The 131,843-nt window shown below is 34.7% G+C and overlaps 2 protein-coding genes, 7 long non-coding RNA genes and 5 pseudogenes across 10 annotated transcripts; 4 read left to right on the forward strand and 10 right to left on the reverse strand.

The window, feature by feature from the left end:
- The first annotated feature begins 4,469 nt into the window (after positions 1 to 4,469).
- On the forward strand, positions 4,470 to 53,983 carry LOC132625090 (receptor-like protein 9DC3; annotated as a pseudogene).
- On the reverse strand, positions 16,315 to 17,869 carry LOC132629190 (uncharacterized). Its single transcript, XR_009578140.1, has 3 exons — positions 17,749 to 17,869; positions 17,281 to 17,364; positions 16,315 to 17,102 (listed from the first exon to the last, which is right to left on the reverse strand). It is a non-coding gene; the product is annotated as an uncharacterized LOC132629190 (long non-coding RNA).
- Positions 28,197 to 29,572, reverse strand: LOC132624205 (putative pentatricopeptide repeat-containing protein At1g10330; annotated as a pseudogene).
- Positions 31,132 to 32,746, reverse strand: LOC132624211 (putative pentatricopeptide repeat-containing protein At1g10330; annotated as a pseudogene).
- On the reverse strand, positions 39,165 to 42,203 carry LOC132625134 (uncharacterized). Its single transcript, XR_009576663.1, has 3 exons — positions 40,836 to 42,203; positions 39,998 to 40,191; positions 39,165 to 39,298 (listed from the first exon to the last, which is right to left on the reverse strand). It is a non-coding gene; the product is annotated as an uncharacterized LOC132625134 (long non-coding RNA).
- A 14,973-nt stretch (positions 53,984 to 68,956) lies between the features above and the next one.
- LOC132625151 (uncharacterized) lies at positions 68,957 to 80,589 on the reverse strand. Its single transcript, XR_009576686.1, has 2 exons — positions 80,347 to 80,589; positions 68,957 to 69,271 (listed from the first exon to the last, which is right to left on the reverse strand). It is a non-coding gene; the product is annotated as an uncharacterized LOC132625151 (long non-coding RNA).
- A 1-nt stretch (position 80,590) lies between these two features.
- LOC132625097 (receptor-like protein 9DC1) lies at positions 80,591 to 88,429 on the forward strand. 2 transcript variants are annotated; one of them, XM_060339888.1, is made up of 8 exons: positions 80,591 to 82,831; positions 84,245 to 84,373; positions 85,073 to 85,326; positions 85,433 to 85,549; positions 86,423 to 86,870; positions 87,089 to 87,354; positions 87,937 to 88,008; positions 88,099 to 88,429. In XM_060339888.1, exon 1 carries the CDS (start codon positions 80,745 to 80,747, stop codon positions 82,815 to 82,817), a length of 2,073 nt encoding a protein of 690 aa, XP_060195871.1. In that variant the 5' UTR covers positions 80,591 to 80,744; the 3' UTR covers positions 82,818 to 82,831; positions 84,245 to 84,373; positions 85,073 to 85,326; positions 85,433 to 85,549; positions 86,423 to 86,870; positions 87,089 to 87,354; positions 87,937 to 88,008; positions 88,099 to 88,429. The 2 variants fall into 2 exon arrangements, with proteins under 2 accessions (XP_060195871.1, XP_060195862.1); XM_060339879.1 differs by having other exon boundaries at positions 80,594 to 82,831; positions 84,234 to 84,373.
- Positions 86,374 to 87,984, forward strand: LOC132624216 (large ribosomal subunit protein eL27-like). Its single transcript, XM_060339031.1, has 3 exons — positions 86,374 to 86,457; positions 86,649 to 86,870; positions 87,937 to 87,984. Exons 1-3 carry the CDS (start codon positions 86,374 to 86,376, stop codon positions 87,982 to 87,984), a joined length of 354 nt encoding a protein of 117 aa, XP_060195014.1.
- Positions 88,223 to 90,310, reverse strand: LOC132625147 (uncharacterized). The gene is made up of 3 exons (XR_009576670.1): positions 90,078 to 90,310; positions 89,661 to 89,732; positions 88,223 to 88,899 (listed from the first exon to the last, which is right to left on the reverse strand). It is a non-coding gene; the product is annotated as an uncharacterized LOC132625147 (long non-coding RNA).
- Positions 90,311 to 91,843: 1,533 nt separating this feature from the next.
- On the reverse strand, positions 91,844 to 93,781 carry LOC132629191 (uncharacterized). The gene is made up of 3 exons (XR_009578141.1): positions 93,359 to 93,781; positions 92,891 to 92,974; positions 91,844 to 92,713 (listed from the first exon to the last, which is right to left on the reverse strand). It is a non-coding gene; the product is annotated as an uncharacterized LOC132629191 (long non-coding RNA).
- Positions 93,782 to 95,063: 1,282 nt separating this feature from the next.
- LOC132624224 (putative pentatricopeptide repeat-containing protein At1g10330) lies at positions 95,064 to 96,048 on the reverse strand (annotated as a pseudogene).
- Positions 96,049 to 97,735: 1,687 nt separating this feature from the next.
- LOC132624232 (putative pentatricopeptide repeat-containing protein At1g10330) lies at positions 97,736 to 99,205 on the reverse strand (annotated as a pseudogene).
- A 6,418-nt stretch (positions 99,206 to 105,623) lies between these two features.
- Positions 105,624 to 113,233, reverse strand: LOC132625083 (uncharacterized). Its single transcript, XR_009576637.1, has 7 exons — positions 112,533 to 113,233; positions 111,862 to 111,921; positions 111,650 to 111,740; positions 108,415 to 111,355; positions 107,295 to 107,738; positions 106,457 to 106,650; positions 105,624 to 105,757 (listed from the first exon to the last, which is right to left on the reverse strand). It is a non-coding gene; the product is annotated as an uncharacterized LOC132625083 (long non-coding RNA).
- Positions 113,234 to 118,105: 4,872 nt separating this feature from the next.
- LOC132625142 (uncharacterized) lies at positions 118,106 to 120,350 on the forward strand. Its single transcript, XR_009576665.1, has 2 exons — positions 118,106 to 118,290; positions 119,890 to 120,350. It is a non-coding gene; the product is annotated as an uncharacterized LOC132625142 (long non-coding RNA).
- The last annotated feature ends 11,493 nt before the right edge of the window (positions 120,351 to 131,843 follow it).

The raw sequence follows: 131,843 nt of genomic DNA on the forward strand, positions 1-131,843 counted from the left end.
TACTTGTAATATTCTAGTCAAGATAGACAAATCTATACTTTTTTTAAAAAAAAATTGACTTCAAATGTTTTACTCAAGGTCATTACCAGTGGCAGAGCCAGAGATTTTAGGAAGGGTGTGCAAAATTTAAAGAAGCAACTAACCAAAAAAATTCATTGAGTGGGTTCACATCCATCTTTCTCAACGTAACCTAGTGACTTTATCATAAATGACATCAATAATTTATTTTCCACCAGATACAAAGCGTCTATTTTTTTTTCCAGTTTGGGTATAAATTGTATAAACTAAAATAATAGTTTTATAGTGGAGTGGTTGAAATTTTTACTGAACATATCACACATTCAAGAAAAAATTACATTGATTTATAGATTTTATCTTAAATTTAAAGTTTTTTTCAATCTATGGATTTTGCTACTTCTTAATTTTAATGGATGTATGTTAAATTTCTTGTGTTTTGATAGAGTGTGTGAGAGTTCTAATCAAAAGTTTCAAATCTCAATTAGTTCTCCCGATTCCCCTATAAAACTATGGAAGAAATTAACTCCTTATTAACTCTTTTTGGTCCAAACCTCCTGATAACCTACTTAGGGAGAGAATGGAAAATACAATTGTATATGTAATTAGATTTAACCTTTTCTTCCTGTTCTTTTGGTAGAAACTTTTTTGAGATATTTTTTTTATATTCCATATAGCTAAATACCCAAACTAAAGTTTCTATTAAATTTAATAATTAATAAGTAGTATCTAATGATCCCTATAGAAGAAAGTCAAATACAGTTTAACTTGGTTTGAGGGAGGGGCCGTGGAGACAGATAAAAAAGGTGATTTTGAAGAATAAAAAAAGAAAGTTAGCTGAGATTAGGTGGACCCACAAAAAATCTCTTGAAAAAAGGGGTTTAACTTTAATTTTTGCCTTTTGCCTAAAATACACCGAGGTTCTAGGTACGAATCCCGGCTCAATTAAAAAAAATGCAAGGCGGAGTTTTGTTGCAAAATTAGGCCTATTCGGGCAATTCAAGAAGAGTTTTTTTTTTTTTTTTTTTTGCCTTAAGGCAAAACCCAGAATTAAGGCCTTGCCTTGTGACATTATATTCTTCTGACTGAGCGAGGGTTCGAACTCAGATTCTCGAGATATTTTCTGCCATTTTTTTAAGCAAAGGACAAAAATTAAAGACCAGCAATTTAAGGGGCAAAAATTAAAGATCAGCGCCTTTGAAGGAAAATCCATGCAAAAAAATGTATATCAAGGACCAAAAGTTAAGCCCAATATATTAAGGACCATTTTCTCATTTCTTAAATATTTGCCTAATATCTACACAACCCACCCGTTAACTTTGACCCATACCCAATAAAAATGGGTCTAAGTATGGTGTTTATTTGATCAAATAAATTCTTATCTTTTTTCAACTTAGTTCAATTGAAATCAATTATCGATTCTTTGAATGAGACACAGGGCCCACTTAACTAAATCAAGACTTTTCTACAAAGTACGTTCTCTCTCTTCTTTTATCTCTCTATTTGTTTTATTTATTTTTCTGTGCCCCTTAGCTTGTTTAAATTCACTACAGTTTTTGTGTTTGTTATTTGCTTGATGCTTTTGCTTCATATGAAATTTATAGTTGATTCGATTCTTTTTGTTTCGGGTCAGTGTTAAAACGGGTGGTTTGCAAGGGTGGAGTTAAGATTTAGGATTTTGAGTTTGTGGGTATTAAATTATTTCGACATATTTGATGTTCAAAAACATATCTGAACTATCACTTTTTCGCGAATTTCACTTGCGATTTAGAGCAGATATACCCTTGTTAAGAAAAAAGTGCATATATACCCCTGCTGTTACACAAATGGTGCAAATATACCCATTTTACTGCCAGATGTAAAAAAAAAATCATTTAGATTATCCTTTAATTAATAAATTATTTTATGGCACCAAAAATTTGACTTGGACAGGCCCCGTGAAGTAAAAGAAATTGGGTCATTTGCACTTTTGCCACTATTTTGTGATGGTCTTTAATTTTGCCCCTCATAACAGATAACTTTTCCGCATGATATTTCATATTATAATATCCCACATGTTATGCCTGCACGCTTAAAGAATTTATCTCTTGCTAGGTATAAGTTCAATTTTGAAGGACAAAAATTAAAGAGAAAAGGTGGAAATATAACCCCCCGCTTTGCGATTTAGAGCAGATCTACCATCGTTAAGAAAATGATGCATACCCCTGCCATTACACAAATGGTGCAAATATACCCCTGCGGTTATACAAATGGTGCAAATGTACCCATTTCGCTGCCAGGATTTTTTTTTAAATCATTTAGCTTATTTTTTAAAGCTATGAGGCAGTTATTTTCACTAGTGGGTTGTCTCGTTCATTTAAAAAAAATATCTGTTTGGATTTTAAAAAAAATAAGTCTACCTATTTTTTTAAAGGAACCAGATCCGACCACTAGAAAAAAATTATGTCGTGGCTTTAAAAAAAATTAGGTAGACTTATCTTTTTAAAGTCATGTGGCACTATTTAATTAAAAAACAAGCTGTTAAAAAAAATTGTCAGCGAAAGGGTATATTTGCACTATTTTTGTAGTGACAAGGGTATATATGTACTTCTTTTTTGACGAGGGATATATGTGCTAGTTGAGGAGTACATTTGCACCTATTCCCAAAATTAAAAACCAACCCATATGAAGGGTAAAAATCAAAGTCCAGCCCATTTGAAGGGCAAACCGTGCAATTAAATGAAAGAAAGTTAAACATCTACCCAATATCTACCCAACCCACCCATTCATGTTGATCCATACCCGAAAAAAAAGGGTCTAAGTATGGTGTATGTTTTTGCAGTTGCAGAAGGGAAAACAACACCGCTTTGCATTTAACAAAGAACATTCTCTCCTCTTTGTTTGTTTTAATTCTCCACGGGTGATAAGAATTTTTGTGTTGTAGATTTCATTTAAATCTTTCTACGCAACGACTTTTGCATTGACTTGAGAATATAAGTTTGAGGGAATTTTCCAGCATTCATTTATATTCACCAAAGAATGTGCATATGTAATTAACCACTCTAAATTTGACTGAAAATGACTAGGTGAGCTTCCTGGATTTATTACTCCAAAGCAACAGTTGTAAACTTTATTTGCTTTCTTGATAACTCAATATTATTTAATAGAGGAACAGAGCAAAAAGTTCTTGATATCTTTTTGCACTAAGTGCTCCGATTTGATCATTTTAGGATTTTTCAACTTGAAAATATTGTTGTTTAGGTCTATACATCAATCACTACTCTTATCCTAACTAATCGAACTCTTCTTGATTTTTTGACATGAAATGTTTTCGTTAATGTCTCTACATTAATTAATACTCTTGTAGACTTTTCTTATACATGTTCTTAATAATATCCGGATTTTACTATTTTCAAAATCAACTTTTTTTCTTCTTTGAAATTGTAAAATTGCAAAAAAAAAAAAAAAAAAAAAAAAACACAAAGGGTTAAAAGAGGCGTCAAGTTGTTCGAATATAATATTTTCATATATATATATATATATATATATATATATATATATTCCTTTTTGTCCTAACTAATCAAAACTTCTATGAATTTTTGGCTTATAAGTCAAGGTCTACACCACATAACACTCTTATGCCAACCAATCAAGATTTTAATGGAAATTTTTACATGAAGTCAAGATACACCAATCACTATTTTTTTTTTAATTTTTGACTTCAAATGTTTTACTCAAGGTCATTACCTAGTGGATTGTCTCATTCGTTTAAACAAAATATATTTGTTTGGATTTAAAAAAAAAAAAAGTCTACCCATTTTTTTAAACGAACCAAACCCGCCCACTAGAAAAAAATTACGTCGTGGCAAAATAAAACAAGGTCTACTAAAAAAAATAGGTAGACTTATCTTTTTAAAGCCATGTGACATTTTTTAATTAAAAAACAAGTTCTTAAAAAAATTATGTGAGCAAAAAGGGTACATTTGCACTATTTCTGTAGCGACATGGGTATATATGTACTACTATTTTAACAAGGAATATATCTGCTAGTTGAGGTGTATATTTGCACATGTTCCCAAAATTAAAAATCAAAGTCCAGCCTATTTGAAGGGCAAAAATCAAAGTCCAGGCCATTTGAAGGGCAATTAAAAGACAAGAAACAAGCTGGAAACAATATTTGACGAAGTCAATAGACCCAAATAAAGAAGTTGGAAACCTTAACCCAAAGCAGTAAAACAAAAGCTTAACCCAGCTTAAAAAAACCATTTGAAGGGTAAAAATCAAAGTCCCCCGTTTGAAGGGTAAAAATCAAAATCCAGCCCATTTGAAGGGAAAACTGTGCAATTAAATGAAAAGAATGTTAAACTTCTGCCCACTTGAAGGGTAACTTTGACCCATACCCGTAAAAAAAAGGGATCTTTGTTTAGAAGGGAAAAGCGGTACGTTCTCTCTTCTCTTTGTTTGTTTCAATTCTCCCCACAATTTTCTTTGTTTACAGTCATGCTTGTAGCTCCGAGTTGGTGGGTTGTTTAGATATTTGGGTACAGCTTCAAAAATATCTTAGAAATTTTTCTTAGAAATAATAGTCTCCTTTTTTTGTTTGGTTTTGAAATAATAGTCTTCATGGAATAAGTCTAAATTTTACTGAAAATGACTAGGTGACCTTCCTGGTATTGAGTCCTCCAAAGTTACAGTAGTAAATGTTCTTTGCTTTCTGCTATATATAACTCAGTATTATTGAATAGAGGTACACAGTAAAAATTTCTTGATTTCTTCTCTACCAACTTAATTTGTATAATTTTTAGTACATAAATGGGTTATCAAAAACTTGCATTGTTTCTGCTATATGTAGCCTTTCTCTATCAACTTGTTTCCTCTTCATCTTTACCTCATTTATGCCCCAATGATCAAGCCCTTGCCCTTCTTCAATTCAAGCACATGTTTACTATAAATGCTTCCGCTAATTCTCTTTGTAATCCTCAGTCAAAAGTACTATCATGGCACAAGAGCACAGATTGTTGTTCATGGGGTGGAGTTCACTGTGAGGAGACAACTGGACAAGTGATTGAGCTTAACCTCACTTGCAGCCAACTTCAAGGCAAGTTCCATTCTAACAGTAGCCTCTTTCTACTCTCCAATCTTAAAATGCTTGATTTGTCTTTTAATAATTTTTCCGGGTCGCTCGTTTCGCCTAAATTTGGTGAGTTTTCTAGTTTGACAGATCTTGATTTGTCGAATTCAGATTTTTCTGGTGTAATCCCTTCTGAAATCTCTCATCTCTCTAAATTGCGGATTCTTCATATATCAAATTTTAATCCATCTGGGCTTAGATTAGGACCTCACAATTTTGAACTGCTCCTTAAGAATTTGACCCAATTAAGAGAGCTTCACCTTACCTATGTGAACATCTCTTCCACCATTCCTCTAAATTTCTCTTCTTTTTTAACAACTCTAAGCCTTCCAGACACAGAATTATTTGGTATATTGCCCGAAAGAGTTTTCCACCTTTCCGACTTGCAATCTCTTGATTTATCATCCAATCCCCCTGCTCACTGTTGGGTTTCCCACAACCAAATGGAATAGCAGTGCATCTCTCATGGAGTTATTTCTCTATGGTGTGAATTTTACCGGTAGGATACCTGAATCATTTAGCTATCTAACTTCACTGCAAATATTGGCCATGAGTTCTTCCAATCTCACGGGGCCCTTTCCTAAACCTCTATGGAATCTCACCAGCATAAAGGAGTTACATCTTCGGGGAAACAACTTGAATGGCCAAATTGAGTGCTTATCTTGTAATCAAACACAACTAGAGCAGCTAGATTTTTCATCCAATTCCCTAACTGGTCTAATACCTTCTTGTATATTCTCCCTTCCTTCACTAAGTATTTTAGACTTGAGCAATAATAGTTTCGGTGGAAAAATTCAGGATTTCAAGTCCAAAACATTGCGTAGAGTTGTTTTAAAACACAATCAGCTACAAGGTCCTATTCCAAAGTCACTCCTAAACCAGCAGAGCCTATCATTGCTTCTCCTTTCTCAAAATAATCTCAGTGGACAAATTGATTCAACTATTTGCAATCGGAAAACACTGGGACTACTAGATTTCGGAAGTAATAATTTGGAGGGATCAATCCCCCAATGTTTGGGTGAGATGAGTGGGCTTTGGGTTTTGGATTTAAGCAACAATAGTCTTAGTGGTACAATTAATACAACTTTTAGATTTGGAAACAGTCTCGCAGTTATTACCTTGGCCGGGAATAAGCTAGAGGGAAAAGTCCCACGGTCTTTGATCAATTGCACAGATTTGCTACTCCTTAATTTAGCTAACAATCAGTTGAATGACACATTTCCAAGATGGTTGGGAACCATACCGAGTTTGACGTTTTTAAAGTTGACTTCTAATAAGTTGCACGGGCCCATTAAAACTTCAAGGACTGGAAACTTGTTTGCACAACTTCTAACTATGGATCTCTCATCCAATGGATTTAGTGGGAATTTACCAGTAAATCTTTTTCAGAATCTCCATGCCATGAAAGTAATTGACGAGAACATGAACCATCGAGGTCGATTTGCTTATTATGATGAGTCTTTGAAAATTACAACGAAGGGATTGGATCTTACTTTTGATCAAGTTTTTTGGAGAATAAATGCAGTTATCGATTTCTCAAGGAATAGATTTGAAGGTCATATTCCAAGCATTATTGGAGATCTTGTTGGGCTTCGTACGTTGAACTTATCTCACAATGGCTTGGAAGGTCATATACCAGCATCACTGCAACATCTATCTATACTTGAATCGTTGGATCTCTCATCTAACAAAATTGGAGAAGAAATTCCACAACAGCTTGCATCCCTCACATTCCTTGAAGTCTTAAATCTTTCTCACAATCATCTTGTTGGATGCATCCCCAAAGGAAAACAATTTGATACATTTGAGAATAGTTCATACCAAGGGAATGATGGGTTACGTGGATTTCCACTTTCAAAAGATTGTGGCGGTGATGATGGGGTACCACTAGCGACAACTCCAGTTGAGCTAGATCAAGGAGAAGAAGGAGATTCAGCAATGATCAGCTGGCAGGCGTTTCTCATGGGTTATGGTTGTGGTCTAATTGTTGTACTCTCTGTAATATACATAATGTTGGCCACCCAAAAACCAACATGGTTTTCGAGGATGGTTGACAAATGGGAACACATAATTATTACGAGAATGCAAAAGCATAAGAAAAGAAAATAGTGTTTAACCTCAAGGTATTCAACTTGATCTTTATCCTTCAGAAGATTCTTTTTTAAAATCAATTTATATATTCTACCTCCTTCATCCTTAAGCTCTTAACTTTAACTCTTCATTTTTGGGAATTGCAGGATTCATGTCTATTGTGTTGTTGGGATGCAAATATAAGCCTTTATCTTCATAGTTTGTGATTTTTCTGAAGTGTTTGTTACCCTATGAATAAAGACGTTTGTTTTCTTCCTTTGAGACTCAGCCAAATTTATTTTCATTTATTTAAAGTTTTAGATTTTTAGCAGAGTTCATGGCCTCAACTTGTACGATTCATCCTCATTATAATTTATTGAGTAATTGGGCTCAAGCATAAAGTCAATTAATAAATAATTGAGGTTATCTTGACCTTTGGTATTTCTATATATTAGAAGCTATAGTTTGGTGGGACGAACACAGCACTCAAAGATTGTACAACAAGCAGTACAAATTGTACTATAGGGTTGGGCCTAACTCAACACGTGTATCTTTCTCCTGTAATTCAATCTGCTCAACTTCTGAATACACAATTCTCCCATTCACTCAAAGACGCATCTCTGTCTGTGAGTATCTCAACTTCCTTCTTTTGTTTTCTCTGTACTTCAATCTTTCACTTTGAAATTCTTTTGTTGACGGGTATGTCATTTTTTATCTTTGTTGTACTTGTGATGTCTGGTGAGTTTTACTTATTCTCTTTCTTTCTTCTTTGTTGCACCCATTTCTTGGTGATGGCATTTTCACCGATCTGATTTAATTTTCTTCATATCTTGGATTATCTTTTGGTGAATTCTTACATGCAGGTCAGTATTTGTGCCCCTTTTGCTTAGGATTTTTCGGAAAGATACTTGATGTGTGTGTTAGAATACATATCTATTTTCTGATTTATATCTGGGTGAAAGGTTGCAAGTGAGTTAAATAGAGGAAGAAGAAAGCACGTAATGACTTCCTCTCGCAGATTACTTGAAATGAATAATCCAGTAATATCCTGAAGCATCTTCATTATGTAATTGGAAATTAAGTTTCTCATTCTAATCAGAATCAAGTTACTTAAATTTCTTCCTGAGCCTGCATTGGTGATGAATCGTGAATGTTGTTTAGCCCATACATGGAATAAATCTGGTTTAGCTAGAGAATAGTGCATTTATGATCTATTTATATCTACAATATTTATTAAAACACGTCAATGCCCCTTGCAAATTGAATGTTGAGATGAGAGAAAAATACAGAGCTTGGACAGCAAAGACTTTCTATGTCTGTGAACTAATTTACATGCTTTAAATTTTTGTGGTTTCTACTACTTTAAATTTATTTCTATAGTTTTGTGCAACTTTTTGAGGTGTAATTTTCTGCTTTTTTAAATTAAAAAAAAAATTGTGTAGTTTTTTGTGTTACATACTTCAGAGTTTGATGGGACTTTCTCGGTGCTTATAGTTAAATCTTTTTTTTTCTTCATTTTCCGTCAAATCTAACAGACAGAGTTCGGTAAATATTTTACAAAAACTAAAAGTGTTAAGTTTTGGCAAACTTAAAGGACCAAAATTGTTAAATCCATATTTAAGTGAATGTATTTGTTTGATTTGATTTGAGTGTTTCATGAAATGCTGAAGAAGTTGAAGCATATGTTCTGGTTTTTTCGGGTTCAGCATCCCAACAGATTAAACATTGTTTGTAGAAATAAATTCAGCCTGATTATTAGTTAACTATCTCCTATGGTCTATTCCACTGATAAACAGAAATTGGACAAGCATATTAAACCATAAATTTAGCAAAGTATTCTCTTTTTGCTCCACTGATGAATTCTGATCTCCTCGCGACGTCGGTGGTCTGTTAATGACGTTATTTAAATGCTGAACTGGTCCCCAACTGTTTTCTTGATAATTAAAGTTTCATTAATCATTTTTTTCTGCATTTCCTTCCTAGCTTTAGTTGTCCCTTAGCAAATGTTTGACATCATAATCACAACCCTCTTTTCTTCTTTCTCGTTTGTCCCCCCCTGGTGTATGCATTCTAATGCTGCTTAGAGTACTATATTCTTACCACATTTTGCACCTCTAGCAAACAGTCAAGAAGCTGGTGTTGATTTTCTGGTTCTGAGATGAAGATTCATTAGTTAGCTTCTGTTTTTAATTGATACTAAAAAAATTGGGAGAATTACGCATATATACATAAGAATAGGGTACATTTACAAAATATGACCATACTTTTCAGTTTACAAAACATATCAATAGATTTCTTAGAAAACATATACGAAAATTTTCGCTCAAGTCTTGAAAAATTCGCTCAAACTTGTGTATGAAAAATGTATTGTTCAGTTCGTTGTAGGCTTTCTTCCCAGCGATTGGCATTGCCATCAATGATAGCATTGTTTCGGACGGTTATCTCTAGATGCAACCATGTTGTCGTTCTATCTGATGTCAACAGCTTCTGGAAAAAACACTTATTTCATTGTTTATAACCCAACAAAGGCACATTAACTGATGGCCCAAAATCTTCAGCCGCTTCAGATTACACATCACAAGTTAAGGTTTTTGTAAAAAGCAAATTTATGTCTTCTATTCTAATTTAGAGCATGCTTAGCGGCGGTTATAAAGATCAACATCCGCTCTTGTGTGGATAAAATGTTGGTCTTTAATTGAACTCTACTACTGCCTCTTCATGATGGTTTTGCCTTCTATGTGGTCCGCACACTTGGTGGTGCTGTCTTTGTAATGATTTTATGTATTCTATTCAAATTTAAAATGCAATTTCAGGAATGTTTTTCTCTGATTTACGTTGAGGTTCATGACAGTGCCAATTTATGGACAGTATCTTTGTTTTTTGAAAGCTTGTCTTCTTTTACAAAAGTTTCTAATTTTCTAGACTTCAAAATTGGTTGAAAGGAAGGTAACCTTTTTATTTGTCTATTTCAATTTTGGCTGGATTATGAATATAATATAGACTTTTTCTATACTAATGCACTGGACATCTTTTGACTTGAAGGATGGATTAGGAGATGTGTATTAAATGATCAGATTCTCTTAACATTCCAAGTTTTGCAAATTAGCCTTTCTTCCTCACATTTTTTTCTTCTAACAGTTGTTGCCTAGTAGCTGTTTTAGTCCCAGTATTATTGTTTGACAAGAAAAGTAATGGCATCATCTTGAATTTCTTTGAGTAATTAACCAGTGATTTTAGTAATTTTCAATTTGGTCACTGCAGGAGGTTCTTAGCAGTTTGGTGTTAAAGTAAGACTCTTATGAGCTAATGCAGTAAAATTTCTGTGTAGTTTCATACATATAACTTAAACCTTCTCACAAGGCACTCCTTTCTTTTTCTTCTTTGATTCTTATTTGTCTCTCAAAATTTCATTTACAGATATTTGTCAGTGCTCACTATGACCCAAAATTTGGACAAGCTGAGCCATGGAAGAACGTCTTTGGACCAGTTTTGTATATCTTAAATCTGTCGTTGGCGGAGAGGATCCCCTTACTCTCAGATACGATGCCAGACAGCAGGTATAATTAGGTAAAAGTTGTTATTGTTGAGTTGTTCTTATCATGACTTTCACCTACAATACAACATTTTTTGAAATTAATTGAATGCAATATGCCTATCTTATCTAATTAACAACCATTTGAAGAGGTAAACAGAAATTTCGGCACGGAAAACATAAAGGGAGTAGAGGTTAACAAGCAGTCAACCATTTTTAGATGAGTTTGATCAGAAAATACGTAACTAACTCTATCCCTAACCCATGACCCATGGCTTCTAAAAACAAAAACTTAACAGTTGCAATCACATATTCTGATGAAAAATTGCCACACACTCAAATATTCGAAGAACTTGATAAATCCACGTGAAATGTATATGGTATTCAAGTTGTTGATCATTGGTTGTGAGATTGTTCAAGAAGAAGTCCAGTGGGAAAAGAATCAGATGGAGATTTTTAACTATCGTAAGATTAACCTCTTCATCAGTAAATTCAAGCCATAAAGGTAAAATCCACGCTAGATTTTAAGTTTATGCATCATATCTGTGTTTCAAAGTACTAACTAGATGAAGTTGGTATAAGTGGCACCTATACATTGCATCCATGCTGGATCTGCCAATTATTCGCAGATGCTGATTCTGATTCTATGTTGAATTTCACAATTTCAAAATGGTTAAACGAAAGCTTATTTTGTAGGTGATAATCTGCAGCGACAATGACGAGAACAGAGGCGACTGAAGTTACTGGAATTTAAGCACAAACGGCGCCAGTGAAGTACAAAAGGAATGAAGCGGAGATGGTCAAATGCTTTATGTGAGTGTTGCGAACTGACAGGGTGGAAAACTGTGGTTTTGTATTGATAATCTGGGTGAGAAACCAAGGGCGGTGGATTGAGGGAGGAGTGAACAGTGTCAGTCGTCTCTATTGGTGCTATAGAATGAAAAGACAAGGTAAATTTTCATCGGAAACCAATTGTCAAAAATGACTTGAGCATTTAAGCCACTGGCCAGGACACCTACTAAACGTTGTGTATTACTAATTTTCTTTGGCAGTATTGTGACGAATATGCAGATCTATATAGGATTTATACTAAAGAAGAATGGAGGAAATCACTCTGCCTATTGACGACAAGAATTGCGGATATGAACTTGGATACATATAGGAGGCAGGTTCAATTTTATGCCTATCATCCAGACTAGAATTTATCCTTTTACTTTATGCTCCTAGGGAATTTCATTATTGTGAAAGTCTGATAATAAAACGTATTTAAAACCTGAGGCTGTGTATGTTTACAAGGAAAATTGTGAGAGAGTTACCATAGGCGGTGGTTTTAATGGGTTGCAGCGTCAACGCAACCCAATAGGTAGAGACTAATTTAGAATTTAAACCTAATGGAAGAACCAAGTGAAGTTGCACTTACAGTTACCAAGCTCCATGCAGTGTGAATAGAGTTTCCTTCAATTCATTTTTCCAGCTATAATTGTTTAACCTATCTTTCTCCAAAAAAAAAAAAAAAAGGGTTACCCACTGTTCTTGATCTTTCGTGAAATAGTCATCTTCCAACTATTGGTTGCATCTCTCTGTCTGAATTTAAACTACAATAGAGAAGGGGTTTGTCTGAAAAATAAGAGCTTGAGTAATATCTTCGGGAATTAGAGACTGAGTAAGAAAACTGGACAAGTCATTTAGACGAGCAATATGTTGAACCGTAGAAATATTCCTTGTGGTTTTTAAAATTAATATTTTAAAATTCAAAGAATGTGTTAGTCCATTGAAACTCGCTAAACTTCATTTTTCATGTCAAAATGTAACTCCATACAACAATTAAAGATTGTATATGCTCTGTGGTGTGCGTATCTTCTAAGTACTATTCAAGATTTGTAACTAGCCGTTCTTCTTTGTTTTGTCATTACTTTTTCACGCCATGATTAAGATGTTAATTTGAATTCACATGTATCAAATGATTATGATCAGAAAGTCAAAGGATATTGATGAGGAAAAAGGTGTTATTGCAGAAGAAGATGATAAATTCTGATTGTCAAGAACTATGGTTTGCTTAATGTTGCTTCAACTTCTTGGCTTGAGGCTTGATTTCTGACACCCATGGAGGAAAGAATTATGGATGTGAATTATGTCTTTGTATTTTAGGAACTTTAAGAACAAGTGCATAGACCTCTGGATCCTTCTACCCCTTAGGATAAAAAGAGTGAGTTTCTGTTCCTTCACATTTGCTTTTGAAGTCACGTGTTAAGGCGTTCATTAAGCTGGTGAATTACACTCACATCATGCCAACATGTTACACACTGGATGTGGATCTGAAGGATTTGGCGGATGTTGATGTTCTTGAGGCACGTGATAAGAAGGTTTCTGCTGTAAGGAGACTAAGGCTAGGCTTGAGGAGAGGTTCAAGAATGGCAAAAATCGCTGGTTCTTCACTAAGCTTAGGTTCTAAGCGAAGGATGGTAATTTTGGTTTCGTTTTGTTAAGATTGAATCAGATTTTGATGAAATGGTAATGTTCGTAGTATTGAAGAGTTGACGGATTATGTTTTTATTGTCAAGATACTATTTGTATGTTTTTGTTGTTGAACTATTTTATTGATGGATAATTCCTAGACCTGCTTTCAAGTTTCCAAAAAAAAAGAAAAAAAAAAAAAGGAATTTGCTTTTGAATGTTTTCTGTTCTTTGCAGAAGTATGTGGCTTAAGTAAATAAGCTGGATTCCAATTACCTACTGACTACTACCTTCAAAAACTATTATAGTATTCTTATTTGAACATACGCGATAACGTGCTATACAGAGTTCAATGACTGATTGAGATTGCACCAGAAAAGACATTATGCCTAACTAGAGCAGGTCAGACCTTTATAAAAATGGCACCAGTGATGATTCAAAGAAGCTTCGGCCTGCTGAACTTTCAACAATAACGGATGCTGCTAGAGGCGGTAAATTAGTAGGTAAATCTTTTCTTTTCTGCTCATGATACTGCAGCAGTAGCTTTTCTTTTTGTCACTGAAGACATTATCTAGCTTTGTATGAGTATCCTAGAGTTCAAGCATTTGATCAAATTGGATACACACACTGTTTGATATAAGTATAAAAATTTAGACATGAAGCTTTTGTTTCTTTTCCAAACTACTTTAACCCCCTTCGTGGTGTTGTCATTCATGTAGTCTTTGTTTTTTTATTTCTTCTTTAAATTAGTATCAGCATGTAATATGAGGATAACATGATCGGTAGCAGAAAAAATTTAGGGGATTTGGAAATAGGCTGCTTCGGTGCCGAAATAAGACTCTGAATGTTAATAAAAGGATATGTTGGGAGATTATGACAAGTATTCCTCGGACTTGTTATCATTAAGGACCTCCTCACTAATGCTAAATGGTTAATGTTTATGGTATAGGTCTTACAGTCTTGGTGAACCTTTTCATCGAGATTTAACAAGAAGTCTATACTTCGCAGATTCTTTAGTAGCTCTTTATCCAAAATATTGGTACATATCTGTTTATGCATTTTCTACACATGTCCTAATGTTATAGGTTATCAAAGTGCAATATTTGGCTCGTGAAGAAATTGAAGTAAAATAGTATGTTAAGGTCGACTTTAACTCTGTATACTTCTCAGATTTTTTAAGCTCTTTTTTTTCATAATATTGATACATATTTGCTCATATATTCTCTATACATGTCCTAATTTTATAGGTTGTTAAAGTACATTTGGCTGGTGAAGAAATTGAAGTAAATTGAACCAGTGTGTTAAGGCCAACTTTAACTGGGTATCTTACAAAACAAAAAGACCCAATAGAAAGACCGGAAAGGATTCAAGGAAAGATCAAGCTCATAAGACATATACACTAGGGAGAATTCAATGAAGAAAAAGTTGTGAAAAAAGAGTTGGATGCTTACAAGAAAAGTCAGAAATATTAGTTCAACATGTAATATTGTTTTTTCTACAGAATGTAAGATATGCAGGAATTATGGTTAGACTTGAGTCTTTTTGGTTATTTCTAATATTCGTGTTTGAATTGTATCCTGATTTCTAAGATCCAATAGGATCACTTTCTTTACCAGATTAGCAAAATATAATAAGATTGCTACCTCCTTCATCCTTAAAGCTCTTAACTTTAATTCTTCATTGGAAAATTGCAGGATTCCCGTCTAATGTGTTGCTGGTGATGCAAATAAAAGCTATTGCTTTCCTAGTTTGTGATGTTTCACGAAGTGTTCATTACCCTGTGAATAAAGACATGAGTTTTCGTATACTAACAGTTTGTTACATATTCAGCCTAATTATTAGTTAGCTAGTTGGATTCGACTGCAAAGTTCAATTTATAAATTTATGAAGTTATCTTATCTTTTTTCTTAATTACGTCAGGTAATTTCAATAGCAAGCTAAACGCTTACTTATTAAGTATGTCCTTGATGATGATTAATTGGCTTAAATATTCTTATGGTATTAACTTAATGGATAAAGATTGCTCTAAAGTTCAAGCATATAACTTCTAAACGTGAAAACATTTGAGCATTTAACTCACAATCTTGAGGCAATCGAGAAAGTAGCTCAAGATTGATAAATCTCTATGCATAGGAATGTTCAAGTTTTCTAATGAATAAATTTGGGGCTAAATTTCAATGCAAGGCATCGATAAGTTGGATCAATTCCAAAGAAAAAATATGTTCTATTACTGTCTGGGCTAAATTTTGAGTGTCATTCAAAACTCAGCTCTAGCGGAAATCAAAAAGAGAAAAAATCTTATCATGATAATTAATACTTCTATTACTAGATAATCGTCACTCCATGTGAGTCGAAAATTGCACTTGTCTATATTTTGCGTAATTTTTCCTGTAAAAAGAATCAAAGGTATGTCCCTCTATTTTTTGTATTTTCCATTTTCTTAATAACTTTCAAATGTTTCTTTAAGAAAAAACATCAAATATGCTCTTTTTGGGTTGCCACTTTCACTTGATCACGAAACAAATTCAAAACTAACAACTCCATTTCTTCTTTTGTTCAACATGTCCTGCTTTTGAATATTTCTGCTAGTTCAATGCGCTTGAGTTCAGGTTTGCATCAAGCATAATTAGTTTATATTATTCATACAACTAATCTATACTCAAGGACGGATTTATAGCATTTGCTCTGGGTTTACGTGAACTCAGTAGCTTATACCCACACCATGTATATATATTAAGAAATTTTCTGAATATCTATAATTGTTTAATTGCATACCTAAAGATTTATATAATATTAACTTTAGGTCCTTACCGGAACTCAATTCATAAACTTAAAATTCTGGATCTCCCGATTGTCTCAGAAAAAAAATGATACCAGAAGAGAAGACGCGGAAAGGAAAATAAAGGAAATATTATTGTTGGAAATGGGATCAAGCGATGTCAAATGAGTTGAAAATGAAATGATCGTGTATCCAAGGAGAGAGTAAGTGAAAAGAAAAGTAGAGGAGGTGACTTAGTGGAACAAGTCCAACCATCAATTTTTTCTTTTTGTAATGAAAAATTGCACTGTTAATAGGACGGTCAGTCGATAGTGGAAGCAAAACTTTGTCACAGCTCTATGACCGGTCGCCAAAGTAACAAATGAAAAATAATTAGTATACATGTTAATTCTTCAACCAATCCACATACAGCACGCAAACCCAAGCTGCTATTAAAGTTGCATTACAAAATTGAACTACAGGCAAATAGTATCAAAAGGTAAAAATCACCGTGCTCTCACCATTATCAACAGCCTTGACGGCTTGATCACCAACACCTCCATCTTGACAAGCAAGGGTAGCTCAAGTGGTTAAGCACCTCTACCATCAACCGGTAGGCTGAAGGTTTGAGTCGCGTTGGGGGAAGTGAGAACCCGTTTTTTTCCAGTTCTCTAACAACTTCTTGTTATTAGGATGTTGCAGGACCAACAGTTGCATAATTATTGTGCAAAATAACTGCTTCGATTCACTCATCTGTCTTAATTTATTGGCAAGAGATCTGAACTGTGAGAAATTAAAATAGTTATGGACACATTTACAAAACTAGAAGTCTTCCGATCCCATGCCAATGGGTGTGCTTAAGAGCTGGTGGCAACTGAATACCTGTCACACCTAAGCCACGCTTTTGCCAACAACCTTTCTTTCTGGTGGACCTAGCTAAAGTCCAGGAACAGCTACAAAGACTTCAAGAGGCCTTAGTCGAGCTTTTTTTCCTCCCCTATCGCATTCTATTGACTTTTTTCATAGTAGTAGCAGTCTAAGTGCCAGCTAAAGAACCCTTCGAGTATGTGAGCCGTCATCAAGTCTTTTTTTCCCGTTGAGTGGTACGGTTTGCGTCATCCACCACTGCATCAAAAGGACCATGCATGCTTCTGAATTCACTCCTGAAATTGCACGAAATTAGTCTTAATAACTTCTCTTTTCACAAGCCAACTTTTCTAAGGAATTAGCAAACTTCTCTGTTTAATAAGTTCAATAGTCCACCTGAGTCTAACCCTTCATATTTTTTGAGCATTTCAAATGCTAGTACGTATCATAAAGTAGAAGGAAAGTAAATTTTACCAGTAATGTCACTTCCATGGTGACAAGTAGCTTTTGGTGTCAATCTTTTGGAAAGATACAATGCAATCATCCATCTTTTCACATCTGGGAAAAAAAAATTGATATTCAAGATGATAAAAAAATACTAGTACTAGTAATTACTCTATAGAATGGAAAAATACAAATCATTTAAACGGAAAGATTTTTTCAAGCAGAAGGATAACCGAGCGATGGACACTGAAAGTTATCAAATGGAAGATGAAGAGACGACATATTCACAAGTTTTCAAAATCAGAGAGAGTCACTAATACTTTTAAGTCCATTTTTTTTAATTGTACATTGACTTATGAAACAACATAGAACTCTTGATATTTCTTTTCACTATATTCAATTGACTACTACAAAAGCAGTGACTGCGCGTTAAGGAAAGTCGTCAAAAAAGGATCTTCCATTAAACAATAACTTGCATAAAGACATCCTCATTTGCACCTTCAGCAGATGGACTCGCCCCCGATATTTACATCGATGGCTCCCTTAATTAACGACCCTTGTACTTACAGAGCACTCCATTCGCAAGTTCTGTGTAGGGAAATGAATCTGAGAGGAGCTCTGTAACAACCCAAAAATTTTCAAGTGCTTAGAATTACTTCCTTATATGTAGAGTATTTAATTTTAACGAGTTTCATCTTGGAGCGTGTACTAATTATACCCATATAACATGTATGTATAAATTAGCAGTTGAATATTATTTACATGATATAATATTAGTTGGTGAATTGGTTAAGAGTAAATTAGTGGGTCAGGCCCACTACTTAGCTATTGGTCAGTTTTTAGATGAAAGTGGAGAGATAGAAAAATCATTATTCTATTCCCAGACTAAAAAGAACAAAAAAAAAAAAGGAGAACCGCATAGGGCAGTTGGTACTACTGCGTTCAAGAACCATTACAGAGAAAAGTTTCTCTCGGTTAAGAAAGACAAAAAATTCCAGGTACATAGTATGTTATTATTTTAGTATTTAAAAAGAAAAGCATGTTGCAGAGTGATTTTGGATATTAACAAGAATGGTAGGATTTGTAGAGGGGGTGATTTCAAATTGCAAAAGTTGCCACTCTTTTGCTGCAATTCACGTGCAACTATATAGTACCCATTTTGTTTCTTTTGCCCATTTTTGTTTCTTTCCCTCCCTTCGTCTTTTCTCTGTACACTCTATAATATTAGAATTTATTTTGGGATGTTTATTTTCCTTCTTTCACCCTTTTTCTGTACACTATAAATATTAGTATTCATTTTGGGTGTTGGGGTTATGTAAAAAATATTGTAGAATTGTTTAGTAAGGGTATATATGGAGATACAAGTTCTACTTTTTAAAAGAATTATGGATCAAAGTATAGAAGGTTGAGATTTAGTTCTAAACCTAAAATTATAGGATTAGTTTTCCTAGACTAATTTAGACCATTTATTTATGTTATTGGATAGATTGAGGCTATTGGAGATTGTTGAAGAGAGTTTGGCATTTCAAGAGAGGTTGCGTTCCGGTTATAAGGCAAGTGAGGCTTAAACTTTTAGTTTACTTGCTTTTCATAAAAAGCATATGGTTTGTGTTGTATGTATGCATTTAAACCATTTAGTTCGTGTGAGTGGACAAGCATGATCTAAATTGGATAATTTTCATGTTTCTAAAGTAATGATCATATGAGTACTTCAGCGTAATTTCGCTTAAATAGATACTATTTATATAAATGTAAAGTTTAGAAGTGGTATTGATTGAATGTATGTTCCACTTATCATATCTTCAGAGGGGCATACTTCCACAGATCTCGTTGATGCTCAGTGAAAGATAGATGCTAGAATCTTAAGTGACCCGGGTAAGATGGGGGTAAATAATGCCCTCTACGGAAGACGGGGTAAGATATAGACAAATATGTACTATGTCCCGTGAGCATACATTCAAATTTAGTGCACTTCATGTATTGCTCGTTCGGGTAAGATGAGGGTAAATAATGCCCTCTCCGGAAGACGGGGTAAGACATAGACAATACGTACTATATCCCGTGAGCATAGATTTAGATTCAGTGTATTGCATCTATTGCTTGTCCGGGTAAGATAGGGGTAAAAATAATGCCCTCTCCGGAAGACGGGGTAAGACATAGACAAATACGTACTATGTTCCGTGAGCCTACATGCAGATTCAATGTATTTCATGTGTTACTCGTCCGAGTAAGATGGGGGGTAAATAATGCCCTCTCCGGAAGACGGGGTAAGACATAGATAAATACGTACAATGTCCCGTGAGCATAGATTCAGATTTAGAGTATTTCATGTTTTGCTTGTTTATGCTTCGTGATTTCAGCTTTAGCTTCAGTGTTTGTATATATTTAATATACTTGTACTGTGTAATTGTTTTTATACATTATCAGGGATTTCAAGACTTGCCCCAGGGGTAAGCTGAGAGTGCTGATGATCTTGCTGGGTCTTTTAGACTCACGCTTGTTGATGTTGTATGTGTGCAGGTATGGTTAACGGTGACCAGGTAGCCGGTACTTGATTCATTCCAGCTTTGTTCAGTCTAGTTTAGTCGAGGTGAGCCACCATTCGATCATGGCGGCCTCTTCATCTTTCGTTGACTTAGTAGTATTCCGAGCTACATCTCGTACTTTTATATTCAGACTAGTAGTTCCATGACTTAGACATTGTTATGGGGTTTATGGGCAAGACTAAGTATTTGTATTTCGCTTCCGCACTTTTCTTTGTATTATGAGACTTTGCGTATTATTAATTTTATTTGTCAATTTTCGCATGATTAGCTTAGAAGGTTCGCCTTATGGATAGAAGCTCACGGGTGCCCGGTCACGACCTGAGTGTCAGATTTGGGTCGTGACAAACTTAGTATCAGAGCACTAGGTTTCATTTTTCTTGGAGTCATGGAATAGTGTCTAGTAGAGCCTTGCGAATCGGTACGGAGACGTCTGTACTTATCTTCAAGGGGTTATATGGACATTTTAGGAAAGTTTCTATTCTTTTATTCCTCCCTCGTGCTATAAAGCTTGAAGTATGAAAGTGATACACTTCTTGTTCTTCCCTACGTGAAGCGGGAATACACTCAACTATTCAGGTGCTAGCTACTAAGAGTGTTTCTTCAGGAGTTACAAAGAAGTTCAGAAAGGTAAGAGGTAAGCCTAAAAGATAGGCAAACATATGGAAGACAACTTGAGTTGAGTATTAGCCTACAAGGCTAGGAGAAGTATCAAGAGTTACTGTACATATCTGGAAGACTCTAAGAGTTGAGTTAGGTTCTAAAGATATATACCTCTTTATGTTTGTCGAAGTGGGATCATAGGTTCAGTCAGCTGAGCGACTATTGCGCCTACTCAATCAGTGACACATATAGCAAGGCTACAAGTAAAGCGTGAACTACAGTGCATATAGGTTATACTTGAGATAATATGAGCATAATTAAGTAAATTTCCTTGAGTGTAAATGGTAATAGAAAATGGAATTTCAGCAAAATACAAATTAAGACGACGGTTTTATGTCACATTCATGAAAGTTGACTACTGCAACTCATTGAGGAAAATTAGTTCTGTTTAGCGTATTCAGTTGGCTATGTAAGGCTATCGAGTATGTTATATATGGAGAATTGACATTGACATTTCAATCTTCATGACTTGCACATTGGCTGAATCAGATAAACCTACTACTACAACATATTTCAGTTCGGGTTTTGGAGAGTTCCGGACTACTTAGCAGTAGTGACTATAAACCTTCAAGGATTTTGCACTTCGAAAGGGTGTGTTAAAGAGGAGTTTAATCTTGTTAAGTTTCTGTGTTGAATACATCATAGTTAAGTGATATCACACCTCATTAGATTGATTTTTATTTATCTTCTTATGATTTGTATTTATCTTCTTAGAATGGGCATGCTTTCCCATATAGTCACCAGTGCATTGAGCTCCAAATTCAGATAGCAGGGCACTTTTGCCATCACAATTAGATTTGCATTGAGCGCCAGACTCAACATAGCATGACACTTTTGCCACTGCAGTTAGATTTGTGTTGGGCGTCAGGCTCAGTACAATCCCAACGTCAGTTATTTCTTATGACCAGTAGGGAGTACAATGCTAGACTTATTTTTAGCCGAAAGCACCTTCAGTTATAAAGTAAGACGTTGAGCATGAGATTTAGTGTACCAGGATTTGTCTGCCTAATCAGTTTGAATAAGACATAGGGTATAGGATGTTTTTCCCGCATCAACAAAATGAAAAGTCTAGTTATAGAGGATGTTTGTGACATTTGGAGGTTGTGAAGTGACCAACATCGAACATGATTTATTTTTCCACAGTTAACTAATATGTGTTATGCTTTGCCTATCATGAGTTTAAGAAAAATAGTTAGAATGCTGATACTTTATATGGAAGAATAAGGAAATTGAGTCGTAGGACAAGTTATTATAGCTTCAGCCTAAGTGGGGTAGTGTCTTATGGAAAATCGTGCCTATTGGAGGAGGGCAATTATAATTCTAGACGGAGAAAGACTAGTGAACCTTATAAGTTTGGTTGAGATTTTCCAAAGGTCAAGTTGAGCATGGATTGATTGTTTTCATCAAAATGGAGCTTAGCCTTATATGGAAGTGAATGTGTAGTTGCATTCAGGAAAGGTTATTCCTTGTATCAAAAGTCCAGTAAATGTCGAGAAGTGTGTGTTTAGCTTGTATAATGGTGCCTTGGACGCTAGAGTGGAATTTTAACTTTTGGGACATTTTCACGATTTGCAAGTTCCAAATGAATCTTTAAGATGTATATGATGTTTTACCTATGAAGGTAATAGAATTCTAACTTGATATACTGAAGTAGTTTTCTAGACCTATGGATGTAGATGACTTGTGTTCAGTCTTTATGGGCTTAAGGAACCAAGAGTTCAAATCCGTATTGGTGTTATTGCTATAGCAAGGAGCCTATGATAACAGTTTCTGCGGATACTGTGAGTACTATATGTGTTGAGTACTAAGAGAATTAAATTCTACTAGAATACCATATCAAGTTGGTATGAGTCGAGCTAAATATGACATCTAAAAGGATTCTGAAGATATTGAGAAAGGTGAAATAGTGGAAGTATATCGTTTTATGTATTTAACAAGAACATGAAAACTATCATGTAGCAAACTTGACTATCACAACACTTTTTACTTGCGCAACTTAGAAGACAATTCAGTTTTGATGAGGAGATGAGTTTGGACCTTAGATGTTTAAAACAATAAGTAGAACGGTCTAAGTATATGGCTTGCCTTAGGGTACGAAAATTTAAAGTAGTAGCACAAACTTCTAAATAGATAAAGAGACATGAGGAGAACTACAACACCCAGATTTGAGAATTGACCACGACAATTTGGTATATAGAATTATGACAGACCTATATGTACTAAGAAGTCATGCTGGTTCAATATTGATCCTAAGAGTTTACAACAGGTCCTCAAGATAAAAGGGCCATCTCAGATATAACAACAACGATTCGGGTTGATATACGAAGTTCTTACACTATCCTTACAATATTTGCAGCAAAAGTACGATATATAAGATTTAGGTTCAGCAGTCGTTGAATTAGTATGCTCATTAGAAGCATCTTGTTATTATCCGGGTAAGACATGTTATTGGTGCACGGCGCAAGGCGGGTCAAGCAGGGTCAATGCACCAAAGATGGGGTAAGACATGCGGGTCAGGTATCCCATGTCCCATAAGCAGTAATTCATCAGTAGTATATTATATTTAGCAGTGTTTTCGGGTAAGCCGAACGGTCCATGGACCACTATAGGTGGGTAGCCACGAGACTAACGCTCCGAAGACAGGGTAAGAGATGTGAATCAAATGTTCCATATTTTGTAAGCCTCTCTTATGATTGGTGACAGTACAAACAGTTTCAGAATTAGCAGTGTTATCTTCAATATTAATAGCTTTTCAGTAATTGCTTGCAGCATGTAATAGTTGGGTAAGCAACGAGACAATCAATCCGTATGAAGTGCATGAGGTTATGCCTTCTGTCACGAATGATAAAGGATGGTGGCTAAAAAAAAAAAGGATCAATGCTAATCGGGAATTTGACCTAATGTCTTAAGAGCCTAGGAGAGGTATTTCATGAGGTCCTATTTGATCTCTAGTAGTTGAGGATGTTAAGCAAGATAGTGGAGTGATTTATATTGTAAATATGTATACATAAGAGGTTACCATATATTGCATTATCACACATACTAAAACACCTGGATTTTAAGTTGGTACCAATATAACAAAAAAGGAATGCAATCTATGTGCAATTTACTTTATCAATTATAAATAGTTTCCCTATGTTTGTTCACTTATCAGATTGGAAGACCTGATATTTGTGGACTTCTGTATATACATAATTAATTTTTCTTTTCACATGTTGTCATTTAGGTTTTGAAATGATAAGGTAGAGTGGTGGTTACAGGATAGTATTTGTATGAAGTGAATCCTATCTTGATTTTTTAAGTAAGTAATAATTTATTAGTTGGTGAAATGGTTTATTACTTGGGTAATCGTGGTTTTATCACTTAAATGAGCCACTGTTGATTTGAATAGAAAGTTTTAGGAGTAATATTTATTTCTAAGTGAAATTGCTAATTTGTTATTCATACATTACTTGGTGTAAAGTGTTTTTGTTGACAATGAATATTGGCTATCTGCACTTTTATCATTTAGTTAGCTAGTCATGATTTTTTTTTGTCCATATTCTATGGGCTTATGAACCAGAAATACTACAAATATCTAAATGGGCACTGTTAGTTTCAAGAAAAAGTTTACTACTCCAATTACTAGCCAAGAGAAATTTAAACAGAAAGGAATCCACTACTTATCCAACATTTGTTAAGGTATACAATTTACTTTATGCAAATATTAATAGTTTTCTTGTCATCTTTGCGCCTAGGCATGAAAACATTCATGAGGCATTCTATTAGGAAGATTAGACATTTTAGTGAATCTTGGATCCTTTAATGGATCATATCGTGACCAAAAGAAGTTTTAGTGCGTATGTGCATTGGTTACATGTGTACTAGATCATGGATTTACTTGTTCATATTTATATGTTGATTTGTTCGAGATACATTGGTGTTATATTCTTTATTTGAAATTTTGCATGATGGTACGAGGTCGCCCGGTGCCCCATTTTGCATGTGATTTATGGTATGGAGTCGCCCGGAACTCCCTAGTATATGTTAGTTTATAAATTATGACCGTTGGTTGTTGTTATTAGCTATTTTAAAACAAGTATATAGATAGCATTAGTCCTAATTACGGGGGAAATTCTGCCAAAATTTTTGTAGACCTAAGAGACTTGTTAAGATAGTTAAGGTTTGCCAATGCGTTGATCTTTGACCAAGGGTAGAACTTTTCTTACGTTCGCGGACGAACGTTATTTTAAGGGAGGGAGAATGTAACAACCCAAAAAATTTCAAGTGCTTAGAATTACTTCCTTATATGTAGAGTATTTAATTTTAACGAGTTTCATATTGGAGCGTGTACTAATTATACCCATATAACATGTATGTATAAATTAGCAGTTGAATATTATTTACATGATATAATATTAGTTGGTGAATTGGTTAAGAGTAAATTAGTGGGTCAGGCCCACTACTTAGCTATTGGTCAGTTTTTAGATGAAAGTGGAGAGATAGAAAAATCATTATTCTATTCCCAGACTAAAAAGAACAAAAAAAAAAAAGGAGAACCGCATAGGGCAGTTGGTACTACTGCGTTCAAGAACCATTACAGAGAAAGATTTCTCTCGGTTAAGAAAGACAAAAAAATTCCAGGTACATAGTATGTTATTATTTTAGTATTTAAAAAGAAAAGCATGTTGCAGAGTGATTTTGGATATTAACAAGAATGGTAGGATTTGTAGAGGGGGTGATTTCAAATTGCAAAAGTTGCCACTCTTTTGCTGCAATTCACGTGCAACTATATAGTACCCATTTTGTTTCTTTTGCCCATTTTTGTTTCTTTCCCTCCCTTCGTCTTTTCTCTGTACACTCTATAATATTAGAATTTATTTTGGGATGTTTATTTTCCTTCTTTCACCCTTTTTCTGTATACTATAAATATTAGTATTCATTTTGGGTGTTGGGGTTATGTAAAAAATATTGTAGAATTGTTTAGTAAGGGTATATATGGAGATACAAGTTCTACTTTTTAAAAGAATTATGGATCAAAGTATAGAAGGTTGAGATTTAGTTCTAAACCTAAAATTATAGGATTAGTTTTCCTAGACTAATTTAGACCATTTATCTATGTTATTGGATAGATTAAGGCTATTGGAGATTGTTGAAGAGAGTTTGGCATTTCAAGAGAGGTTGCGTTCCGGTTATAAGGCAAGTGAGGCTTAAACTTTTAGTTTACTTGCTTTTCATAAAAAACATATGGTTTGTGTTGTATGTATGCATTTAAACCATTTAGTTCGTGTGAGTGGACAAGCATGATCTAAATTGGATAATTTTCATGTTTCTAAAGTAATGATCATATGAGTACTTTAGCGTAATTTCGCTTAAATAGATACTATTTATATAAATGTAAAGTTTAGAAGTGGTATTGATTGAATGTATGTTCCACTTATCATATCTTCAGAGGGGCATACTTCCACAGATCTCGTTGATGCTCAGTGAAAGATAGATGCTAGAATCTTAAGTGACCCGGGTAAGATGGGGGTAAATAATGCCCTCTACGGAAGACGGGGTAAGATATAGACAAATATGTACTATGTCCCGTGAGCATACATTCAAATTTAGTGCACTTCATGTATTGCTCGTTCGGGTAAGATGAGGGTAAATAATGCCCTCTCCGGAAGACGGGGTAAGACATAGACAAATACGTACTATATCCCGTGAGCATAGATTTAGATTCAGTGTATTGCATCTATTGCTTGTCCGGGTAAGATAGGGGTAAAAATAATGCCCTCTCCGGAAGACGGGGTAAGACATAGACAAATACGTACTATGTCCCGTGAGCCTACATGCAGATTCAATGTATTTCATGTGTTACTCGTCCGGGTAAGATGGGGGGTAAATAATGCCCTCTCCGGAAGACGGGGTAAGACATAGATAAATACGTACAATGTCCCGTGAGCATAGATTCAGATTTAGAGTATTTCATGTTTTGCTTGTTTATGCTTCGTGATTTCAGCTTTAGCTTCAGTGTTTGTATATATTTAATATACTTGTACTGTGTAATTGTTTTTATACATTATCAGGGATTTCAAGACTTGCCCCAGGGGTAAGCTGAGAGTGCTGATGATCTTGCTGGGTCTTTTAGACTCACGCTTGTTGATGTTGTATGTGTGCAGGTATGGTTAACGGTGACCAGGTAGCCGGTACTTGATTCATTCCAGCTTTGTTCAGTCTAGTTCAGTCTAGTTCAGTCGAGGTGAGCCACCATTCGATCATGGCGGCCTCTTCTTCTTTCGTTGACTTAGTAGTATTCCGAGCTACATCTCGTACTTTTATATTCAGACTAGTAGTTCCATGACTTAGACATTGTTATGGGGTTTATGGGCAAGACTAAGTATTTGTATTTCGCTTCCGCACTTTTCTTTATATTATGAGACTTTGCGTATTATTAATTTTATTTGTCAATTTTTGCATGATTAGCTTAGAAGGTTCGCCTTATGGATAGAAGCTCGACGGGTGCCCGGTCACGACCTGAGTGTCAGATTTGGGTCGTGACAAGCTCATCACCAGAGAGAAGATCCCTATAAACAGACATGTTTGCAGATAATTTTTCTCTGTTTCTCCCTCTGATGACCTTGCTAAACAAAAAGGCAGTAAAGTGCACTCGCTATTTTCCAGCTTTCTAACAACTTCTTGTTCTTAGGATGTTGAGCCAGACCACCAGCGCTATTTTTGTGCAAATAACTTCTTCGATTCACTCATATGTCTCAATTATTTAACAAACAGATCTGAGCTGAAAGATGAAATTTCGTTGAGTGATAAGGCCGACATGTGCACGGTCCACAACAACATCGAATGGACCATTCTTCTGGAGCCACTCCTGAAATTGCACAAAATTAGCCTTAATAACTTCTCTTTCAGAAGCCAATTTTGTTAAGGAATTAGCAAACTTCTCTTCTATAAAGTTCAATGGTCCAACTCAGTCCAACCCTTCATTTTTTTTTTCCCACATTACAAATGCTAGCACGGTTCAGTTATAAGCTGACTGTGGATTAGTCTTTAAATCTCTTCAGAGAAACATATAGAAATTTGCCAGTTGCTACTAGTGATATTCCTTCTATGGTTATAAGCAGTTTTTTGAGTCATTCTTTTGAACAGGATCCTACATAATCATCCATCTTTTCACAGCTGGAAAAAAAAAAAAAAAAAAGAGAACAATTGATGATACAAAAATGTTTTAACTATTATATAGAATGGAAAAATATGAATCCTGTAAACAGAAAAATTTTGCAAAAAGAAAGATTACCTAGCAATGGACCTTGAAAGTTATCAAATTGAAGAGGGAGAGACAAAATATTCACGAGTTTTCAAAATCAGAGAGAGAGCCACTAATACCGTTAAATCCTTTATTTTTCCGAATTATACTATCTGATCAATCTTCGAAATGCGTATTTACTATTGTTATACCTTCAGTTTATCTTGTGATTAGGAAAGGGGACTTGAGGTACAATCCGCGCATAAAACATTGTGATCCAGATGAAATCAAATCTACATGAACACTATATTATGCAGTGATAAAGTTTTATTTGCTAGTAGATTTTAATGTGAGAATTCTATTATCTACACAAAGACTTGTACATTGACTTGTGAACAACGTGAAACTCTTGGTATTTCTTTTTTCTATTTTTGATTGACTACTACAAAAGCAGTGAGATATCAAAAAAGGATCTTCCATTTAAACAATAACTTGCATAAAGACACCTGCAGAATTGGGGATCGGGAGTAATGTTTAAGGCCTTAATTGAGATAGACATGAACACACAATTGAGTGATAGAATTGCTAGAGACTGAAATCCATGTGGATTTGACACTTCACTTAGGAAGGATAAAAAACTGCTTGCCCTTAAATGATGTTCATCATGATCAACTATTCTTCAGATTAATTAATTAGCAAACCACTTCATAACTTAAAAATTTCAGGGCAAAGAAAAAAAATTATGAAAGCAGAAAACAAAAGGAAATACCTCAACAAACAGACTTGGGAAGCAGGTTTGCCGTGCGTTTTCACAAAAATGTATCATCTTCTTGATCTGTTTGATGAGTCCAGATTTCATTGTAAGTTTTACAAATTAAAACTGCTGCAGTTATCAACTCTACTAAGTAAGACTGTGGGCTGGAACCTTGTGTATTCCATCATCTAAAATTGCTTTTCTCACGGCAGCAGCGTGGTTCCACCTCTCTACCCAGCATAAATGCTTGAGAGTTGCACATATCGCCCAGAATGGTTCAGTTGAGACTTAAGCAATAGCTGTGATACTTCACTTCCCAACTCAATAGCTCCATGAAGTCTACAAGCACCCATCAGAGCACCCAACACAGTGGGATCAGCTTCAAAAGGCATCTTCTTTATAATATCGTATGCTTCCTGTAGTAGCCCAGCTCTACCCATGAGATCAACGACACAACCACAATGTTCCATTTTATGTACAAGTCCAAACTCATGTGACAGTGTTTCAAACAATTTAAAACCCAAAGCAACAAGCTTGGCACGCGCACAAGCTGATAGAACTGCCACGAAAGTAATCTCATTTGGTTACATCCCCTTTGCTCTCATCTTCTCATACATCGTTAATGCCTGCTTCACTATACCATTCAAAGCTAGGGAAGAAATCATAGCATTCTAAGCGCAAACCTACTTGATAACCAACGCATCAAATACCTTCAAAGCATATACCAAACTACCCGTCTTCCATAAAACGCGATCAATGTGGTCGTCATGAAGACACTCAAGTATTCCTCATTCTTTACCATGTAAGCATGTACTTGCCTCCCTAGATATAACGCCATACCAACATCCAAAAACGTGCAAGAAGAAAGAACACTAACAAAAGTAGCCTCATTCGGCTTCAATAAAACGTGCTTCACATCCTCGTGTACCATCATTTTCTCGAAAAAAAATTTACAGCAACCTCAGAGCACCCATTCTTCATTTACCCATGAATCATACTAGTCCATGAATAAACATCTCTATACGGCATCCGAGAAAACATCGAAAACCCCAAACCCATATCCCCGTTTTTTCCACAAGCATCAAGCATCGCATTATACGATACAACACTCGGTTCAGGAATTTCATCAAACACCATCTGTGCACTCCCGAGTTAACTCACATGCGAATCTCAAGACTTGACGGTGAAGGTTCTTGCCTATATATGAAGCCAAATGGTCCCTTATGTTTGAGGTAGCTTCAAAATAGTATTTTAAGTATGCACTTAACAGTTTTTGTCCTTTAAGTTTGTCAAAAGTTAACACTTTTAGTCTCCGCCAAATATTTACGAAACTTTGTCTGCTAGATTTGATGTAAATTATGGAAATGGGAAATTAGCAGGAACTCACATTTAGAGGTACAATATTTATAGTTTCAACTATTTTTAATTTATTTATGTATTTTTACAGTTAAAGGTACAATTTTTGTAGTTTCTACTATTTTTTATTTGTTTCTATAGTTTTGTGCAGATTTTTGAGGTGTAATTTCTCTATTTTTTCTTAATATCTTTTTAGTGTCTAGTGTAATTTTTTGTGTTACATATTCTAGAATTTGATGGGACTTTCTTGGTGTTTATAATTAAATCTTTGTTTTTCTTTTTTTTTGTTTTTTTCATTTCCTGTCAAATCTAATAAACAGAGTTCGGTAAATATTTTACTCTTTCTGAGTTTAAGTTTGGTGCACTGTTAGTACTATCAAGTAATTTTAGAGGTAAAATTAAATATATTTTAAGTTTAACAAATTGTCATTATTTATAATTAAAGAACAGTAAAGACAATTATAATCTTATTTGTACTGTAATCATAATTATTTTCTACTTTTAAATGTATTTCCTTTCTCAGTCCATCTTTCTTCTCTCTTAGATGTAGGCAACATCATAGCACCAATGGAAAATGGCTCTGTGCTTTTTATTCCATCGATTTCTTTTAGAGACTTCAATTTATGTCGTTTTCTTGTTTCATGAAAAACCTAATTCAAAAGTTAGAAGAGATCGAAGATCGAAGACAAAATGGAGAAACTAGGGCACCCTTTTTTCACCATATGTTCCGTCCTTTGCTATGGACAGTTCAAAAAACATTTAATCTTCGTGGCAAAATACCAATAAACCCTGGAAACAAACCCAAAAGAAAAATCTATATATCCAAGAAAGTTAGATTTGATTAAAGATATGAAATAATTGGCAAAGGCAAAGTTGTGATTGATAAGGATTGAAGATGAATAGCAAAAGATGCATTAGAGTAGTGACAGGGAACTTTGATGTGGTTTTTGTGTTTGATGTAATGTTAGGTTTTTTGGGTTCGGCATTCCAACAGATTAAACATTGTCAGCACCTAAGATCACGGACAAGTAATTAATAAGCAGTCAAAGATGAATACTGTAATATGCAGTGATAAAGTTTTGTTTGTTGGTAGATTTTATTTGAGAATTCTATTATCTACACAAAGACCTGTACATTGATTTGTGAACAACGTGAAAGTCTTGGTATTTCTTTTCACTATTTTCAATTGACTAATACAAAAGCAGTGAGGCGTCAAAAAAGGATCTTCCATTTGAACAATAACTTGCATAAAGACACCTGCGAAATCTGGGATCAGGAGTAATGTTTAAGGCCTTAATTGAGATAGACATGAACACACAATTGAGTGATAGAATTGCTAGTGACTGAAAGCCATGTGGATTTGACACTTGAATCAAGAAGGATACAAACAAAACCGTTTGTCTTGAAATGATGTTTATCGTGATCAATATTGTTCAGATTAATCAATTAGCAAACTGCTCATTCAAAATTCCGGGGCAAAGAAAAAGATGCAGAAAAACAAAAGTAGAAAACAAAAAGAAATATATCATCAAACAGACTTTGGAACCAGGTTTGCCGTGAATTCTCACCAAAAAAAAAAAATCATCTCCTTGATCTGTCTAGCTATGTTAGCTTGAGCTCACAGACCAATTCAAAATAAAAAATTGATGAATGTTTATCTGTAAGACTGCAATAACAACACAACAACATACCCATATGTGCAAAACCCATATGCAGTGCTTCAATCTCTGTGCAAAAACCATATGCAGTCTCCTTCTATAGCTGATTTTGATGAGTCGAGATTTCATCACCAAGCAGGCTCATTAATAACTGTGCAAATAAAAGCTGCTGCATTTATCAGCTCTACTAAATAAAACTGTGGGCTGGAACCATGTGTATTCCATCATCTAACATTGCTTTTCTCAAGGCAGCAGCATAAATGCTTGAGAGTTGCACATATCGCCCAGAATGGTTCGGTTGAGACTTGAGCAACAGCTGTGATACTTCACTTCCCAACTCAATAGTTCCATGAAGTCTACAAGCACCCATCAGAGCACCCAACACAGTGGGATCAGCTTCAAAAGGCATCTTCTTTATAATATCGTGTGCTTCCTGTAGTAGCCCAGCTCTACCTACGAGATCAATGACACAACCATAATGTTCCATTTTATGTACAAGTCCAAACTCATCTGACAGTGTTTCAAACAATTTAAAACCCAAATCAACAAGCTTGGCACGCACACAAGCTGATAGAATTGCCATGAAAGTAATCTCATTTGGTTGCATCCCCTTTGCTCTCATCTTCTCATACATCGTTAATGCCTGCTTCTCTCTACCATTCAAAGCTAGGAAGAAATCATAGCATTCCAAGCACAAACCTTCCTGCTAACCATCACATCAAATACCTTTGAAGCATACACCAAACAACCCATCTTCCAGTAAAACGCGATCAATGCAGTCGTCATGAAAGACACTCAGGTCCTCCTCATTCTTGACGATGTAAGCATGTACTTGCCTGCCTAGATATAATGCCACACCAACATCGAAGATCGTGAAAGAAGAAAGAACACTAACAAAAGTAGCCTCATTTGGTAAACCGCACTTCACATCCTCGTGCACCATCATTTTCTCGAAAAACTTAACAGCAACCTCAGAGCACCGGTTCTTCATGTACCCATGAATCATATTAGTCCATGAATAAACATCTCTATACGGCATGCGAGAAAATATCAAGAACCCCAAACCCATACCTCCATTTTTCCCACAAGCATCAAGCATCGCATTATACGAAACAACACACGGTTCAGGAATTTCATCAAACACCTTGCGTGCACTCCCGAGTTCAGCCTCGTGCGAATACAACCCGATAAAAGAAGTACACACATATGGGTCACTCAAGACCCCTCTTCTCAAGACTGGACAGTGAAGGTTCTTGCCTATATATGAAGCCAAATAGGCAGAAGTTGAAGCATATGTTCAGGTTTTTTCAGGTTCGGCATTCCAACAGATTAAACATTGTCAGCACCTAAGATCGTGGAGAAGTAATTAATAAGCAGTCAAAGACATTTTTCACTGTCTCACAAAACAAAAGAGAACTGAAAAACTTATCCGTGGCCGATGATTATACCAAGCCAATAGATGCATGAAATGTGTTTGTACTTAAAGTGTTAGCACTTAATCGTGGTTTGGCCAGGTATTCAACTTGGAACACAGAAAAATTACGTGAACGCAAAAGCACAGAAAAGTTAAAGTGACCAGGTATTCAACTTGATCTCTACGTAGATTTTTTTGGTTTGACTTAGCTATTAGCATTTCATTTGATCATTTCTTGTTATACTATCAACTAACATATGCTTTAGTTTCCAGAAAGCATTTTCCTAAATCTCTTTCGGTGAATTATTGAAGCCACGACTAAACATAAACCATTGATTTATTTTTCTATGAAAAGGGTCATAGATGTTTTATAATCTATCCATTTTATCTTTCAGAATATTTTATCTACAAGTATTTATTATCTCATTCAGCTCTTCCTTAATTCTTCGTTTTTGGAAATGCAGGTTTCAAGTCTAATAAGTTGTTGGCGATGCAAATATAATCTTTCATAGTTTCTCATGTTTCAGAAGTGTTCGTCACCCTATTAATAAAGACACGTGTTATCTTCAATTCCCATCAGGAACTAGTACATGACCACAACGCCAAAAAGGGCAACAAACTCTCTTTCTTTTTTTTTCTTTTTTTTCCCCCGGTTTGTGAGAAGGGAAACGATCTTGAAAATGAAAAACCTGATCAAGAAATAAAATGAATTTAACGGAAGTTACTTATGAAAGAAAAGTAAAATCTATCCATAGGAAAGGTCACAATAGCACGAGGATTAACTAAGCACCTTCGCAAAAAGGATTAAAAGCAGTTTTTCCTTTAAATAGAGACATCTCAAGCTTCATGATCTTGGAACAAACCAAGTTCTAAATACAGGACAGGAATCAACAACCAGTGACGAAAAAACACGATAATGAATTTCTTTCTGCATAGGAACAAAAGCATTATCTAAGGGTGTGTTTGGTATGGAAGAAGACATTTTCCACAAAATGTTTTCTAATTTTCCCATGTTTGGTTGTGCAAAATGACATTCTAAGCTCACTGTCTCCTCCACACCCATCCAACTCCCCCAATCCCCACCCCTTGACATTCTAAGCTCACTGTCTCGTGTTTGCTTACTTACCAAACACAAGAAAATAAATAATAAACCTACTTGTTTTCCCAAGAAAACATTTTCCTTCATACCAAACACACCCTAAAGTGAGCCAGTAAAAAACAAAAACCACCTACATAGGTAAATATCAAGCAGAATAGTCCCCAATCTTGGTCATATCATTATGAAACGTAAATTAAAACGTATGATGGTCGTGTAAGACAAAGGACTTCATCAAATACAATAGGGTGTCAAAACAGAATCCCCAACAAACCAAAAAGTTTCAAACTTTAACAAAGAATCAGAAATTTTCAAAATGGGTTCAAAGGAAACTTTATACAACCACCTTTTGCGATATTATTAGCTATTTTTGCTATGAAACATGAATTTAGCAAACAAGACAAGCATATTAAACCATAGAATCTAATCAAATGCAAAAGGATAAAGAAAACATAATCCTCAAGAAAACAAAAAGTTCCAAACCTTAACAGAATTTCTCAATAACAACATACCCAGTATATTATTAGCTAATTTTGCTAGAAAAATGAAATAGAAAACAATATAAGCATCTTAAGCCATAAAATTTCATAAAACAAAAAAGTCTCAAACTTCAGCAACCAGAATTTTTCAAAATGGGTTCAAAGAATATCAGCACTCACTTGTTCTTCCTAAAAGCATCAGCGTTCTCGAAAGCTTGTCCTTCCCCAACAAGTAATTCACTCCAGTTGACAGCAGCATCTGGAGTTCCATCAGTGATCCATTGGTGTGAATGTGCAGGAATTGGAGTATCGGCACTCACTTGTTCTTCTTCAGCACTTCCGAGAGAGACTGCTTCGACCTCAGTGGTTGAAACCCTGTGATAGAACATACAACATTATTTACAATCAAACTCTAGGAATTCAAAAAAATGAGAATGACAAAAATGGTCCCTTATGTTTGAGGGTAGGTTTAAAATAGTCCCGTAAGTATGAAGTTAACAGTTTTGATCCTTCAAGTTCGCCAAAAGTTAACATTTGTAATCTCCGTCAAATATTTACCGAACTATGACCGTTAGATTTGACAGGAACTATGAGAAAAAAAGGAAATTAGTGGTGACTTACATTTAGAGGTACAATTTTTGTATTTCTAGAATGATGTTTCTAGATTTGACAGAGTTCGATAAATATTTGATGGAGATTAGAAGTGTTAACTTTTGGCAAACTTAAAGGACCAAAACTGTTAAGTGCATACTTAAGAGACTACTTTGAACCCACCCCCAAACATAAGAGAGCATTTTTGTCATTTCTCCAAAAAAATTACCATAATAAGAACTTGTGGACCCTTATAAAATGACCATTACCTAGTGGTAGCCATCTTAGGAGCAACTGCAGAATTGGGCTCCTTCTCCGAACTTCATGGGCCAAAACCATCATTAAATTGCAACAAAGTATCGACACCTTCTTGGTCTCTCAGTCATATCAATTGAGACTTATCAAGCTTCAGTGTAAGCTGCAAGACTTTATCTGAAGGATCAATCCTTAATCAGTCGACAACTGCATTCACAAAATCATTGTACTTTATGCCTGTCTTCACAATAATCTGATCGGTAATACCTCCCACATACGAAGTGGATCCATCTGGAAGCACTTCGCTCTTTCCGCCCCAATGGCAGAAAAAAAAAAGAGTCTTTTATCTTCAGTTCCCATCCCTTCTTTTTCTTTTTTCGGAGAAGGGTAACAATCTAGAAAACTAAAAACCTGATCAAGCAGTGTCTAGGATTTGAACTAAAAACCTGATCAAGAAACAAAATGAATTTAACGGAAGTTACTTATGAAGGCTGAATGTACTAAAATCACAATCCATCAGAAAGGTCAAAATAGCATGATGATTAACCAAGCATCTTCAAATACAGGATTAAAATTTTTGTAAAAACATCTCAAGCTTCATGATCTTGGAACCAAACCATATTCTAGATACAGGATACAAATCAACAACCAGTACCACAAAACCAGGATAATGAAGAATTTTTGGTCGTTGGAACGATAGCTTTATTTAAATATGTCAGCCAAAAATGAAAACCACCTACATAGGTAAATCTCAAGCAGGATAGTCTCCAGTTTCTGTCATATCACTACCAAACATAAAAATAAACATATGATTATCGTGAAAGACATAGGACTTCAACAAATAAAATAGGGTGTCAAAACAGAATCCGAACAAACCAAAAAGTTTCAAGCTTTAACAAAGAATCAGAAATTCTCAAAATGCTAAGAAAACTTTATACAACCACTTTTCGTGACATAATTAGCAATTAATATGAAATAAGCAAAGAAGACAAGCATATTAAGCCATAAAACTTCATCAAATGCAAAAAGGATAAAACCATAAACCTCGAGAAAACAAGTCTCAAACTTTAGCAACCAGAATTTTTCAAAATAGGTTCAAAACTTTACCCCCTGACAAATTTTATCGCTTCAAGCCTCATGGACCTTATTGTTTCTTTGCGCCTTTCGCTTTTAAAAATTGGATTTTATGACATTCATAAGCTTGCACTATCAATCAACTTTGGAATATCAAACCTTTGTGTGAAAATAAAAGAACAAAAATACTTCGGAAGAATTAAATTGCAACTCAATCTCTTCCCTTGTTGATCTTCATGTATATTTTAATTCAAAAGTCCTACATAAAAGCAGTATAAGGGAAAAATATTTTAGCTGATCTCTAGAATTTCATTATTCTTCTATTCTATAGTTGAAAAGAACAAAAAAATTAGCAAAAGTGAAACAGTGAGCTGTGAGTTCATTCAACCAAACTGCTGAGGAAAAGCCTATTTTGCTCGAATTCTTGAAAAATATCGTCGGATACTCCAAAAGTAGTGCATTTTTGGAGGATCCTACACGGATGCAGCAACATTTTGAATCATCCATGTTGAGGTTTGTTTTTTTGACTTGTATGATTCTTTATTTTGTAAGTTTATGTACTTTTTTGCTATGTTCCTCAGGTTCTTCAAAAATGTCATCGTGTGCATGTTAGAACCTCCAAAAGTAGAGCATTTTTTAAGAATCCGACATGATGTGGCAACATTTTTGGAGAGTCCGAGCAACATAGCAAAAAGCATACAAACCTAAAAAATAAAGAACCATATAAGTGAAAACAAACTTAAAACGGATGAATGAAGCACTTATGGGATAAGAGCGGACCTGACATTAAAGAGGAGAATGGTAGAAAGGTAGGTCCATTATCCACCGAGTTTGAAACTTGTGTGGGCTGGCTCTCCGGAATATCTCAGTTATTAAAAAAAATATTATCAGAACCAAGGCATTGATAATTCTGAAGATAGATGTATCGTCATGTTCTGCCACCTCATTTTCCTCATTTTTGTTCCTTGTGTCCTTGAAATCTTGTGCAAGCTCTAAGATACAATTTCCTGCTATATCACTTCACCACATGAAAGAAAAAGAGCAACAGAGATAAGCAACACAGTGATAAGTTCAGACAGCACTAAGGCTGACATTTTATCTAAAACATTTTCAGAATTTCATAATCCAACAATGTTAACAGTGAGGTATATTAGCGTAATTCGTATGCTTAATTTATGGGTTGCTCATAGCGCTTTGTGACATTTAAGTACCTAAAGAAGAATTTGAGTGTAAATAAGATGAATTGGTAAAGTTCTACAGGTTGATAATAAAATGTTTAAAGATCATGTAAAACACGCAAGGACAAGATCATAGTAAAACATGTGATAATCTGTCAGGAAATTGGAATCACAGAAGAGAGCACACTGAAGTTCCTAAAAGAGTTCCAATGTTCCGTGTACATCAAAATGAAAAAGATATTCATCGATATTGCTCAGCAACAATAACTTGAATAGCAAAAACCACAATGAGGTTGGTCTAGAGAGAAACAACCTCGAAAACCAAGGTCCTAGCAGAGAGATGACACTGGAAGAACTCTTCCCTTATAAGTCTCAGATGATAGAGTTACCCGATATCTATATTGGTGGAAGGTAGACGGACTGGTTGACCTGGATATCACTGTCATACAACAACTATGCATAAAGATACCTGCAAAATGGTTGCGAGTAATGTTCAAAGCCCAAAATAAGATACACATAAACACTCAATTGAGTGATGGAAATGCTAGTGATTGAAATCCATATGGATTTGACGCTTCATTCAGGAAAAAATCAAGCAGAACCGCTTGCCTTTAAATGATGTTTATCGTGATCGACTATTGTTCAGATTAATTAATTAGTAAATCCCTCCATAACTTCAAAGTTTTGGGGCAAAGAAAAAGATTCAGAAAAACAGAAGTAGAAAACAAAAAGAAATACCTCGCCAAACAGTCTTGGGAACCATGTCTGCCGTGCAGTTTCGCAAAAATCTATCATTTGCTTAGCTTTTATCTGCTACGCTGCAGCTTTCTTTAACCAGTGCTTCAATCTCCGTGCAAAACCCATATGCAGTATCTTATTTAGCTGATTTTGATGAGTCGAGATTTCATCACCAGGCAGGCTCATTGAAAATTTTGCAAATAAAAGCTGCTGCAGTTATCAGCTCTACTAAATAAAACTGTTGGCTGGAACCTTGTGTATTCATATGACATTGTTTCAAACCAACCACACAACCGTAATGTTGCATCTTTTGTACAAGTCCAAATTCATGTGACATTGTTTCAAACAATTTAAAACCCAAATCGACAAGCTTGGCACGTGCACAGAAGAAATCATAGCATTCCAAGCGCAACCTTCTTGATAACCATTGCATCAAATACCTTCGAAGCATATACCAAACAACCCATCTTCCCATAAAATGCGATCAATGCGGTCGTCATCAAGACACTCGAGTACTCCTCATTCTTTAACATGAAAGCATGTACATGCTTTCCAAGATATAACGCCACATCAACATCGAGAAACGTGAAAGAAGAAAGAATACTAACAAAAGTAGCCTCATTTGGCTTCAATAAAACGCGCTTCACATCCTCGTGTACCATCATTTTCTCGAAAAACTTAGCAGCAACCTCAGCACCCGTTCTTCATGTACCCATGAATCATACTAGTCCATGAACAATCATACTAGTCCCATTCTTCATGTCCCCGTTCTTTATTATCTCATTCAACTCTTCCTTAATTCTTCTTTTTTGGAAATGCAGGTTTCAAGTCTAATAAGTTGATGGCGATGCAAATATAAGCCTTTATCTTTAGTGTTCGTTACCCTATTAATAAAGACATGTGTTATCTTCAGTTCCCATCGTGAACAAGTACATGACCACAAAGCCAAAAAAGGCAACAAACTCTCTCTTTCTTTCTTTCTTTTTTATTTGTGAGAAGGGAAACAATCTTAAAAATGAAAAACCTGATCAAGAAATAAAATGAATTAAACGGAGGTTACTAATGAAAGAACAGTAAAATCGCTATCCATAGGAAAGGTCACAATAGCACGAGGATTAACTAAGCACCTTCACATAAAGGAGTAAAAGCAGTTTTTCCTTTAAACAAAGGCATATCAAGCTTCATGATCTTGGAAAAACACCAAATTCTAAATACAGGATAAGAATCAACAGCCAGTGACAAAAAAACAGGATAATGAATTTCCTTCTGTATAGGAACAAAAGCATTATCTAAGGGTGTGTTTGGTACGGAAGAAAACATTTTCCAATTTTCCCATGTTTGGTTGTGCAAATTGTTTTAGAAAACATTTTCTCTAGGAAAACAAGTTCCTTAAAAATGAAGAAGATGACTTCCCTAATGGAAGTAGGGAAAACAAGTTCCATGAGTCACATTCTAAGTTCATTGTCTCCTCCCTCACCCATCCAACGCCCCCATCCCCCACCCCTTGTCCATCCCACCCCCAAATCACCTTGTTCCTTCATACCATGCTATTATTAGCTATTTTTGCTGGAAAAATGAAATAGCAAACAAGATAAGCATATTAAGCAATAAAATTTCATCAAATGCAAAAAGGACAAAACCATAATCCTCAAGAAAATAAAAAAGTCTCAAACTTTAGCAACCAGAATTTTTCAAAATGGGTTCAAAGAATATCGGCACTCACTTGTTCTTCCTAAAAGCATCAGCGTTCTCGAAAGGCTTGTCCTTCCCCAACAAGTAATTCACTCCAGTTGGCAGCAGCATCTGGAGTTCCATCAGTGATCCATTGGTGTGAAGGTGCGAGAATTGGAATCGGCACTCACTTGTTCATCCTCAGCACTTCCGAGAGAGACTGCTTCGACCTCAGTGGTTGAAATCCTGTGATAGAACATACAACATTATTTACAATCAAACTCTAGGTATTCAAAAAAAAAAAAAAATTGAAAAAATGACAAAAACGGTCCCTCATGTTTGAGGGTAGGTTTAAAATAGTCCCTTCAATATGCACTTAACAGTTTTGGTCCTTCAAGTTTGCCAAAAGTTAAACACTTGTAGTCTCCGTCAAATATGTACACAACTTTGTTCGTTAGATTTGACAGGAACTATGAGAAAAAAAGGAAATTAATGGTGACTTACATTTAGAGGTACAATTTTGTAGTTTCTGTTATTTTCTAAGTCCAATGCAGCTTTTTGAGGTGTATTTTTTGCTATTTTTTTAATTTTTAGTATCTACTGTAGTGTTTTGTGTTGCATGCTTTAGGATTTGATGACACTTTCTTAATGTTTATAGTTAAATCTTTTTTACATATTTTCCATCAAATCTAACTGACAGAGTTTGATAAATACTTGACGGAGATTAGAAGTGTTAACTTTTGGCAAACTTATAGAATCAAAATTGTTAAGTGCATACTTAAAGGATTACTTTGAACCCACCCTCAAACATAAGGGGCCATTTTTGTCATTTTCTCCAAAAAATAATTACCATGATAAGAACCTGTGGACCATTATAAAACGACCATTACCTAGTGGTAGCCGGAGCAACTGCAGAATTAGGCTCCTTCTCTGAACTTGATGCATAAACGTGGGCAAAACCGTCATTAAATTGTAACAAAATATTGACACCTTCTTGGTCTCTGAGCCGTATCAATTGGGCCTTATCAAACTTCACTGTAAACTGTAAGACTTTATCTGAAGGATCAATCCCTAATCGGTCGAAAACTGCATTCACAAAATCGTTCTACTTTATGCCTGTCTTCACAATAATCTGATCGGTAATACCTCCCACATACGAAGTGGATCCATCTGGAAGCACTTTGTTCTTTCCGCCCCAATGGCAGAAACAAAATAGTGTACATGACCACAAAGCCAAAAAGGTCAACAAACTCTCTCTCTCTCCCCCCCCCCCCCCCCCCCCTCTCTTCTTTGTTTGTGAGAAGGGAAACAATCTTGAAAACGAAAAACCTGATCAAGAAATAAAATGAATTTAACGGAAGTAACTTGTGAAGGATGAATATACTAAAATCAAAATCCATAAGGAAGGTCACAATAGCACGAGGATTAACCGAGCATCTTCAAAAACAGGATTTAAAGCAGTTTTTTTCCTTAGTAAAAAACATCTCAAGCTTCATGATCTTGGAACAAAACCAAATTCTAAAAACAGGATAGGAATCCACAACCATACCAGGCAAACAACGAAACTTTCATTCGTGGGGAAAAAAAAGCATTTCTAAATGTGATTCGGCAAAAAAAGAAGACCACCTATAATGCAGGTTATTTCAAGCAGAATAGTCAATCCCCATCATATCAATATGAAACATAAAATTAAAACATACGATGACCGAGTAAGACATAAGATTTCATCAATTTTTCACATAAAGGTGTCAAAAATAAACCAAAAAATTTCAAACTTTAACAAAGAATCAGAAAATTTCAAAATGAATTCAAAGAATAAGTTAACCCATTCACAAAATTCATGAGAAAGTCAGCTATTTTTGTTTCTGACACATCAAATTACCAAAAAGATCCAAACTTTGACCAAAAAGAGCTGTTGAGCCAAAAGATTCACCTTTTTCACTTTCAAAACTCAATAATTGAAAAAAATAAAATCTCATTATACTATCAAACAAAAGACTTACAGTTAGCACATTTGTAAGGAAGAAAAAAATTTATCTTTAAGCTGCAAATTCTTGAATTTTAACTAAATGGGGTTTCTCCAATATGCTTTTTAAACTAAAAAAAAAAAATTTTTTTGCTCGTCTGATTTCACTGATGAATGGCTCATTTTCTTGATGATATTATTATTTGCTATGAAACCCGAAATAAGCAAAGAAAACAAGCATATAAAGCCATAAAATTTCATTAAAAAAGCAAAAAGTTCTAAACTTTGAACCAAAAAAAAAAAAAAAAAAGATATACAGTTGGCTCATTTGTAAGTTACCTTTAATTCTTGAATTTTAACCAAATGGGGTTTCTCTTTTGAATTTCTTTTTTATAAAAAAAAATCCCTTCTCTTTTTGGGTTCACTCGGGTTAACGTTGACATGTAGCCCAAAAAGGGTCAAGTATGTATGGTGTTTGTTTGATAAAATGAAAAATTGGTCTCTTATGTTGGAGGGTAGGTTAAAAATAGTCCGTTAATTGTGCACTTTACAGTGTTTGTCTTTTTTATTTGTCAAAAGTTAGCACTTTTAGTTTCTTTTATATATTTACCGCACTCCGAGTGTTAGATTTGACGTAAACGATGAAAAAAATGAAATTAGCAGGTAACACACAAATTTAGAAATGCAATTTGTAGTTTTTGTTATTTTTAATTTATATTCTAGGTCTAATGCATCAATTTCGGTTAATTAGTATCTACTTAGTGTCTAGTGTAGTTTTTTATTTTGTAAATTTTAGGATTTGATGAGACTTTCTTGATATTTATAGTTAAATTTATTTTTACCCCTGTTTCCATCAAATCTTACGGATAGAGTTCGATAAATATTTTACGAATCGGACCCGTTTGGCCATGAGAATTATTTTCGGAAATTTTTCACTTTATTTGAAAATCAACGTTTAACCATGAAAATTTCAAATACAACTTTGGAAAACACCTAAAATCTACTTTTCGCTTTCATTACATACCCATTTTCATGTAAATCACCGTAGTGAAATATGCTATGAGAAACTAACATTTGAAAGGAAAAGTTTACAATTAGGAAATGGTAACCAATCATAGACAATTTAAATTAAAAAAATAACTTACAGAAGAATACATGTTGAAACATCATAAAATGTCATTAATTTAACATTAAATATTTGGGGTTATGGGAATGAAAAGCATGGTAGTTATGGTTGTTATGTGTTATTAAGAGTAGAAGGTGAAGAGGTGTGAGTTATAGAGGTGAGATTTTTTCAAATAAGATAAATAAAAAAATAAGAGAGAAACGTCAAAAAAGGAGAAAAAAAAATAAATGGGATCCATGGCCAAAGAGAGATGCACATCTTTTTTTTTTTTTGCCTACCTTTATATTATATATATAGATTACACACTAACAGAAAATTGTCTTTTTCGGACTACCAATTCTGATTACAAAAAATCAGTCGCAATTTTTCAACTACTATAGACGGGGAATTCAATTTTTATGTTTTATTTTTTTAAAAAAAATATATTTATCCAACACCACTTCTGACCACTGCAATGTAATGTTTGGCAGGAAATTTCGGGAATAAAATATTCCGACTACGATAGTCGGACAAGTCATATAAAAATAGTCAACATAATTTTGACCAAACATCCCGACAACTTAGTCGGAACACCTTTAAAAAGTTAATGAAAAATATTATTAATATTCCGATAGATGTACTCGGAATATCTATCTACGTATATATAATAGGATAGGCAAAACCAATCACAGTAGAGTGACAAGTGTAGTACCAGAAAATTTCAATTAAAATACAAAAAAAAAAAAAAAAAAAAAAAAGCAAATACGCAGAACTGTACGGTTACAGCATCCCAGCACTTGGTCCCTTCAGAAATGGGTTGGCTTTCATTTCTTCCAACTGCAATCTCTTCATCTTCTTGGCAACAATAACCCAAAGGTATCCATTACCTTTTTCCCTCAAAATTTCTACTTTTGCACTTTGAAACTCTATTTTTTTTGAAGATCGAAGAATTTGTTCATCTGGGTTTTCGTTTTTTTCTTCTTTTGTTTTGTTTCGTTTCGTTTTGGTTCTCAGAGTTTCAATCTTTGCACTTAGAAAAGTGAAAGGTGATGAAATCCAGAATTTGATCATCTGGGTTCCTTTTTTTTTTTTTTGAAAAGTTTTTCTGTAAAATTAATGTGATGAAGCTTGCCCTGAAGTCATCAATTTACACATGTATCACATTTCTATACTTAACTTGCTTGCTTTCACGGTTGAAGAATTTATTCTCTTGGAAATCCTACCCTTATATTGGTTTACATTGAATCTGAAGAATGTTGCATTTGTGCTGAAACATTAACTTCTACTTATTATCAGCTTAATAAACTTTAGCTTGTAATTATTTCAGCTACACATGATATATGTATTTTCATGATATTTTCAATATATCATATTAATCGAAAGAGGTAAGATTTTGTTTAGCGGGGTTAATAGAAAGAGGTAAGATTTTCTTCCCTTTTTAGTTGTTGAGGGCGACTGAAAAGGAGGCTAGACACAGGGAGAGCGGTGGGCAGAGAGAGATTGTGAAAGAGTAAAGGAAAAGTCATCTCATGGCCGAAACTAAAACCAGTCAACTTGCCAATCAACTGACCTGCTTTCCTACCCTTTCAATTTCACTGTTTGGGAGTAGAAGATCAGGAGATTCAAGAGAATGGTCTGAAAGCCTCACTTTGTGGAGAGGACTGGGTACAGTGGACATAATTTAGTGTCGCGACATAAGTGGTAGAACATTTGAGACAAGTTCTTAAATTTGTTTACAGTGCATTCTTTTAATTCCATTTGAATCTAAATTTTACAAGTATCTACGGAAAAACAATATTCATCGGTAGATTTGACGTTCACCTATTGCAAGCCAATATGCTAAAGTTTTTGGTAGCTGGATGAAAATGATGCAATATGCGTTAAAGCTTTTTTTAATTGAATTACTTCTTTAGCAAAGTATACTTATTTTGTTCTTTGCTATTGCCCATCTTTTCCTTTTTTGTTCGTTGGTCGAGGAAATTATTGGCATGGGGTCACTTGGCAGTAATCTCAGCTTCGAGTGAAGCTCTTCCTACTCTTAGCAGTGTTAGAGCATCCATTACAGAAAATATGACATTTACTACTTTGATTAATGCGGGTGTGACACAAGAAGTTTGTTCCTACAAATACAATTGGTGTACTGGTTCTATGCTCTAATATTTTCTCCTAATAGGTTTCATCATTGTTTTTCCGTTCTTGCTCAGGCGTATTGCTTCAATTATCTTGCAGAGTTTGTCGCCAAAACATGGGACCTGTTTCCACTCAAACTAAGCTCTATAGGTGAGTGGTTCTTACTTCTTCGTATTTGATTGAGTTATATCAAATTAAAGTAATAAAGAAATAGTAGATTATTATATTAGGAATAGGTTTATAGAGCAATTGTTGTTCTTATGTAGAATACACGTAAAAGATGTTGAATATTAATATTGGAAGTTTAGGTGACGTGAAGCATGACCTTGGATAACCAACTTCAAATACAGCTCCGCGCATGATAAACTGGCCTGTCCTGCTAACTCTTACTATTTTTTGTCCTATAGACATTTCTTAACCTCCTCTTTTAACTTCTAGCAAAATGACATTATTTGTGCTAACTATTTTATAACAGGTTGCAAAGGATTATCTAAATTGGATTAAAACCAGTACTACATAGTAAATTGAGTAAAGTCAGATCTTTTGGACTTTTTTCAGGAGATAATGATGACCAACAATTTTGAAGGAAGTTGGCCTGGATAGCTCTTCAACATGTCCTTATGATTCTGCAGTTTCAGATTGGCTGAGGAAGCAGCCTGTAGGAGGTATTCCCTTCCAAATTCATACAAAAAATCCCTCTTCCTCCCATCCCCTAAAAACAAAAAAGGTTCAATAAAGAAGTTGAAAACATTAAAACATCATCCTCAGCCTCTGCATTTGAAATAAATGTAAAGGTTGAAAGTTTTCTGTGGAAATAGAAGGTTTAAATTTATTTTAATTTTGATTAACGGCAGTCTCATTGTGCTTCAACATGGAATATTCTATTGAACATTTTACTTATTTCCTTTTTCTGTAGAGACCAAGGGGCTGATGGGCCTTTTTCATCTGCTATTATGCTGATTGGTGACATTGGTCTCTGTTAGTAGATAAGTTCCCTCCCAGCTTGACGGTGCCACTCTCTCTAAAAGACCCACTTCGATAAGGTGAAAACCCTCAAGGCTGCAATTTATGTTGACAACTCCATCGGAGGTTAACGCTGGCGGAATTTATGTATGATCAGTTTTTGAATTTAATAAAGAGCTCCATTATAATATCAGTTTATCTTGCCAAATGTCATTCACAAAGATGGCATACTACATTCATCTTTCTGAAATATTCTTTGATTACAAATAATTGTTTCACCTATTAACAGAAGGAGCATCTATATAATGGTTGAACAAAATAAATTTTCTTTAGTATTAGTTCAGAAAACCAAAGCAAGTTGATCTGTAATAATCATAGGTTTGCAGCTCCCAAGTTGTAAATCATGTCTCCTTTCTGAAAATGTAGTTTGTATTTTTTAGATTCTTATTTCAGTTCAGATGTCAAGCATTTTGGTCTTTGTTGCTGGTGTAGATAATGTAGCATTAGCTGAGGTTTAAAGAGGGTGATCTCATGTTAGGATTGTGTCAATTCTTCAACTTTGATTTAGAGGGTTAACTCTTGAACCTTGATTTGGGAACTCTGTGATCTGATGTTGCTGATTTGTTGCTAAATTTTAGAGGTCCTAACTGACCCTTATACATGATTCTGAGCTGGGAATATCCTATTGTGTGGACTATGTCCTTTATAAAAAAAATATATGTGCCATTGTGTGGACTATTAACAGTTTTTCTTTAATGTATGTCTTTCAGGGTTGCTGCAACAAGGAGAGGGAAAAGATTAAAAAACTGTTATGAAAACATATGATTAATGTTAATTGCCCTTGTGGATCCCAAAGCTAGCTATAATATAATGACATTATATGGTTAAATAGTATGATAAACTTGGTCATTTGTTGAAAATTTTGCAAATTAATGATGGTTGCCAATGGAGAAAATGTGGTCAGAAAATGGCAAAAGAGAATTCATATCCACGAGCTTATTGTTTTGGGAAAAGGGTCAAATATATCCTCTGTCAGTAAAAGTTAATAAAAATACCCCTGACATCTTCAAACTTCACACTTGTGCCCCTATTTGTACGGAAATCCCCAAATCCTCTTAAATTACCTAATTTCAAAAAAAATTACCCACTCTTTTTGTTGGCCCGCCCCGCCCAACCCGCCTATCATCATCATCAAGCCCTAGCTTCATCTTCTTCCATGGAGGAAAAAAGAAAAAAGAAAAAACACACCCAAATGTGGGTAAATCATTGAGGTTATTTTCCCGCCTATCATCCCTGCATTTTCTGATGAACAACAAAGACAAACTGAAACGATATTATTATTTGCAGTAGCACATGCTAACTGTCGGTGCTTGTTACTGCATTGTTGAATTTTTTTTATTTTTTTTTGGGTACTTTTCCAGGTTGGCCTGTGTGAAGCTTGAAGAATACCAAACTGCAAAGGCCGCCTTGGAAACTGGTGCTAGTTTAGCACCGGGAGAGTCGAGGTTCACAAAGCTAATAAAAGAATGTGATGAACGCATTGCAGGTAAATTGGTGCCCTCGAATCTGGCTCTTCTAGCATTCCCAAATCCTGTCAATTCTAGCATCAACTCATGGCATCTATGGCGACTTGGTGCTATATTTTACTATTTGCTATGAGGATATGAAAAACTATGCTGTTTATAGTTAAAAAATTGCTAGAAGCACAATTTTTGCTAAATCATTGTGGTTATTTTCCAGACAGTTTTATGTGTATATCTTGGTATGCTATGGAAAAATTTAGTGCTTAGTAAAACTAATGTGTATATCAAGTACTGGCTGCACCAAGATTTGGAGTTGGATTTAAAGATTAAATTTGAGGTGAGTTTTGGGATTTTATTATTTGGGTGTGTTCTTGTTTTTTTGTTTTTTTCTCCATGGAGGAAGAAGATGAAGCTAGAGCTTGATGGTGATGATAGGCAGGTCGGGCAGGCGGGTCAACAAAAAAAGTGGGTAATTTTTTTGAAATTGGGTAATTTGAGAGGATTTGGGGATTTCCATCCAAATAGGGGCATAAGTGTGAAGTTTGAAGACAGCAGGGGTATTTTTGTTAACTTTCACTAACAAAGGGTATATTTAACTAATAAAACAAAGTAGAGGGGTATATTTAACTAATAAAACAAAGTAGAGGGGTATATTTGACCCTTTTCCCTTGAAATATATTCTACCCTAATAAGTTTACAACAATATCAAATATTTTAATATAAGAATATCACTTATTATAAAGTTACTAATGTCATCTAGAACTGCGCTTCGTGCAGCCACTTCAATATTGTAGCACTGGATGATATATTTATTTCCTCTAAACAAAATAACTTTTAAATATTTCGTTAAAATATTATGATTTAATATACTCTAAAAATAGAATTAAAAATTATAACCTAAAGAAAGAAATCAGTTGTTAAAGTAACTTACTACAGTGATTGATAACTGAGTGTAGATATTAAGGTTTCCTATGATGGTAAAAAATTATTCATATCCGGTATTTACACTAAATTATACTAATTTACTGTGTTAACTTATAAATTAAAAGGAAACTAGGTAACTAGTTAATGATTAGTGATAACAATGTATATAAAATTATAAATATATGTGTCAACTAATTTATTAGTTTGGTGTAAACATGGATAAATTCTGACCATCTGCTGTTTGTAACTCTTTTAGTTATGAGATACGTTGGCTAGGAACAAATTTCTATTTCCAATTTTATTAAAATAATTAGATTAATATGCTCAGACGAATAAGATAATAATTTTGACAACTAATTTCTTTTGAAACCAACAGCGCATTGCGCGGGTAAAAATACTAGTATATATATAAAAAATACTTTATTATCCCGACAGCAGTAGTGGGGAAGTTAAAAATAACTAAAAAGGGTATTGGGAGTAGTGTTAGGTCTTTCAAAAATTTCACCTCTCCACACTCTAATAGAGTTTCACTTCCTCTCCGATCAAACCACCAAATTGATGGTTAGAGCTTGGTTTCACTTTCTCTTCGGTATATTTGATTCGATTTGTTTTGGTTGAATTCATTTTTATTAGTACGGTAATGATTTTGCTTCTTCAAATCTTTAAGGCGAAAATGTGTTTAATCCACATGGCTCATGAATTTAAGTTTAATTAATCAATTTTACCTCATCTTAAATAGGTATTGTGTAAAGGATAAGAACATGGTTCTGTTTTACAAGTAAAAACTTTCAAGCTTTTCGCTAAAAGTAATTAGTAGAAATCATGCCTATAGGATTAAACATCGACTCATTAAACTCTTAGCCTATCGAATTCGCTACAAGTAATTAGTACAACTCTTCTTATTGAATTCTTTGTCAAGACATTAGGACTAGCTGAGAATGAATATCTACATGTTGAATACACTGCTAAGTTACTCAGACTCTTCACTTTTGGTGCCGCACTTGTGTCAACACAACAGGGGTGTGGGTGTGGGATCCGTACCCGATCTGGTTAATCGATTTTGGGTACTTTGACCAAAATCGACTGAGAAACTCCAAACAGATTCAATGATTTATGTAATCAAAACAAAAGCTAAGGTGAAATTGAAGAAAATGGAATACCTTGTACATAGAAATTTCTATGTCACTCATTTCCTTTTATCTCCTTCTAGGGTTTCTTTCTTGATCGATATTTTCTCCTCAAGTTTTCCACATTATATCTCATAATTTAGGTTTTATAACTCTATTTTTAGATATTTGAATTATTTTTAGCCAAATCCCCGCACCCGTATCCATACCTGGATCCGTATCCCCAAATCTTAAAATTTAGATCATGAAGGATCCGACCTCTAGATCCGCACCTGTATCGGACACCCGCACCCGACTCCGAGCAACTTAGGTATTCTGTCCAAAATATAAGAGAATATAACTCTTAGCCTATTGACCTTCAATTTGATTTAATGACATAAAAGTAGAATGTTTGCTGTTGAAGGATTGATAGCAGGTATGAGCAGTTGTGAAGGATGTATAATAGGACTTATCATTTGTTTGCTGTTGTGAAGCAGTGTTGTCAAAGGCGCGTTTAAGCCCTGAAGCGAGGCTCAAAACATGTTGAGCGCTTCGCCGGGCTTTATGTGCACTTCAGTGTCATCGTCAAGGCTCTAAGACATACTTTTCCTCGCCAATGAGCCTCTCTTGAAGAAGTGACACTAAAAATATATGATATTTCACTTTATCGTAGTGTTTTTATAATTTCTTTGCCCATAAATTTGTTATTCATGCTTACTGCTATTAGTCTTGGTCTAAACATATATATGTTTGTATTTTTGTACCATTGCGCCTTTTTTCATTAAAGCCTACATTTTGTTTGCGCTTAGCGTTTAAAGCCCCAACTGACCTTAGAGCTTTTTTGCGCTTTTCGCTTTTGATAACACTGTTGTGAAGGATGTATACTGGTTTTCTCTCTGTCTCAGTTCTATACTCAATAGGCTCTGTTGCTGAAGCAGAGCTGGAATAAGATAGTTACTGTAGGAAACCCTCTTGCTTCGTAAAAGGATTAACTCTAGCCTACATAAATTAGCACCCATTTTCTTGCAGCTATTAGCTATTCTGATGAAACCTCATTTAACTGGAAGAATAGACTAAAAGGTTGAAAGCTTAAAGGTAGATGGAGGTTCTTACAATTTAAGTTGGTTAATTAAGAAATGCACTGGAAGTTCTTAGCTTTATATTTTTTTTTATGACATGGGAACCTGCAGCCGCTACCACTCGGGTACGCACAGGGTAAACCCAGCTCCTGTGCAATAGCTCGCAAACCACACAGGGGAGCTAACGCACTATATCCCCATTTATTGTTGAAATGGTGAAGATGAAGTGTCTTGGTGAAGGGTAAGTAATCCTTATGTTTTTCCTTAATTTGTTGAAAGTACAAAAATTAAGATGGTTTAATTTTAATGCAGGTTCATAAATCATATGCCGGGAATATGATTACAGCATCATTTGAACCATTTTTCCGTGATGCTTGGGGTAGATACAAGGACTTTCCATACGATGTTAGAATGCTCATGTGGGCTCAGTTTAAAGGTACATGGCAGACAAAGTGTATTTATGTAATACTTGATTTAGTGCTTTTAAATGCATGAATTTGGCATGTTGTGGATTTTGATTTTACTCCAGAGGGAGAACATACTGGATGTTTTTTTTAAAAAAAAAAAAGGTTTTCTCATGTTTTCTAAACATCAGAAAGTTTAGATATGCTCCTTTTGCTTTTTTAGTTGGAGCTATCACTGAATATGATTTCTTAAAAGAAATGAAAATCCACTTTCTGATAGAATAATTGATATTGCACATAATTTTTCATGTGTTGCAGCCTGCTGTTTTTCAGTTTTAAGAATTCCTTTTAACATTCATGCTTCATGAACTTCCTTTTCTCTTGTCCTTTGGCCCATTCCGGGGAGGCAGCTGTAATCTTAATTTGTCTGTGACGAAAGTCTTAATGATATAAGGTTTTCAAAAATGAGTTTTCTTCTAATGATATTAGTATTTTGCAGACAAAGTGTACATGGCAGCCTCGTTATGAAAATGAAATAAATACCATTTTCGAGAAGAATGTATCGTTGCGGATTGAAGAACACTTGTATAATGCCCGAAACCTCAAAAGGGTGGTTCGTTGCACACCGGAGGTTCCATGAGTTTCGCGGGCCACCGACGAAGATTGGTACTTTAGCCAATTAATTTTCCTTCATTTAAATTATCTAAATACGATTAAACTTTTATCCAACTCTTATTTTTTTAATTTTGCAGCGAAAGTTAAACGGGGGAGAGAACTTAAATTCCCCTCATCTCTTTAACCCTCCTGCTAAAATTTTACAAATTCAAAAGATCAATCCTTTAATAAAATCAAACAGGTACAACTATTCCGCCTGTCTTAACTAAGTGACATTAACTAATCACTTCATGTTAGTATCTATTATTATTATTTTACTATTATAGAAGATCCAGTTGAGACTAAAGATCAACATGGCTGCTTCATGGTGTTTAATTTTATTTTGAGGGCACAATTGACTTTTGACAGAATAACCTCATCAGCGTGTCCTTTTGCTAGGTAGTTGAACATCCAATTCATTGTCTGTTCACTTTCCCATTTATCTTGCTCTGCTCAAATGTTCTAGATCTTCATTTTCTCCATCAAGTTTCATACTTTCTAGCTTGCTTTGATCATTGGCATTCTCTGTTGTCTCTTACCCTGTTCGAGTGCACATATATCCTCGAAGTTCATCCCTTTGCTTCCGTTGCTCACAATATAGTAAGAAAAGTTTTATGTGGGTGTAAACTTGTAATGCGTTTTTTTGAAATTGGGTTTGCAGATTTTGTTGGAATATCAAGATGGGATTTGACTTCCTAAATAAGCTAGCTAAGCTAATCTTAGATTTGTGCTAATTTTGCAGGTGGATATATTTGTATTAGTGTGAGTGATCATAAACTGTATAGTTGAACCACGTATTGTATATACACAGCTTTGTAACTTTGATGGAAATGCAAAGTACATGACTGAAGGATTATACTACAAATTAGCAGGACAGAATATTAAGAGAGAGACTCGATCTAATCAAGAACCTAAATGTCCTTTCCCAATCTATGTTCCAAGCTGTCAAGTTGAGCCTCAAATGTTTCCAGCCTGGTTTCTATGTTTGTGTTTTCTTCTTGGCCTTTACATGCGATTCTTCCCTTTGGTACCAATCTTCAACCAATGACCATTTAGATTACGTAGACTTTTAACAGTGGCACATATAAGAACTGCAAAAGCATTTTGAAATTAAATTGCATACTGTATTGGCTTCGCTAAGTGCTCTGATCACGGTTATACTGTCCTGATTTGTATCTAGAACGACTATACCTAAAAATATAGGACTATAATAAATGCTATTTGATTTGATTGAATTGAAATTGCGTTTATGTAATACGTAAAGCTTTCATAATTTCGTTACTAAACTGACTCATATTCCGTGTGCATGGGCTTACCATCATCTAGTCAAGAGAAAAGCTGAGGTAAGCACACTCGGAGAGTTTAGGAGAAACAACAACAGTCCCTAACTCAGAATCTATTACAACATATTGATGTGTAATCAGTTATCCTAACTGCATTTCTTTATAAATTTCCTGAAGAAGTCAAATCTGTTGGTGCTCTATCAAATGGCTGCTACTTATTTATTTATCTACTGATATATTTTGAAAATGCATGTTGCTTGTGTTTTAGCTCTTCTACTTGGTATTTCTTTTGTCAAACGCAAGAAACCACATTTAATTTCTCCTGCCTTCGTTGCCTTTAGTGTAAGTAATATAAGAAAATGTATTTATATTACTTCAGGAAGGATTTCAAAAAGGTTTGGAAGATTGGCGTCAGACCCAGCCTGCTTCAGAGGATGGTAACGCAGTCCGACCATCGCCTGCGGATATGACTTCAATATGGACACAGGTGGCAGGTGGTCCCAGCAAAGGTAGAGTCTACGGGCTTGGACTTCTGCATTCCTCATCTAGTCCTTCGCCGTTGTTGTCTAATGCTTCTACTTTGCAAAATACGGAAGAAATGGAAGCGATGCAAAGCCAAATTGCAGAGCTGAAGCAAAAGTGTGAAACTTCCGATGCTAAGCTTGCTAAAATTGAGAAGTTTATGAGGAAGCACATGCCTCAAATGTCTGATGATGAGGAAGAGACCGAATCCGATGACAATTAGATTGTAGTTGCTGGTTATTATTTTTTATTGTGACTTTAGACTTTTTAGACTTGAAGTTTCATGAAGTTGTTGGTTTGGGATGTTTGAACTATTTCGAATTTGATGTTTCAAATGTTTAGACTATTTCTTCATGTTTGATTGGTTGTTGTAACTGTTCATAGTTGTTTGGTTGAATTCTTAGGTTCTATAGTATTGTCTTGCAAGCAGGTGCAGCTAATAAAATAGCAATTTGCTATAAGCCACTACTCGTATACCCTGCAAACATAACATCGAGGAGGCATCCCACTGCAGTTTCAAATTTGCGGAAATCTGAATCTGGAAAAGTAATTAACAAACATTGAAGTGGTTCATGATCTATTTAGTTTACCAGCTTTAAAAATATGACATATTAAATTAATAATAACACATCAATTGAGCACAAATCTATTCTCTCTTTGTTTATCCTAATTTCTGATTTTTTGACAAAATATCATAAATTTTACTATTTTAGTAAACATTTGAATTGCGCTTGATATTTTCATTGGAACAAACTCTCATTCTTTTGTTAAAACTTTGAAATTGCTAACAAACACCAGGTGACATGCTTACATGTATATCCTGAGGAGAGAAGAAGTTGGGGAAAAAAATAAGTGATTCTAGATTGTGAAGAGAAAGCAAATTAGAAATTGTCATCTCTTTCTCTTCTTTTTAGTTTATTTTGTTTTGTGTGTGTGTAAATGGAAGGGGAAAGTACTCTCTCTTCGTGTGGCGTGTGTGTAGTGGGGTTGTTAAGAAAGCCAAAAGAAATAGAAAGCAAAGTAGAAAGTGATTCTAGATTGTGCAGAGAAAGCAAAGTAGAAATTGTCATCTTTTTCTCTTCTTTTTAGTTTATTTTGTTTTGTGTGTGTGTAATGGAAGGGGAAAGTTCTCTCTGCGTGTGGCGTGTGTAGTGGGGTTGTTAAGAAAGCCAAAACAAATACCTTTTTGGTGATATCTTTGTCAAGGTATCAAACAAGATACATGTGTTATTGTTGCTCCAAACGTACATGTAAGTATGTGGTTATAGGATTTTAAAGTCCAGATATTGTACTCACAGAGACTTAGATTTTATACCTGTAACACCCCGTACCTTTAACGAAAGTTTTGACCACGATCCTAGACTTAGAACATCAGATAAAGAATGTGGGAATTGAAATTTTTCCGTTCAGTTGTGATATGGTGGTTTACACCCATGAACAGTGGTCGTATTTCAATTTACGACCATGAACAGTGCCCGTAAACTGAAACCAAGAATTTCTGAACATTCTGGAATTTGACATTTTGAGGTCATATGGTTAAATACGGACCGTATTTCACTTTACGGCCCGTATTTCAAAACGTGTTTGGAATTTGGGAAAACTTCCTTGATGAAAGTTGTAGAGCATTGAAATACCTTTCCAACGGTATCTTACGAGGGTCAAACGGACATCTGTACAAAGAGTTATGGCCATTTTACTGAAGAGAGGCAGTGATGTCCGTATTTCAATATACGGCCAGTATTTCAAAATACGGCCTGTATTTCAAAATACGGCCAGTATTTAACTGGGCCGAAAATCTGATTTTCCAGAACATTATATGTTCGTTTATATCAGTTCAAGTCATTATTTTTCATTCCCTCAAACCCTAGAACGACCTCCTACTCTCCTCCAACATCAAGAACACCAAGGTAAGTCCATTCCAATTATTCCAACTCAATTCTAACATATATCCTTGTAATCTAAACAAGAAATAATCACTCCTAATCTAGGGTTTTCAAGAAAACCCATCTCAAGATTCAAGAATCAAGATTTAGGAAATCTTCTTCAAAATCCAAGTCTTTAATTCAAGTTTTGGAACAACTAAGGTATGTAGAACTTCCATCCACATGTGGGAATCTCTACGTTCTTCCCTATGATTCGTTTCGTAAAATATATGAAGTTCAAATCTTAAGGCATTAAACCCAACATATTGGTAGCCCGTAATTATGTATGTATGTACAAGAATTTTGTATCTATGTTCGTTATTCTATTCCTAATCTTCCATTACGGATATTAGGAATCCTAGCTAAATCTATGAATCATGAATTCTTCCTCATGTGTTCTCATTATGTTTATATGAAACTTTATGATTTCATCCACTAAGTTACAAGCATGTTTTCAAGTCAAGTATATATATATATATATATGATTATGAACTATTGTTATTACTCATGCATCAAAAACATGTTTTGCAAGACTATGACAAGTTATCTTATGAAACTATACAAGCAGGTTATGATTCATGAAAACCATGTACAAGCAAGTTATGATTCATGAACACTATATACAAGCAAGTTATGATTCATGAAAACCATGTACAAGCAAGTTATGATTCATGAACACTATATACAAGCAAGTTATGATTCATGATATACCATGGGCAGCAAGTGCCACTATTTTACATGTTCATGTTTTGGGATTTGCATTAATTACCGAGGAGGGCTTCAGATAGCCTGAAACTACGTAGCCACCGTAGGATGAGGATCGCTCCACCCATGTCCCGGACGATCTCTCATAATGACTGGATCCTTTCATACTTTATTAAATCTCATGTTCCCTGGCAAGGACTGAGTGTTCTGCTGGCGGGACGCAAGCACCAGACCATGGATCGGTTATAAGTTATTGCTCTCCCTACTTATGATATTTTTACCATGTTTTATATGTATATGTATGCACTCATGTTCATGTCCAGGTTTTCAGTTTCAGTTCTTATCATGTTATTCCATGTCCCATGTTATTTCTTTCAGTTGCTTTACATACCAGTACATTCAATGTGCTGACGTCCCCTTTTATTGCCCGGGGGCCTGCATTTCACGATGCAGGTACGAACTTACAGGACGATGCCTCTGCTCATTAGGATTTGCACGTACCAGCTTATTGGTGAGCCCCATCTCATTCGGGGTATAGACATTGTATTTTCCTTATCTAGTTTTGCATCTAAAGGTATGCTGGGGGCCTTGTCCCAGTAAGTATGTGTTCTAGTCAGACTCATGATAGAGGTTTCATAGACTAGACAAGTCAGTTATGTTATGTCAGACATTCGGAGTCGTATAGCCATTTTTGGCTCATTCATGTTATTTCCGCACTCATGTTTAAACAAGTGTTTTTATTAAGTATTATGACTTACTACGTTTTATAAAGGCTCATCATGCATTCACGTTATATTTCCGCTCATGTATGCCTCATGATAGTTCAGCAAGCCATGTGGTTCGCTCGGTCACATGCAGTCAGGCATTGAGTGCCGTGTTACGTCCAGGCCATGGTTCGAGGCGTGACAAAACTTGGTATCAGAGCCTAGGTTCAAGTGTCTTTAGGGAGTCTATGAAACCGTGTCCAGTGGGGTCACTTTTATATGTGTGAGGGCCCCATACATATAAACAGTTGACCACCAAGACATTCAGGATTTGTCTCATTTCTTTCTACTCTAGATCGTGCCATGAAGCTTAGAGCAATAAGTAACTTCTCTTCCTCTCGAATTACGTACGTTTCGAATGCGCAGGAGATGAACAGGTAATTCAAGGTCCAAGTAAGGATGTTTACCCATAGGGGGTGCAATTGTTCAGTACTTACGGTAACGAATGAGACTTCAAGTGCTATTGAAAGTGGAATACAATGTAAGTTGCCCGAGAAGGGGTGTAGTGGAATGAATGGTATGTTGAATGATAATGATGTTCTTGAGAAATGAGAATGGAATACAACAGGGAGAGGATATCAGAGAAATTAGAAAAGGAGCTAAGTCAACAGGAAAAAGGTAAATCATGGAGGATCTCAAGGAAGTGGTGGTAGACAGTTTTCTACCGGAAGTCATCAGGACCCACTCCATCAGCAGTTAAAGATTTAAAGGGGAAAATAAATAGGAAAATGTAACAGGTACAGTTTGAGTTGGACCTATGAGGTAAGTTCATCATTTTTATACTGTTGTTGAAATTGGGAGCCCTGTGTGGCTATGATATGATATATATGTATACATGTTGGCCTTGTGAGGCATTGTTGGTATTTCCTGCGTGCAGGTTTTTGGGATAGTAAGAAATACAGAGGAAACTCTGCCAAAATTTTTCTAGAAATAGAAGGAGAATGAGATATAAGTTCGTAATATGTCTGGAAAAGCCATGTCAATAGTAATGATAAGATTTGACTAAGTTATGAGTACGGCTGACTTTGAGAAATATGATTTGATTTCCTATTCAGATGAACACCTTGAGTAGGTGACAGTTCGGATACATCCGAATGTGTGTTAGAAACCAAGGGCTTACGTTAAGCGTGGAGTAGAGTGATTAGTGGAAGAAGAAATCAGCTAAACCGTAAGAGAGCAAACTATAAACGAATAGCCTTTAAGAGTTGTCAAACGGGGGTTGACCTAAGATTTACAATGTGAGCTGAGTAAAATCATTAAGATAGAGTATGCCAGTTATGAATACAGTAGCAACCGTTCATGTAAGTAAATTTAGTTTTTCCCCATGAGGAATTGCTCATATGGGAGTCGAAAGATTCATCAATGTTGTAGAGTACAGAGGAATTACAGAAGATAAGGAATGTTAATTGGATCCCATCAAAAGAGAAGAATTTGTAAGTATAAGATGTTAGCCTTGGTCTAAGGGGGAGATGCATAAATCTCCAGTAAGTCCGGTGAGATAATTGAAGACCCGAAGGGTTAGTATGAGAGATGAAGAACCTTAGTTCAATTAAGTTGGCATAATGAGATAGTCTTCATAAGGAATATGCCTCATCTTAGAGGAAGACTGAATTGAGTAGAATGATCGCCGAATGAATATTGTCAAGTTCAATTACTATCGATTAGGAGGTCGCAGAAAAACTATAAGATCATGCCCAGTTATGTGTCAAAAGGGTAGTGCCCTTGCACAAGACTCTAATATTTAAGATGCTAGTCATAGACTTAGCGCACAACAGTACTATGAGTATTTTAGGAAGTATCAAAAATCAAGTATGGGAAGTATGGTTCATGATTTAGGTAGACAAGAGAACTAAGATGAAATAAGTTCATTGCTTATCCAAACTAGGAATTCGACTTTCAGACTCTGAAGTGGGTGGAGTTATTTCCCAGAACATGGCTTATTCCTCCTTAGTCATCGAAGTTAGAGAGAAGCAGTTTGGTGATTCCTACTCGCTGCAGATGAAAGAGGGGATTCACGAATAGAAAGCCTTAGCTTTTTGAGCAGGAGGAAGATAATGGTACATTGAGATATCGAGGCAGATTATGCATTCCAGATGTTGATGGGTTCAGAGAGAGAATCATGTTAGAGTCCCACAACTCTAGGTATTCCATTCACCCAGGTTCCACGAAGATGTATCATGATCTCAAGGAGATTTACTGGTGGAACAATATAAAGAAGAATGTGGCAGATTTTGTAGCTAAGTGCCCGAATTGTCAGCAGGTGAAAGCCGAACACCAGAGGCCTGGTGGCTTGGCTCAGAATATTGATATTCCTATCTAGAAATGGGAAATGATCAATATGGGATTTGTATCAGGTCTACCTCATTCATCTAGGAGGCATGATTTAATTTGGGTGATTGTGGACAGACTTACGAAGTCAGCGCACTTATTGCCAGTTAAGACCCAGATTGAACAGAAGATTATGCCAAGTCATATGTTAATGAAATTGCCGGATTGTATGGGATCATAGTGTCCATTATTTTAGAGTTGGTGCTCAGTTCACAGCGAACTTCTGAAAATCCTTTCAGAAAGGATTGGGTACAGAGGTGAACCTTAGCACAGCTTTTCATCCTCGGACAAATGGTCAGACAGATATGTTATTCAGATCTCGTGTTATAATATTCATGTTAGTTCAATACTCAGATATCAGTCTAGTACTCACGTATTCATGCCAATTCAGTATTCAGCTAATCCAGTATTCAGTCAGCTTAGTATTCAGCTAATCCAGTATTTAGTCAGCTCAGTATACAGCTAATCCAGTATTTAATTAGCTCAGCATTTAGTCAGCCCAGTCTTCAGTCAGTTCAATAGACATTCAGTTTAGTATCTCAGCATTTTAGTAATCTTGTATTCATTCAGTTCAGTAACCATGTGTCCTTGATTTCAATGGTAATTGGGATGACCACCTGTCTCTTATTGAGTTTACTAAAAAAAAAAAAAAAAAGATTACCATGCTAGTATTGGTATGGCACCATTTGAAAACCCTTTTTGAGCAAAGGTGTAGATCACCAATTGGTTGGTTCAAAGTTGGTGAAGTAGAGTTGTTAAAATCAGATTTGGTTTACCAGGCTATGGAGAAAGTTAAGTTAATATAGGAGCGTTGAAAACGGCTCAGAGTCACCAGAATCTTACACAGATATGAGGCGAACGGACTTAAAATTTTCAGTACATGATTGGGGTGTTCCTTAAAGTCTCACCCATGAAAGGTGTTACGAGATTTGGCAAGAAATGGAAGCTAAGTCCCAGATATATTGGACCTTACTGAATTCTACGAAAGGTCGGTCTAGTGGCTTATGAACTTGAGTTGCCACAAGATTTGGCTGTTGTACACCAGTGTTTCATGTGTCCACGTTGAGGAAGTGTGTAGGAGACCCGTCGTTGGTTGTTCCTGCTGATACTATAAGAGTTATGGATGGTTTGACGTATGAGGAGATTCCCATAGCCATTTTTGACCGTCAAGTTCGCAAGTTGAGAACTAAGGAAGTAGCCTCAGTGAAAGTCCTGTGGAGGAGTCAGAAAGTTGAGGAAGCTACATGGGAAGCCGAGGAGGATATGAAATCCATGTACCCGCACTTGTTTCATCCCGCAGAAGATATTTATGATGAAGCACCAAGATTTTAAGGTATATAAGCTTTCTTTTCATGCTTTTGGTCGGGTGTGGACAATTTATAGTGCTATTGTGATGTAGCCCTATGAGGCAATGATATTATGGGTTGTTGTGACAGGTTGATAGTGCCATATTACAGGGAAAACTCTGGCGAAATTTTTATAGAATCCCGAATATTTAACATTCGAGGACAAATGCTCCAAAAAGAGGGGAGAATGTTATACTTTGTAAATTTCCCCGTTAGCGTACCACGAATAGACCCACGAAGGGTATTACGTATATGACATGTTGACGAGTAAGAAGTAATATTTAATGATTCTAAATGATATTTCAAAGACATTGGAGGTAGAAGACAAAAGTTGTTAAGAAAAGCAAGGTATATGTTGTGTATCGGGCAAGAATTACGAGTATCGACATAAGGATGGCTTAATGACATTTTGGAGAAGAGTTATAATGTCCCTTATGTATTCATGCCTCACGTTTCACGTTCAAGTTCATGTATTCTCTATTCATGTCTCACGTTTTAGCACTCATGTTTTCATGAAACTATGTCATGTCAGCTTTCCATGACCCATGTCATGTCATGTCTCATGTTTCACGCTCATGTCATGTATCCAGCGTTCATGTTTCATGTCTCATGCTCCAGTATCCATGTTTCCATGTAATCACACATTCAATTCTTATGATCCATGATCATGCTCTCATGTAACCAAGTCAAGCTCTTATGTTTTATGTCATCTCACATTCATGTTCATGTATTCAAGCCATGTCCATCCATATTCTCAACCATGACCCATCATTCGAGGACGAATGATCCCAAGGGGGAGATATTGTAACACCCCGTACCTTTAACGAAAGTTTTGACCACGATCCTAGACTTAGAACATCAGATAAAGAATGTGGGAATTGAAATTTTTCCGTTCAGTTGTGATATGGTGGTTTACGCCCATGAATAGTGGTCGTATTTCAATTTACGACCATGAACAGTGCCCGTAAACTGAAACCAAGAATTTCTGAACATTCTGGAATTTGACATTTTGAGGTCATATGGTTAAATACGGACCGTATTTCACTTTACGGCCCGTATTGCAAAACGTGTTTGGAATTTGGGAAAACTTCCTTGATGAAAGTTGTAGAGAATTGAAATACCTTTCCAACGGTATCTTACGGGGGTCAAACGGACATCTGTGCAAAGAGTTATGGCCATTTTACTGAAGAGAGGCAGTGATGTCCGTATTTCAATATACGGCCAGTATTTCAAAATACGGCCCGTATTTCAAAATACGGCCAGTATTTAACTGGGCCGAAAATCTGATTTTCCAGAACATTATATGTTCGTTTATATCAGTTCAAGTCATTATTTTTCATTCCCTCAAACCCTAGAACGACCTCCTACTCTCCTCCAACATCAAGAACACCAAGGTAAGTCCATTCCAATTATTCCAACTCAATTCTAACATATATCCTTGTAATCTAAACAAGAAATAATCACTCCTAATCTATGGGTTTTCAAGAAAACCCATCTCAAGATTCAAGAATCAAGATTTAGGAAATCTTCTTCAAAATCCAAGTCTTTAATTCAAGTTTTGGAACAACTAAGGTATGTAGAACTTCCATCCACATGTGGGAATCTCTACGTTCTTCCCTATGATTCGTTTCGTAAAATATATGAAGTTCAAATCTTAGGGCATTAAACCCAACATATTGGTAGCCCGTAATTATGTATGTATGTACAAGAATTTTGTATCTATGTTCGTTATTGTATTCCTAATCTTCCATTACGGATATTAGGAATCCTAGCTAAATCTATGAATCATGAATTCTTCCTCATGTGTTCTCATTATGTTTATATGAAACTTTATGATTTCATCCACCAAGTTACAAGCATGTTTTCAAGTCAAGTATATATATATATATATATGATTATGAACTATTGTCATTACTCATGCATCAAAAACATGTTTTGCAAGACTATGACAAGTTATCTTATGAAACTATACAAGCAAGTTATGATTCATGAAAACCATGTACAAGCAAGTTATGATTCATGAACACTATATACAAGCAAGTTATGATTCATGAAAACCATGTACAAGCAAGTTATGATTCATGAACACTATATACAAGCAAGTTATGATTCATGATATACCATGGGCAGCAAGTGCCACTATTTTACATGTTCATGTTTTGGGAGTTGCATTAATTACCGAGGAGGGCTTCAGATAGCCTGAAACTACGTAGCCACCGTAGGATGAGGATCGCTCCACCCATGTCCCGGACGATCTCTCATAATGACTGGATCCTTTCATACTTTATTAAATCTCATGTTCCCTGGCAAGGACTGAGTGTTCTGCTGGCGGGACGCAAGCACCAGACCATGGATCGGTTATAAGTTATTGCTCTCCCTACTTATGATATTTTTACCATGTTTTATATGTATATGTATGCACTCATGTTCATGTCCAGGTTTTCAGTTTCAGTTCTTATCATGTTATTCCATGTCCCATGTTATTTCTTTCAGTTGCTTTACATACCACTACATTCAATGTGCTGACGTCCCCTTTTATTGCCCGGGGGCCTGCATTTCACGATGCAGGTACGAACTTACAGGACGATGCCTCTGCTCATTAGGATTTGCACGTACCAGCTTATTGGTGAGCCCCATCTCATTCGGGGTTTAGACATTGTATTTTCCTTATCTAGTTTTGCATCTAAAGGTATGCTGGGGGCCTTGTCCCAGTAAGTATGTGTTCTAGTCAGACTCATGATAGAGGTTTCATAGACTAGACAAGTCAGTTATGTTATGTCAGACATTCGGAGTCGTATAGCCATTTTTGGCTCATTCATGTTATTTCCGCACTCATGTTTAAACAAGTGTTTTTATTAAGTATTATGACTTACTACGTTTTATAAAGGCTCATCATGAATTCACGTTATATTTCCGCTCATGTATGCCTCATGATAGTTCAGCAAGCCATGTGGTTCGCTCGGTCACATGCAGTCAGGCACCGAGTGTCGTGTTACGTCCAGGCCATGGTTCGGGGCGTGACAATACCGTTCAACTAATTCAAATTCAGTTGTAACTATTCAAGAAAGTGATGATCAACATTTTTTTTTAATACTAAACTACTAACTGTAAAAAACAAATAAAGATGATTGTTTTGTGATTGAGACACTGATAACGAAGATTGTAAGGTTTATCATATGAGAGAAAGTTCCAGGGTCGTGTCTTTCGACAATCCAGTTAGTCTTCTGACAATTCTACCTATCTTATTTCCTAAGTTAGTAGTTGACAGGTTAATTGTAACTTTATGAGTATCTTCTGAGTTGCTCACAAGAAAGTAACAAAAACGTATTTACTTCTCTGTACTCAACTAAGCAAGGCTAAAGGGTATATTTCTATCCTCATTAGCGAAAGATTATATCGAACAAACCCTATTTATTCTTATTACGTATGCGAATTCCCTTTCCCTGATTCAATGCACACACCATAGATAGTGTCTAATTAGAGATCAAGCAATTAAACAATTAAGTACAAGAATAAATATGCAACCCAAAAGATCAACTATCATGGCTTTTGCCACAACCCTAGAATTAAAGAGTTCAGCTCCACATAGACATGAAGGAAAAAATAACAAATCATCTGAATAAAAACATAAAAATGAGTATTACAGAGAAGAGAAGATAAAACACTATAACTATGGCCTCCACGGCAGCTCCAAGCACTCTATAGGTCTAAAGTTGTGAACTTCGGGTTTCAAGTTATCCAGAGATATGTAAAAACCCTGTTTTATGAACTATTTATAGGTGTATTAAAATGAATTGGGAAATATTTAGAATCCAAAAATTACTTGGACCCTCTGCACTGTCTACCGCGTCAGCATTTGACGCATACCGTGATGCGTCACATGCCCGGGTACGTCTCTTTCTTCATTCTCAATTTCAATTGTTTCTCTTTTTTCATTTGTTGTCTTCTTCTTCCATCATTATACTTTTATACTTTAACTCCTCCATCATTCTGTCTCCATTTTGTCTCCCATCACCTTCTTTATTCTTTTCTTTTCTCACTTTTTATTCAATTTTGTTCTGAATTCTTTTATCGTCATACCGCTTTATTTTTACATAGCAAAATATAATATTAAGCATAAAGTTATATAATAGTACTCAAAAGACAATTAAAAGTACTAAGATGTGAGGAAAATAATAAAAAAATATGTGCATTTTTGGCCGAAAATCAGTTATTAAAAGTGATAGGACTTTGTGTTGTACCTTTGATTAGAATCTTTCTATGCATTGACTTAAGAATGTGAACAACTGATGGTTTCCTGCCTTAATTTGAATTACGGTACAATGACTTGAGAAAGATTAAAAAGTCTTTACATATTGTGTGACACATTGAAATGGCTATAGTGATTTTTTCATGATAACAACTTCACTAGAAAATAAGCATATGTAATTGACAACTCTAAACTTTAGTGAAAATAACTAGTCAGAGCAACAATTTTAATTTTTTTCCTCCACTAGCAACTTGACACAAACCTGTTGAATATACTTAATTGTCTTCTTGTGAAGAGAAAGAGTGTTAATTTCTTAATAAGAGCAAAGCATCATAATGAAATTATTTATCTTCCAACTTTACAAAACTTAAAGGTAGTAATTCCTTTCTGACCAGTTGAGAAACTTCATTTTTCCCACGATTTATTCATAACTTTTCATGATTAAACAAAAAGCTTATGTCGTTGTCCAGTTACTTGATAAGTGCACACGAGAAAATGTGCATAGGAAATTGACAAACTCTACATTTTGATAGAAACTAATGACTAGGTGAGTTTCCTGGAAGTTACTATTGCAAAGCAATATGTTAAGCTTTAAAGTTAAGAACTTCCCACTTTTAGTATAATATGACAAGTTTTTTGCTTTTGCAACATGTTTTAAGTGCTCCTTCAGTCGCTATAGACTCGTTCATTTTTTTTTTATTCAAGTAAAAGGTTTCATTGATAATAACAAGGCTAACTTGGCCACACAAGTGATCATATCTACACTAATTTAAAAGTGGGAAGCCACAAAGTTTAATTACCAAAATGCCCATCAAAAGTTAAACGACATTTATACCCTTTAAAATCCTAAAAAGATATGGTGTTAATTGTAATATCCCAATTACTTTTAACAAAGCTAAATTGTTTATAATTATTAAATTGTATTGCTCCCTCTGTCTCAATTTATATGATACACTTTCCTTTTTTGTCTGTACCAAAATGAATGATACACTTCTATATTTAGAAATAATATACCCCTTTTTCTCTTAATGAAATAATTTACGATCACACAAATATTTATGGCTTGTTTTAGACAACAAGTTTCAAAAGTCTTCCTTTCTTTCCTAAACTTCATGCCTAATCAAACTATATCACATAAATTGGGGGAGTAGTACTTATGCAATAAAATTTTCTTATAAAGTATAATATAAAAAATGATAATAAAATCTATACATAATATTTGCACTATTTATTCATTTTCCTGAATAGGCAATTCATTCATCGGTTTGAGCTTTTGTCTATTTTCTCTTTAATTTTTGTATGAATTTATTGTACACTTTTTGAAACATTTTTAAAATATTTATACTAATTAGCACGGAATACACGTGTAATGCACGTGTCCAAGAACTAGTAGGTAAAAAATTACCATCAAGTTGGATTTTACCCCCTTCCATGAGGTATTCAGATTCTTTCTGAACCTAGGAAGATATTGAGGTAAAGAATCTTTTTCTTGCCAAGGATTATCAAAAGTTCTGTCACGGCAAATTAATCCTCAATAGTCCATTCAAGATCTGGTATGTTAAAAAGAGCGTGGAGGTTCCAATCATCTTCAAGCATAATATTGAGAGTTTGGGTCAAATCAATGATGATTTCTAGTTCTTTTCATGAAAACATTCTCGTGCTTCTGAAATATGTTTAGATGCTACTTCAGTCCCTATAGACTTGTTTATGAAGCAATAGAGCTAGTTCCCGTCTACTTTGTCCTCATTATAGTTGTCTCATCATCAGCTTGTGGACTAACACTAATGATGTAGTAAATATTTATTTTCCAGTTTAGTTTGTTCATGGTTGCCAACATGATGGTTGTCTAACGAGATACTATGCAGAATAAGATCTTCAGGTGAGTCTCATGTTGCGCATTTACCGCTTTCGAATTTTTGAAGTTGGATTTATGCTTTATTGACTTATTTCATATCATGGTTTGGGTGTTAAAAATCAGTGGGGTTTACTCTTCCTTTCCATATTGCAACATCATATAAATGGCTTTGGGTCCATGATACAATTTTTGGGGCTTCAAAGCAAACTTTTTCTTCACTCCAAAATGTCTTGGGGTTGTTATGGCATAATTTTAGTGATGAAAGATTAAACAGATCTTTACATATTGCGTGAAATGGGAGATGGTTACCATGATTGTCTCATTAGCGGATTTGTTACAAAATTATAAGAGAATTGAATGATGCTTGAGGCGTGTCAAAGACAATGTACTTAAAGATATTTCGCCCACGCAGTGAAGAAAAGAATTAGGCGTATCCCCAGAATTCAACAAGCTCTTCCAGTTTGTATAGGTGCATTTATGTTTAACGACTAGTGTCTCAAGGTGTCTAATTAAATTTGTACTGGCTAGTCAGACAAATTAATATTATACTGTCTAGTTTTGATCATTTCAAGGAGATAATATCTCAGATGATCACTCAACTATGGTAGTTCACTCAGAAAGTCACTCAACTTTGTTTTCTAAACAGAAAACCACTCAACTATGATTAGTTTACTCAAAAAGCCACTCAACTTTGTTGTCTAACCAAAAAGTCACTCAACTATTGGTGTTTCACCTGTAAAGTCACCTAAAATATTTAAGCGATTTTTTAATTAAATTTTATTGACATAATTTTTTTATTTAAAGCCAAAATGGTAAGAATTAAAAAACCCATTTTAACCATTTTATTGACCAACCCACAAAAAATATATTGACCAAGACCTTTTATTTTACCCACCCACTAAAAATATATTTATTTAGTATTTTTTTTGTAATTGCATCCCCCCTTCCCTTTCGGTGACAAGCACGAAATTTTATTCAAGCGGAGTCAATTGAACACTATAATATCACTGAGAGGATAGTTGATGATGAAGATTACCGTTTAAAGAGCGTGGATTTTGATATTGCTCTTTTTTTTTTCCATAAAGCTCATGAAAAAATGTTTTTTTTAAAGTGGTATTATCTTTTTCTTAAAAAGAAAAAGAAGTTAGAATAACATAATTTTCATAATTTACATTACGTTCTCATGAAAAAAAAAGTTTTACATTATGTTCTTGTGTATAAGTAAATTTGACCTTTTTTAAACCGTTATAAGGTCTTGGTCAATATATTTTAGTGGGACGGGTCGAATGGAGAAGGTCAATAAAATAGTTAAATGGGTACTTTTTTATTTCTTACAATTTTGGCTTTAAATAAAAATTTCATGTCAATAAAGTTTAAATAAGAAATTGGGATAAGATATTGTAACCTCCCCTCCTCCCTCCGCCGCGACCTTGGCTAAAGTTACTACGACACACCTAATCTTTTTAGGGGTATACCTTTTGAACTTTTTTGAAACAAAATAATTACCACCCTAAACGCTGACGCGGCAAAGAGAGGTGGAAGCATAAAATCTTACAGGTGTCATTTTTAATTGGGTACTTCACATTTATTTACACCTAATTAATTATCATTAAAGCTTAAACTTTTTTCTAAACTGATTTTTTTTAAATGTAGAAAACTGATTATTTTTTTATGCATGAAAAAAAAAATCTAATCTTTCAAATTTCGTTTAAAAACCGGGGTTTCCACATTTTAAAAAAATAACTAGTTTTTCCAAATTGTTATAAAAATTCAGTTTTTTCACATTTGACAAAAAAAAAACACTTTTTCCAATTTTTCAATTTTTTTTAAAAGAAAATTCAGTTTTCAATTTTTTTAAAAACTTGCCACGTAAGCAAAAAGAATTTAAAAAATAGAAAACAAATAAATATACATATGACAAAAAGACTATATGTCACTCCCCATAAGAGAATAGATATCTAATTTTAGGGTGGTAATTATTCCGTTTTAAAGAAGTTCAGGCGGGTAATAGGACTTTGATACCAAGCTTTGTCACGCCCCAAACCTGGGCCTGGACGTAACACGGCACCCGGTGCCTGACTGCATGTGACCGAGCGAACCAACTGGCTGACTGAATCAACATGTGATATCAAAACATAACTGAATGTGGAAACAATTAAACACATGCTGATATACTAAAGGTCTGACTGAAATCATAATGCGGAAATACTTAGACAATCTGAAATATATCTGAAAGTAGCCAACATGGCTAAACCAAAACAACTGAACGACTGAGTATAACTGTCTACAAGGCTAACATAACAAATATCTGACTGTCTGAACTGTGTCTATGAAGCCTCTAAGAGTACTGAATAATAAAATTGTCTATAAACTGAATTAACCAGATAGCTGACAACGTCCCGAAGGAATTTGGGGCTCACCAGTAGCTGATACGTGCACTCCTAAATAGCTGAGTCGTCAACCTGTATATCGTTGCCTGCATCGCGAGATGCAGGCCCCTAAGCAATAAAAAGGGACATCAGCACATTTGAATTGTACTGGTATGTAAAGCAGCTGAAGCAATAAAATACTGAAACTGAAACTGAAACTGATAACTGTAACTGTAATAGCAAGGAAGTAGAGATATGAATACTCCCTGCACTGTATCTGAATCATCTGTATTATCTGTGTTTGTATATGTGGGGCCTCGGCCCAATAATAAATGCACGCTATGGCCTCGGCCTAGTAGTGCGTCAGTCAATAGCCTCGGCCATGTATACGTATACCCAAGACTGTGCTGTGCCCTCGGGCAAAATCACATATGTATAATTATGGTTAATTAATAAGGACTGAGACCATAACAACAATGAACAACGCTGAACTGAAATAGACATGCTGGACTGAATTGAAAACACTGACTGTTTCTAAGCATACTGAATTTCTAGACTGAGACTCATGTGGTAACAATACATAAGTCTATAAAGATTACATGCTGAGTTCATGATATTCAAATTGATAACCATGAACGAATTCTGTAACTGCAAACCTAGAAGATAACAGTTCTACAACATATCATAAAACTAGGGCTAAACTCTACTTTGAGTCAAATTACTGACAAGTATGAAGAATGAGGCGTAGGGAGAATCATGAACATTCCCTAACGTAGATAGTTAGCCTCACATACCTTAATTCCAGCCTTTGAGCGTAATACAATGTTCGTCACCCCTTTCAACTTTGATCTATATCAATACAAGCCAAAGGGATTCTATATTAGCAATAATATTCATGCTTTGGTCATCTAAGCATTTTATCAAACACTTAGTGGGCATAAAGCTCCACAATCTCCATTAATGGTGTTTCTTCACCCAATTCCCAGTCTATTACTTCTAGGTGATTCTACAATCTCAATTAGATGTAATTAACATCATTCTCCATCACCTATATCATTATAACAATCTCAAGTCAACAATTCAAAACCCTACTATAGTTCGTGTAATTCTCTTTACTAAACCCATTTACTATTCTCCCAAGAACTCATCAATTCACTATTATGAATGATTAGAGTGTAGAAACATTACCTTTTTGACGTTCAATCCTCTTGAATTCAAGTTCTAGGGTTTCCACGCCCAACAATAATGTTCCACTCACAAATCTATTGATTAGAAGGGTTTACTCAAGTTAGAAAGAGATTAGGGACTTGAATTCAACCTAGAATCATGATAACACTTACCTTGTATGGTTCTTGAGGCTTGGGACTTGTTCTTATTGACTTTAGGGTAATTTTTCGTGAATGGGGTGCTGGGGAAATAAACCCCAAACCTTAGATATAACTAAAAACGCGTAACCCGACTTTTTGACCCGAATCTGACCCGATTCGCGATTGGTCCGTGATGCGGGACCATCGCGCAATGTTCTGCAGCTAAATACTCAGACTTGCGCGATCGGCCCGCGATGCGGGGCCATCGCACGCTCCCCCACGCGCCTGAAAGAGCTACGGGTGTCGGTTCTGCACAGTGTTCGGTAAAATGGACATAACTTCTTGTACAGAGCTCTGTTTGGGCTCCACAATATACCGTTGGAAATCTATTTCAAAGGGATACAACTTTCATGTTTTAAGTTTCCTCAAATTCCCAACGTAGTTTCACCAAATTTGACTGGAAGACAGACGTATTGAAAATTTAGCCGATTCTATCGAATTTTAAGTGCCTTACTATTAGCCATATTGAGACGATCATATCTCCTTGCTCCGATATCTGATTGGCTTGGTCCTTATATCGTTAGAAAGGTATTTCTACATACTACAACTTTCATTAAGGGTACTTTCCCAAATTCCCAAATCAAGAAGTTATCACTGCCCGAAGTAGGCCTATCAACCATTTTCGCAAAACGTTTAAATCTTCAGTTTTTCCACTAAAACTCTAATGATACGAGTCTAAACTTAGTTCCAAGATATGGGGTGTTACATTATCTCCCCCTTGGGATCATTCGTCCTCGAATGATGGATTCTGATAAAGAGTGACTGTCGAGACATGTGCACACTAACTGACATGAGCACATGAAAACTGAACTGAAAAGGGTCTGAACTGAATTATTTATTGAACTGAACAACTACTAAGCTGACTGTCTAACATGCTGAATACTGATAATGTAGAAACTGTAGAAGGAAATATCTGAGAGGGGAAGGTATAATACCTTCACCGGTTTCTGCTGATTCTTCAAAGAGATAGGGATAGCTGGACTTCATGTCTTCTTCTGTTTCCCATGTAGCCTCTTCAAATTTCTGACTTCGCCACAAAACCTTCACTGAGGCTACCTCTCAATCCTCAACTTGCAAACATGGTGATTAAGGATTTTCACTGGGACTCCTTCATAAGTCAAATTATCATTGACTGTTATGCTATCAATCGGGACAGTCAATGACGGGTCTCCCACACACTTTCTCAACATGGACACTTGAAACACTAGATGCATAATAATCAAGTCATGTGGAAACTCAAGCTCATAAGCCAATTGACCAACCTTTCATTGGATTCTGTATGGTCCAATATGGCGGGACTATGCTTCCCATTCTTACCAAATCTCATGCCACTCTTCCTAGGTGAGAGCTTAAGAAATACCCAGTCATTAACTTCAAACTCTAAATCTCTCTGTCTCACATTTGTGTAAAACTTCTGGCAATTCTGAGCCGTTTACAAACGCTTCTAAATCAACTTGACCTTCTCTATAGCTTGATAGACCAAATCTGGTCCTAACAACTCTGCTTCCCCAATTTTAAGCTAACTAATCGGTGATCTGCACCTTCGCTCAAAAGGGTTTCAAACGGTGTCATCCCAATACTAGCATGGTAATTATTTTTGTAAGTAAACTCAATAAGAGGCAGGTGGTCACCCCAATTACCATTGAAATCAAGGACACATGGTTACTGAACTGAATGAATACATGATAACTGAATTGCTCAGATACTGAACTGAATGTCTACTGAACTAACTTAATACTAAGCTGACTGAATACCGGATTGACTGAATATGGAACTAGCACACTAACTGAATACTGGACTGGCATGAATACATGAGTACTGGACTGGCGTCTGAGTTCTAAGCTGACATGAATATTATAACATGATATCTGAATAGCGTATCTGTCTGATCATCGGTCTGCGATTGAAAAGTTGTGCTGAGGTTAACCCTCGCACCCAATCCTTTCTGAAATGATCTCTAGAAGTTTGCTGTTAACTGGGCACCAAAATCTAAAATGATGGACGCTAAGGTCCCATACAATCTGGCAATTTCATTAATATATGACTTGGCATAATCTTCTGTTCAATCTGTGGTCTTAACTGGCAAGAAGTGCGCTGACTTCGTAAGTCTGTCCATAATCACCCAAATCGGGTTGTTCCTTCTAACTGAATGAGGTAGACCTGCTATAAAGTCCATAATTATCATCTCCCATTCTCAAAACAGGAATATTTATATTCTGAGACAAGTCGCAGGGCCTCTAGTGTTCGGCTTTCACTTGCAAAAAAAAATTGGGCCACTTAGCTACAAACCCTGCCACATTCTGGAATTGTGATCCTATGACACAATCCGCTCTCTGAGCCCATCTACATCTGGAATGTATAATTTGCCTCGGTATCTCATGGTACCATTACCTCCCCCTTATTCAAAAGCTAAGGCTTTCTGTTCGTGAATCCCCTCTTTCATCTGCAGTAAGTAGGAATCACCAAACTGCTTCTCTCTAACTTCGATGACTAAGGAGGAATAAGCCATGTTCTGGGCAACAACTCCACCACTTCGGAGTCCGAAAGTCGAATTCCTAGCTTGGATAGGCGGTGAACTTCTTTCACCTCAGTTCTCTTGTCTGCCTAAATCATGAGCTGTACTTCCTATACTTGTTTTTTTTTTTTCTGAGATACTTCCTAAAATACTCATAGTATTGTTGTGCGCTAAGTCTATGACTAGCACCCTAAAGATTAGAGTCTCATGTAATGGCACTACCCTTGTGACACATAACTGGCATGATCTTATAACTTTTCCGTAATCGCCTAATCGATAGTAATTGAACTTGACACGATTCATTCGATGATCATTCTACTCATTTCGGGTTTCCTCTAAGTTGAGGCATATTCCTTATGGAGACTATCTCATTATGCCAACCTAACTGAACTAAGGTTCTTCATATCTCATACTAACCCTTCGGGTCTTCAATTATCTCACTAGACTTACTGGCGATTTATGCATCTCCCCCTTAGATCAACGCTAACATCCTATACTTACCAATTCTTCTCTTTTGATGGGATCCAATTAACATTCCTTATCTTCTGTAATTCCTTTGTACTCTACAACACTGATGACTTTTTTTTTTACTCACATCTGAGCAATTTCTCATGGGGAAAAACTAAATTTACTTACATGAACGGGTTGCTACTGTATTCATAACTGGCATACTCCATCTTAACGACTTAACTCTACTCACACTGTAAATCTTAGGACAACCCCCTTTGACAACTCTTAAAGGCTATTCTTCTGTAGTTTGCTCTCTTACGGCTTAGCTGATCTCTTCTTCCACTAATCACTCTACTCCGAACTTAACTTAAGCCCTTGGTTTCTAACACACATTCGGATGTATCCGAACTGTCACCCACTTAAGATGTTCATCTAACTAAGGAAATCAAATCATACTTCTACTAGTTCTGCTGAAACTGCTAATGCATTGTATCTACTCAAAACTTACTTACTATTTTTCTGTTAATCACCTGCTAGCTTCATATTTTCTTATTTTGCTCTGAATAACCTAAGTTATTTCTAACTCTCCCTCATCATCTGACGCTATTCTATGGTTATATACTATCTTTTCTGAACTATGGATCACACTTAACAAACTGTCATCTATCTTATACGAAAGATTGGAACAACTAAACCCAAACTTTCTATACACTTCAAAATCGTATCAGACTATACACATCAGGACAAACACTTACTCATATAGCTTAATCGAGAACTATCACATCTTCTTATCTCATAATAATAATTACTTCTTATAGTAACTTACAACCATCGTACTCTCTAACTCTGATCTGACTAACTTAAACAAACTAAAATCATTCCCGAAAATTTAATATCATCTGCTCATGGTTCTTATTTCATACATACCTCTTTTATTAACAAGCATAGTTCGTACGAAAATCTCATCTGTGGTGATAACTGGGGATGCCTGTTTGTTCTGACTACCTGTTGAAACATCCAAGCAGTCTTCACTGAGAACTAAAATACCAGGCTTAGCTGTATTACAACCTGACTGGGCTTGAGAATTAAGAGGGGCCACCGAAACACATATCAAGGCACAAACGGTACACCCCTTTGGTGTCTCATATAACACTTGTTACACATGAGATTCTGAAAACTTCTGTGGCTCACACGGGTATGTCACTGAGAGGCTGGTGCTCTTAAAATCTATTTCTAGCTGAACTGACCTTTTTGATCATATCTAGACCTCAAGACTAGTGCACTAGCTGCAGATGGAGTGGGTCCTGATGGCCTCCGGTAGAAAACTGTCTGCCACCGCCTCCTTGAGATCCTTCATGATTTACGTTTCCTGTAGACTTAGCTCCTTTTCTAATTTCTCTGATATCCTCTCCCTGTTGTATCCCATTCTCCTTTCTCAAGAACATCATTATCATTCAACCTACCATTCATTCTACTACACCCCTTCTCGGGAAACTTATATTATATTCTACTTTCAATAGCACTTGAAGTCTCATTCGTTACCAGTAAGTACTGCACAATTGTACCCCCTATGGGTAAACATCCTTACTTGGACCTTGAATTATCTGCTCGTCGCCTGCGCATTCGAAACGTACGTAATTTGATTGGAAGAGAAGGTTACTTATTACTCTAAGACATGGCACGATCTAGAATAGAAAGAAATGAGACAATCCTGAATGTCTTGGTGGTCAACTGTTTATATGTGTGAGGCCCTCACACATATAAAAGAGACCCCACTGGACACGGCTTCATAGACTCCCTAAGACACTTGAACCTAGGGCTCTGATACCAAGCTTTGTCACGCCCCAAACCTGGGCCTGGACGTAACACGACACCCGGTGCCTGACTGCATGTGACCGAGCGAACCAACTGGCTGACTGAATCAACATGTGATATCAAAACATAACTCAATGTGGAAACAATTAAACACATGCTGATATACTAAAGGTCTGACTGAAATCATAATGCGGAAATACTTAGACAATCTGAAATATATCTGAAAGTAGCCAACATGGCTAAACCAAAACAACTGAACGACTGAGTATAACTGTCTACAAGGCTAACATAACAAATATCTGACTGTCTAAACTGTGTCTATGAAGCCTCTAAGAGTACTGAATAATAAAACTGTCTATAAACTGAATTAACCAGATAGCTGACAACGCCCCGAAGGAATTTGGGGCTCACCAGTAGCTGATACGTGCACTCCTAAATAGCTGAGTCGTCAACCTGTATATCGTTGCCTGCATCGCGAGATGCAGGCCCCCAAGCAATAAAAAGGGACATCAGCACATTTGAATTGTACTGGTATGTAAAGCAACTGAAGCAATAAAATACTGAAACTGAAACTGATAACTGTAACTGTAATAGCAAGGAAGTAGAGATATGAATACTCCCTGCACTGTATCTGAATCATCTGTATTATCTGTGTTTGTATATGTGGGGCCTCGGCCCAATAATAAATGCACGCTATGGCCTCGGCCTAGTAGTGCGTCAGTCAATGGCCTCGACCATGTATACGTATACCCAAGACTGTGCTGTGCCCTCGGGCAAAATCACATATGTATAATTATGGTTAATTAATAAGGACTGAGACCATAACAACAATGAACAACGCTGAACTGAAATAGACATGCTGGACTGAATTGAAAACACTGACTGTTTCTAAGCATACTGAATTTCTAGACTGAGACTCATGTGGTAACAATACATAAGTCTATAAAGATTACGTGCTGAGTTCATGATATTCAAATTGATAACCATGAACGAATTCTGTAACTGCAAACCTAGAAGATAACAGTTCTACAACATATCATAAAACTAGGGCTAAACTCTACTTTGAGTCAAATTACTGACAAGTATGAAGAATGAGGCGTAGGGAGAATCATGAACATTCCCTAACGTAGATAGTTAGCCTCACATACCTTAATTCCAGCCTTTGAGCGTAATACAATGTTCGTCACCCCTTTCAACTTTGATCTATATCAATACAAGCCAAAGGGATTCTATATTAGCAATAATATTCATACTTTGGTCATCTAAGCATTTTATCAAACACTTAGTGGGCATAAAGCTCCACAATCTCCATTAATGGTGTTTCTTCACCCAATTCTCAGTCTATTATTTCTAGGTGATTCTACAATCTCAATTAGATGTAATTAACATCATTCTCCATCACCTATATCATTATAACAATCTCAAGTCAACAATTCAAAACCCTACTATAGTTCGTGTAATTCTCTTTACTAAACCCATTTACTATTCTCCCAAGAACTCATCAATTCACTATTATGAATGATTAGAGTGTAGAAACATTACCTTTTTGACGTTCAATCCTCTTGAATTCAAGTTCTAGGGTTTCCACGCCCAACAATAATGTTCCACTCACAAATCTATTGATTAGAAGGGTTTACTCAAGTTAGAAATAGATTAGGGACTTGAATTCAACCTAGAATCATGATAACACTTACCTTGTATGGTTCTTGAGGCTTGGGACTTGTTCTTATTGACTTTAGGGTAATTTTTCGTGAATGGGGTGCTGGGGAAATAAACCCCAAACCTTAGATATAACTAAAAACGCGTAACCCGACTTTTTGACCCGAATCTGACCCGATTCGCGATTGGTCCGCGATGCGGGACCATTGCGCAATGTTCTGCAGCTAAATACTCAGACTTGCGCGATCGGCCCGCGATGCGGGGCCATCGCACGCTCCCCCACGCGCCTGAAAGAGCTACGGGTGTCGGTTCTGCACAGTGTTCGGTAAAATGGACATAAATTCTTGTACAGAGCTCTGTTTGGGCTCCACAATATACCGTTGGAAATCTATTTCAAAGGGATACAACTTTCATGTTTTAAGTTTCCTCAAATTCCCAACGTATTTTCACCAAATATGACTGGAAGACAGACGTATCGAAAATTTAGCCGATTCTATCGAATTTTAAGTGCCTTACTATTAGCCATATTGAGACGATCATATCTCCTTGCTCCGATATCTGATTGGCTTGGTCCTTATATCGTTAGAAAGGTATTTCTACATACTACAACTTTCATTAAGGGTACTTTCCCAAATTCCCAACTAATCAAGGATTTATCACTGCCCGAAGTAGGCCTATCAACCATTTTCGCAAAACGTTTAAATCTTCAGTTTTTCCACTAAAACTCTAATGATATGAGTCTAAACTTAGTTCCAAGATATGGGGTGTTACATTTGTGTCGTAGCAATTGCTGCCAAAGTTTAGGGGGTAATAGTGCCTTATCCATAAAAAAAATCACTTAAATAGGTTGGATGTCAGTGTATGTGAAATACTAATAGATGAGTGACTTTCTCATTAGAAAACAAAGTTGAGTGTCTTTCCAAGTGAACTAGTCATAATTGAATAACCATTTGAGATATTATCCCCATTTCAAGGTAAGATAAAATAAAAAAAATAATTAGATGTAAAAAATATTTTTTCCCCAAAAAATGACTTGGATCGTGCCTCACGTTTATTTCGCGGGCAGGCGGTGGGAAATCAATCCATGTTTCCTTGAATAAGTGGTATTACTATTTACTGCTCTAAAAATTCGTTGACCAACTTGATGTGTTGTCCTTTATTAGCAACTTGATACAGACATGTTGAATGCAAGTAGTTGTCCTCTTGTGAAGAGAAAGAATGTGAATTACTTAATATGGACAAACCATCTTTGTGAACTTATAATCTTCCAACTTAACAAAACTTAGGCAATAATTCCTCTTGGACCAGTTGAGAAATTTCGTTTTTCACGCGATTTGTTGATAACACTCATATGTATGTAATTCAAAGAAGCTTATTATGTCTTCATTCAATTGCTTTATTAGTGCTCACAAGAGAATGTGCATACGAAATTGACAACTCTACATTTTGACATAAATTAATGACTCGGTGAGTTTTCTGGAAGTTACTACTGCAAAGCAACAGTAGTAGATTTTCTTCGCTTTGCGTTATATATACCTCATCATGTTATACCAAAAGTGGGAAGATCCAAAGTGCAAAGTTGAAATACTAAAATGCCCCTCAAATATTGAATGACCATTTCCCCCTTGACATAAAACTATTTTTATAAAAAAAAATTTCTTTCCAAAAACTGAACTTCCCACGTTATAACTCTCATTTAGTGCAGCCTATTCAATGCTTTGAACTTTCATCTTCCGGTACATATCCTAATGGTACAACTTATCTCAACTTTAAAATGAGGCTTAATGCGTTACTGATAACTCCATTTAGGGGTGTACAAAGTAAATCGACAAACCATACCAAATCGATAAATCGAGTCAAATTGAGAAAAAAACCCGACAAGTGATTTGGTTTGACTTGGTTTGGTGTTGAACAACAAAACAAACGGTGATTGGTTTGATTTGGTTTTAGCCAAAAAAAGTCAAACCGAATCAAACTAACCCGACATTATATGTATTCAATTTTTAAAATGTTTATACATAAAAATATTTATTTGTAATGTAATTTATAAATATTTCTTAATTTTTTCATAGTTTTTTATCTATTATCATATTATTCAAGCCTGAACTTAGAATTTTGAATGTGAATAATTTTTAATCCTATGGATGTTAGTACCTCATATGAAGTCCAACCCAAAACCAACTCAATACTAATACTAACAAAAGAAATTCAATTTACCACTAAGAATGACAATAATATTGGATATCTATTCTTTAGTTGTGCATAATTGGTTTAGAGAATGAAAATACATAATTTAAGTTTTTTTTTCTTGTCATGTAATTAATTTTTATTAGCCGTATTTATTTTAGCATGACTTAGTATTTTTAGATTATGGTCATTTTCTTTATGGCTTATTTAGCAATATTTATTTTAACCGATTTTATTATCTTTAATGAGTGTTTTAATACAATGTTATCACTCTTCTCACAATTTGTGTTATTTTCTTATGAAACACCTTAATTACTTAGTTGTATCTTACTAGGACTAAAGAATATTTGAAGTAAAAGTTATACGTTTTGTATCAAGACTATTCCCGAAAAAAACCCAAATAACCCGAGAAAATCTGAGGTTGAAAACCCCGAATTTTATTGGTTTGATTTGGTGTATAAATTTAAAAACCCAACGCAATTGATTTAGTTTGGTGTTTAAAATATCTGAACCAACCTGGTCCATGTATACCCCTAACTCCATTCAATACTTCTATTTCTAGCATTCAAAACTAATAACTCCATTAGCTCAGGGGTGGATTTATGTTAATGCTTAATAAATTTTGTCAAGACTCTATAGATATTAAGAAAATTCACTAAATATTGTATTGTAAACCTAATTATTATTATATAGTATGTAAGAATCATAAACTTTAAATTCTAAATCTGTTGATTGTCTAAAAAGTGAAAATATACGAGGAGAGAAGATGTGGAAAAGGAAATAAAGGAAAAATTAGGTCTCTCATCTCATCATTTGTCAAAAGCAAACCTTTGGACCTGACAACAACATATAATCGGTATCAATCAGTGGCGGAGGATATATTTACACTATTTTTATTGTGGCAAAGGTATATATGTATTACTTTTTTAACGAGGATATATCTATTAATTGAGGAGTATATTTGCACCTATTCCCAAAAATTAAAAATCAATCCATTTGAAGGACAAAAATCAAACTCCAGCTCATTTGAAGGGCAAACCGTGCAATTAATTAAATGAAAAGAAAGTTAAACGCCTGTAAGAAGTTGGAAATTAACCCTAAGCAGCAAACCAAAAGCTTAACCCAGCTCAAAAAAGCAGATGAAAACCCCATTAATCAACAAGTAGTAAGGGGATTTGTGAGTAAAATCTAGATGAAAAAGATAAAGTTACCTTCATCAAAGCTTGACCCATATCCGAAAATTTACTGCTATGTACAGTACGTTCTCTCTTCTCTTTATTTTTCTTTGTTTCAATTCTCCATACAATTTTCTTTGTTTAGAGATATGCTTGTAGCTCCTACCTCGTCGGTTGTTGAGACATTTGTTTGGTTTTGAAATAATAGTCTCCTTTTTTTGTTTGGTTCTGAAATAACAGTGTTCATGGAATAAGTCTAAATTTTACTGAAAATGACTGGGTACCTTCTTGGAATTGAGTATTCCAAAGCTACAGTAGTAAATTTTTCTTTGCTTTGTGCTATATATAAGTCAGTATTATTGAATAGAGGAACTCAGCAAAAAATTCTTGATTTCTTCTCTACCAACTTAATTTTTATAATTTTTAGTACAGAAATGGGTTATCAAAAACTTGCATTGTTTCTGCTATATATAGCCTTTCTCTGTCAACTTGTTTCCTCTTCATCCTTACCTCATTTATGCCCCAATGATCAAGCCCTTGCCCTTCTTCAATTCAAGCACATGTTTACTATAAATGCTTCTGCTAATTCTCATTGTCAGCCTTCTGATCCACCAACACTATCATGGAACAAGAGCACAGATTGTTGCTCCTGGGATGGAGTTTATTGTGAGGAAACGACTGGACAAGTGATTGAGCTTGACCTCAGTTGCAGCCAACTTCAAGGCAAGTTTGATTCTAACAATAGCCTCTTCCAACTCGCCAATCTGAAAAAGCTTGATTTGTCTTTTAATAATTTTTCTGGGTCGCTCATTTCACCTAAATTTGGTGAGTTTTCTAGTTTGACACATCTTCAGTTGTCGGATTCAGGTTTTTCTGGTCAAATCCCTTCTGAAATCTCCCATCTTTCAAAATTGCGGGTTCTTCGTCTCTATTCTAATTATGATCTTAGATTAGGACCTCACAATTTTGAACTGCTTCTTAAGAACTTGACCCAATTAAGAGAGCTTGACCTTAGGCATGTGAACATCTCTTCCACCATTCCTCTAAATTTCTCTACTTTTTTAACAACTCTATGGCTTCCAAACACACAGTTATTTGGTATATTGCCCGAACGAGTTTTCCACCTTTCCAACTTGGAATCTCTTTATTTATCATACAATCCCCAGCTCACTGTTAGGTTTCCCACAACCAAATGGAATAGCAGTGCATCTCTCATATGTTTAATTCTTAGCGGCGTGAATTTTACCGGTAGGATACCTGAATCATTTAGCTATCTAACTTCACTAAAAATGTTGGTCATGAGGTCTTCAAATCTCTCAGGGCCCTTTCCTAAACCTATATGGAATCTCACCAGCATAGAAATTCTAGATCTGGGAAGTAATAATTTGGAGGGATCAATCCCCCAATGCTTGGGTGAGATGAGTGAGCTTTCGGTTTTGGATTTAAGCAACAATAGTCTAAGTGGGACAATTAATACAACTTTTAGAATTGGAAACCAACTCAACATCATTAAATTGGAGGCGAATAAGTTACAGGGAAAAGTCCCACCATCTTTGATCAATTGCAAATCTTTGGAAGTTCTTGATTTAGGGAACAATGAGTTAAATGACACATTTCCAAATTGGTTGGGAGCCCTACCTTATTTGCAGATTCTGAGGTTGAGATCAAATAAGTTGCATGGCACCATTCAAGCTTCAAGGAATGAAAAATTATTTGCTCAACTTCGAATCATAGATCTCTTTTCCAATGGATTTCATGGGAATTTACCCGTGAACCTTTTTGAGAATTTTGAAGCTATGAAATTAATTAATGAGAAAAACGGAACCCCAAGATATGTAGGAGATAGAAATCGTTACTATGATTGTTCTTTGATGATTACAACAAAGGGATCGTATCGTGAATTTGTTCGAGTTTTGACCTCAAACATAGTTATCGATCTCTCAAAGAATAGATTTGAAGGTCATATTCCAAGCATTATTGGAGATCTCAGTGGGCTTCGTACGTTGAACTTATCTCATAATGGCTTGGAAGGTGTTATACCAACATCACTGCAACATTTATCTGTACTTGAATCGTTGGATCTCTCATTCAACAAAATTGGAGGAGAAATTCCCCAACAGCTTGCGTCTCTCACATCACTTGCAGTGTTAAATCTCTCTCACAATCATCTTGTTGGATGCATCCCTAAAGGAAACCAATTTGCTACATTTGAGAACAGTTCATACCAAGGAAATGATGGTTTACGTGGATTTCCGCTCTCAAAAGATTGTGGCGTTGATGATGGGGTACCACAAGCGACAACTTCAGTGGATCAAGGAGAGGAAGGAGATTCAGGAATAATCAGTTGGCAGGCGTTTCTCATGGGTTATGGATGTGGTCTAATTGTTGTACTCTCTGTAATATACATAATGCTGGCAACCCAAAGTCCAGCATGGTTTTCGAGGATGGTTGAAGAATTGGAACACAAAAGTATTGCTAGAATGGAAAAACACAAGAAAAGATATTAGTGTGTAACATCTAGGTATTAACTTGATCTTTATCTTTCAGGTGATTATTTTTATATATTGATGTATTTGCTATCTCCTTCATCCTTAAAGCTCTAAACTTTATTTCTTCATCTTTGAAAATTGCAAGATTCAAGTCTAATATGTTGTTGGTGATGCAAATAAAAGCTATTACTTTCCTAGTTTGTGATGTTTCATGAAGTATTTGTTACCCTATGAATAAGTTTGTTACATATGCGGCCTATTAGTTAGCTAATTGGATTCGACTGTAAAGTTCAGTTAATGAATTTATGAAGTTATCTTATCTTTTTCTTAATTACATTAATTAATTTCAATAGCAAGGCAAACACTTACCTATTAAGTTTGTCCTTGAAGATGGGATTAATTGGCTTAAATATCCTTATGGTGTTAACTCGATGCAATAAAGATTGCTTTGGTTCAAGCATATTACTTCTAGATATGAGCATTTAACCCAAAATCTTAAGGCAATCAAGAAAGTAACTTAGGACTAATAAATCTCTATTAACTGATTTCATTGTTTATGACCCAACAAAGGCCCATTAACTGATGGCCCAAAATCTTCAGCCGCTTCAGATTACACATCACAAGTTAAGGTTTTTGTAAAAAGCAAATTTATGTCTTCTATTCTAATTTAGAGCATGCTTAGCAGCGGTTAAAAAGATCAACAGCCACTCTTGTGTGGATAAAATGTTGGTCTTTAATTGAACTCTACTACTGCCTGTTCATGATGGTTTTGCCTTCTATGTGGTCCGCACACTTGGTGGTGCTGTCTTTGTAACGATTTTATGTCTTCTATTCTAATTTAAAATGCAATTTCAGGAATGTTTTGCTCTGATTTATGTTGTGGTTCATGACAGTGCCAATTTATGGATCTTTGTTTTTTTAAAGCTTGTCTTCTTTTACAGAAGTTTGTAATTTTCTAGACTTCAAAATTGGTTGAAAGGAAGGTAACCTTTTTATTTGTCTATTTCAATTTTGGCTGGATTATGAATATAATATAGCTGGATATCTTTTAACTTGAAGGATTGGATTAGGAGATGTGTATTAAATGATCAGATTCTCTTAACATTCCAAGTTTTGCAACTTAGCCTTTCTTCCTCACTTTTTTTTCTTCTAACAGTTGTTGCCCAGTAGCTGTTTAGTGCCAGTATTATTGTTTGACAAGAAAAATAATGGCATCATCTTGAATTTATTTGAGTAATTGATTAGTGATTTTAGTAATTTTCAATTTGGTCACCGCACGAGGTTCTTAGCAGTTTGGTGTTAAAGTAAGACTCTTATGAACTAATGCAGTAAAATTTCTGTGTAGTTTCATACATATAACTTAAACCTTCTCACAAGGCACTCCTTTCTTTTTCTTCTTTGATTCTTATTTGTCTCTCAAAATTTCATTTACAGATATTTGTCAGTGCTCACTATGACCCAAAATTTGGACAAGCTGAGCTATGGAAGAACGTCTTTGGACCAGTTTTGTATATCTTAAATCTGTCGTTGGCGGAGAGGATCCCCTTACTCTCAGATACGATGCCAGACAACAGGTATAATTAGGTAAAAGTTGTTATTGTTGAGTTGTTCTTATCATGACTTTCACCTACTATACAACATTTTTTGAAATTAATTGAATGCAATATGCCTATCTTATCTAATTAACAACCATTTGAAGAGGTAAACAGAAATTTCGGCACGGAAAACATAAAGGGAGTAGAGGTTAACAAGCAGTCAACCATGTTTAGATGAGTTTGATCAGAAAATATGTAACTAACTTTATCCCTAACCCATGACCCATGGCTTCTAAAAACAAAAAACTTAACCGTTGCAGTCACATCTTCTGATGAAAAATTACCACACACTCAAATATTCGAAGAACTTGATAAATCCACGTGAAATGTATATGGTATTCAAGTTGTTAATCATTGGTTGTGAGATTATTGAAGAAGATGTTAATCATTGGTTGTGAGATTGTTGAAGGAGAAGTCCAGTGGGAAAAGAATCAGATCGAGATTTTTAACTATCGTAAGATTAACCTCTTCATCAGTAAATTCAAGTCATAAAGGTAAAATTCACGCTAGATTTTAAGTTTATGTATCATATCTGTGTTTCAAGGTACTAACTAGACGAAGTTGGTATAAGTGGCACCTATTCATTGCTTCCATGCTCGATCTGCCAATTATTCGTTGATGCTGATCTGTGTTGAATTTCACAATTTCAAAATGGTTAAAGGAAAGCTTATTTTTTAGGTGATAATTTGCAGCGACAATGACGAGAACAGAGGCGACTGAAGTTACTGGAATTTAAGCACAAACGGCGCCAGTGAAGTACAAAAGGAATGAAGCGGAGATGGTCAAATGCTTTATGTGAGTGTTGCGAACTGACAGGGTGGAAAACTGTGGTTTTATATTGATAGTTAGAGTGAGAAACCAAGGGCGGTGGATTGAGGGAGGAGTGAACAGTGTCGTTCTTCTCTATTGGTGCTATAGAATGAAAAGACAAGGTAAATTTTCATCAGAAACCAATTGTCAAAAATGACTTGAGCATTTAAGCCACTGGCCAGGACACCTACTAAATGTTGTGTATTACTAATTAATTTTCTTTGGCAGTATTGTGACGAATATGCAGATCTATACAGGATTTATACTAAAGAAGAATGGAGGAAATTACTCTGCCTATTTACGCCAAGAATTGCGGATATGAACTTGGATACATATAGGAGGCAGGTTCAATTTTATGCCTATCATCCAGAATAGAATTTATCCTTTTACTTTATGCTCCTAGGGAATTTCATTATTGTGAAAGTCTGATAATAAAACGTATTTAAAGCCTGAGGTGTGTATGTTTACAAGGAAAATTGTGACAGAGTTACCATGGGCGGTGGTTTTAATGGGTTGCTGCGTCAACTCAACCCAATAGGTAGAGACTAATTTAGAATTTAAACCTAATGGAAGAACCAAGTGAAGTTGCATTTACAATTACCAAGCTCCATGCAGTGTGAATAGAGTTTCCTTCAATTCATTTTTCCAGCTATAATTTTTTTACCCATCTTTCTCAAACAAAAAAAAAAAAAAAAAAAAGTTACCTATCTGTTCTTGATCTTTCGTGAAATAGTCGTCTTCCAACTATTGGTTGCATCTCTCTGCCTGAAATTTAAACTACAATAGAGAAGGGGTTTGTCTGAAAAATAAGAGCTTGAGTAATATCTTCGGGAATTAGAGACTGAGTAAGACAACTGGACAAGCCATTTAGACGAGCAATATGTTGAACCGTTGAAATATTCCTCGTGGTTTTTAAAATTAATATTTTAAAATTCAAAGAATGTGTTAGTCCGTTGAAACTTGCTAAATGTGTTAGTCCGTTGAAACTTGCTAAACTTCATTTTACATGTCAAAATGCAACTCCATACAACAATTAAAGATTATATATGCTCTGTAGTGTGTGTATCTTCTAAGTAATATTCTAGATTTGTAACTAGCCGTTCTTCTTTGTTTTGTCATTACTTTTTCATGCCATGATTAAGATGTTAATTTGAATTCACATGTATCAAATGATTATGATCAGAAAGGATAATGATGAGGAAAAAGTTGTTATTGCAGAAGAAGATGATAAATTCCGATTGTCAAGAACTATGGTTTGCTTAATGTTGCTTCAACTTCTTGGCCTGAGGCTTGATTTCTGACACCCATGGAGGAAAGAATTATGAATGTGAATTATGTCTTTGTATTTTTGGAACTTTAGGAACAAGTGCATAGACCTCTGGATCCTTCTAATCCCTTAGGATAAAAAGAGTGAGTTTCTGTTCCGTCATATTCGCTTTTGAAGTCACATGTTAAGGCGTTCATTAAGCTGGTGAATTACACTCACATCATGCCGACACGTTACACACTGGATGTGGATCTGAAGGATTTGGTGGATGTTGATGTTCTTCGGGCATGTGATAAGAAGGTTACTGCTGTAAGGAGACTAAGGCTAGGCTTGAGGAGAGGTTCAAGAACGGCAAAAATCGCTGGTTCTTCACTAAGCTTAGGTTCTAAGCGAAGGATGGTAATTTTGGTTTAGTTTTGTTAAGATTTAATCAGATTTTGATGAAATGGTGATGTTCGTAGTATTGAAGAGCTGACGGATTATGTTTTTATTGTTAAGATACTATTAGTATGTTTTTGTTGTTGAACTATTTTATTGATGGATAATTCCTAGACCTGCTTTCAAGTTTCAAAAAAAAAAAAGAGAGTTTGCTTCTAAATGTTTTCTTTTCTTTGCAGAAGTATGTGACTTAAGTAAATAAGCTGGATTCCAATTACCTACTGACTACTGCCTTAAAAAACTATTATAGTATTCTTATTTGAGCATACGCGATAACATGCCATACAGAGTAAAATGACTGATTGAGATTGCACCAGAAAAGACATTATGCCTAACTAGAGCAAGTCAGACATTTATAAAAATGGCACCCATGATGACTCAAAGAAGCTTCGGCCTGCTGAACTTTCAACTATAATGGAGGCTCCTAGAGGCGGTAAATTAGGAGGTAAATCTTTTCTTTTCTGCTCATGATACTGCAGCAGTAGCTTTTCTTTTTGTGACTGAAGACATTATCAGGCTTTGTATGATTATCTTAAGAGTTCAAGCATTTGATCAAATTGGATACACACACTGTTTGATATAGGTATAAAAATTTAGGCATGAAGCTTTTGTTTCTTTTCCAAACTACTTTAACCCCCTTCATGGTGTTGTCATTCATGTAGTCTTCGTTTTTATTTCTTCTTTATGTGTGAATATTAGTATCGGCATGTAATATGAGGACAACATGATCGGTAGCAGAAAAAATTTAGGGGATTTGGAAATAGGTTGCTTCGGTGCCCAAATAAGACTCTGAATGTTAATAAAAGGATATGTTGGGAGATTATGACAAGTATTCCTCGGACATGTTATCATTAAGGACCTCCTCACTAATGCTAAATGGTTATGGTATAGGTCTTACACTCTTGGTGAACCATTTCATTGAGATTTAACAAGAAGTCTATACTTCTCAGATTCTTTAGTAGCTCTTTATCCAAAATATTGATACATATCTGTTTATACATTTTCTACACATGTCCTAATGTTATAGGTTATTGAAGTGCAATATTTGGCTCGTGAAGAAATTGAAGTAAAATAGTATGTTAAGGTCGACTTTAACTCGGTATACTTATAAGATTTTTTTAGCTCTTTTTTTTCATAATATTGGTACATATTTGCTCATATATTCTCTATGCATGTCCTAATTTTATAGGTTATTGAAGTACATTTAGCTGGTGAAGAAATTGAAGTAAATCGAACCAGTATGTTAAGGTCAACTTTAATTAGGTATCTTACAAAACAAAAAGACCCAGTAGAAAGACTGGAGAGGATTCAAGGAAAGATAAAGCTCATAAAACATAAACAGTGGGGAGGATTCAATGAAGAAAAAGTTGTGAAAAAAGAGTTGGATGCTTACAAGAAAAGTCAGAAATTATATTAGTTCAATATGTAATATTGTTTTTCTACAGAATGTAAGAAATGCAGGAATTATGATGAGACTTTGAGTCTTTTTGGTTATTTCTAATATTCGTGTTTGAATTGTATCTTGATTTCTAAGATCCAATAGGATCACTTTCTTTACCAGATTTGTCACGTCCCAAAATACCCGCTAGACGTGATTGGCACCCAGCGAACACCACCCGCCAGGCGAACCATATATCATACTCTTAATCATTTACAAAAGCACTAAAAGAAAATAAGTGCGGGTCCAACAACGTTATTAATGATAAAAATGCGAAATAGTCGCCAACCAAATCCATAATCGATTTATGAAAACCAATCAACGCTAAGATAAAAAGAATCTCTAGCCCACATCCCACGCTAAACCATGGAGCATCTAACAGAGTTACATGAGTTTGAGTGTCGGGCATGTAAACCCAAAATAAAAGAAATAACTAGAAATAAACTAGATAAGCTGAAATGGCTGCCTTCACGAACAATGCGGTGGCTCACCTCAGCAACAGAATCCACTCACGAAATCTTCAATTACCAGCCTCGTTCTCAACGACAGTATCTGCATGGACATGCAGGTAAGGAGTGAGTTATACATAAATATAATCCAGTAAGATCCTCGACCCGCCACTTCAAATACCCTTGGAACAAGTGTTAGAAAATACAAACAAACAACAAGTACAAAAATATTATGCACATGAATATATCATTATATAATAGCAACCAAGGTCCAAATCAATGTTTATCAAATATATTATATATCTCAACACAATTTACACTACGAACCGTCATAAGTGGCAGTTAAAGAATTAGTCAACACTATGAATCCACGGCAACATACACAATGTGCCAAATATGTCAGGAAGCATACACAATGCCCCAATATAATCAAGAAGCATACACAATGCTAAGGGAAGCATACACAATGCCCCAATATAATCAAGAAGCATACACAATGACCCAATATAATCAAGAAGCATACACAATGCTAAGGGAAGCATACACAATGCCCCAATATAATCAAGAAGCATACACAATGCTAAGGGAAGCATACACAATGCCCCAATATAATCAAGAAGCATACACAATGCTAAGGGAAGCATACACAATGCCCCAATATCATGGCTCACAGCTATATCACATCACAAAATAATTTATAAAGAGAGTTTTAGATTATTTGAAAATAAAGTATATGTGGTTGGCCTTAAGGACCACCGATTCTGCCAACCACACGCTCGCCCCAACACATGGACCAGGCAGACAAAACATATTTTTAAAACGAGTTTTGAAAAGCAAGTACCCAAAGCTTAAAGTCTCACTTACCTCAAATTCACAATTCAGGCACACTTCTCAATAAATCAAAACTGCGTTCTCGAGTCTCCGGATTGTCTCAAACTACACAAAAACGGATTTAGAATGGTCAAAACCCTTAGGGTAAACCACTTCTATATTTTTAGAGGCTTAAACGGTTAAAGTCAAATTTTAAAGGACGAAAACGCCCTCTGGTCAATGTGTTCAAAACCCGACAAGGCTTATGTTTTCGTAAAGGCCTTAACGAGAGGATTCCAACGATATATAGAAGTCTAAAATCCGATGTTGTTTGCCCTTTCAAATAAATGATTTTAGTTGAAGAACCCTAGAGCTAAACTTTCTTAATTCCTCAAAATATCCCCATGTTTTCACCATAAAGATTCACCTATAATTATGTAATAAACTTAAATAAAAGATCAGAGGCATTACCTTGATGATTTGGGTTGAAAATCCTTATTTTCTCCCCTCTTTTTCTTCCCTTCTTTTCTTTTCTTGCACTGCGTTTCCCTTTTTGCGTCTATCTCTGTTTTCTGTTTTTTTTGTTTCTCACGTTTTGTCCATCAGACTTTAAACTCCTTTGTTTTTTTCCCCTTTTTGGGCTTGGCCCATTTCTTTCTTTTCCTTTTCTTTTTCAATAATACTTAATTCCCTTTTTATTTCCTTCTTTTATTTAAATTACCAACTAAGCCTAAAAACAATATATGGATTATTACAAGATCAACAAAATATAATAAGATTGCTACCTCCTCCACCTTAAAGCTCTTAACTTTAATTCTTCATTGGAAAATTGCAGGATTCCCGTCTAATGTGTTGCTAGTGATGCAAAAAAAAGCTATTACTTTCCTAGTTTGTGATGTTTCACGAAGTGTTCATTACCCTGTGAATAAAGACATGAATTTTTGTATACTAACAGTTTGTTACATATTCAGCCTAATTATTAGTTAGCTAGTTGGATTCGACTGCAAAGTTCAATTTATAAATTTATGGAGTTATCTTATCTTTTTTCTTAATTACGTCAGGTAATTTCAATAGCAAGCTAAACGCTTACTTATTAAGTATGTCCTTGATGATATGATTAATTGGCTTAAATATTCTTATGGTATTAACTTAATGGATAAAGATTGCTCTAAAGTTCAAGCATATAACTTCTAAACGTGAAAACATTTGAGCATTTAACCTACAATCTTGAGGCAATCGAGAAAGTAGCTCAAGACTGATAAATCTCTATGCATAGGAATGTTCAAGTTTTCTAATGAATAAATTTGGGGCTAAGTTTCAATGCAAGGCATCGATACGTTGGATCAATTCCAAAGAAAAAATATGTTGTATTACTATCTGGGTTAAATTTTGAGTGTCATTCAAAACTCAGCTCTAGCGAAAATCAAAAAGAGAAAAAATCTTATCGTGATGATTAATACTTCTATTACTAGATAATCATCATTCCATGTGAGTCGAAAATTGCACTTGTCTATATTTTGCGTAATTTTTCTTGTAAAAATAATCGAAGGTATGTCCCTCTATTTTTTGTATTTTCCAATTTCTTAATAACTTTCAAATGTTTCTTTAAGAAAAAACATCAAATACGCTCTTTTTGGGTTGCCACATTCACTTGATCACGAAACAAATTCAAAACTAACAACTCCATTTCTTCTTTTGTTCAACATGTCCTACTTTTGAATATTTCTGCTAGTTCAATGCGCTTGAGTTCAGGTTTGCATCAAGCACAATTAGTTTATATTATTCAAACAACTAATCTATACTCAAGGACGGATTTATAGCATTCGCTCTGGGTTTACGTGAACTCAGTAGCTTATACCCAAACCATGTATATATATTAAGAAATTTTCTGAATATCTATAATTATTTAATTGCATACCTAAAGATTTATATAATATTAACTTGAGGTCGTTACCGGAACTCAATTCATAAACTTAAAATTCTGGATCTCCCGATTGTCTCAGAAAAAAAAAATGGTACCAGAAGAGAAGACGCGGAAAGGGAAATAAAGGAAATATTATTGTTGGAAATGGGATCAAGCGATGTCAAATGAGTTGAAAATGAAATGATCGTGTATCCAAGGAGAGAGTAAGTGAAAAGAAAAGTAGAGGAGGTGAATTATTGGAACAAGTCCAACCATCAATTTTTTCTTTTTGTAATGAAAAATTGCTCCATAACAACACGAACGTTGGTGCCAATCTAGTATAGCACTGCTAATAGGACGGTCAGTCGATAGCGGAAGCAAAACTTTGTCACAGCTCTATGACTGGTCGCCAAAGTAACAAATGAAAAATAATTAGTATACATGTTAATTCTTCAACCAATCCACATACAACACGCAAACCCAAGCTGCTATTAAAGTTGCATTACAAAATTGAACTACAGGCAAATAGTATCAAAAGGTAAAAATCACCGTGCTCTCACCATTATCAACAACCTTGACGGCTTGATCATCAACACCTCCATCTTGGCAAGCAAGGGTAGCTCAAGTGGTTAAGCACCTTTACCATCAACCGGTAGGCTGAAGGTTTGAGTTGCGTTGGGGGAAGTGAGAACCCGCTTTTTTCCAGTTCTCTAACAACTTCATGTTATTAGGATGTTGCAGGACCAACAGTTGCATAATTATTGTGCAAAATAACTGCTTCGATTCACTCATCTGTCTTAATTTATTGGCAAGAGATCTGACCTGTGAGAAATTAAAATAGTTATGGACACATTTACGAAACTGGAAGTCTTCCGATCCCATGCCAATGGGTGTGCTTAAGAGTTGGTGGCAATTGAATACCTGTCACACCTAAGCCACGCTTTTGCCAACAACTTTTCTTTATGGTGGACCTAGCTAAAGTCCAGAGAACAGCTACAAAGACTTCAAGAGGCCTTAGTCGAGCTTTTTTTCCTCCCCTATCGCATTCTATTGACTTTTTTCATAGTAGTAGCAGTCTAAGTGCCAGCTAAAGAACCCTTCGAGTATGTGCAGCCGTCATCAAGTCTTTTTTTCCCGTTGAGTGGTACGGTTTGCGTCATCCACCACTGCATCGAAAGGGCCATGCATGCTTCTGAATTCACTCCTGAAATTGCACGAAATTAGTCTTAATAACTTCTCTTTTCACAAGCCAACTTTGCTAAGGAATTAGCAAACTTCTCTTTTAATAAGTTCAATAGTCCAACTGAGTCTAACCCTTCATATTTTTTGAGCATTTCAAATGCTAGTACGTATCATAAAGTAGAAGGAAAGTAAATTTTACCAGTAATGTCACTTCCATGGTGACAAGTAGCTTTTGGTGTCAATCTTTTGGAAAGATACAATGCAATCATCCATCTTTTCACATCTGGGAAAAAAAATTGATATTCCAAGATGATAAAAAAATACTGGTACTAGTAATTACTCTATAGAATGGAAAAATACAAATCATTTAAACGGAAAGATTTTTTCAAGCAGAAGGATAACCGAGCGATGGACACTGAAAGTTATCAGATGGAAGATGAAGAGACGACATATTCACAAGTTTTCAAAATCAGAGAGAGTCACTAATACTTTTAAGTCCATTTTTTTTAATTGTACATTGACTTATGAAACAACATAGAACTCTTGGTATTTCTTTTCACTATATTCAATTGACTACTACAAAAGCAGTGACTGCGCGTTAAGGAAAGTCGTCAAAAAAGGATCTTCCATTAAACAATAACTTGCATAAAGACATCCTCATTTGCACCTTCAGCAGATGGACTCGGCCCCGATATTTACATCAATGGCTCCCTTAATTAACGACCCTTGTACTTACAGAGCACTCCATTCGCAAGTTCTGTGTAGGGAAATGAATCTGAGAGGAGCTAATCACCAGAGAGAAGATCCCGATAAACAGACATGTTTGCAGATAATTTTTCTCTGTTTCTCCCTCTGATGAACTTGCTAAACAAAAACGCAGTAAAGTGCACTCGCTATTTTCCAGCTTTCTAACAACTTCTTGTTCTTAGGATGTTGAGCCAGACCACCAGCGCTATTTTTATGCAAATAACTTCTTCGATTCACTCATATGTCTCAATTATTTAACAAATAGATCTGAGCTGAAAGATGAAATTCGTTGAGTGATAAGGCCGACATTTGCACGGTCCACAACAACATCGAATGGACCATTCTTCTGGAGCCACTCCAGAAATTGCACAAAAATAGCCTTAATAACTTCTCTTTCAGAAGCCAATTTTGTTAAGGAATTAGCAAACTTCTCTTCTATAAAGTTCAATGGTCCAACTCAGTCCAACCCTTCATTTTTTTTCCCACATTACAAATGCTAGCACGGTTCAGTTATAAGCTGACTGTGGATTAGTCTTTAAATCTCTTCAGAGAAACATATAGAAATTTGCCAGTTGCTACTAGTGATATTCCTTCTATGGTTATAAGCAGTTTTTTGAGTCATTCTTTTGAACAGGATCCTACATAATCATCCATCTTTTCACAGCTGGAAAAAAAAAAAGAGAACAATTGATGATACAAAAATGTTTTAACTATTATATAGAATGGAAAAATATGAATCCTGTAAACAGAAAAATTTTGCAAAAAGAAAGATTACCTAGCAATGGACCTTGAAAGTTATCAAATTGAAGAGGGAGAGACAAAATATTCACGAGTTTTCAAAATCAGAGAGAGAGCCACTAATACCGTTAAATCCTTTATTTTTTCGAATTATACTATCTGATCAATCTTCGAAATGCGTATTTACTAGTGTTATACCTTCAGTTTATCTTGTGATTAGGAAAGGGGACTTGAGGTACAATCCGCGCATAAAACATTGTGATCCAAATGAAATCAAATTTACATGAACACTATAATATGCAGTGATAAAGTTTTATTTGCTAGTAGATTTTAATGTGAGAATTCTATTATCTACACAAAGACTTGTACATTGACTTGTGAACAACGTGAAACTCTTGGTATTTCTTTTCTCTATTTTTGATTGACTACTACAAAAGCAGTGAGATATCAAAAAACGATCTTCCATTTAAACAATAACTTGCATAAAGACACCTGCAGTATTTGGGATGGGGAGTAATGTTTAAGGCCTTAATTGAGATAGACATGAACACACAATTGAGTGATAGAATTGCTAGAGACTGAAATCCATGTGGATTTGACACTTCACTTAGGAAGGATAAAAAACTGCTTGCCCTTAAATGATGTTCATCATGATCAACTATTCTTCAGATTAATTAATTAGCAAACCACTTCATAACTTAAAAATTTCAGGGCAAAGAAAAAAAATTATGAAAGCAGAAAACAAAAGGAAATGCCTCAACAAACAGACTTGGGAAGCAGGTTTGCCGTGCGTTTTCACAAAAATGTATCATCTTCTTGATCAGTTTGATGAGTCCAGATTTCATTGAAAGTTTTACAAATTAAAAATGCTGCAGTTATCAACTCTACTAAGTAAGACTGTGGGCTGGAACCTTGTGTATTCCATCATCTAAAATTGCTTTTCTCACGGCAGCAGCGTGGTTCCACCTCTCTACCCAGCATAAATGCTTGAGAGTTGCAGATATCGCCCAGAATGGTTCAGTTGAGACTTAAGCAATAGCTGTGATACTTCACTTCCCAACTCAATAGTTCCATGAAGTCTACAAGCACCCATCAGAGCACCCAACACAGTGGGATCAGCTTCAAAAGGCATCTTCTTTATAATATCGTATGCTTCCTACGAGATCAACGACACAACCATAATGTTCCATTTTATGTACAAGTCCAAACTCATGTGACAGTGTTTCAAACAATTTAAAACCCAAATCAACAAGCTTGGCACGCACACAAGCTGATAGAACTGCCACGAAAGTAATCTCATTTGGTTGCATCCCCTTTGCTTTCATCTTCTCATACATCATTAATGCCTGCTTCACTATACTATTCAAAGCTAGGGAAGAAATCATAGCATTCTAATCACAAACCTACTTGATAACCAACGCATCAAATACCTTCCAAGCATATACCAAACTACCCGTCTTCCATAAAACGCGATCAATGTGGTCGTCATGAAGACACTCAAGTATTCCTCATTCTTTACCATGTAAGCGTGTACTTGTCTCCCTAGATATAACACCATACCAACATCCAAAAACGTGCAAGAAGAAAGAACACTAACAAAAGTAGCCTCATTCGGCTTCAATAAAACGTGCTTCACATCCTCGTGTACCATCATTTTCTCGAAAAAAAATTTACAGCAACCTCAGAGCACCCATTCTTCATTTACCCATGAATCATACTAGTCCATGAATAAACATCTCTATACGGCATCCGAGAAAACATCGAAAACCCCAAACCCATATCCCCGTTTTTTCCACAAGCATCAAGCATCGCATTATACGATACAACACTCGGTTCAGGAATTTCATCAAACACCATGTGTGCACTCCCGAGTTAACTCACATGCGAATCTCAAGACTTGACAGTGAAGGTTCTTGCCTATATATGAAGCCAAATGGTCCCTTATGTTTGAGGTAGCTTCAAAATAGTATTTTAAGTATGCACTTAACAGTTTTTGTCCTTTAAGTTTGTCAAAAGTTAACACTTTTAGTCTCCGCCAAATATTTACGAAACTTTGTCTGTTAGATTTGATGTAAATTATGGAAATGGGAAATTAGCAGGAACTCACATTTAGAGGTACAATATTTATAGTTTCAACTATTTTTAATTTATTTATGTATTTTTACAGTTAGAGGTACAATTTTTGTAGTTTCTACTATTTTTTATTTGTTTCTATAGTTTTGTGCAGATTTTTGAGGTGTAACTTCTCTATTTTTTCTTAATATCTTTTTAGTGTCTAGTGTAATTTTGTGTGTTACATATTCTAGAATTTGATGGGACTTTCTTGGTGTTTATAGTTAAATCTTTGTTTTTTTTTTTTTTTTTTTTCATTTCCTGTCAAATCTAATAAACAGAGTTCGGTAAATATTTTACTCTTTCTGAGTTTAAGTTTGGTGCACTGTTAGTACTATCAAGTAATTTTAGAGGTAAAATTAAATATATTTTAAGTTTAACAAATTGTCATTATTTATAACTAAAGAACAGTAAAGACAATTATAATCTTATTTGTACTGTAATCATAATTATTTTCTACTTTTAAATGTATTTCCTTTCTCAGTCCATCTTTCTTCTCTCTTAGATGTTGGCAACATCATAGCACCAATGGAAAATGGCTCTGTGCTTTTTATTCCATCGATTTCTTTTAGAGACTTCAATTTATGTCGTTTTCTTGTTTCATGAAAAACCTAATTCAAAAGTTAGAAGAGATCGAAGATCGAAGACAAAATGGAGAAACTAGGGCACCCTTTTTTCACCATATGTTCCGTCCTTTGCTATGGACAGTTCAAAAAGCATTTAATCTTCGTGGCAAAATACCAATAAACCCTGGAAACAAACCCAAAAGAAAAATCTATATATCCAAGAAAGTTAGATTTGATTAAAGATATGAAATAATTGGCAAAGGCAAAGTTGTGATTGATAAGGATTGAAGATGAATAGCAAAAGATGCATTAGAGTAGTGACAGGGAACTTTGATGTGGTTTTTGTGTTTGATGTAATGTTAGGTTTTTTGGGTTCGGCATTCCAACAGATTAAACATTGTCAGCACCTAAGATCACGGACAAGTAATTAATAAGCAGTCAAAGATGAATACTGTAATATGCAGTGATAAAGTTTTGTTTGTTGGTAGATTTTATTTGAGAATTCTATTATCTACACAAAGACCTGTACATTGATTTGTGAACAACGTGAAAGTCTTGGTATTTCTTTTCACTATTTTCAATTGACTAATACAAAAGCAGTGAGGCGTCAAAAAAGGATCTTCCATTTGAACAATAACTTGCATAAAGACACCTGCGAAATCTGGGATCAGGAGTAATGTTTAAGGCCTTAATTGAGATAGACATGAACACACAATTGAGTGATAGAATTGCTAGTGACTGAAAGCCATGTGGATTTGACACTTGAATCAAGAAGGATACAAACAAAACCGTTTGTCTTGAAATGATGTTTATCGTGATCAATATTGTTCAGATTAATCAATTAGCAAACTGCTCATTCAAAATTCCGGGGCAAAGAAAAAGATGCAGAAAAACAAAAGTAGAAAACAAAAAGAAATATATCATCAAACAGACTTTGGAACCAGGTTTGCCGTGAATTCTCACCAAAAAAAAAAAAATCATCTCCTTGATCTGTCTAGCTATGTTAGCTTGAGCTCACAGACCAATTCAAAATAAAAAATTGATGAATGTTTATCTGTAAGACTGCAATAACAACACAACAACATACCCATATGTGCAAAACCCATATGCAGTGCTTCAATCTCTGTGCAAAAACCATATGCAGTCTCCTTCTATAGCTGATTTTGATGAGTCGAGATTTCATCACCAAGCAGGCTCATTAATAACTGTGCAAATAAAAGCTGCTGCATTTATCAGCTCTACTAAATAAAACTGTGGGCTGGAACCATGTGTATTCCATCATCTAACATTGCTTTTCTCAAGGCAGCAGCATAAATGCTTGAGAGTTGCACATATCGCCCAGAATGGTTCGGTTGAGACTTGAGCAACAGCTGTGATACTTCACTTCCCAACTCAATAGTTCCATGAAGTCTACAAGCACCCATCAGAGCACCCAACACAGTGGGATCAGCTTCAAAAGGCATCTTCTTTATAATATCGTGTGCTTCCTGTAGTAGCCCAGCTCTACCTACGAGATCAATGACACAACCATAATGTTCCATTTTATGTACAAGTCCAAACTCATCTGACAGTGTTTCAAACAATTTAAAACCCAAATCAACAAGCTTGGCACGCACACAAGCTGATAGAATTGCCATGAAAGTAATCTCATTTGGTTGCATCCCCTTTGCTCTCATCTTCTCATACATCGTTAATGCCTGCTTCTCTCTACCATTCAAAGCTAGGAAGAAATCATAGCATTCCAAGCACAAACCTTCCTGCTAACCATCACATCAAATACCTTTGAAGCATACACCAAACAACCCATCTTCCAGTAAAACGCGATCAATGCAGTCGTCATGAAAGACACTCAGGTCCTCCTCATTCTTGACGATGTAAGCATGTACTTGCCTGCCTAGATATAATGCCACACCAACATCGAAGATCGTGAAAGAAGAAAGAACACTAACAAAAGTAGCCTCATTTGGTAAACCGCACTTCACATCCTCGTGCACCATCATTTTCTCGAAAAACTTAACAGCAACCTCAGAGCACCGGTTCTTCATGTACCCATGAATCATATTAGTCCATGAATAAACATCTCTATACGGCATGCGAGAAAATATCAAGAACCCCAAACCCATACCTCCATTTTTCCCACAAGCATCAAGCATCGCATTATACGAAACAACACACGGTTCAGGAATTTCATCAAACACCTTGCGTGCACTCCCGAGTTCAGCCTCGTGCGAATACAACCCGATAAAAGAAGTACACACATATGGGTCACTCAAGACCCCTCTTCTCAAGACTGGACAGTGAAGGTTCTTGCCTATATATGAAGCCAAATAGGCAGAAGTTGAAGCATATGTTCAGGTTTTTTCAGGTTCGGCATTCCAACAGATTAAACATTGTCAGCACCTAAGATCGTGGAGAAGTAATTAATAAGCAGTCAAAGACATTTTTCACTGTCTCACAAAACAAAAGAGAACTGAAAAACTTATCCGTGGCCGATGATTATACCAAGCCAATAGATGCATGAAATGTGTTTGTACTTAAAGTGTTAGCACTTAATCGTGGTTTGGCCAGGTATTCAACTTGGAACACAGAAAAATTACGTGAACGCAAAAGCACAGAAAAGTTAAAGTGACCAGGTATTCAACTTGATCTCTACGTAGATTTTTTTGGTTTGACTTAGCTATTAGCATTTCATTTGATCATTTCTTGTTATACTATCAACTAACATATGCTTTAGTTTCCAGAAAGCATTTTCCTAAATCTCTTTCGGTGAATTATTGAAGCCACGACTAAACATAAACCATTGATTTATTTTTCTATGAAAAGGGTCATAGATGTTTTATAATCTATCCATTTTATCTTTCAGAATATTTTATCTACAAGTATTTATTATCTCATTCAGCTCTTCCTTAATTCTTCGTTTTTGGAAATGCAGGTTTCAAGTCTAATAAGTTGTTGGCGATGCAAATATAATCTTTCATAGTTTCTCATGTTTCAGAAGTGTTCGTCACCCTATTAATAAAGACACGTGTTATCTTCAATTCCCATCAGGAACTAGTACATGACCACAACGCCAAAAAGGGCAACAAACTCTCTTTCTTTTTTTTTCTTTTTTTTCCCCCGGTTTGTGAGAAGGGAAACGATCTTGAAAATGAAAAACCTGATCAAGAAATAAAATGAATTTAACGGAAGTTACTTATGAAAGAAAAGTAAAATCTATCCATAGGAAAGGTCACAATAGCACGAGGATTAACTAAGCACCTTCGCAAAAAGGATTAAAAGCAGTTTTTCCTTTAAATAGAGACATCTCAAGCTTCATGATCTTGGAACAAACCAAGTTCTAAATACAGGACAGGAATCAACAACCAGTGACGAAAAAACACGATAATGAATTTCTTTCTGCATAGGAACAAAAGCATTATCTAAGGGTGTGTTTGGTATGGAAGAAGACATTTTCCACAAAATGTTTTCTAATTTTCCCATGTTTGGTTGTGCAAAATGACATTCTAAGCTCACTGTCTCCTCCACACCCATCCAACTCCCCCAATCCCCACCCCTTGACATTCTAAGCTCACTGTCTCGTGTTTGCTTACTTACCAAACACAAGAAAATAAATAATAAACCTACTTGTTTTCCCAAGAAAACATTTTCCTTCATACCAAACACACCCTAAAGTGAGCCAGTAAAAAACAAAAACCACCTACATAGGTAAATATCAAGCAGAATAGTCCCCAATCTTGGTCATATCATTATGAAACGTAAATTAAAACGTATGATGGTCGTGTAAGACAAAGGACTTCATCAAATACAATAGGGTGTCAAAACAGAATCCCCAACAAACCAAAAAGTTTCAAACTTTAACAAAGAATCAGAAATTTTCAAAATGGGTTCAAAGGAAACTTTATACAACCACCTTTTGCGATATTATTAGCTATTTTTGCTATGAAACATGAATTTAGCAAACAAGACAAGCATATTAAACCATAGAATCTAATCAAATGCAAAAGGATAAAGAAAACATAATCCTCAAGAAAACAAAAAGTTCCAAACCTTAACAGAATTTCTCAATAACAACATACCCAGTATATTATTAGCTAATTTTGCTAGAAAAATGAAATAGAAAACAATATAAGCATCTTAAGCCATAAAATTTCATAAAACAAAAAAGTCTCAAACTTCAGCAACCAGAATTTTTCAAAATGGGTTCAAAGAATATCAGCACTCACTTGTTCTTCCTAAAAGCATCAGCGTTCTCGAAAGCTTGTCCTTCCCCAACAAGTAATTCACTCCAGTTGACAGCAGCATCTGGAGTTCCATCAGTGATCCATTGGTGTGAATGTGCAGGAATTGGAGTATCGGCACTCACTTGTTCTTCTTCAGCACTTCCGAGAGAGACTGCTTCGACCTCAGTGGTTGAAACCCTGTGATAGAACATACAACATTATTTACAATCAAACTCTAGGAATTCAAAAAAATGAGAATGACAAAAATGGTCCCTTATGTTTGAGGGTAGGTTTAAAATAGTCCCGTAAGTATGAAGTTAACAGTTTTGATCCTTCAAGTTCGCCAAAAGTTAACATTTGTAATCTCCGTCAAATATTTACCGAACTATGACCGTTAGATTTGACAGGAACTATGAGAAAAAAAGGAAATTAGTGGTGACTTACATTTAGAGGTACAATTTTTGTATTTCTAGAATGATGTTTCTAGATTTGACAGAGTTCGATAAATATTTGATGGAGATTAGAAGTGTTAACTTTTGGCAAACTTAAAGGACCAAAACTGTTAAGTGCATACTTAAGAGACTACTTTGAACCCACCCCCAAACATAAGAGAGCATTTTTGTCATTTCTCCAAAAAAATTACCATAATAAGAACTTGTGGACCCTTATAAAATGACCATTACCTAGTGGTAGCCATCTTAGGAGCAACTGCAGAATTGGGCTCCTTCTCCGAACTTCATGGGCCAAAACCATCATTAAATTGCAACAAAGTATCGACACCTTCTTGGTCTCTCAGTCATATCAATTGAGACTTATCAAGCTTCAGTGTAAGCTGCAAGACTTTATCTGAAGGATCAATCCTTAATCAGTCGACAACTGCATTCACAAAATCATTGTACTTTATGCCTGTCTTCACAATAATCTGATCGGTAATACCTCCCACATACGAAGTGGATCCATCTGGAAGCACTTCGCTCTTTCCGCCCCAATGGCAGAAAAAAAAAAGAGTCTTTTATCTTCAGTTCCCATCCCTTCTTTTTCTTTTTTCGGAGAAGGGTAACAATCTAGAAAACTAAAAACCTGATCAAGCAGTGTCTAGGATTTGAACTAAAAACCTGATCAAGAAACAAAATGAATTTAACGGAAGTTACTTATGAAGGCTGAATGTACTAAAATCACAATCCATCAGAAAGGTCAAAATAGCATGATGATTAACCAAGCATCTTCAAATACAGGATTAAAATTTTTGTAAAAACATCTCAAGCTTCATGATCTTGGAACCAAACCATATTCTAGATACAGGATACAAATCAACAACCAGTACCACAAAACCAGGATAATGAAGAATTTTTGGTCGTTGGAACGATAGCTTTATTTAAATATGTCAGCCAAAAATGAAAACCACCTACATAGGTAAATCTCAAGCAGGATAGTCTCCAGTTTCTGTCATATCACTACCAAACATAAAAATAAACATATGATTATCGTGAAAGACATAGGACTTCAACAAATAAAATAGGGTGTCAAAACAGAATCCGAACAAACCAAAAAGTTTCAAGCTTTAACAAAGAATCAGAAATTCTCAAAATGCTAAGAAAACTTTATACAACCACTTTTCGTGACATAATTAGCAATTAATATGAAATAAGCAAAGAAGACAAGCATATTAAGCCATAAAACTTCATCAAATGCAAAAAGGATAAAACCATAAACCTCGAGAAAACAAGTCTCAAACTTTAGCAACCAGAATTTTTCAAAATAGGTTCAAAACTTTACCCCCTGACAAATTTTATCGCTTCAAGCCTCATGGACCTTATTGTTTCTTTGCGCCTTTCGCTTTTAAAAATTGGATTTTATGACATTCATAAGCTTGCACTATCAATCAACTTTGGAATATCAAACCTTTGTGTGAAAATAAAAGAACAAAAATACTTCGGAAGAATTAAATTGCAACTCAATCTCTTCCCTTGTTGATCTTCATGTATATTTTAATTCAAAAGTCCTACATAAAAGCAGTATAAGGGAAAAATATTTTAGCTGATCTCTAGAATTTCATTATTCTTCTATTCTATAGTTGAAAAGAACAAAAAAATTAGCAAAAGTGAAACAGTGAGCTGTGAGTTCATTCAACCAAACTGCTGAGGAAAAGCCTATTTTGCTCGAATTCTTGAAAAATATCGTCGGATACTCCAAAAGTAGTGCATTTTTGGAGGATCCTACACGGATGCAGCAACATTTTGAATCATCCATGTTGAGGTTTGTTTTTTTGACTTGTATGATTCTTTATTTTGTAAGTTTATGTACTTTTTTGCTATGTTCCTCAGGTTCTTCAAAAATGTCATCGTGTGCATGTTAGAACCTCCAAAAGTAGAGCATTTTTTAAGAATCCGACATGATGTGGCAACATTTTTGGAGAGTCCGAGCAACATAGCAAAAAGCATACAAACCTAAAAAATAAAGAACCATATAAGTGAAAACAAACTTAAAACGGATGAATGAAGCACTTATGGGATAAGAGCGGACCTGACATTAAAGAGGAGAATGGTAGAAAGGTAGGTCCATTATCCACCGAGTTTGAAACTTGTGTGGGCTGGCTCTCCGGAATATCTCAGTTATTAAAAAAAATATTATCAGAACCAAGGCATTGATAATTCTGAAGATAGATGTATCGTCATGTTCTGCCACCTCATTTTCCTCATTTTTGTTCCTTGTGTCCTTGAAATCTTGTGCAAGCTCTAAGATACAATTTCCTGCTATATCACTTCACCACATGAAAGAAAAAGAGCAACAGAGATAAGCAACACAGTGATAAGTTCAGACAGCACTAAGGCTGACATTTTATCTAAAACATTTTCAGAATTTCATAATCCAACAATGTTAACAGTGAGGTATATTAGCGTAATTCGTATGCTTAATTTATGGGTTGCTCATAGCGCTTTGTGACATTTAAGTACCTAAAGAAGAATTTGAGTGTAAATAAGATGAATTGGTAAAGTTCTACAGGTTGATAATAAAATGTTTAAAGATCATGTAAAACACGCAAGGACAAGATCATAGTAAAACATGTGATAATCTGTCAGGAAATTGGAATCACAGAAGAGAGCACACTGAAGTTCCTAAAAGAGTTCCAATGTTCCGTGTACATCAAAATGAAAAAGATATTCATCGATATTGCTCAGCAACAATAACTTGAATAGCAAAAACCACAATGAGGTTGGTCTAGAGAGAAACAACCTCGAAAACCAAGGTCCTAGCAGAGAGATGACACTGGAAGAACTCTTCCCTTATAAGTCTCAGATGATAGAGTTACCCGATATCTATATTGGTGGAAGGTAGACGGACTGGTTGACCTGGATATCACTGTCATACAACAACTATGCATAAAGATACCTGCAAAATGGTTGCGAGTAATGTTCAAAGCCCAAAATAAGATACACATAAACACTCAATTGAGTGATGGAAATGCTAGTGATTGAAATCCATATGGATTTGACGCTTCATTCAGGAAAAAATCAAGCAGAACCGCTTGCCTTTAAATGATGTTTATCGTGATCGACTATTGTTCAGATTAATTAATTAGTAAATCCCTCCATAACTTCAAAGTTTTGGGGCAAAGAAAAAGATTCAGAAAAACAGAAGTAGAAAACAAAAAGAAATACCTCGCCAAACAGTCTTGGGAACCATGTCTGCCGTGCAGTTTCGCAAAAATCTATCATTTGCTTAGCTTTTATCTGCTACGCTGCAGCTTTCTTTAACCAGTGCTTCAATCTCCGTGCAAAACCCATATGCAGTATCTTATTTAGCTGATTTTGATGAGTCGAGATTTCATCACCAGGCAGGCTCATTGAAAATTTTGCAAATAAAAGCTGCTGCAGTTATCAGCTCTACTAAATAAAACTGTTGGCTGGAACCTTGTGTATTCATATGACATTGTTTCAAACCAACCACACAACCGTAATGTTGCATCTTTTGTACAAGTCCAAATTCATGTGACATTGTTTCAAACAATTTAAAACCCAAATCGACAAGCTTGGCACGTGCACAGAAGAAATCATAGCATTCCAAGCGCAACCTTCTTGATAACCATTGCATCAAATACCTTCGAAGCATATACCAAACAACCCATCTTCCCATAAAATGCGATCAATGCGGTCGTCATCAAGACACTCGAGTACTCCTCATTCTTTAACATGAAAGCATGTACATGCTTTCCAAGATATAACGCCACATCAACATCGAGAAACGTGAAAGAAGAAAGAATACTAACAAAAGTAGCCTCATTTGGCTTCAATAAAACGCGCTTCACATCCTCGTGTACCATCATTTTCTCGAAAAACTTAGCAGCAACCTCAGCACCCGTTCTTCATGTACCCATGAATCATACTAGTCCATGAACAATCATACTAGTCCCATTCTTCATGTCCCCGTTCTTTATTATCTCATTCAACTCTTCCTTAATTCTTCTTTTTTGGAAATGCAGGTTTCAAGTCTAATAAGTTGATGGCGATGCAAATATAAGCCTTTATCTTTAGTGTTCGTTACCCTATTAATAAAGACATGTGTTATCTTCAGTTCCCATCGTGAACAAGTACATGACCACAAAGCCAAAAAAGGCAACAAACTCTCTCTTTCTTTCTTTCTTTTTTATTTGTGAGAAGGGAAACAATCTTAAAAATGAAAAACCTGATCAAGAAATAAAATGAATTAAACGGAGGTTACTAATGAAAGAACAGTAAAATCGCTATCCATAGGAAAGGTCACAATAGCACGAGGATTAACTAAGCACCTTCACATAAAGGAGTAAAAGCAGTTTTTCCTTTAAACAAAGGCATATCAAGCTTCATGATCTTGGAAAAACACCAAATTCTAAATACAGGATAAGAATCAACAGCCAGTGACAAAAAAACAGGATAATGAATTTCCTTCTGTATAGGAACAAAAGCATTATCTAAGGGTGTGTTTGGTACGGAAGAAAACATTTTCCAATTTTCCCATGTTTGGTTGTGCAAATTGTTTTAGAAAACATTTTCTCTAGGAAAACAAGTTCCTTAAAAATGAAGAAGATGACTTCCCTAATGGAAGTAGGGAAAACAAGTTCCATGAGTCACATTCTAAGTTCATTGTCTCCTCCCTCACCCATCCAACGCCCCCATCCCCCACCCCTTGTCCATCCCACCCCCAAATCACCTTGTTCCTTCATACCATGCTATTATTAGCTATTTTTGCTGGAAAAATGAAATAGCAAACAAGATAAGCATATTAAGCAATAAAATTTCATCAAATGCAAAAAGGACAAAACCATAATCCTCAAGAAAATAAAAAAGTCTCAAACTTTAGCAACCAGAATTTTTCAAAATGGGTTCAAAGAATATCGGCACTCACTTGTTCTTCCTAAAAGCATCAGCGTTCTCGAAAGGCTTGTCCTTCCCCAACAAGTAATTCACTCCAGTTGGCAGCAGCATCTGGAGTTCCATCAGTGATCCATTGGTGTGAAGGTGCGAGAATTGGAATCGGCACTCACTTGTTCATCCTCAGCACTTCCGAGAGAGACTGCTTCGACCTCAGTGGTTGAAATCCTGTGATAGAACATACAACATTATTTACAATCAAACTCTAGGTATTCAAAAAAAAAAAAAAATTGAAAAAATGACAAAAACGGTCCCTCATGTTTGAGGGTAGGTTTAAAATAGTCCCTTCAATATGCACTTAACAGTTTTGGTCCTTCAAGTTTGCCAAAAGTTAAACACTTGTAGCCTCCGTCAAATATGTACACAACTTTGTTCGTTAGATTTGACAGGAACTATGAGAAAAAAAGGAAATTAATGGTGACTTACATTTAGAGGTACAATTTTGTAGTTTCTGTTATTTTCTAAGTCCAATGCAGCTTTTTGAGGTGTATTTTTTGCTATTTTTTTAATTTTTAGTATCTACTGTAGTGTTTTGTGTTGCATGCTTTAGGATTTGATGACACTTTCTTAATGTTTATAGTTAAATCTTTTTTACATATTTTCCATCAAATCTAACTGACAGAGTTTGATAAATACTTGACGGAGATTAGAAGTGTTAACTTTTGGCAAACTTATAGAATCAAAATTGTTAAGTGCATACTTAAAGGATTACTTTGAACCCACCCTCAAACATAAGGGGCCATTTTTGTCATTTTCTCCAAAAAATAATTACCATGATAAGAACCTGTGGACCATTATAAAACGACCATTACCTAGTGGTAGCCGGAGCAACTGCAGAATTAGGCTCCTTCTCTGAACTTGATGCATAAACGTGGGCAAAACCGTCATTAAATTGTAACAAAATATTGACACCTTCTTGGTCTCTGAGCCGTATCAATTGGGCCCTTATCAAACTTCACTGTAAACTGTAAGACTTTATCTGAAGGATCAATCCCTAATCGGTCGAAAACTGCATTCACAAAATCGTTCTACTTTATGCCTGTCTTCACAATAATCTGATCGGTAATACCTCCCACATACGAAGTGGATCCATCTGGAAGCACTTTGTTCTTTCCGCCCCAATGGCAGAAACAAAATAGTGTACATGACCACAAAGCCAAAAAGGTCAACAAACTCTCTCTCTCTCTCTCCCCCCCCCCCCCCCCCCCCTCTCTTCTTTGTTTGTGAGAAGGGAAACAATCTTGAAAACGAAAAACCTGATCAAGAAATAAAATGAATTTAACGGAAGTAACCTTGTGAAGGATGAATATACTAAAATCAAAATCCATAAGGAAGGTCACAATAGCACGAGGATTAACCGAGCATCTTCAAAAACAGGATTTAAAGCAGTTTTTTTCCTTAGTAAAAAACATCTCAAGCTTCATGATCTTGGAACAAAACCAAATTCTAAAAACAGGATAGGAATCCACAACCATACCAGGCAAACAACGAAACTTTCATTCGTGGGGAAAAAAAAGCATTTCTAAATGTGATTCGGCAAAAAAAAGAAGACCACCTATAATGCAGGTTATTTCAAGCAGAATAGTCAATCCCCATCATATCAATATGAAACATAAAATTGAAACATACGATGACCGAGTAAGACATAAGATTTCATCAATTTTTCACATAAAGGTGTCAAAAATAAACCAAAAAATTTCAAACTTTAACAAAGAATCAGAAAATTTCAAAATGAATTCAAAGAATAAGTTAACCCATTCACAAAATTCATGAGAAAGTCAGCTATTTTTGTTTCTGACACATCAAATTACCAAAAAGATCCAAACTTTGACCAAAAAGAGCTGTTGAGCAAAAAGATTCACCTTTTTCACTTTCAAAACTCAATAATTGAAAAAAATAAAATCTCATTATACTATCAAACAAAAGACTTACAGTTAGCACATTTGTAAGGAAGAAAAAAATTTATCTTTAAGCTGCAAATTCTTGAATTTTAACTAAATGGGGTTTCTCCAATATGCTTTTTAAACTAAAAAAAAAAAATTTTTTTGCTCGTCTGATTTCACTGATGAATGGCTCATTTTCTTGATGATATTATTATTTGCTATGAAACCCGAAATAAGCAAAGAAAACAAGCATATAAAGCCATAAAATTTCATTAAAAAAGCAAAAAGTTCTAAACTTTGAACCAAAAAAAAAAAAAAAAAAAAAAAGATATACAGTTGGCTCATTTGTAAGTTACCTTTAATTCTTGAATTTTAACCAAATGGGGTTTCTCTTTTGAATTTCTTTTTTATAAAAAAAAATCCCTTCTCTTTTTGGGTTCACTCGGGTTAACGTTGACATGTAGCCCAAAAAGGGTCAAGTATGTATGGTGTTTGTTTGATAAAATGAAAAATTGGTCTCTTATGTTGGAGGGTAGGTTAAAAATAGTCCGTTAATTGTGCACTTTACAGTGTTTGTCTTTTTTATTTGTCAAAAGTTAGCACTTTTAGTTTCTTTTATATATTTACCGCACTCCGAGTGTTAGATTTGACGTAAACGATGAAAAAAATGAAATTAGCAGGTAACACACAAATTTAGAAATGCAATTTGTAGTTTTTGTTATTTTTAATTTATATTCTAGGTCTAATGCATCAATTTCGGTTAATTAGTATCTACTTAGTGTCTAGTGTAGTTTTTTATTTTGTAAATTTTAGGATTTGATGAGACTTTCTTGATATTTATAGTTAAATTTATTTTTACCCCTGTTTCCATCAAATCTTACGGATAGAGTTCGATAAATATTTTACGAATCGGACCCGTTTGGCCATGAGAATTATTTTCGGAAATTTTTCACTTTATTTGAAAATCAACGTTTAACCATGAAAATTTCAAATACAACTTTGGAAAACACCTAAAATCTACTTTTCGCTTTCATTACATACCCATTTTCATGTAAATCACCGTAGTGAAATATGCTATGAGAAACTAACATTTGAAAGGAAAAGTTTACAATTAGGAAATGGTAACCAATCATAGACAATTTAAATTAAAAAAATAACTTACAGAAGAATACATGTTGAAACATCATAAAATGTCATTAATTTAACATTAAATATTTGGGGTTATGGGAATGAAAAGCATGGTAGTTATGGTTGTTATGTGTTATTAAGAGTAGAAGGTGAAGAGGTGTGAGTTATAGAGGTGAGATTTTTTCAAATAAGATAAATAAAAAAATAAGAGAGAAACGTCAAAAAAGGAGAAAAAAAAATAAATGGGATCCATGGCCAAAGAGAGATGCACATCTTTTTTTTTTTTGCCTACCTTTATATTATATATATAGATTACACACTAACAGAAAATTGTCTTTTTCGGACTACCAATTCTGATTACAAAAAATCAGTCGCAATTTTTCAACTACTATAGACGGGGAATTCAATTTTTATGTTTTATTTTTAAAAAAAAAATATATTTATCCAACACCACTTCTGACCACTGCAATGTAATGTTTGGCAGGAAATTTCGGGAATAAAATATTCCGACTACGATAGTCGGACAAGTCATATAAAAATAGTCAACATAATTTTGACCAAACATCCCGACAACTGTAGTCGGAACACCTTTAAAAAGTTAATGAAAAATATTATTAATATTCCGATAGATGTACTCGGAATATCTATCTACGTATATATAATAGGATAGGCAAAACCAATCACAGTAGAGTGACAAGTGTAGTACCAGAAAATTTCAATTAAAATACAAAAAAAAAAAAAAAAAAAAAAAAAAAGCAAATACGCAGAACTGTACGGTTACAGCATCCCAGCACTTGGTCCCTTCAGAAATGGGTTGGCTTTCATTTCTTCCAACTGCAATCTCTTCATCTTCTTGGCAACAATAACCCAAAGGTATCCATTACCTTTTTCCCTCAAAATTTCAACTTTTGCACTTTATAACTCTAATTTTTTTTGAAGATCGAAGAATTTGTTCATCTGGGTTTTCGTTTTTTTCTTCTTTTGTTTTGTTTCGTTTCGTTTTGGTTCTCAGAGTTTCAATCTTTGCACTTAGAAAAGTGAAAGGTGATGAAATCCAGAATTTGATCATCTGGGTTCCTTTTTTTTTTTTTTGAAAAGTTTTGCTGTAAAATTAATGTGATGAAGCTTGCCCTGAAGTCATCAATTTACACATGTATCACATTTCTATACTTAACTTGCTTGCTTTCACGGTTGAAGAATTTATTCTCTTGGAAATCCTACCCTTATATTGGTTTACATTGAATCTGAAGAATGTTGCATTTGTGCTGAAACATTAACTTCTATTGTTGGCTCCGAATCATGTTGCAAAGTGTAGAACTATTGATCTCTTTTAAGTTGAGGTAACAAGGTAACAAGAATGTAAATAAGGAAGCCGCTGTTGGTTGTAAATATTAAAAGCGATTGTTGAGTTTTTCCTATGAAACACACATAAATAATAAATGAAGGAAATAGGCCAAAAAAGGGGAAAAGTGAAAAATTGTCCAAAAAGGGAGAAAAGATATAGATGCATTGCTGGGCACAGGAAAGCGTCACATCTCCTTTTTATTCCCAGCTTTATATATGTACATATAGATTTATCGTTTAAACCTTTCTTTTAAATTCGAGTCAACTGAAATCTCGAAAGTTGAGAAAAGTTAAAGCCGAAAGGTAGCAAACGACCAAAGTTGATAACAAACAGTAAAGAGGTTATAATTGCATTAGGTTGTCCAGGAGAAAACACGAAGTTAAAGACTTACCTTCACATATGCACACATTCAAAATCAAGCTGAAATTTTGCCAAAAAATCAAGTGAGGTTATCTGAAAAAGGAACTCGTGGGATTGGCCGCGCATTGCTTATTGTGGGTATATATAGAAGTTATGTCTGCCAAAGAGAATATCACAATTCAGATCTCAAAATGACTTGGAACAAATCAACTGATAATGTTTTCAATTCTACTTCGGTTTCTTGGTCTTCTTTAGGACCTAATATGACACACACACAAAAAAAAAAATGTAGTAGTAACTTTGTAACAATAAAACCTTGTGGGAAAGAGTTTACTCCTCATTTTACTTCTTACAAAGAAATAATCAGTAAAGAGAGAATAACAGAATCCTGGCGGCGAAGAGAATACAAAAATTTGATCTTACAGTGTAGGGAAAGGAAGCTGGAACTTACCATGAATTTCAACTTCATGGAAATGAGCAGACTTCTGTGGAAAATTCTTCATGTATTTATGAAGTAAGTGCTTCATGACATTGATCCTCATCTGCTTGATCTAAAATTAGGAATTTCAGTCACAATTGACACTTCTCCATAAGTTTCATTGTTTGGAATTTGGGGAACTTCTTCTGAAGATGAATTGATTATCTAGGTTTTGTAGTATGTACCTGGTGGAACATCTGAATTTTCCTCTTTCTCTTCTTTGTATTCTTCTTCCCTTTTCCTAGCTGCAAGAATTTGAACTTAATCTTTGTTGGGAGAAAGAAGCCGAAGAGGTGGCAGTTAGGAACAGTGAAGAAAGAGTGTTCATGTCTTTTTAAAATTCAAGAGACGCATTTTTTTTTTTTTTTTTGGGTGTGAATCAAGTGCAGAAAATTCTGAAAAATAAGGAATATTGCCAAAAATTTAAGAAAAAAGATAAATAAGAATTCTGATATGTGAGAGCGGCCCTATGTCCTGCTTTTATATATTTATATAGATTATTATTTTATTTTTTCGGAAAAAAGGAGAATAAAACTCATGTCCAAATGGATAACAATCAGAAAATTTTGAAATGGGTTCAAAGAATGAGTTTACCCTTTTCATTTTCCAAATTTCATTGGAAAATCAGCTATTTTTAGCAAAGAAGAAAAAACATATTAAACCATAAAATTCCATCAAATGCAAAAAGTTTCAAACTTTGAAGCAAAAAAAAAAGCTAGTTTTGAGTATCAAGATTCACCCTTTTCACTTTCCAAATTCAACAACTAAAGAAACATTTCATTATACAATCAAAGAAAGACATAAAGTTAACTCATTTATAAGTAGATAATGAAGCAAGGAAGAAAGAAGAAGTTACCTTTTAAGCTGCAAATTCTTGAATTTTAACCAAATGGGGTTTCTCTAATATGCTTTTGAAACTTAAATTTTTTATCCCTTTTAGCTTTATCAGTTTTAGTGATAAATGCCTCAATTAGGGCTTCACCATTCACTGATGGTATGCTGTGCGTGCCCAATTAAAATTAAAACAGAATTGGTCCCCCAACCTTTCTTTTATGTGAAGTTTGTCCCCTATAAAATTAAAACATATGACGACCGAGTGAGACAAAGGATTTGATCAAATGCAATAGAGTGTCAAAACAGAATCCCAAATAAACTAAAAAATTTCGATCTTTAACAAAGAATCAGAAAATTTCAAAACGGGTTCAAAGAAAACTATATACAACAACTTTTCATAATATTATTAGCTACTTTAGCTCTGAAAAATGAAATTAGCAAACAAGACAAGCATATTAAGCCATAAAATTTCAGCAAATGCAAAAAGGTTAAAAACATAATCCTTAAGAAAGCAAAAAAGTCTCAAACTTCAACAATCAGAAATTTTCAAATTAGCAAAAAATTAAGTTTACCCCCTCACAAATTTCATGAGAAAGCCAGCTATTTTTGTTTGTGAAACAACAATACTTTGAAGCAAAAAAGAGCTAGTTTTGAGTATCAAGATTCACCCTTTTCACTTTTCAACAACAACAACATACCCAGTATGGAGAGGGTAGAGCGTTCCCCTACCTTTTGATGGGTAGGCAAGCTGTATCCGATAGACCTTACCCTTTTCACTTTCCAAATTCAATAGTTCACAACAAAATATCTCTTTAAGCTGCAATTCTTGGTTTTTAACCAAATGGCGTTTCTCTAATATGCTTTTTAAACTGAAAAAAAAGAATCTTTTTGCTCCTCTGATTTCACTGATGAATAGCTCTTTTTTTTTCTGTGAAACATGAAATTAGCAAACAAAACAAGCATATTAAGCCATAAAATTTCATCAAGAAAGCAAAAGGAACCAAACTTTGAAGCAAAAAGATTCAGCCTTTTCACTTTCCAAAATTCAATAATTAAAAAAACATTTCGTTATAATTTACACCATCAAAGCAATGAAGAAAAAAAGAAGACCACCTCTAATGCAGGTTATTTCAGGCAGAATAATCAATCCCCATCATATCATGATGAAACATAAAATTGAAACATACGACGACTGAGTAAGACATAGGATTTCATCAAATTTTCACATAAAGGTGTCAAAACGGAATCCCCAATAAACCAAAAAGTTTCAAACTTTAACAAAGAATCAGAAAATTCCAAAATGAGTTCAAAGAAAACTTTATACAACCCCTTTTCATGCTATTATTAGCTATTTTTGCTGTGAACCATGAAATTAGCAAAAAAAGAAAAGCATATTACGCCACAGAATATCACCAAATGCAAAAGGATAAAAACACATAATCCTCAAGAAAACAGAAAGTTCCAAAATTTAACAATCAGAAATATTCAAAATGGAAAAGTCAGCTATTAAACCATAGAATTCCTACAAGTTCAAAAGAACCAAAACTGAAACCCCAGAGAAGCAGAAAATTTCAAATTTGAAGCAAGCATCAGAATCTTTATAAATGAAGTTTAAACAAACACTTACCTAGATACATTTGACAGAGAAAACAAGCTAGTTTTCAGTACCAACACACACCCTTTTCACTTCCAAAATTCAATACTTCAAAACATCTCATTATACTATCAAAGAAAGATATACCGCTGGCTCATTGTGAGAAGACAATGGAGCAACGAAAAAAAAAAGTTTTAGTGATGAATTAGGGCTTCACCATTCACTGCCGGTAATCTGTGTGCGCCCAATTTAAATGCCAAATTGGTCCCCCAACCTTTCTTTTATGTGAGTTTGTCCCCTATAAAATTAAAACATATGACGATCGTGTAAGACATAGGACGTCATCAAATGCAATAGGGTGTCAAAACAGAATCCTCCACAAACAAACCAAAAAGTTCAAACTTTAACAACGAATCAGAAAATCTTAAATGCAAAAGGATAAAGAAAACATTATACAACCACTTTCCATGATACTAATAACTATTTTCCCTGTGAAAAATGAAATTAGCAAACAAGACAAGCGTATTAAGCCATCAAATGCAAAAAGGTTAAAACTGTAATCCTCAAGGAAACAAAAAAGTCTCAAACATAATTTTTCAAAATGGGTTCAAAGAATAAGTTAACCCATTCGCAAAATTCATGACAAAGTCAGCTATTTTTGTTTCTGACACATCAAATTACCAAAAAGATCCAAACTTTGTAGCAAAAAGAGCTGTTGAGCCAAAAGATTCACCTTCTTCACTTTCAAAACTCAATAATTGACCAAAAAAAAATCTCATTATACTATCAAACAAAGACATACAATTAGCACACTTGTAAGGAAGAACAAAAAATTGTTAAATGGGGTTTCTCTAATATGCTTTTTAAACACAAAAAAAAAAAAACTTTTTGCTCCTCTGATTTCACTGATGAATGGCTCATTTTCGTGATGATATTATTTGGCTATGAAACATGAAATAAGCAAACAAAACAAGCATATTAAACCATAAAATTTCATCAAGAAAGCAACAAGTTCCAAACTTTGAACCAAAAGAAAAAAATAAGACATACAGTTGGCCCATTGTAAGTGAAGAATGAAGAAAAAAAAGAAGTTACCTTTAATTCTTGAATTTTAACCAAATGGGTTTCTCTTTTGAATTTCCTTTTAATAAAAAAAACCCCTGCCCTTTTTGGTCTTCACTATTCACTCGGGTAAACGTTAACATGTAGGCCAAAAAGGGTCAAGTATGTATGGTCTTTCTTTGAGAAAATGAAAAATTGGTCCGGAGGGTAGCTTAAAAATAGTCTCTTAATTGTGCATTTAACAGTGTTGATTTTTTAAATTTGTCAAAAGTTAACACTTTTAGTCTCTTTTATATATTTACCGAACTCCATCTGTTAGATTTGACGTAAACTATGAAAAAAAATGAAATTGGCAAGTAACACATAAATTTAAAAAAACAATTTTTTGTAGTTTTTGTTATTTTAATTTATATTCTAGGTCTAATGCATCAATTTTAGTTAACTAGTATCTACTTAGTGTCTAGTGTAGCTTTTTGTTTTTGCAAATTTTAGGATTTGACGAGACTTTCTTGATAGTTGTAGTTAAACCTATTTTTACCCCTGTTTAGACAGAGTTCGATAAATATTTTACAAATCAGACCCGTTTGGCCATAAGAATTTCTCTCTTTATTTTCGGAATTTTTTCACTTTATTTGAAAATCAACGTTTAACTATGAAAATTCCAAATACAACTTTGGAAAACACCTAAAATCTACTTTTCACTTTCATTACATTCAAACAACTAAATATTCTTTGCAAGAACAACTCCATCTTCAACTCAAACTTGAGCCAAAGTAAGCAAGGAAACATAAGAAATTAAAATTACATACCCATTTTCATGTAAATCACTAGAATGAAATATGCTACGAGAAGCTAACATTTGAAAGAAAAAGTTTGCAATTGGGAAATGGTAACCCATCATAGATAATTTAAATTAAAAAAACAACTTACAAAAGAATATACGGTGAAACATCATAAAATGTCATTAATTTAAGCATTAAAATTTGGGGTTAAGGGAATGAAAAACGTGAGAGTTATGGTTGTTATTTGTTATTAAGAGTAGAAGTTGAAAAGGTGTGAGTTATGGAGGTGAGATTTTTAAAATAAGATAAATAAAAAATAAGAGAGAGAAACACCAAAAAAAGGAGATAAAAAGATAAATGAGATTCTTAGCCAAAGAGAGATACATCTCATTGTCTTTTGCCTAGCTTTATATTATATATAGATTACACACTACCCGAAAATTGTCTTTTTCGGACTACCAATTCTAATTACAAAAAATCAGTCGCAATTTTTCAACTACTGTAGACAAAAAATTCAATTTTTATGTTTTATCTTTTTAAAAAAATATTTATCCAACACCACTTCCGATCACTGCAATGTAATGTCTGGCAGGAAATTTCGGGAATGAAATATTTCGACTACTATAGCCGGAAAAGTCATATAAAAATAGTCAACATAATTTTGACCAAACATCCCAACAACTGTAGTCAGAACACCTTTAAAAAGGTAATGAAAAATATTATTAATATTCTGATATACGTAATCGAAATATCTATCTATATCTATATATACTAGTTTCATGAAGCCCGGGCCCAAACTCAAAATATAAACGCAGATATTTTAATTAAAAAAATATAATTTTTGTTACACTTTCTTACTGTATAATAATTAAAATTTCAAATAAAAATATTTCCAATATATAAAAGGAAAACTTTCATTTAACTCCTTTTAACATCTTTAAGTTTCATTTTGATGAGATTATTTACTTCAAATCAGATGCGGAGCCAGAATTTGAAATTGATGAGTTTCGAATCATAATTTTCTTAAGTTACTTAGTTATAAATTAATAATCTATACATACTCAGTGAACTTTTAAGACACATAAAAGTTTTTAACCAAAGCGCTACCGAATCCGACCAAACCCGTAGCCAACACTCTAACTCTACTCTGCTTCAAACTCATTTCGTGTTTATCTTGAACTCATTTAAGATTTAATAATGTATTTTATTTTCACCAATATTAGACAAATTTATGTTTTCATCTTCTAGAATCATCTAATACACCAAAAAAATTCATTAACTCCAAATTTATACTACAATATTTATAATCTTAGTTTCAAGTTTTTACACAAATAAACCTAACGATCTTACAAGAATATTGGAGTAATAAATAATAATTAAAGTACATTAATAAAGTAAAAGATTTTAAAACTATACTTAAACATAATTTTAGGACAGATGTTTATAACCTCATATGAGCTCGCTAAAGAAGCAAAATACTTGAGGTTTAATAAAAGATATGGTAAGACATAATAAATGCTCCACAAAAAAAAAAGACTCCAAAGTTGCCTAAATTTTACCAGAACATATAAAAATAAATAATATATTCCCACTGTCCCAAAATAATTGTCACGTTCTGTTTTTGGAAGACAATTTGACTAATCTTCAGAGTTATATTGGATTAGATTAATTCAATATTTTAAAATTTAAATATTAAAAAATAAAATGACTAATACTATGAATTGCAATACTTTTAACAATATAATGATTTTTAAAAAAAATATTATTTAAAATTATGTAATTTAATTTTCAAATATAATAAATATTTTGAGACGAAAGAGTAATAACAATTTAAAAGAGATTCACAAAAAGTTACTTTGATATCAAAATGACCAATTATGCAAAAGTAAGAAAGCAACAACAACAACAACAACCAAGTATGCCAACTTTATTACCCCTGTGGGTCCCTATGGGCTGGCTGTGAAGATGACAAAAATAATAAGTCCAATTACGTTGGCCCAAATGAGAAATGAATGAGGGCAATATGCAGGGGAAAAAAAAGCAACACACGTGTAGCAGCCTGATAGGATCAAACCATATTGTGAGGACGACAAAACCTTATGGTTTACGCTTATATATAGTTAAAAAAAAAAAAAAAAAAAAAAAAATATATATATATATATATAATAGGAGAGGCAAAATCACAGTTCCTTATCAGAAAATTTCAATTTTAAAATTAAAAAAAAAAAATGCAAGTACGCAAAACTGTACGGTTACAAATTCCCAGCACTTGGTCCCTTCAGAAATGGCTTTCATTTCTTCAACTGCAATCTCTTCATCTTCTTAGCAACAATAACCCAAAGGTATCCATTACCTTTTCCCCTCAAAATTTCAACGTTGAAACTCTATTTTTTTTGAAGATCGAAGAATTTGTTCATCTGGGTTTTCGTTTTTTCTTCTTTTGTTTTGTTTCGTTTCGTTTTGGTTCTCAGAGTTTCAAACTTTGCACTTAGAAAAGTGAAAGGTGATGAAATCCAAAATTTGATTATCTGGGTTCCTTTTTTTTTTTTTTTTTTTGGGTCTTTCTTTGAAAGTTTTTCTGTAAAATTAATGTGATGAAGCTTGCCCTGAAGTCATCAATTTACACATGTATCACATTTCTACACTTGACTTGCTTACTTTCATGGTTGAAGATTTTAGTCTCTTGGAAATCCTACCCTTATATTGTTTTACTACGCTTTACATTGAATCTGAAGAATGTTGCATTTGTGCAGAAACGTTAACTTCTACTCATTATCAGCTTAATAAACTTTAACTTGTAATTATTTCAGCTACACATGATATATGTATTTTCATGATATTTTCAATATATCATATTAATCGAAAGAGGTAAGATTTTGTTTAGCGGGGTTAATAGAAAGAGGTAAGATTTTCTTCCCTTTTTAGTTGTTGAGGGCGACTGAAAAGGAGGCTAGACACAGGGAGAGCAGTGGGCAGAGAGAGATTGTGAAAGAGTAAAGGAAAAGTCATCTCATGGCCGAAACTAAAACCAGTCAACTGACCTGCTTTCCTACCCTTTCAACTTCACTGTTTGGGAGTAGAAGATCAGGAGATTCAAGCGAATGGTCTGAAAGCCTCACTTTGTGGAGAAGACTGGGTACAATGGACATAATTTAGTGTCGCGATATAAGTGCTAGAACATTTGAGACAAGTTCTTAAATTTGTTTGCAGTGCATTCTTTTAATTCCATTTGAATCTAAATTTTACAAGTATCTACGGAAAAAGAATATTCATCGGTAAGTTTGAAGTTCACCTATTGTAAGCCAATATGCTAAATTTTTTGGTAGCTGATAAAAATGATGCAATATGCGTTAAAGCTTTTTTTAGTTGAATTACTTCTTTAGCAAAGTATACTTATTTTGTTCTTTGCTATTGCCCATCTTTTTCTTTTTTGTTCGTTGGTCGAGGAAATGGCAAAAGAGAATTCATATTCACGAGCTTATTGTTTTGGGAAAAGGGTCAAATATACCCCTCTACTTTGTTTTATTAGTTAAATATATCCTCTGTCAGTAAAAGTTAATAAAAATACCCCTAGCGTCTTCAAACTTCACACTTATGCCCCTATTTGGACGGAAATCCCCAAATCCTCTTAAATTACCTAATTTCAAAAAAAATTACCCACTCTTTTTGTTGGCCCGCCCTGCCCAACCCGCCTATCATCATCATCAAGCCCTAGCTTCATCTTCTTCCATGGAGGAAAAAAGAAAAAAGCAAAACCACACCCAAATGTGGATAAATCACTGAGGTTATTTTCCCGCCTATCATCCCTGCATTTTCTGATGAACAACAAAGACAAACTGAAACGATATTATTATTTGCAGTAGCACATGCTAACTGTCGGTGCTTGTTTTATTAGATACTGCGTTGTTGAATTTTTTATTTTTTTTTGGGTACTTTTCCAGGTTGGCCTGTGTGAAGCTTGAAGAATACCAAACTGCAAAGGCCGGCTTGGAAACTGGTGCTAGTTTAGCACCGGGAGAGTCGAGGTTCACAAAGCTAATAAAAGAATGTGATGAGCGCATTGCAGGTAAATTGGTGCCCTCGAATCTGGCTCTTCTAGCATTCCCAAATCCTGTCAATTCTAACATCAACTCATGGCATCTATGGCGACTTGGTGCTATATTTTACTATTTGCTATGAGGATATGAAAAACTATGCTGTTTATAGTTAAAAAATTGCTAGAAGCACAATTTTTGCTAAATCATTGTGGTTATTTTCCAGACAGTTTTATGTGTATATCTTGGTATGCTAATGGAAAAAATTAGTGCTTAGTAAAACTAATGTGTATATCAAGTACTGGCTGCACCAAGATTTGGAGTTGGATTTAAAGATTAAATTTGAGGTGAGTTTTGGGATTTTATTATTTGGGTGTGTTCTTGTTTTTTTCTTTTTTTTCTCCATGGAGGAAGAAGATGAAGCTAGAGCTTGATGGTGATGATAGGCAGGTCGGGCAGGCGGGTCAACAAAAAAAGTGGGTAATTTTTTTGAAATTGGGTAATTTGAGAGGATTTGGGAATTTCCATCCAAATAGGGGCATAACTGTGAAGTTTGAAGACAGCAGGGGTATTTTTGTTAACTTTCACTAACAAAGGGTATATTTAACTAATAAAACAAAGTAGAGGGGTATATTTGACCCTTTTCCCTTGAAATATATTCTACCCTAATAAGTTTACAACAATATCAAATATTTTAATATAAGAATATCACTTATTATAAAGTTACTAATGTCATCTAGAACTGCGCTTCGTGCAGCCACTTCAATATTGTAGCACTGGATGATATATTTATTTCCTCTAAACAAAATAACTTTTAAATATTTCGTTAAAATATTATGATTTAATATACTCTAAAAATAGAATTAAAAATTATAACCTAAAGAAAGAAATCAGTTGTTAAAGTAACTTACTACAGTGATTGATAACTGAGTGTAGATATTAAGGTTTCCTATGATGGTAAAAAATTATTCATATCCGGTATTTACACTAAATTATACTAATTTACTGTGTTAACTTATAAATTAAAAGGAAACTAGGTAACTAGTTAATGATTAGTGATAACAATGTATATAAAATTATAAATATATGTGTCAACTAATTTATTAGTTTGGTGTAAACATGGATAAATTCTGACCATCTGCTGTTTGTAACTCTTTTAGTTATAAGATACGTTGGCTAGGAACAAATTTCTATTTCCAATTTTATTAAAATAATTAGATTAATATGCTCAGAAGAATAAGATAATAATTTTGACAACTAATTTCTTTTGAAACCAACAGCGCATTGCGCGGGTAAAAATACTAGTATATATATAAAAAATACTTTATTATCCCGACAGCAGTAGTGGGGAAGTTAAAAATAACTAAAAAGGGTATTGGGAGTAGTGTTAGGTCTTTCAAAAATTTCACCTCTCCACACTCTAATAGAGTTTCACTTCCTCTCCGATCAAACCACCAAATTGATGGTTAGAGCTTGGTTTCACTTTCTCTTCGGTATATTTGATTCGATTTGTTTTGGTTGAATTCATTTTTATTAGTACGGTAATGATTTTGCTTCTTCAAATCTTTAAGGCGAAAATGTGTTTAATCCACATGGCTCATGAATTTAAGTTTAATTTATCAATTTTACCTCAACTTAAATAGGTATTGTGTAAAGGATAAGAACATGGTTCTGTTTTACAAGTAAAAACTTTCAAGCTTTTCGCTAAAAGTAATTAGTAGAAATCATGCCTATAGGATTAAACATCGACTCATTAAACTCTTAGCCTATCGAATTCGCTACAAGTAATTAGTACAACTCTTCTTATTGAATTCTTTGTCAAGACATTAGGACTAGCTGAGAATGAATATCTACATGTTGAATACACTGCTAAGTTACTCGGACTCTTCACTTTTGGTGCCGCACTTGTGTCAACACAACAGGGGTGTGGGTGTGGGATCCGTACCCGATCTGGTTAATCGATTTTGGGTACTTTGACCAAAATCGACTGAGAAACTCCAAACAGATTCAATGATTTATGTAATCAAAACAAAAGCTAAGGTGAAATTGAAGAAAATGGAATACCTTGTACATAGAAATTTCTATGTCACTCATTTCCTTTTATCTCCTTCTAGGGTTTCTTTCTTGATCGATATTTTCTCCTCAAGTTTTCCACATTATATCTCATAATTTAGGTTTTATAACTCTATTTTTAGATATTTGAATTATTTTTAGCCAAATCCCCGCACCCGTATCCATACCTGGATCTGTATCCCCAAATCTTAAAATTTAGATCATAAAGGATCCGACCTCTAGATCCGCACCTGTATCGGACACCCGCACCCGACTCCGAGCAACTTAGGTATTCTGTCCAAATATAAGAGAATATAACTCTTAGCCTATTGACCTTCAATTTGATTTAATGACATAAAAGTAGAATGTTTGCTGTTGAAGGATTGATAGCAGGTATGAGCAGTTGTGAAGGATGTATAATAGGACTTATCATTTGTTTGCTGTTGTGAAGCAGTGTTGTCAAAGGCGCGTTTAAGCCCTGAAGCGAGGCTCAAAACATGTTGAGCGCTTCGCCGGGCTTTATGTGCACTTCAGTGTCATCGTCAAGGCTCTAAGACATACTTTTCCTCGCCAATGAGCCTCTCTTGAAGAAGTGACACTAAAAATATATGATATTTCACTTTATCGTAGTGTTTTTATAATTTCTTTGCCCATAAATTTGTTATTCATGCTTACTGCTATTAGTCTTGGTCTAAACATATATATGTTTGTATTTTTGTACCATTGCGCCTTTTTTCATTAAAGCCTACATTTTGTTTGCGCTTAGCGTTTAAAGCCCCAACTGACCTTAAAGCTTTTTTGCGCTTTTCGCTTTTGATAACACTGTTGTGAAGGATGTATACTGGTTTTCTCTCTGTCTCAGTTCTATACTCAATAGGCTCTGTTGCTGAAGCAGAGCTGGAATAAGATAGTTACTGTAGGAAACCCTCTTGCTTCGTAAAAGGATTAACTCTAGCCTACATAAATTAGCACCCATTTTCTTGCAGCTATTAGCTATTCTGATGAAACCTCATTTAACTGGAAGAATAGACTAAAAGGTTGAAAGCTTAAAGGTAGATGGAGGTTCTTACAATTTAAGTTGGTTAATTAAGAAATGCACTGGAAGTTCTTAGCTTTATATTTTTTTTTATGACATGGGAACCTGCAGCCGCTACCACTCGGGTACGCACAGGGTCGTCCCCTTTTTTTTTATGACATGGGAACCTGCAGCCGCTACCAGAACATTATATGTTCGTTTATATCAGTTCAAGTCATTATTTTTCATTCCCTCAAACCCTAGAACGACCTCCTACTCTCCTCCAACATCAAGAACACCAAGGTAAGTCCATTCCAATTATTCCAACTCAATTCTAACACATATCCTTGTAATCTAAACAAGAAATAATCACTCCTAATCTAGGGTTTTCAAGAAAACCCATCTCAAGATTCAAGAATCAAGATTTAGGAAATCTTCTTCAAAATCCAAGTCTTTAATTCAAGTTTTGGAACAACTAAGGTATGTAGAACTTCCATCCACATGTGGGAATCTCTACGTTCTTCCCTATGATTCGTTTCGTAAAATATATGAAGTTCAAATCTTAGGGCATTAAACCCAACATATTGGTTGCCTGTAATTATGTATGTATGTACAAGAATTTTGTATCTATGTTCGTTATTGTATTCCTAATCTTCCATTACGGATATTAGGAATCCTAGCTAAATCTATGAATCATGAATTCTTCCTCATATGTTCTCATTATGTTTATATGAAACTTTATGATTTCATCCACCAAGTTACAAGCATGTTTTCAAGTCAAGTATATATATATATATATATATGATTATGAACTATTGTTATTACTCATGCATCAAAAACATGTTTTGCAAGACTATGACAAGTTATCTTATGAAACTATACAAGCAAGTTATGATTCATGAAAACCATGTACAAGCAAGTTATGATTCATGAAAACCATGTACAAGCAAGTTATGATTCATGAACACTATATACAAGCAAGTTATGATTCATGATATACCATGGGCAGCAAGTGTCACTATTTTACATGTTCATGTTTTGGGAGTTGCATTAATTACCGAGGAGGGCTTCAGATAGCCTGAAACTACGTAGCCACCGTAGGATGAGGATCGCTCCACCCATGTCCCGGACGATCTCTCATAATGACTGGATCCTTTCATACTTTATTAAATCTCATGTTCCCTGGCAAGGACTGAGTGTTCTGCTGGCGGGACGCAAGCACCAGACCATGGATCGGTTATAAGTTATTGCTCTCCCTACTTATGATATTTTTACCATGTTTTATATGTATATGTATGCACTCATGTTCATGTCCAGGTTTTCAGTTTCAGTTCTTATCATGTTATTCCATGTCCCATGTTATTTCTTTCAGTTGCTTTACATACTAGTACATTCAATGTGCTGACGTCCCCTTTTATTGCCCGGGAGCCTGCATTTCACGATGCAGGTACGAACTTACAGGACGATGCCTCTGCTCATTAGGATTTGCACGTACCAGCTTATTGGTGAGCCCCATCTCATTCGGGGTTTAGACATTGTATTTTCCTTATCTAGTTTTGCATCTAAAGGTATGCTGGGGGCCTTGTCCCAGTAAGTATGTGTTCCAGTCAGACTCATGATAGAGGTTTCATAGACTAGACAAGTCAGTTATGTTATGTCAGACATTCGGAGTCGTATAGCCATTTTTGGCTCATTCATGTTATTTCCGCACTCATGTTTAAACAAGTGTTTTTATTAAGTATTATGACTTACTACGTTTTATAAAGGCTCATCATGCATTCACATTATATTTCCGCTCATGTATGCCTCATGATAGTTCAGCAAGCCATGTGGTTCGCTCGGTCACATGCAGTCAGGCACCGAGTGCCGTGTTACGTCCTGGCCATGGTTCGGGGCGTGACAATACCGTTCACCTAATTCAAATTCAGTTGTAACTATTCAAGAAAGTGATGATCAACGTTTTTTTTAATACTAAACTACTAACTGTAAAAAACAAATAAAGATGATTGTTTTGTGATTGAGACACTGATAACGAAGATTGTAAGGTTTATCATATGAGAGAAAGTTCCAGGGTCGTGTCTTTCGACAATCCAGTTAGTCTTCTGACAATTCTACCTATCTTATTTCCTAAGTTAGTAGTTGACAGGTTAATTGTAACTTTATGAGTATATTCTGAGTTGCTCACAAGAAAGTAACAAAAACGTATTTACTTCTCTGTACTCAACTAAGCAAGGCTAAAGGGTATATTTCTATCCTCATTAGCGAAAGATTATATCGAACAAACCCTATTTATTCTTATTACGTATACGAATTCCCTTTCCCTGATTCAATTCACACACCATAGATAGTGTCTAATTAGAGATCAAGCAATTAAACAATTAAGTACAAGAATAAATATGCAACCCAAAAGATCAACTATCATGGCTTTTGCCACAACCCTAGAATTAAAGAGTTCAGCTCCACATAGACATGAAGGAAAAAATAACAAATCATCTGAATAAAAACATAAAAATGAGTATTACAGAGAAGAGAAGATAAAACACTATAACTATGGCCTCCACGGCAGTTCCAAGCACTCTATAGGTCTAAAGTTGTGAACTTCGGGTTTCAAGTTATCCAGAGATATGTAAAAACCCTATTTTATGAACTATTTATAGGTGTATTAAAATGAATTGGGAAATATTTAGAATCCAAAAATTACTTGGACCCTCTGCACTGTCTACCGCGTCAACATTTGACGCATACCGTGATGCGTCACATGCCCAGGTACGTCTCTTTCTTCATTCTCAATTTCAATTGTTTCTCTTTTTTCATTTGTTGTCTTCTTCTTCCATCATTATACTTTTATACTTTAACTCCTCCATCATTTTGTCTCCCATCACCTTCTTTATTCTTTTCTTTTCTCACTTTTTATTCAATTTTGTTCTGAATTCTTTTATCGTCACACCGCTTTATTTTTACATAGCAAAATATAATATTAAGCATAAAGTTATATAATAGTACTCAAAAGACAATTAAAAGTACTAAGATGTGAGGAAAATAATAAAAAAAATATGTGCATTTTTGGCCGAAAATCAATTATTAAAAGTGATAGGACTTTGTGTTGTACCTTTGATTAGAATCTTTCTATGCATTAACTTAAGAATGTGAACAACTGATGGTTTCCTGCCTTAATTTGAATTACGGTACAATGACTTGAGAAAGATTAAAAAGTCTTTACATATTGTGTGACACATTGAAATGGCTATAGTGATTTTTTCATGATAACAACTTCACTAGAAAATAAGCATATGTAATTGACAACTCTAAACTTTAGTGAAAATAACTAGTCAGAGCAACAATCTTAATTTTTTCCTCCACTAGCAACTTGACACAAACCTGTTGAATATAAGTAATTGTCTTCTTGTGAAGAGAAAGAGTGTTAATTTCTTAATAAGAGCAAAGCATCATAATGAAATTATTTATCTTCCAACTTTACAAAACTTAAAGGTAGTAATTCCTTTCTGACCAGTTGAGAAACTTCATTTTCCCCACTATTTATTCATAACTTTTCATGATTAAACAAAAAGCTTATGTCGTTGGCCAGTTACTTGATAAGTGCACACGAGAAAATGTGCATATGAAATTGACAAACTCTACATTTTGATAGAAACTAATGACTAGGTGAGTTTCCTGGAAGTTACTATTGCAAAGCAATATGTTAAGCTTTAAAGTTAAGAACTTCCCACTTTTAGTATAATATGATAAGCTTTTTACTTTTGCAACATGTTTTAAGTGCTCCTTCAGTCGCTATAGACCCGTTCATTTTTTTTATTCAAGTAAAAGGTTTCATTGATAATAACAAGGCTAACTTGGCCACACAAGTGATCATATCTACACTAATTTAAAAGTGGGAAGCCACAAAGTTTAATTACCAAAATGCCCATCAAAAGTTAAACGACATTTATACCCTTTAAAATCCTAAAAAGATATGGTGTTAATTGTAATATCCCAATTACTTTTAACAAAGCTAAATTGTTTATAATTATTAAATTGTATTGCTCCCTCTGTCTCAATTTATATGATACACTTTCCTTTTTTGTCTGTACCAAAATGAATGATACACTTCTATATTTAGAAATAATATACCCCTTTTTCTCTTAATGAAATAATTTACGATCACACAAATATTTATGGCTTGTTTTAGACAACAAGTTTCAAAAGTCTTCCTTTCTTTCCTAAACTTCATGCCTAATCAAACTATATCACATAAATTGGGGGAGTAGTACTTATGCAATAAAATTTTCTTATAAAGTATAATATAAAAAATGCTAATAAAATCTATACATAATATTTGCACTATTTATTCATTTTCCTGAATAGGCAATTCATTCATCGGTTTGAGCTTTTGTCTATTTTCTCTTTAATTTTTGTATGAATTTATTGTACACTTTTTGAAACATTTTTAAAATATTTATACTAATTAGCACGGAATACACGTGTAATGCACGTGTCCAAGAACTAGTAGGTAAAAAATTACCATCAAGTTGGATTTTACCCCCTTCCATGAGGTATTCAGATTCTTTCTGAACCTAGGAAGATATTGAGGTAAAGAATCTTTTTCTTGCCAAGGATTATCAAAAGTTCTGTCACGGCAAATTAATCCTCAATAGTCCATTCAAGATCTGGTATGTTAAAAAGAGCGTGGAGGTTCCAATCATCTTCAAGCATAATATTGAGAGTTTGGGTCAAATCAATGATGATTTCTAGTTCTTTTCATGAAACAATTCTCGTGCTTCTGAAATATGTTTAGATGCTACTTCAGTCCCTATAGACTTGTTTATGAAGCAATAGAGCTAGTTCCCGTCTACTTTGTCCTCATTATAGTTGTCTCATCATCAGCTTGTGGACTAACACTAATGATGTAGTAAATATTTATTTTCCAGTTTAGTTTGTTCATGGTTGCCAACATGATGGTTGTCTAACGAGATACTATGCAGAATAAGATCTTCAGGTGAGTCTCATGTTGCGCATTTACCGCTTTCGAATTTTTGAAGTTGGATTTATGCTTTATTGACTTATTTCATATCATGGTTTGGGTGTTAAAAATCAGTGGGGTTTACTCTTCCTTTCCATATTGCAACATCATATAAATGGCTTTGGGTCCAGGATACAATTTTTGGGGCTTCAAAGCAAACTTTTTCTTCACTCCAAAATGTCTTGGGGTTGTTATGGCATAATTTTAGTGATGAAAGATTAAACAGATCTTTACATATTGCGTGAAATGGGAGATGGTTACCATGATTGTCTCATTAGCGGATTTGTTACAAAATTATAAGAGAATTGAATGATGCTTGAGGCGTGTCAAAGACAATGTACTTAAAGATATTTCGCCCACGCAGTGAAGAAAAGAATTAGGCGTATCCCCAGAATTCAACAAGCTCTTCCAATTTGTATAGGTGCATTTATGTTTAACGACTAGTGTCTCAAGGTGTCTAATTAAATTTGTACAGGCTAGTTAGACAGATTAATATTATACTGTCTAGTTTTGATCATTTCAAGGGGATAATATCTCAGATGATCACTCAACTATGAAAGTTCACTCAGAAAGTCATTCAACTTTGTTTTCTAAATAGAAAGTCACTCAACTATGATTAGTTTACTCAAAAAGCCAGTCAACTTTGTTGTCTAACCAGAAAGTCACTCAACTATTGGTGTTTCACCTGCAAAGTCACCTAAAATATTTAAGCGATTTTTTAATTAAATTTTATTGACATAATTTTTTTATTTAAAGCCAAAATGGTAAGAATTAAAAAACCCATTTTAACCATTTTATTGACCAACCCACAAAAAATATATTGACCAAGACCTTTTATTTTACCCACCCACTAAAAATATATTTATTTAGTATTTTTTTTGTAATTGCATCCCCCCTTCCCTTTCGGTGACAAGCTCGAAAATTTATTCAAGCGGAGTCAATTGAACACTATAATATCACTGAGAGGATAGTTGATGATGAAGATTACCGTTTAAAGAGCGTGGATTTTGATATTGCTCTTTTTTTTTCCATAAAGCTCATGAAAAAATGTTTTTTTTAAAGTGGTATTATCTTTTTCTTAAAAAGAAAAAGAAGTTAGAATAACATAATTTACATTACGTTCTCATGAAAAAAAAAAGTTTTACATTATGTTCTTGTGTATAAGTAAATTTGACCTTTTTTAAACCGTTATAAGGTCTTGGTCAATATATTTTAGTGGGACGGGTCGAATGGAGAAGGTCAATAAAATAGTTAAATGGGTACTTTTTTATTTCTTACAATTTTGGCTTTAAATAAAAATTTCATGTCAATAAAGTTTAAATAAGAAATTGGGATAAGATATTGTAACCTCCCCTCCTCCCTCCGCCGCGAACTTGGCTAAAGTTACTACGACACACCTAATCTTTTTAGGGGTATACCTTTTGAACTTTTTTGAAACAAAATAATTACCACCCTACACGCTGACGCGGCAAAGAGAGGTGGAAGCATAAAATCTTACATGTGTCATTTTTAATTGGGTACTTCACATTTATTTACACCTAATTAATTATCATTAAAGCTTAAACTTTTTTCTAAACTGACTTTTTTTTAAATGTAGAAAACTGATTATTTTTTTATGCATGAAAAAAAAAATCTAATCTTTCAAATTTCGTTTAAAAACCGGGGATTCCACATTTTAAAAAAATAACTAGTTTTTCCAAATTGTTATAAAAATTCTGTTTTTTCACATTTGACAAAAAAAAAACACTTTTTCCAATTTTTCAATTTTTTTTAAAAGAAAATTCAGTTTTCAATTTTTTAAAAAACTTGCCACGTAAGCAAAAAGAATTTAAAAAATAGAAAACAAATAAATATACATATGACAAAAAGACTATATGTCACTCCCCATAAGAGAATAGATATCTAATTTTAGGGTGGTAATTATTCCGTTTTAAAGAAGTTCAGGCGGGTAATAGGACCCTGAAAAGGTAAGGTGTGTCGTAGCAATTGCTGCCAAAGTTTAGGGGGGTAATAGTGTCTTATCCATAAAAAAAATCACTTAAATAGGTTGGATGTCAGTGTATGTGAAATACTAATAGATGAGTGACTTTCTCATTAGAAAACAAAGTTGAGTGTCTTTCCAAGTGAACTAGTCATAATTGAATAACCATTTGAGATATTATCCCCATTTCAAGGTAAGATAAAATAAAAAAAATAATTAGATGTAAAAAATATTTTTTCCCCAAAAAATGACTTGGATCGTGCCTCACGTTTATTTCGCGGGCAGGCGGTGGGAAATCAATCCATGTTTCCTTGAATAAGTGGTATTACTATTTACTGCTCTAAAAATTCGTTGACCAACTTGATGTGTTGTCCTTTATTAGCAACTTGATACAGACATGTTGAATGCAAGTAGTTGTCCTCTTGTGAAGAGAAAGAATGTGAATTACTTAATATGGACAAACCATCTTTGTGAACTTATAATCTTCCAACTTAACAAAACTTAGGCAATAATTCCTCTTGGACCAGTTGAGAAATTTCGTTTTTCACGCGATTTGTTGATAACACTCATATGTATGTAATTCAAAGAAGCTTATTATGTCTTCGTTCAATTGCTTTATTAGTGCCCACAAGAGAATGTGCATACGAAATTGACAACTCTACATTTTGACATAAATTAATGACTGACTGAGTTTTCTGGAAGTTACTACTGCAAAGCAACAGTAGTAGATTTTCTTCGCTTTGCGTTATATATACCTCATCATGTTATACCAAAAGTGGGAAGATCCAAAGTGCAAAGTTGAAATACTAAAATGCCCCTCAACTATTGAATGACCATTTCCCCCTTGACATAAAACTATTTTTATAATTTTTTTTTTCTTTACAAAAACTGAACTTCCCACGTTATAACTCTCATTTAGTGCAGCCTATTCAATGCTTTGAACTTTCATCTTCCAGTACATATCCTAATGGTACAACTTATCTCAACTTTAAAATGAGGCTTAATGCGTTACTGATAACTCCGTTTAGGGGTGTACAAAGTAAATCGATAAACCATACCAAATCGATAAACCGAGTCAAATTGAGAAAAAAAACCCAACAAGTGATTTGGTTTGACTTGGTTTGGTGTTGAAAAAAAAAAACAGACGGTAATTGGTTTGATTTGGTTTTAGTCAAAAAAAGTCAAACCGAATCAAACTAACCCGACATTATATGTATTCAATTTTTAAAATGTTTATACATAAAAATATTTATTTGTAATGTAATTTATAAATATTTCTTAATTTTTTCATAGTTTTTTATCTATTATCATATTATTCAAGCCTGAACTTAGAATTTTGAATGTGAATAATTTTTAATCCTATGGATGTTAGTACCTCATATGAAGTCCAACCCAAAACCAACTCAATACTAATACTAACAAAAGAAATTCAATTTACCACTAAGAATGACAATAATATTGGATATCTATTCTTTAGTTGTGCATAATTGGTTTAGAGAATGAAAATACATAATTTAAGTTTTTTTTTCTTGTCATGTAATTAATTTTTATTAGCCGTATTTATTTTAGCATGACTTAGTATTTTTAGATTATGGTCATTTTCTTTATGGCTTATTTAGCAATATTTATTTTAACCGATTTTATTATCTTTATTGAGTATTTTAATACAATGTTATCACTCTTCTCACAATTTGTGTTATTACTTAGTTGTATCTTACTAGGACTAAAGAATATTTGAAGTAAAAGTTATACGTTTTGTATCAAGACTATTCGCGAAAAAAACCCAAATAACCCGA

Source organism: Lycium barbarum, chromosome 2, assembly GCF_019175385.1.
Source record: "Lycium barbarum isolate Lr01 chromosome 2, ASM1917538v2, whole genome shotgun sequence".
Taxonomy (NCBI): domain Eukaryota; kingdom Viridiplantae; phylum Streptophyta; class Magnoliopsida; order Solanales; family Solanaceae; genus Lycium; species Lycium barbarum.

What these genes read in the sequence shown, in the direction of transcription:
- LOC132625097 (XM_060339888.1), top strand. Translation starts at nt 80,745, where the DNA reads ATGGGTTATCAAAAACTTGCATTGTTTCTGCTATATATAGCCTTTCTC.
- LOC132624216 (XM_060339031.1), top strand. Translation starts at nt 86,374, where the DNA reads ATGATTATGATCAGAAAGGATAATGATGAGGAAAAAGTTGTTATTGCA. An exon ending in TCCGATTGTCAAGAACTATG is followed by an intron (nt 86,458 to 86,648) that starts GTTTGCTTAATG and finishes TCGCTTTTGAAG; the next exon opens with TCACATGTTAAGGCGTTCAT. An exon ending in TAGGTTCTAAGCGAAGGATG is followed by an intron (nt 86,871 to 87,936) that starts GTAATTTTGGTT and finishes CTAATGTTATAG; the next exon opens with GTTATTGAAGTGCAATATTT.